Source organism: Musa acuminata, chromosome BXJ2-8 (assembly GCF_036884655.1).
Source record: "Musa acuminata AAA Group cultivar baxijiao chromosome BXJ2-8, Cavendish_Baxijiao_AAA, whole genome shotgun sequence".
In the NCBI taxonomy this organism is placed as follows: Eukaryota; Viridiplantae; Streptophyta; class Magnoliopsida; order Zingiberales; family Musaceae; genus Musa; species Musa acuminata.
This window is the reverse complement of record NC_088345.1, coordinates 10,064,092-10,205,807: the sequence shown is the minus strand read 5'-3', so window position 1 is coordinate 10,205,807 and position 141,716 is coordinate 10,064,092. Positions and strand designations below refer to the sequence as shown.

At 40.1% G+C, this 141,716-nt stretch overlaps 11 protein-coding genes across 15 annotated transcripts; 6 read left to right on the top strand and 5 right to left on the bottom strand.

Moving 5' to 3' along the window:
* The first annotated feature begins 13,491 nt into the window (after positions 1 to 13,491).
* Positions 13,492 to 14,019, top strand: LOC135620212 (transcriptional regulator SUPERMAN-like). The gene has a single exon (XM_065122964.1). It carries the CDS (start codon positions 13,492 to 13,494, stop codon positions 14,017 to 14,019), a length of 528 nt encoding a protein of 175 aa, XP_064979036.1.
* Positions 14,020 to 20,407: 6,388 nt separating this feature from the next.
* On the top strand, positions 20,408 to 25,409 carry LOC135619129 (probable protein phosphatase 2C 68). The gene is made up of 4 exons (XM_065120833.1): positions 20,408 to 21,041; positions 21,372 to 21,698; positions 21,974 to 22,079; positions 24,522 to 25,409. Exons 1-4 carry the CDS (start codon positions 20,574 to 20,576, stop codon positions 24,863 to 24,865), a joined length of 1,245 nt encoding a protein of 414 aa, XP_064976905.1. The 5' UTR covers positions 20,408 to 20,573; the 3' UTR covers positions 24,866 to 25,409.
* Positions 25,410 to 36,199: 10,790 nt separating this feature from the next.
* On the bottom strand, positions 36,200 to 39,107 carry LOC103974294 (uncharacterized). Its single transcript, XM_009389084.3, has 7 exons — positions 38,832 to 39,107; positions 37,587 to 37,786; positions 37,150 to 37,300; positions 36,887 to 37,014; positions 36,707 to 36,769; positions 36,538 to 36,606; positions 36,200 to 36,443 (listed from the first exon to the last, which is right to left on the bottom strand). The coding sequence occupies exons 2-7, from the start codon at positions 37,779 to 37,781 to the stop codon at positions 36,372 to 36,374; spliced, it is 678 nt and encodes a 225-aa protein (XP_009387359.1). The 5' UTR covers positions 37,782 to 37,786; positions 38,832 to 39,107; the 3' UTR covers positions 36,200 to 36,371.
* A 2,906-nt stretch (positions 39,108 to 42,013) lies between these two features.
* Positions 42,014 to 43,767, top strand: LOC103974296 (UPF0496 protein 3-like). The gene is made up of 2 exons (XM_018821787.2): positions 42,014 to 42,548; positions 42,664 to 43,767. The coding sequence occupies exons 1-2, from the start codon at positions 42,497 to 42,499 to the stop codon at positions 43,734 to 43,736; spliced, it is 1,125 nt and encodes a 374-aa protein (XP_018677332.2). The 5' UTR covers positions 42,014 to 42,496; the 3' UTR covers positions 43,737 to 43,767.
* A 391-nt stretch (positions 43,768 to 44,158) lies between these two features.
* On the top strand, positions 44,159 to 48,982 carry LOC135619128 (ATG8-interacting protein 1-like). 4 transcript variants are annotated; one of them, XM_065120832.1, is made up of 4 exons: positions 44,401 to 44,540; positions 44,656 to 44,688; positions 45,340 to 46,136; positions 48,668 to 48,982. In XM_065120832.1, exons 3-4 carry the CDS (start codon positions 45,345 to 45,347, stop codon positions 48,773 to 48,775), a joined length of 900 nt encoding a protein of 299 aa, XP_064976904.1. In that variant the 5' UTR covers positions 44,401 to 44,540; positions 44,656 to 44,688; positions 45,340 to 45,344; the 3' UTR covers positions 48,776 to 48,982. The 4 variants fall into 4 exon arrangements, with proteins under 4 accessions (XP_064976902.1, XP_064976901.1, XP_064976904.1 ...); XM_065120831.1 differs by having other exon boundaries at positions 44,656 to 44,739; XM_065120830.1 differs by lacking the exon at positions 44,656 to 44,688 and having other exon boundaries at positions 44,159 to 44,540; positions 48,671 to 48,982.
* A 19,106-nt stretch (positions 48,983 to 68,088) lies between these two features.
* On the top strand, positions 68,089 to 72,614 carry LOC135618321 (silicon efflux transporter LSI2-like). Of its 2 annotated transcripts, XM_065119205.1 has the most exons (4): positions 68,089 to 69,102; positions 69,241 to 69,399; positions 69,576 to 69,765; positions 72,160 to 72,614. In XM_065119205.1, the coding sequence occupies exons 1-4, from the start codon at positions 68,200 to 68,202 to the stop codon at positions 72,426 to 72,428; spliced, it is 1,521 nt and encodes a 506-aa protein (XP_064975277.1). In that variant the 5' UTR covers positions 68,089 to 68,199; the 3' UTR covers positions 72,429 to 72,614. The 2 variants fall into 2 exon arrangements, with proteins under 2 accessions (XP_064975277.1, XP_064975276.1); XM_065119204.1 differs by having other exon boundaries at positions 68,089 to 69,399.
* Positions 72,615 to 72,916: 302 nt separating this feature from the next.
* Positions 72,917 to 78,300, bottom strand: LOC103974295 (glycine-rich cell wall structural protein 1.8-like). Its single transcript, XM_065120828.1, has 2 exons — positions 76,789 to 78,300; positions 72,917 to 73,969 (listed from the first exon to the last, which is right to left on the bottom strand). Exons 1-2 carry the CDS (start codon positions 78,218 to 78,220, stop codon positions 73,050 to 73,052), a joined length of 2,352 nt encoding a protein of 783 aa, XP_064976900.1. The 5' UTR covers positions 78,221 to 78,300; the 3' UTR covers positions 72,917 to 73,049.
* Positions 78,301 to 88,000: 9,700 nt separating this feature from the next.
* Positions 88,001 to 116,186, top strand: LOC135619126 (protein fluG-like). Its single transcript, XM_065120824.1, has 18 exons — positions 88,001 to 88,242; positions 89,566 to 89,817; positions 90,420 to 90,488; positions 90,606 to 90,720; positions 90,820 to 90,925; positions 91,308 to 91,464; positions 91,542 to 91,637; positions 104,842 to 104,890; positions 105,734 to 105,987; positions 107,260 to 107,432; positions 108,696 to 108,816; positions 108,896 to 108,948; positions 109,017 to 109,146; positions 110,184 to 110,329; positions 111,719 to 111,910; positions 114,412 to 114,644; positions 115,481 to 115,623; positions 115,972 to 116,186. The coding sequence occupies exons 1-18, from the start codon at positions 88,075 to 88,077 to the stop codon at positions 116,032 to 116,034; spliced, it is 2,520 nt and encodes an 839-aa protein (XP_064976896.1). The 5' UTR covers positions 88,001 to 88,074; the 3' UTR covers positions 116,035 to 116,186.
* A 91-nt stretch (positions 116,187 to 116,277) lies between these two features.
* Positions 116,278 to 125,404, bottom strand: LOC135619127 (ras-related protein RABC2a-like). Its single transcript, XM_065120825.1, has 6 exons — positions 124,966 to 125,404; positions 123,665 to 123,733; positions 122,146 to 122,211; positions 117,279 to 117,400; positions 116,567 to 116,695; positions 116,278 to 116,489 (listed from the first exon to the last, which is right to left on the bottom strand). Exons 1-6 carry the CDS (start codon positions 125,105 to 125,107, stop codon positions 116,376 to 116,378), a joined length of 642 nt encoding a protein of 213 aa, XP_064976897.1. The 5' UTR covers positions 125,108 to 125,404; the 3' UTR covers positions 116,278 to 116,375.
* Positions 125,405 to 126,607: 1,203 nt separating this feature from the next.
* Positions 126,608 to 127,120, bottom strand: LOC135618422 (thaumatin-like protein 1). The gene has a single exon (XM_065119297.1). The coding sequence runs from the start codon at positions 127,118 to 127,120 to the stop codon at positions 126,608 to 126,610; it is 513 nt and encodes a 170-aa protein (XP_064975369.1).
* A 12,371-nt stretch (positions 127,121 to 139,491) lies between these two features.
* LOC135618170 (phylloplanin-like) lies at positions 139,492 to 140,977 on the bottom strand. The gene is made up of 2 exons (XM_065119029.1): positions 140,794 to 140,977; positions 139,492 to 140,029 (listed from the first exon to the last, which is right to left on the bottom strand). Exons 1-2 carry the CDS (start codon positions 140,945 to 140,947, stop codon positions 139,671 to 139,673), a joined length of 513 nt encoding a protein of 170 aa, XP_064975101.1. The 5' UTR covers positions 140,948 to 140,977; the 3' UTR covers positions 139,492 to 139,670.
* Between the last annotated feature and the right edge of the window lie 739 nt (positions 140,978 to 141,716).

Genomic DNA, 141,716 nt, shown 5'->3' with positions numbered 1-141,716 from the left:
TGAGGATTGTAACTTTGGTTGAAGATCACAGTGATGGAGGAGTAGATGAAGAGGATGACGAACCAAAATATGATGAAGATGAGGAAGATGTTACTTATGCAGATCATTGTTTGTCTATTGTATTGTGGCATAGCTTATAAGTGTCTTATGTGGTCGAGGATAAAAATTAGATGAGAAAAAATGTGTTTCACACTAAATGCACTTCTTTTGGTAATGTGTGCTTGGTGATCATCGATAGTGACAGCTTTGAGAATGCAGTATCTTTGGAGATGGTGCATAAGCTAAAATTGGATACAATTCCTCATCCACATCTATACCAGTTATGTTGGTTGCAAAAAGGAAATAACATCAAGGTAACTAAAAGATGTTTAGTTTCGTTTTCTATTGGCAAGTATTATAAAGACAAAGTATAGTGTGATATTGCTCCTATGGACGCTTGTCATTTGCTATTGGGAAGACCTTGGCATTATGATAGAAGGGTGTTGTATGACGGCTACAAACATACTTATTCTTTTAAGGTGAATGAAAAGAAGATTATCTTAGCTCCATTACAACCTTCCGAAATCAGTACACCAAAGAAGGAAGTTAGCGCTTTTATGTCCTATGGTGAATGTAAATATGAATTAGACAAGGGTGGTTATGTTATGGCTCTAGTAGTAGTCGAGGAGAATGAACAACATAAGGAGACACCCGTAATCATGAAATAAATCCTGGTGGAGTTTAAAGATGTTATACCGGAACAGATTCCACATGACCTTCCGCCTCTAAGAGACATCCAACATCATATTGATCTTATTCCGGGGGCTATTCTACGTAATAAGGCAGTCTACAGGAAAAAGTCCCAAGGAGCATGGAGAACTTCAAAGACAAGTGGACGAGTTGATGGAAAATGGATTGATTCGGGAGAGCACGAGTCCTTGTGCAGTTCTAGCCTTGTAGGTGCCTAAAAAGGATGGTTCTTGGAGAATATGTGTAGACAATCGCACCATCAACAAAATCACAATGGACTATCATTTTCCTATTATAAGGTTAGATAATTTACTTGATCAATTGTGTTGTGCTTATATTTTCTCTAAAATTGATTTGAGGAGTGGCTATCACCAAAGAAGAATAAGGCCCAGAAATGAGTGAAAAATAGTATTTAAAACTAGAGAAGGCTTATATAAATGGTTGGTTGTGTCATTTGGGTTATCTAATACTCCTAGCACTTTCATGAGATTTATGAATTATATACTTAAGCCATGCATTGGAATATTTATTGTAGTTTATTTTGACGATGTATTGGTATACAGCAAGAGCGAAGAGGAGCATATAAATCATTTGAAAGAGATTTTTCTTATTTTAAGGCAACAAAAGCTTTATGCTAATATAAAGAAGTGTGATATCTTTATTTCCAGTATTGTATTTTTGGGGTATGTTGTTTCAAAAGATGGAATCATAATGGATCAAAGTAAGGTAGAAGTTATTCTCAATTGGCCAACACCTGCTTTATTGCATGATGTGAGGAGTTTTCATGGCTTAACTTTCTTTTACAAAATATTCATCAAGGGTTTCAGCTCTATTGTCGCTCCAATCACCGAAAGTCTGAAATGTGATAAATTCAAATGGACTAGTGAGGCTATTGATGCTTTTGAGCTTTTAAAAAGAATTGTGACCGAAGCTCTTATCTTAGTTCTACTAAATTTTGACAGTGTATTTGAGGTTGAATGTGATGCATCTAATGTGAGAATTGATACTGTTTTGAGTCAAGACGGAAAGCCTATTGCCTTTTTTAGTGAGAAGTTGAATGATACGAGAAAAAAATATTTTACCTATGATAAAGAGTTTTATGTCATTTATCAAGTTTTATTTCATTGGAGTCAGTATCTTCTTGCAAAGTCATTTGTCCTATATTCTGATCATGAGGCTTTAAAGTTCATTAATCAGTAGCACAAGCTAAACAAAAAGCATGCAGCTTGGATGGAGTTCTTGTAATCTTATAACTTTATAATCAAGTACAAATCTGGTGTTCAAAATGTAGTTGCTAACGCATTGAACAAAAAATATTCTTCATTATTAACAATGAAAGTCAAAGTCGTTGGATTTGAGACGTTCAAAGTTCTATACGAGAATGATATAGATTTCGGCTCAACATGACAGAATTGCAAATCAGGTTCCTTTTAATAATTTTCTATCTTTGATGGTTTTTTTTTTCGAGCTAATACCTTGTGTGTTCCATCTTATTCTTTGAGATAAGTAATTCTAGCTAAAGCTCATAGTGGTGTTTTAGGAGGACATTTCGATAGGGACAAGACTCTAGCTCTTGTTCAATCAAATTTCTATTGGTCTAAGATATTCAGAGATGTGAAGAGACATGTAAAGCAATGCCGAGTGTGTCATTTGGCAAAAAAAATAAGTTAAAATTATGGTTTGTATACTCCATTGCTAGTGCCAAATGCTTCATTGGAGGATGTGAGTCTTGATTTCATTTTGGAACCGTTAAGAACTCAAAGAAATAAGGATTCTATCATGGTTGTTATTGACTTATGTTCAAAAATATCTCACTTTGTTTCCTATAATAAATCGAATGATGCATCTCATATTGCTAATTTATATTTTAAGGAGATTGTTAAATTACATGGTATTCCAAGAACTATGGTGTCTGATCGAGATTTAAAATTTCTTAATCATTTTTGGAGAACTTTTCGGAGGAAGTTGGATACTTCTTTGAATTTTAGTAGCTCTCATCATCCACAAACTGATAGGCAAACTAAGGTAACAAATAGAAGCTTGGAAAACTTACTTAGAAGTTATGTTGGCAAGAACATTAAGCAATGGGATCCCATTCTTCCACAAATTGAGTTTGCCTTCAATCAATCGTTCCATGCATCATAGAATTGGTAAGAGTCCTTTTGAGATAGTTTATGATACAAATCCTACTGGACCTTTAGACGTAATCCCTCATTCTACAACAAAGCAATTTAGTGGAGAAGTTAATGAAAGAGCTAAGCAGATAAAAAAACTACATGAGGGTGTTAAAACAACCATTGAGAAGAAAAATGAGAGGTACATGCAAGCTGCCAACAAACATAAAAAACATGTGGAGTTTAATACAGGTGTCTGGATTCATCTAAGGAATGAGAGGTTTTCACCAGACAAATTTGAAAAATTAAAACCAAAGACTGATGGTTCATTCAAGGTGCTTAAGAGAATTGACAAAAATACTTAAGATCAAACTACCTGAAGATTACGGAGTATCCCCAACATATAACGTGACTAATTTAAGTCCTTTTCATAATCATGAGTTCATACATTTTATATAGAAAAATTGTACCTTTATTATTTTTTTTAATCTATTCTATTTTTCTCCCTTGATTCTGTATCACCCGCATACCAGTCGAGCGTCACGCGACGATCATACAGTGATTAGACACAAGCAGTTAGCAACGTAACACCTCACGTGGCATCGAAGGGCTTGTTGGGTGATAGTGATTTGAGCATAACCAACGGCGACGTGAAAGGCGACCAGGAAGTGCTGCAATGTAGCGCACAGGACGATGGATTATTGTGTTATAGTAAACAACATCGATTTAGATGATTCGTTCTGTGGCACACAATTGATGGCGCATCATCGCCAACAAAGGAGGTAGAGAGGATACCGCAATCTATGTCACAAAGAAACCAGAGGAGAGAACCAACCGTGGGAATGGGGTCGTTAGGAGATTGTGGTCAAAATCAAATTTGGCCAAATCTTACCCTAAATTGATTTTAGCCCAACGATAATTATGACCTCAAATCAATCCTATAAATTATGATTCGGTCAACTCTGATTTTAATTTAATTTGAGAAAGTCTAATCTTGATCAATTTAGACGTTAATCAATCTCAATTTATGATCGGATTTGATTTTGATTATAACATGATTGGATTTTGACCAAAAGAACTCATGACCATTGGCCAGGGCTAGAGAGCAGCGAGGGGACGCATACACCTGCGAGTGGATTCGAATCACAAAGTTGACACATTACGTACAAATGAATCCTCCTCATGCAGGTCGAGGTCAAGATCAGGTTGATAATTTAGTTCCTTCATCCAAGTGATGCATCCCCCCTTGCCCACGCTGGTTCGGCCTGTCTCATCGTTCCTTTTTGCCTCCCACTCCTCTCGGACCTGAACCTTTCTCAATAGTGTTCGACCTAACTGTATACTTTGTCACTGTCTCATCGATGACAAACCTGCCCTTCCGGTGTTGAAAGGAAGCATTCAGGTCATCCTCATCTACACTTGCGTGACATCCACTCTCTCTCTCTCTTTCCATGCGAGAGGCCGGCGAATCGTGTTGTGCTTTATGCATATAAGTCTATGTAAAGCATCCACTAACATGGAGGATTAAAGCAGGTGTGTTTTACATGGGGGACAAAAGTTGTTAGATTTTTATGACTCTTTATAATTGGATAAGATATATAATATAATTAATTAGATTTCGTTAAAATATTTTAGCTAATAGAATAGAAGTTCACTTATGATTCCTTATGAGATAACTTTGATGGGAAAAAATCTCTTAATATCTTATTCTAGACCATTTGCTCTCGCTTATAAATAGACAAGACCTCTAGGGACTAAGGGCGCACAGACGTACGTTTCCGTCTCATAGCGAACATAGTTGAGGGATTACATATTGACAGTAATCTTGGATTAAAGACGGTGCCTTGTAGATCAAACATAAATCCCTGAACTGATGGCATCAAAAGGTACACATCGTTAAATTAGATCTAAATATTTGATTTCAAACCTGGAATAAAAAATTATTTTTATATTTAATATAGCATATTATAGATTTTTATGCTTACAATTGGTATCAGAGCCTAGGTTCTTGAGATCAAGTACATTAGATCTATTATTTTGGTTTCGATGCATGAATGATCCATTTTTCTCCGATAATCGATCTTGCTATGAATCTCATTGCGAATCTGTTGATGATAAAGCTACGCTGGGCAGTGTGAATCTCGTTGTAGGAATCGTCGCAGCGGTCGCACGCGGGCAAGAACCGCCGTAGCGATCACGCGTAGAGGCAGTCCTGCAGCGACAATGCTGCGACGACCATACGCGAGCAGTGGCAACCCCGCGGCAGCATCGTTCGCGCAGAGGCTGGAACTGCAGTAGCAGCCGCGTACGGGCAGCGGTAGCACTGCACATGCAAGCGGTTGCAACGTAGGCAGATTAGGGTTTTTGACATATTTATGATTTTACCCTCGAGGCTAAGGTTTTGTCAAACTACAGTTATGCCCTTTGCAGATTTAGTAATTCCAATTTATGTCCTAACAACATATTAACAGTTTTACCCTTATAAAATTAAGAGTTTTAATTTATATTCTCAATTGTAAAATTGATAAATATGATTCATTATAATTATGATTAAATTTAATCATGATTATATTTTGACTATTTGATTGAAATTAATCTTTAATTTAAAAAATATAAATTATGGTTTAGTTTTATAATTTTCTCGTATGAATTATTGATTATACATGTGGTAAATAAAATTAAAATCCAATTATTATTCTTGAAATTTTATTTACTTATTTACATGTATATATTTAAAATTATGAAATAATGTTTATCTTTCACATGAAGGTATGATTTATATGTTATCATGATTATCATATGAATTTTCTTTTGTTGATTAAGATTCAATAATTATTATGTTTATTATTCTATTATTGAACTGCTTAGCATTAATGTTTAATAATTATTATGGTTGTTATTTTATTATTGAATTGCTTAGCATTAATGTTTAATAATTATTATGATTATTGTTTTATTATTAAATTGCTTAGCATAAATTAAAGAAATTTGATATTATTTGTAATTCATCTCCCTAAGTTTTATCTGACTTGTAATTGCCAAAGTGGCCTGGAATGATAGACTTTTGTGATATGAATTACAATAAAAGTTTTAACATTTATAGGATATTTTAAATTTTATTTTATATTATTGCATTGGTCTTATAGCCACCAAAGTGACCTAGATTAATGACTTATAAAATAATATTAAGGAATTAGTCCTAATTGATATTAAGAAAATAATATTCACAATGACACATATAATTAGAAGATTTAGATAATTCTAAAAGAGAATCTAATTCAAATAATTATGTGATAGGTAAGATGATACTATTTTTGATATCCTTACAGTTTAGGGTTGTATACCCAAAGGTAACAACACTATTCCATAAGGATAGTACAAGTCCTCCATAAATATTCTTGAGTGAACACTAGATATATCAATATTTCACCCAAAGGTGTAATATAGATGATATCAATAGTTCATCATTTTTTGACAAACTCAAAACATTAATATTATTCTATATTTTTATAGTGGTACTTTCGCTCATACATTCTTAAGCTTCTAGTATCCATGTACTTTCTGGATCAAATTATTCAAAATGGTTAAAGCATATAAAATTTACACTAGGTGTATTAGATCTTGATTTAGCATTGCTTGTTGAATAACCTGCAGACTTGATTAATGAAAATACTACAGAATAAGTTAATGAAATGAAAGCTTGGGAAAGATCTGATAGGCTTAGCTTAATGTTCATAAAAATGACAATTGCAAATAATATAAAGACTTTATTATCGATTGCCACTAGCGCAAAGGAATATTTAAAGGTTATTGAAGATAGATTTAAATCTGCTGATAAGTCATTGGTTGGCACATTAATAAAAGAACTGACTATGGTTCAATATGATGGCACTCGAGGAATTCAGAATCACATCCTCAATATGGCTGACAAAGCTACAAACCTTAAAACATTAGGCATGAATGTTGATGAGTCTTTCCTCGTAGTTTATTCTCAATTCTCTTCCTTCTTAGTTTGGCTCATTCAAGATTCACTATAATACAAATAAGGATAAATGATACTTGAATGAGTTAACTAGCATGTGTGTTCAGGAAGAATTAAGATTAAGACAGGAAAGTTCATATAATGTCATGACTACTACTCAAGGAGCTAGTAATAAGAAAAGAAAATTGAAGCATTATCTATCAAAAAAATTTGTCGGGTCTGGAAATATTAAACAGACTAATGAAAAGAAAGCATTTACTGTAAAGTGCTTCTTTTGTGGCAAGAAAGGACATATGAAGAAGGACGGCATCAAACGTAAGATTTGGTTCGAAAAGAAAGGTATTAACTCGACATTTGTATGTTTCGAATCAAACATTACAGAAGTTCCTTCTAACACTTGGTGGATTGATTCTAGTGCTTCAACTTATGTTACAAATAACATATAGGGATTTCTTTCAATTTGGAAACTAAAAGAACATAAAAGATTCATCATTATGGGAAATCGTCTTAAAGCTAAAGTGATATCAGTGGGAACTTATCGTCTACACTTAGAGATGACTCACCTGATGGATCTTGTTGACACATGTTATGTTTCTACTATTTCTAGAAATTTAGTTTCTCTATTTAGAATCGATGAGTTAGGATATTGTCTTTCTTTTGATAATGGTAAATTCAGCATATTTTATGATTCAATAAAAGTTGGTTCTGGAATTCTGTGTGATGGTTTATATAAAATTAATTTGGATCTTGAGTTTGCAAAAATATTAATGATCCTACAATTAAGTGTTGGATTGAAACGTAGTTTCAATAATGAAAGATCTTCTATATTGTAGCATAGACGATTGGGGCATATCTCAAAGGAAAGAATTGAAAGATTAATGAAGGATAATATTTTGGAATATTTGGACTTCATTGATTTTAATGTTTGTATAGATTGCATTAAGGGAAAGCAAATTAAACATATAAAAAAATGTCACAAGAAGTAAAGAACTCCTTAATATTATTCATACTGATATTTGTGGACTACTCCATGTTCCTTGTTTTAGTGGAGAAAGGTATTTCATCACATTTATATATGATCTGTCCAGATATGACTATGTTTATCTAATACATGAAAAGTCTCAAGCCGTTGATACTCTTGAAGTATAACATAAATGAGGTCGAGAGATAATTAAATAGAAAAGTTAAAATTATCAGATTTGTCAGGGGTGATGAATTTTATGACAGATATGATGGATCTGGTCAGAATATTAGTCATTTTGCTAGATTCCTATAACAGCGAGGTATTTGTGCTCAATATGCATTACCATGTGTGCCACAGCAGAACAGTGTTGTTGAAAGGCGAAATCGTACTCTTATAGGTATGGTTAGGAGCATGATGAGTTATTCCTCCATACCTGAGTTGATGTGGGGTAAAGCTCTTAGGATAGCTATGTATATCTTAAACATGGTTCCTAGTAAGTTAGTTCCATCAACTCCATTTCAGTTATGGACTGGTAGGAAGCGTAGTCTAAGACATTTACATATTTAGGGATGTCTTGTAGAGATAAGATTATTCAATCCACATGAAAAGAAATTGGATCCAAGAACTATTTCAGGATATTTTATTAGTTATCCAGAAAAATCTAAGGGATACAGATTTTATTACCCTAATCATAGTATGAGGATAGTAGAATCTGGTAATACAAAATTCCTAGAAAATGATGAAATTAGTGGTAGTTAAAAATCTTGAAGGATTAATTTTAATATTGAGGAGATTCAGGTTAATTCTCCCATATCATCTCCTATTTGATGAGGGCGAACAATAAAATAATATCGAAGAACTCTCACATGATGCTGATGTCGCTATTGATGATCTTGTAGAACAATTACAATTGGCAGATTTGAGAAGATCTCAAAGGAAAAGAAAACATGTCATTTCTGATGATTATGTGGTATATCTATAAGAATCATATTATGATATAGGAATAAAAAGAGATCCCTTATCGTTTTCACAAGCCATAGAAAGTAATGATTCTGAAAAATAATATAATGCAATGAAAGAATAGTTAAAATCAATGGTCTAGAATGGTGTTTGGGATCTCATTGAATTGTCCAATAATTATAAAAGAGTTAGTTGTAAATGGGTCTTTAAGACAAAACGTGACTCAACGGGCAATATCGAACGATATAAAGCCAGACTTGTGGCCAAAGATTTTTCTCAAAAGGAAGGCATCGACTATAATGAGACTTTTTCTCTAATTTCTAAAAAGGATTCATCGAGAATCGTCATGACATTATTAGCTCATTATGATCTTAAGTTGCATCAACATTTCTGAATGGGGATTTGGATGAGAAAATCTATATGGAACAACCTGAAGGATTCATTGAAAAGGAAAAAGAAGGTTGGGCTTGTAAACTTAAGAAATCCATTTATGGCCTTAAACAAGCTTATAGACAATGGTATATAAAGTTTCATAATACTATTACTTCCCTTCGGATTTAAGGAAAACACTATTGATCAGTATATTTATCTGAAGGTAAGTGGGAGCAAGTTTATTATATTGGTCTTATATGTGGATGATATTTTACTTGCTAGTAGTGATCTTGGTTTATTGCACAAAACCAAGACATTTCTCAATAAGAACTTTAAGATGGTTGATATGAATGAGGCAGCCTATGTTATTGATATTGAGATACTCAAAGATAGATCTCAAGGATTATTAGGATTGTCTCAGAAAGGATATATTAATCGTATCTTGGAGAGATTTAATATGTAGCTTTGCTCAGCCAATGATATACATATTACTAGAGGTGAAAAGTTTAGTCAAAACAGTGCCCAAAAAATAACTTAGAAAAGAATCAAATGAAGAATATTCTTTATGGATGCACAGTTGAAAGTCTATTATATGCTCAAACCTGTACAAGACCAGATATCAGTTTTGCAATTGCAATGTTGGGAAGATACGAAAGCAACCCAGGAATGGAACATTGGAAAGCTACAAAGAAAGTAATAAGATATCTATAAGGAACGAAAGATTATATGTTCACATATAAGAGATCGATAGGATATTTAAATGTTGATTTTACAAATTGCATCGATAGTAGGAAGTCCACTTCAAGATTTGTATTCTTGTTAGCTAGTGGGATAATTTCTTGGAAAAGTGTAAAGCAATCACTTATTGCATCATCAACAATGGAAGCTGAATTTATGATATACTTTGATGCCACAAATCAAACTTTATGGCTGTGAAATTTCATCTCAGGACTTGGTATGGTCAACTCAATTATAAGGCCACTGAAGATATTTTATGATAATACCACAGCAGTTTTCTTCTCTAAGAATGACAACTACTCTAATAGTTTCAAGCATGGTCTGCAGTACCGGACCGTACCGCCCGGTACGGGTGGTACGTACCGGTCCGACAGGCTTCCGTTACGCAGACCATCTGTTACGTTCCGACACTATAGCAACACTGAGATAAAGTACTGTAGCAACACTGTAGCAACACTGAGATAAAGTGCTACAGTGCTTGGCACGCCTAAATATACCGAGCGGTACACCTGGGTGTACCGCTCGATATACCGTACCGTACCGGTACCGATCCTAGGTCGAAACTCCGATACGGTACGATATTGCGGACCTTGGTTTCAAGCACATTGAGATAAAGTATTTAGTGGTTAGAAAAAGAGTTCAGAAACAACAAGTGTCAATTAAGAACTTGAGCACCACTATGATGATTGTTGATCCATTGACAAAAGTTTTACAGTGTAAAATATTCAAAGAACATGTTCTTTGAATGGAGCTTGTGAGCAAGTCATAAAAGGTATGGTAATGCATGTTTATGTGGATGATATTCTTTTTGCTTAATTAAAGTTATTTGTTTCTACTATCCTGTTTACATTTATGTTTATGCATATTATGGTTGAATGTAATAATAGGATTGTCTTGATAAGATAAATTACAAGGGTCATTATAGACTATATTAGGAAAGACTAACAATGTTGTGGTACATAGAAGGAAGTATGACATTGATGAAATACAACCGTTATGACTCACATTGATAGTTGGACTTAATATAGTATTATTGTATTTATTGAACTTATTGGCTTATTTTAAAAATTCATGATCATGTATAAAATACTTTTCAAAATTCTTTAGAATCCAATTAGATAAAATTATTTTTCAAACAAATTTTGTTTTGTTTATTTTGATTTTGAATATCTCTTTTATATATTATCAATTAATGGGTCAAGTGGAAGAATGTTAGATTTTTGTGACCCTTTAAAATTGGATAAGATATATTATATAACTAATTGGATTCCGTTAAAATATTTTAGTCAATACAATAGAAGTCCACTTAACAATTCCTTATATGAGATAGGAAATCTTCTAATATCTTATCCTAGACCCTTTGTCTCGCCTATAAATAGATAGGACCTTTAAGAATTGAGAGTACGCATAGACGCATGTCTCCGTCTCACAACGAACCATCAATCTAACTCGCTCCCTAAACCATCAATCTAGTTGGTTACTAAATCTAAGTTGCATGCGGATTTTGGGGAGTGCCTATCGGTCGTTTTTATGCTTTCGAAAGTTGCATGCGGATGTTGGTGAGTGCCTATCGGTCGACAATGCTTCCATGACACCCATCGGATGCTGTTAAAGATTATGCTTAGAGAAGATTAAGTCGGATTGTGTTCCTCTTCTATTTGAATTGCTCTCTCTCTCTCTCTCTCTCTCTCTCTCTCGTAAAGAACAAGACACAAAAATTAATTAGCTTTCTCCAAGACAAAATAAAATAAAATAATTACGTACGACTTGGATTCAACTGAGATGGATTTGGATCGACCCGTTTTGTAGATCTGATTGGATAACGTGACACTTCTAGATGCTCCATCTTAATCTGATCTGATCCATGTGGAATAATCTAATCTCACACTAAATACCATTATTATTATTAATATATTATTATTATTATTATTATTATTATTATTATTATTATCATTATTATTATTATTATTATTATTATTATTATTATTATTATTATTATTATTATTATTATTGTTATTGTATGATAAGAAGACTAATAGTATTATTATCCTTCTGTTCTGTATCTGGTGTTCTCTTGTTCTCCCCGAGCAAGTCATCCTTGGTTCTTCCCCAGCCACCTAACCCTTACCTCAGCTTAACAAGCCTCCACTCCATTACAATAAACCACAAGCTTCCCTCTCACGGATCGCTTCCTGCTTGACGAATCAGCCTTTTCTGGCGAAAATGACCGCATTGACTTCTTCTTTGAGAACGAGAAGCTGCACCGCAGATGGGGGATGAGAGAGGAAAACAACAGTAAGAATGTCCAGAAGAGCATATCTGGACATGATGCTGAGGGAGCCCTTTCCAGTTGTGTCCGATTCAGATGAACGTATAGCTGAGTGCCGCCCTCATACACGGATAATATATATATATATATATATATATATCTAATTCAGATCTCTGATCTCTACCCCTACATAAGTAAACACATGCATTTCATGCTTGCCTACGAGGTAGAAACCTAATTAGCATCACCAAACATTCATGCATGTCATCTGCCTGCACTTAACTCTTCTTTAACTCTATAAGAAGCAAAAAGTCCCTCTTTTAACGTAAATTAAACCCTCCCACATAGAAGGCAAAAGATGGTGAGTTCAACTGGCTTCAACTCGTGACCAAATATGAAGCTCAAAGTCTTCTGCATCAAGTGAGAGTCTGATAACACAAGTTTACATTCTCTAGATCACATCGACATATATAAGCCAATAACTTTTGTCACGGCTATTCGTTAGTATCTTGTCAGTGTGACAGTGTGTGGCCAGTAGCAGTCATTATCTTTTTTGTCAATCATTCTTAATATTCTAAGAGAGAACAAGAGCCGAAAGGAATGATGATGTCTGAGGAACTTAATTTATATTTTATTTAAATAAATTTGATTAGGATCTTCTTCATATGTAATAATTTAACAAGAAAAAGGAAGTAAATTCAAAAAAAAAAGAAGAAATCAGTTTTATTGTTTATTGGACAATACAAATTTTGACCTAAGATATCTCTATAAAATGGAATTCTATTAATCAAGAATTATTTTTATATTTTTTTAATTCTTATATCTATATCAATAAAAATGATCAGATACGAGAAGATGTTATAGCAACTCTCCGAATTAGGTTTCCTTCTGACTTCACTTGGAAAGGCAAGCGTGCAATGAACAAGTAACAGAACCAGAGGCAAGGGGTGGTCATGCCGAGACCTCCAAACATGGATAACAAGTGCAGGCAAAGGAATGGTGGGACTTCGACTTGAATGGTGGTCTGCCTCAATGCTGACCTCGTCAAGGGTTCCTACCTACGTAAGAGAGCTATTTTACGAGCACTGCAGCCGCGGCTAAAAGTTCCAAGGTCGTCACCGGACCAACTGGGTCGAGGAAGATGATGCAGTGGATCAGCTACACGCCATTGCCGGCCAAATAGAATACTCCCCCAAAGTGGACAATCAAACCGTGTTTCCCCCAGCTTTCCTTCAACCCCGACGTCCTTGACAATAGCAATGCCCTTCTCTTGTCCTTTGCCACCATCTCCAGCATACAAAGGCGTCCCTTCCCACCATCGTCCACCTCCTCCACCCCTCCGAAGCCGGTGTTCGAACCGGAGATGGAAGAAGATGGACATAAAAAGGTCGCCACGGCATCGAGCGAAGAGACCAGCTCTGCGGAGCCGACGGGGCACGATGACGCCGGAACCAAGCGGCCGTACTACGAGTGCACCTTCTGCAAGAGGGGTTTCTCCAACGCGCAAGCTTTAGGGGGGCACATGAACATCCACCGGAAAGATCGAGCCAGGGAGCGGCCTTCGGTCTTGGAGAGGACCGAGGACGACTCGGACGGCTACCGACACCGCGACCAGTACGCTAACAGCTGCAGCGCCTTCTACCGCCCTCCGGCCTTCGAGCCATTGAAGGGTTACACCATGTACTTCCCACCTGCGTCGTCATCGTCGCCATCAACCGGAAGGGACGAGGCGAGGATGAGTGTGGACAGCGGCTCGCAGATGACACACGACACGAGCCGCTTCGGTGAAGACCTACGCTTGGGCTTGACCACTCATGGTGGAGAAGGCAGGCAGGAGGAGGAGGAGGGAGCTGAACTGGATCTGGAGCTGAGGCTCGGCCATCAACCATAACCAAAGTTAGTGTCCAGTATACAGCTAAGTATTCTCTTTGTACAGTTTGTGTTACTTGTGGTTCAATTACTCTGCATGTGAATCGATCATATCAACATAAATGTTACGAGTATGTGAAGTTCTTTTTGATTGAAAGGAATTACAAGTCCAAAACACGACAAGAATAGAACTGATGGAATGGCAAGAATGTGACACCACAGGTTTGGGGCTCTTCATCTGAAACTACTCTTGATCACATTGGAACACATATTTAGATTGGTGAGACGTCCATAATCATACATTGACCCTAAAAATTCAATGTAATTAACTAATGCATCTCAGGATATCCACCTCAAATGAAGTGTCAAATTTTTTGTAATAATCCATGGTAAAGTATCCGATTATTGTTGCTTATATGGGAGGAGTAATTTTAATAAAGAATATCCACGAAAATACGTAATTTTTTTATTTATGGCATGCTACTCTTTTTATGGGCTATTTGGCCTCTCCGAAAGATAAAAAGAGTAATTAGGTAGAGCACATCATCAACGCATCCAGAACATGAGAGGAGTGATGTGAGGCACCAAGGGTTTCAACACCATAGCTTTTGTCTTCAAAGACTGTTCGAGTGCCAAATCCACACATTAGGAAACCGGGTATCTGAATTGAGTATGTCACTCTTAGTCGACATGCGCGCATTAGCCTTCCTTTCCATCACTACTCCTTTCTATTATGGCGGCCTCCGCTGCGAATTCAACCCAACGAGGCAAATCAACTCCTCCAGGTCAATTCAAATCATCCACGGCACGGAGGTTTCCCAACGTTAGCGCCGCGTGTCGACGGCCCCCTCCGGCTCCTTCTCCGGGACGTCCCACCGCCTTGCCAGCGGAGGAGCAGAGGGGACCCGCCGACGACTCCTCCGCCTTTTTCCATCGTGTTTTCGTTTTCCCACACGTCTCTCTATGTGCATCGTGTGATGTCGCGATACGCTCGCACGTGATGATGGCAACCGTTGTCGCGGATCTTCTCCACCAGCGCTTTCGTTGGTCATGTCCGGTTCACATCGCAGCCACTCGTTTGCTTTCGTGTATCCGACCAACGGTGCGATCATGAATACGGATCTTCTGACGGTGACGCTACCGACCACGACTTGTGCGCCATGTCAGGAGGTTGCGCCGTTTATCGGAAGATGCCGCGCCTATTCATCGAATGATGGAGGATGGCCTGTCACATCCACGGTGATCCTACGAATCATGGGCAAACAGATGGGGGTTGAACTCGAGTTGAGTCTGGAATAGATGTCACGTGTCACATGAAGCATTAAATTCTTTTGACCCGCATTTAAACTTTGATGTGCTACGCCACTGGTGTAATATCGACGTGTCATATGGATATCATAATTCATAATTAAGCACACTTGTGCAATTTGACATCACAAATTTTATATCCTGCACATCTGTCACTCCGCCGTAGTGTCACGACCTTAGCTGGTTTTGCCTAAGGCGTGCGGCACCCTCGCGCCTCCGTCCGCAAAGGTCAGCCTCCCCGAAGCCTCCCATTGTCCCTTAGGACCAACAAAAGAGAGAACGGGTTAAAAGAACGCCTCAATCGGGATCCACAAGCAAACATGTCCGAAAAACACTTCATAGACAATGCAAATTACAAACAGACTTTACAAGCTCTGAATAGTTGCACAACAAAGGGTAAAATGGTCCATTACAGACCGAAAAGCTCTCGAACGTGTCCACATGACACAACCTTTATTTACAAGCCTAAAGAGGCCACCAACCCAACTAAAATGGGACTTATAAGCCTTCGGCCGCCCCTCTACCTGCTATACAAGGCATGAACATGCCAAAAGACAACGGACAGACATAAGCATTACATCCAACATCTTGTTTAGAAGTTTGTCCGTTACATTCTCCCCCACTTATCCCTTCGACGTCCTCGTCGAAGCCTTTGTGAACACTGCAACTCTTCGCCTTTGCTGAGTCTTCAATCTTCCGCTCCAGCTGCAATGCGCCTCCTGGCTCCCAGCTGCTCTACGCTGCTGTTTTTGAGTAGTCGACCCTTTTATCCGCCATGCTGCTACAACTCACCAATGACTCTGACTCTGTTGGGGGGGTTGGCTGAGTTGTGTTGATCCTTGTCGATTCTTGCGGATCCACCAAATGAAGGAATAGACCATCTTTTCTGCGCCAGTCTCTCAAAATTTCCACATGCTGCTTGAACTGGGTGGATGCTTGTTGGAGCTTTAACGAGCATCGCCTCGCAAACTTCTGAAGTTTTGGGTCCTTCCTCCACAAAATTTGCTCATTGACTCTTCTTTCAGTTAGTTGTCACATCCAAGTAGCTTCGCATCACTTCCGCTTTCGATTGGCATTTCGTTGGGAAATGAAGCGAACGATCTACTCTCAGTAGGCACTGATCACCGTTGGTGAGGATTTGACAACTATTGTCTTCCATTATCTTCGAAGGGTCTTTGAACTTGTGCAGAGCTCCTCTGCTGGATAGATAAGAGAACTGGGGTACTCGGTTTCGCCCATTCTCTTAAGAGTTGAGAAGGCAAAGGTTACTTTGACTTCGCCCGCCTCCTCGAGGTTGTACTTCATGCATCGAGCTGGTTACTAGTCTTCGCCTGCTCTTTGCTCACACTTCTGAAGCACTTGAAGTGTTTGCACTCCTTGCGTTGAGTTAGCTACTGTGATTCACCTTCTCAATGCCATTGAACTTCTGGAATGCAGGAAGTTTTCACCCCAACTTGGAGTAATTCTCTGATAGATGAGGTCGCCTTTGGGATTGTACCGTCTTCTCCATCAACCCTGCCGCCTACTCCACTGAGTAGCAAAGGTACAGCACCATGTACTGCCTGCTTCGTTCCTTGGTCGTGCACTCTTGCATGACCCGAAGTCCTTCACTTACGGCTATCTTGATGAGAAACTTGTTGACACCGGTCTTACGAAGTTTCTTGGCCTCTGCCCTTCAGCCTTGTCTCGGTACTTGGAGATTGCCTCTGCATGCTCCACCTCCTCGGCCCCTTTCACGACCAAGCGCTCTCCCTCCATGAGAGCAAGGGATCAATGACTTGCACGGAAGTCCCGCCTCTGCGGTACCATGGCGCTGGCATGCCCATGGCCCTACTATCCGTCGCCTCGCCTCTGTATCCCTTTTCTTCACAATCAGTAGAGATGTCTCCGTGGCACTCCTCTGAGTCCACCTCCATTCTAACTGATGCTTGATTTTGGGTAGCTAAGTCCCTCTGGACTCGTCGTCGCTTCCTCGCCCCTTTCGACCCCCTGCTTCAACACCTCTGTGTTCTCCAAGCAGTCTGTTTGGTCGATGGAAAGACAGACTGCAACTCCCATGCATGGCCTCTGCCATCACGTTGTAGAGTATGCACTGATTCTGTTCTCCTTAGCTTCCTTGGTAGCAACGTTCGCTTACTCGACCTTGTCCTCTGACTTGTCGGGCTCCCTTAAGCGAATATGAGCTCTGGAGCAGTCCAACTCTCCAGCTGCTTCGATCATAACTCTGTATGATCAAGTCCCTCCCATGGAACTCACTGGTACTTGCATTCGAACTTTTCCCTTGGTGGAACACAGCCCCCATATGCTGATGACCAAGGCTTTCATCCGATGCAAAATTCGATGCACGCCCGGAAGACCCGCCTCTGCGGTACCATGGCCTTCACTCCTTGAATCCATAGCCCTTCTTGCCGTCGTGTTGTTCACCGAAGTGGAGCTTCCAGTAGCTCCCGATCATACCTCCATATGATCTCATCCCTCACGGGACTTATTGTGTGTATCGCATTGCCACGAACTGTTCCACCACGATCCGCTGCACCATGTCGCCTCCTGGTGACATCTCCATTGCATTCTGATCCTTGTGGAATAAACTCGAATTGTGAACCCTCCATGTGTGGCCTCTGCCAATACATCGCAGGGTCTCCTCCACTTTCGAATTTGTTCGCTCCTTTGGCAATCGACCTTCATCCACCCACTCTTGGGTCACACCTAGATGAAGCACCGCTCTAGGACAGTCCGTCGCCTAGTAGCTCCCGAAGTCCACCGACTTCACTATAGTTTATGCACCATTGTCTGGATCCTGGGCCTCTGCCCCTACCAGCACAATCTCCGCTGCGCACTGCTTCCTTCATGGCAACTTGAATGGCAACACTGTGGCATATTCTTCAAGAGTAGCCGCCTCTGCGTCCTCTTGCCCCGTGCTAAGGCCTCCTGAACCCAACTTCGCCTCCGCAAATTGAGTCGCCTTAGTTCCTCCATCAAATGCTCCTCCGAGATAAGGTGCATGTGCCCAGAAGCTCCCTTCGTCTTTGGCACCATGCAAGATGAGTCCGCTCCGTCAGAATGAAGGACCCATGGAACAACATGATCCTACCCTTGCCTCTGCAACAGTCCATGTCTTTGACCTCTGTCTAAGGAAAGCACTGTGCTTCTGCTCCATGTTCCAACTTCTCTGTTGGCTACCTTCATGCGGCTTGGGTACTTCGCCAAGTTACACCCAAGTTGCTCCGCTCCTCGTTTTTGCATTGAGTCGATGGTGGCCCTCGCGCCCTTCATTCCACGGGTCAGCCCTCCCTTGAGTCCGATCTCCATATCGACTCTAAGTGTGCCTTCATTTAAGTTGCTTCAGGTTGCTCCCCCACTTGATCTCGCAATGCATCCACCAATGCATTCTCTCGAGCGAGATCAAGCGACAACTCCTCGCCGCTTGCTCGGTCCATCGAGCTTCGTGAAGTTGTTGTTTGTGAGGTACTCCTCCTCAACATGTGAAGTCCGTCTCACATGATTCTCCCTCTGGAGTGCCGAGACTTATCCCTCCTGGATAACTGTCCCGTTGGAGCAACATCTCTCTTCGTTTCAGAGACCACCATCCCCTTGGACTACTCCGATCTGCTGAACAAACTGTGCATTGTTCTGCCTCCTGCAGACGCACTTGCTAGGTTGCGCCTCCACGTCAATACAACCACCGCTGCACCCCTCAAGGCCTAGCAACATGCTGAACTCGTTGCACATTTCAGCCTCCTCCGGACGTATCCTTCGCCTGCCGAAGAGAAAGTTTCAATGCTCCATGGCGCCGAGTCTTGGTCGCCTTGGGATGGCCACGAACATTCCATCGTCCGCATACAAGCCCATGCATGAGTACCAAATTCTTCGAGTTAGCAATTCCCCTCACCTCTGTGAGCTTTGCATAACTCTTTTGGTCGTTGAGCAACTCATTCCACCTTGGATGGTCTCATTCTTGCCAAGCGCCTCGCTTGCCTAGAGCACCATCAAGTATAGTTGTCAACGTTGAGCCGTAGCTCAAACTCAGCCATCCCAGCCTTTGTGCGCTCCGCATTCAACCAAGCTTGCCTGTTCTCGTGGTGCCTCTTGCGCGAAGGGTTGGCCATTCCTCTGAATGCCAATCTCGGATGCTCGCTCCTCTGAGCGACTCCTTTCCCTACATCTCCATGCCCGTTTTCCCTCAAACGGTCGCGCGTGTGATGACTGCCCTCAACGCAGCCCCGCTAGGTCCCCCACATTTGCATGTCAAGTGTTTCTATGAGTGCTTGCCCTGCTCTGATACCATATTGTCACGACCTTAGCTGGTTTTGCCTAAGGCGTGCGGCACCCTCGCGCCTCCGTCCGCAAAGGTCAGCCTCCCCGAAGCCTCCCATTGTCCCTTAGGACCAACAAAAGAGAGAACGGGTTAAAAGAACGCCTCAATCGGGATCCACAAGCAAACATGTCCGAAAAACACTTCATAGACAATGCAAATTACAAACAGACTTTACAAGCTCTGAATAGTTGCACAACAAAGGGTAAAATGGTCCATTACAGACCGAAAAGCTCTCGAACGTGTCCACATGACACAACCTTTATTTACAAGCCTAAAGAGGCCACCAACCCAACTAAAATGGGACTTATAAGCCTTCGGCCGCCCCTCTACCTGCTATACAAGGCATGAACATGCCAAAAGACAACGGACAGACATAAGCATTACATCCAACATCTTGTTTAGAAGTTTGTCCGTTACAGTAGGGTATCCCACCGGAGGATGCAGCTCACGTGATATCAGGATTAAATCCGAGCCGTCGATTGAATCCTTGCTTATTTGGCCGTGTACGATGCACGTGCTGGAATATAATACGGAGATAATTATTTTTTCAACTTAAAAAGAGGAGAGGGGTATTCAGACAGCGAGCAAAGGCGAAGGGGGTGGGTCGAACCCGTACACGTGTCGGTACATGGCGGTCGGTGACGGCCACCTCGAGCTGGCTTCCACGACAAACGCAACGAGCAGCTACGTCCCTTCCCCCATCTCTTCTTTAATAATATTGAGTCCATAACAAACAAAACAGCACACACAAAGTACTCTACGCAGCTACATCCCGTTCGTTGTAAGGAAGAGACCTTCTCCCCCCCTCCCCACCCCCACGCCGCCCCCCCTGCTTCGTCCTCCTTGTTCGATTGAAGGCACCCTCCCAACGAAATCCACCTGCCGGAGATGGTCTACGGCGGGGATCGCATCCTGCCCTCGCCCTCGCCCCCTTCAGCCGGTTCCGGCCTTTAATGGGCGCCGTTTGCATCGAGAAGATGGCCGGCGACGGCGAGTCCTCGGGGCGCCGGCGGCTCGAGATCGGCCGTCTCGAGGCTGCCGGCGAAGACGATCCCCCGCCGAGTCCAAGAATGACAGGAAAGCGGCGAGAGGAGCCGGACCCCTTCGGATTCGCCGTGGGCCAGAAGCGGAGCCGGACCGCCGGTGACGACGCTGCTGCTCCTCATCCTCACCCGCAGGGCTCCTGTTGTGCCGCACCCTCGTCGTCGTCCGTCTCTGTCGGAGAAGCTTGTGCTCGGGCGATCGGGTCGACTTCTCGGTTGGCGCCGGCCGAGCACCCCGTCGCGTTCGGATCAATATCGCTTTCGGGTCGGTCGAGGGAGATGGAAGACGCTATCTCGGTCCGGCCGGGCTTCTTCCGGGCGGAAGGCAGCCCGCCGCTTCATTTCTTCGCCGTCTTCGACGGCCACGGTGGCGCCCACGTAAGTTTCGAAGCCCTACCTCTCCTCTCCTGTTCTTTAATATCGCAATTTAATCTTCATTTTAAGTTTAAGCACCGAACAGTAATAATCTGATTAGTTTCCGAATTTTCGGAAAAGATGACTACATTTCGAATGTTTGGTTTTGTTTTTCTATCAAAATGTTTGTGATATGATGAGAAAAAGAAATTATCTATTTATTCCTCTAAAGAAATTATCAAAATGGACGGTGATACCGACGCCCGAATTTATCACTCCATACTTCAAGCTGTTCCAAACGGTGATTTGGGCGATCTTAGCCGTCTGATGAACAACCTGAACCTCGCGACGCAGGTCGCAGATCTGTGCAAAGAGCGGATGCACATTCTGCTGGCGGAGGAGCTGGGCCGCGCGGAGACGGAGGAGGAGGCGTGGATGCGGGCCGCGGTAGGGCGGAGCTTCGCGCGGATGGACGAGCTGGCGCTGACGGCTTGCGCGTGCGGGAAGGTCGGGATGCCACCGTGCGGCTGCGAGCGGTCGGGGATCGAGTCCGAGATTGTGGGGTCCACGGCGGCGGTAGCGATCGTCGGCGGTAGTCGGATCTTCGTCGCCAACTGTGGGGACTCTCGGACGGTGCTCAGCCGAGGCGGCCGGGCGGTGCCGCTGTCCTCCGACCACAAGGTCAGTCCAGTGGCATTCCTTGCAATTATCACGCGGGTCCAAACGGCCAAAGGGCCATTGCATCTAGTGCAACCACCTCTCGCCACGTGGTTTTCGTGAGTACTTGGGGAGACGGATATTCTAGTAAATTCGATTCGATGTGACACGTGTCACCCGAACCGACACGTTGTTGACGGGATTCGGGAAACGGTGATATATGCCATAGTAGATAGTAACGCTTGTGTGATATTTGGGGTTAGGGTTTGAGGAGGTAATAAAAACTAATTATTTGGCAGCCGGACCGACCGGATGAGCTGGCCAGGATAGAAGCGGCCGGGGGACGGGTGATATATTTGAACGGAGCTCGCGTCCACGGCATACTGGCCATGTCACGGGCGATAGGTATGAGTATGATTTGTATCTTTGTTTCAGAAATGCCATCTGCTACATAATTTCTTATTGTCGTTCCAAATGTTATTGAAAAGCAGGCGACATTATCAAGCAAAATCAAATGCACAAAGAAAAAGCCAAACCTGATTGTGACTTATATTTGCGATTGCATTTTAGGTTCCTGTGTGCCTGCCCAGTAGTGTCGGTAGAAAATCTTACGCTAGCCGCTGGTGAGCCTGACGGTTCTGGCAATCGATCAAGTAGATAATTTGAGGGACATATCCCTTTAATTATCTAGCATAGCAAACCGGATCAATGCATGAAAAGGGTGAATTAATCGAAACTTCATTTTGAGGTCTACTCATAAATCGGGAATCCTTGGACGTAACATCTCTCCTAGTCAGTTTATTACTCTGAATTTCCACTATTATGGTTAACTTCATATCATATCATACTTGTCGAATTTGTATGTCCAGCTGCGAAGGTTGTCTATCTTCTGGTAATATCTGTGTTCCTTTTCCATCTCCTGTCGTTTTCATGTTTTCCTACATGTTAGTGTTTTAAGCACAAGCAATGCTGCCAATTATTGGCTAAACAGTCTTAGGATAGCAGCACAGTATGCATTAAGTTTACCTGTTATGTCTGTCCTTTTATTTCCATAATAAATCATTACTAAGACTAGTAAAGTCTTGAAAAAAAAAGTAAGATCGACAATTGACATTTGTGAGAAGTCAGATGGACCTTAGGATAAACGATTGACGTGGGTGGTACAATTGTATAATAGAACTAGGCTTTTTTGTCGGACTTATTCACCATAAAAAGAAATCTTGCATAGAGAGATTATGCTTATAAATGCAGACACAAAAATAATTACTGAAAAGTTGTCGAAACTTGGTTGATATTTTCATGCTTTTCTTTTTTTTCAGTGTGAGCAGTTATATTTCCCTGAAAATGGTAATTAGAAATTAATGATTTGATGGTTAAAACACAAATTCAGTTCAAAATAGTAGCATTAACGTTACATGTAATTTGGTAAAAGTAAGTTATATTTCTGATGGCTCGTAAGGTTTCTTGTTAATATAGGTAGAATGTGGGCAATAAAACACGAGAATTGAACAATATTTTCCTGTGGATTACTATTTCTGCTGCTTTATTTTGTGTCGGCTGAATCCAGTCTCGATTGTTAAAGTTTGCGATGTTACTTTTGCTTTGAGTTCTTACAGAACCACATGTTTACAGTAGATGGTCTGTTATTTGTGATGAATGATCATAACCACATTTAGAAGAGGATCACCACCAATCTTTTTATTCACTTTGCATATCGATGTGGGTAGAACTTCTGAGTTGTAACTGCTTGAGTAATTGCGACGAGTTTCGTATTTAGACTCCTTGGTCAATCAATAAAGATTTACAGAGGAATCTGGTGTAGCCTGGATAAATTAAGAGTTGAGATGTATAGTTTACTTGAGCTATTTTCTTATCAGGATAAACCTCATTCAGTGACCAGGATCAGACCAGCACCTTGATTCTATCTCCTAGAGTCATGTTCTCATCTAAGAAGCTGATCCTTTGCCTGCCGTGGAAGATCGTGACCCATTTATCTTATTTTTTGAGTATCATGGCTTCAAGCACCAATTAGAACAAGGAAAGCCTTGCAAGTAAATCCATCACGAGTAAGCAAGTAAATCCATTAGTACGGAGCGGGACCTGCTATGGTGACACTTAAAGGGACAGATGATTTTATTTTTCATGAGATTAATTGTTCTCCAATCCATTAGGACCCATTTTCTTGTCCAAGTCTGAATTTGCCTCGATGAAGTACATATTAAATATTGGGAGGCTAAGATGAGAAGAGAGAATAAACGTTGCAACAAGTTGCAACGTAACACTTAAAGATATTCTTTCTGCTAGCTCTCTCCTAGAGGACTGGAAGTCGGAAGGTTAAGTTTAGGTGCGGGGGAATGATATATTTTTGATGAAGAGTGAGTCATTGATGAGTCATGGTGATACTTGAAACAATGGGACTGGTACACAGGACATACTATAACAAAACTTGCAAGCAAATTAACTACTAAATGCTTACTATATAGCATGGAGAAAAGTCCAAGAAGGGACTTCACTAAATTTGGCTATGTGGTAGAACGTCACCCTTTTCTCAAAAAAGATCAATGCAAGGTGAAACCACCTGTGCACCTAATATCTTGATGGGTTAGGGACCCATGAATGTTTAAAGCCTTTATTATTAATCTGCTCTTCTGTATCTGTTTCTGACTAGTACTATTGCGATGCATGATTCTGTTTCTGTTTGTCAATCCGTTCTTGTTTCTGTATAATACTATTCCCATGCATAATTCTAAGGAGTATGACTGAAGGCAACAGCTGCCAAATGTAACTGTGGTTCGTCAGTGTCTGTTGCAAGTATCAAGCGGTAATCTATTGATTGCTCCTTCACAGGGGACAAGTACTTGAAGCCTTCTGTGATTTCCGAACCGGAGATCCGCGTGGTGGAGAGAACAGGCGAAGACGAATGCCTGATCGTCGCGAGCGATGGGCTGTGGGACGTCTTACCTAATGATCTTGCATGTGATGTGGCTCGACGGTGCTTGGAAGAGGCAGATCCGACAAGGGAATCCGAGGACACCCTCGGAGGAGACAGCAGAGGCACAAGGGAGGAAGAGCAAGCATCTGACGCACGATGCTCTCTTGCAGCAACACTGTTGGCTAGGCTTGCGCTGGGAAGGAAAAGCGCTGACAATATAAGCGTAATTGTTATTGATCTGAGAAGAAAGCAACGGTAGTCTGATTGCAAACATGGTTGTCTGTCGATGAATCGGTTTGTTTGACGGACAGAGTCTTGCACTATCGAAACAGTGTGTTGAAGAGAAATATATTGAAAGGATGATGCTGGATTTAAATGCCAAAGTTCATCAAAGAATTCTTGCTCTTATTATATCTTCAGTATAAGATGATTCTGAAACCGAGGACGATGAAGGTGCGGTGACTAATCGCAGGGGAAATGAAGTGCAACACCCGTCTTCAAGCTTTATGACATCTTGAATGGAGGAGGAGATGATGTGGGACTCGGGAAATCCAATGATAAGGCAAGTGAAATGAATGTTGGATCCTTTCTACAACAGATCGAAGATTTGGTGCCACAAAATATGCATCATGCAGCAGCTTCTCTTGAACCTAATCACCACCAACAAGCTTACCATTTGGAAGAGACTTGCATTACCGTTTTAAAGATGTTCACCTTCTCTGCAGCTGTAACGAGACATCCAAATCTCTGCTTGTGGCCTTACCACAGCAGCGAAGTAAGCGAACTACGCCTGCCTTACCATTTGGATTCTCTCTCCCGTCTTCTTCACTAGCAGCAAAACTAGTAGTACACATTAGCATTGGCTTTTTCCTTCCGACACCTGCGGTTGCTATTGCCGGCTACGTTAATCACGATGTACCTTTATGTTACGATTGAAATCAAATAACATTATATATGTTCTTTCGATGTTATCTGAAAGAGATCTCTATATAATATACAAAGACACCATCTTTATATCCAAAATCGCTGTTAAGGAGAACTAAGCTCTCCTTCTCCTCTTCCTATCCTTTCATATGACCACTTAAATTGATGGTTCAGGGAGATTGAAAGATAAACTGTAATCTCTTAGCTACGTCCTCTATGAGATACGTAACATACATCATCTGATCCCTAGAGGTCCTATCTATTTATAAGAGAGTAGAAGGTCTAAGATAAATTATTATAAGAGTTTCTCCAATCAAGAGCATCCATACTATAATATGGACTTCTTTTCTATTTGTCAATATCTGTCATCAAAATCCAATTAGTTCTATTATATATCTTATCCAAGTAGTTCCATTACGAGAGTTTCTCCAATCAAGCGTCGGGTTTTTACTTTCGACACTTGCGGTTGTTCATCGCTTGCCACGTTATCATGGCTACAGCAATGCGATCGACCAAGATAGTAATTGCATGGCTTATGCTGGTGCTGCGTCGATGTTAGATTTTTTTTTTTTTAGTAGATCGATTACATTTTTGTGAAATAAAAATTTTATTTGATCCTTGCTTCATCTCCAATATAAAAAATTTAGATCTGACATTTTAAATTTATTCATTATGTATTTTTTAAATTCTATAAAAAACTAGATAAACTATATATATATGTATGTATATGTATATATATATATATATATATATATATATATATATATATACATATATATACATATATACATACATATATACATACATATATATACATATACACATACATATACATGTATATATTTATATATATACATATATATATATACATGTATATATATATACATATATATATATACATGTATATATACATATATATACATATATATGTATGTATATATATATATACATATATATACATATATATACATATATATATTTACATACACACACAACACACACACAATATATATATATATTATAATGTCCATGGATCTATGCAATGAGAATAGGATCGTGATGAGATCACGATAATGAGACCGATTTGCCTTTAAACATATATCCTAAATAATCTCGGTCATATGTTGAATGATTAATGATACCTCGTTGTCAAACATCGATTCAGTTGTCCCAATGGTGTATATGGTCGTTAGACTTGAGACACCAAGGATGTCCTGTATGAGTACTCTACTCTTAGATACTGGACTTATAGGTCTAAAAGTTTCAAATCTATCACAACTGGTCATCGAGAGTGATAGTCAACCTTACGAGGGTTATTGAGTATCGATAGAGGATCATCCGCTCTCGGTGTCATGAGAGGAATATCTCATGTGTTCTTGCTCAAACAAATCCCTAGCTATGGTCATTCAAATTGAGAGAGAAAAGAGTTCTCCAGGAGAATCCAATTATAATGAGACTCGAGTAAAAACCGTATGAGTTTGACAGCACCATATCTGGTATATGGTCTCTAGAATATTAGATGGATGAGGGACCATAGGTATACAATAACTGAGGACAAATATGTCTAAATGGATTGGATTCCCTTGTATTGTCCAAGGATTACGACGTAGTGGCACAGTACGTCCGTAGTCGATGAATCGAGTGAATTATTCTAGAGATAATAATTCACCGAGTCGGAAGGAGTTCTAACAGGTATGACTCACAACCAGCTCGATATTGGGCCTAGAGGGTCACACACATGTGGTAGGCATTACGACGAGTAGATATTCAGATATAAGATATCCACCTAAGCTTATATCTTATTGGATATCCAACAAGACCCTGAATTATTGGATCCTATGGATGAGATAGGATAAGAGCCAATGAGAGATTATTAGATAGAGATCCATTAATATAAGAGACTTGGGTAGTTGGATGAAGATTCAACACCCAATAAGGTAGGATCCATTAGGGTTAAGTTAATACGGGACCTCTATAAATATGAGGCAACCAAAGGTTCATAGGCTAAAGCTTTTCTTGATTGTCATCTTCTATTATCCTCTCCCCTTCTCCTCCTTAGATAGCAGGTCTGGAGATTTGAGGAGCGTTGTCACAGCCCTACCATGTGGATCACCGCTAAAGAGGAGGACGCTTGACCTCCTTCACCCTCTATTACAGATTTGCAGGGATTCAGAGATAAACAATCTCCTTAGGTAACACAATCTTTCATATATTCAGTTTTTGGTTTTGTGGATTTTGCACACCAATCTTCGCACGATGATTAACATAATTTTTAAAAAATTTATGGATTTTGTTTTCTATTTTTCCGTTGCGCATGTGATGTCACCTCTAGATTTCCCTACACTTATTTCCTCATTCATTGTCTTTCGTCATTCATCTTTTTCAACTACTTCCTCAAAACTTATAGGATTTGAAATAAACAAAACAAATATTGAATTATAATTTTTTTTTCGTGATCTGAATTTTCCTAGAGAGGTTTGAGGAATCACTTGATGAATTTGAACTGCTACTAAGGGGAGGTTGAAGATGAATTTATTGAAGTAGGATTTGTCACTTGATTCTATGGAATGTCTTAGTTATGTTGTAATCTGAATTTATATTTCACTTTTATTCATCTCCCAATTCCAACTTAGCTTTTCATCAAACATAATATTTTTATTAATAATAACTTTACCACTAACATGATTATATAATCAATATGATTTATATTATAAGGAATAAATAATTAAAATATATTTTTTAGATTTTTCATCAAGCTTATGATGATTTTATGAATTTACTAAAATATATGCAATACAACCAAAAATTTTTAGATCGCTTACATTTATCTTGGTACCATACCAAGCCTCAATAGGAGTTTGATTTATAATAACTTTTATTGGTGAAATATTTAATAAATAAACTATTATTACAATTGCTTTTACCCAAAATTGATTTGGAAGATGCTTTCCCTTAAGCAAACTTCTTATCATTTTAACGATAGTTTGATTTTTACGTTCAGCAATACCATTTTGCTTCGGTATATGTGGTGCTGTCAATTCCCTATGAAAACTATTTTCTTCATAAAAAAAATAAATTCATTAGATAAAAATTCACCACTTCTATATATCTGAAGTGTCTTTATGCATCTTCTACTTTGTATTTTTACAAGTGCCTTAAATTTTCAAAAATTATCAAATATTTTATATTTCAGTTTTAAAAAATATACCCAACTCATACGGCTATAGTCATTAATAAATAATAAAAAATATCGACTTCCACTAAATGATTTTATATTCACAGGTTCACATAAGTCAGCATTAATTAATTCAAGACAATTAGATACTCTCCATGCTTTTTCAATAGGAAATGATTTCTTACTTTGTTTGCCATAAATGCATCCTTCGTATACATCAAGTGTATTGATTTTGGACCATTCAAAAATTATTTTTTTTATTTGACAACCTTAAATCCTTAATGTTAAGGTAGTCACATCTTAAATACCACAAGTTAGACACATTCTTTTGAGTTACAATAAGAACATATTTTTAATATTTAAAATATCAAATGAAAATATCTTATTTTACGCCATACAAACATATATCGTAATTAAACCATATTTTTAATTTAATAGTTCATGAATCATCATCAAATATAACTCAATATCCATCATCAATCAATTATCTAACACTCAACAAGTTATGTGATAAATTAGAAATAAAGAAAACATTATCAAGGTGTTTTATCTTTCCTTGACTTATCTTCTCCTCAATTGTTCCTTTCTCTTCCACTTGGATTTGCTTATTATCTCCAAGTTTAACATTCAACTTGTGAGTTTTATTAATATCTTTAAATGTTGATCTTATCCCTGACATATTACTAAAACATCAACTATCCAAAAATCAAATATCATTTGAGATATCAACTTGTGAATAAGTCATAAACAACTAACTACTTTCTTCTTTTTTTTTTATATAGCTTGCTTATTTTTCTGTTTTCTAACAATCTACCTTCATGTGACTAAACTTTTTATAATAGTGGGGCATTGAACTCTATGCTTATAGTTTTTTTTATCATAATTCGATTACTTTTGTTCATCATGCCCATCAAACTGTCCTCTTCCTCTTCCTTTTTCTCTACCATGAAATCATCCTCTAACATGTTCTCTTCTTGTTGATTTTTGTGTCTCTTCTTTTGAAGTAGAAGACTTCCCCTTAACTTGAAATATCTTTTTTTCACTTTTATCAAGTGACCTATTCAACTTTGTTTCATGTGCTTATAATGAACCTATTAGTTCATCAAATGAAAATGTAAATAAATCTTTTGACTCTCCAATTATGACAATAACATGATCAAATTTCGGAGCTAAACTTCTCAAAACTTTTATAACAATTATATGATCATAAAGATGTTCACCATAAGATTTCATTTGACTAACAATTTTAGTTACTCGAGAAAAAAATTTTTACACCGATTCATTATTTTTTCATGAACAAAATTTCAAACTCACGATGAAGGGTTTAAAGTTTTACCATAATCATCCTTGATGAACCTTGAAATTTATTTTGAAGTATCAATCAAGCTTGTTTTAAGGTTGTTGCTGCTTTAATTATTGAAAAGATTGTCTCATGTACAACTTGTTGAATGAAGAATAATACTTTTGAGTCATTTAAATTCTCCCTCAACCTGATTTTTTCATCTGGATCTGCATATACATTTTCTATTAAGTCCCAAAGATCCTAAGACTTGAATAAAGTCTTCATCTTGATACTCCAAAATTTATAGTATTTACCTGAGAAAATGATAATAAGGGGTTGAGGATATGAAATTATCATTGAAAACTATAATGCCTAGTTTAAATTGAAACTTAGCTTTGATACTACAAATGTTGAGAATGAAGAAGCAAGAAAACGATAAAAACATAATACTAAGATGCGATTAAAAGAAAATATTTTCAATCAAGAAAACTGAAATAGTATTAAACAAGAGGTAAGACTTAGAACATTTACAAGATATTTCTAAATACACATTACCTTACTTTATGAACTATGGTCTTATTAATAGGGTGTAATGGTAGTTACCTCATTTTATCATGTTATCATGATTGAATTAGATGTAAAAACTACCCGTAACTTTTAGATCATGATCCACCATTTAGAATATATTTATAATTAAAATATATCAACTACCTAAATAATTAAGATGAATCAATTCTAAACCTTCTGAACACTCTCAACATCTACCTCAACCTTCTTACAACGACCTTTGTATTTCTCATTCTCATATTTCATCTTCCTTCCCACCTTTCTCCGCTTGGCTTTCTTTTTCTCCACTCAATAGCATTTGCATCACTGCTAATATGCGTGCTCGATGGTAAGACTATCATGTTTCGAACTGATATGATGTGTCTACTACTTGGATGGTGAGTCACGCAAAGGCCGGCTGAAGGAGGGCTTAAAGTGAGTGCGACAGTGATGGCATGAGTCGAGAGCGAGACAGTAAAAATAAGAAAAGGAACGTGAACGGACCAATATAACCCTTTAGGCAAATGGAAATGTCGGATCGAGAGCGATGGATCTAAGGTTTCCTATCTTCACTTTCTGCGGTGCTGGCGACAGCCCTAACTAAAATAGGAATCATAATATGAACTCCTACAGCTTGTAATCGTTGTTGGTTGATTCTTCTTCTTTTGTGCTTCGAAGACGAACGAATTGGGCACAGAAACGGACGTGACGAGAAGAGCAGCAGAGTAAAGAAACCCCATGGAGAGATAGCAAGGATCGTTTAAGGGGAACGAGGTGGGGATTGATCTAACCTGGAAGAGCTGCAGATCGGCCATCACATCCCACGACGAGCAGTTGAGCCGGCAGAGGAGCACCTCGGCAACGAAAGTGGACACCTCAGACTCCCACTGCGGAGAGCAAGACGGAGGAGGAGAAGGATGAGATCTCGCCACTCCCAGCAGCTTCGAAGCGCACTTGCGAACCCTCATTCTTCGTCTCTGCTTTCAGCTGTGCCTGCCCTGCAGCAGAAACGTGCCTATCGATGGCGGCGGAAACTACAAGATACGCCCCATCCAATCCAAACCAGACCAAGATTGCTCACTCACCAGCCCGATAGATTACGAAATCTCGCTAGATACGGCTCCAGGTCAGCACAACACGACAGGAGCAGAGAGAGATCTACGGTTATGACCGGGTTGATGTTCGTTAGTTACTGTGTTAAGTAATAATTCCTCGAATCTTTTAATTGTTATGTGGGCTCAGTCGACCAAACCCATCACACGAGGTTGGGGAATGTCAATATCGTTAAGGACGTGAGACGATCGTAACACAATTGGTAATGACCACATGAGGTCGAAATATCAAATACCAGTACTGAGATGTTACTGATGTGACCAGTAAAGTATTAACTATGAACATCATTATCTATTATTTTTATATATAGATAAAGATAAAGAATAATTATCCGGATGATTTAAATTGTCGATTGTTGATACGTAATCCTGTTGTTGTACTCAACTTAGCATATTTTGGTGCAATTTTTATTGATTCTGAGAACTTAAACTTATATTATTATTATTCAATAAGTGGCACGTGAAACCTCACCAAACACAACTTGGCTGCTCAATGTGCATGTCATTGAGTATTGATTACAGATATATTCTCATTACACATGTCACAATCACGTGCTACCCATAAAGAAAAGATAAAATTTTCTTTTCGTTATTTATGACGAGAAAGATAATCATAAATTTTATTCTAATTATTTATGACGAGAAAGATAATCACTTGCTTCTTTCTTATCTTTTACAATCAGATATGAAAGTTCGGCTCTACACAAAGAAATGGAAGACTTCTCTTGATTATCTATGTTCGCACTCATATGCCTCGAGTTACTAACTTAAGCGTTGGAGGGACCGGGTCAAGAAATCTCTTTCAACCTTGGTCTTCATGTAGGTGATACCTCGAGAGCTCGACATTTCCATCTTATAGGTACCTTAGACGATCTTACGTATACGGGTCCGGATTATGTCGGGATGACCAAGACATTAACGATATTTTTCCTAATATTTCGGTGTTATGAGGGCCTAAACTTACAAGTCAAACTCGGTCGACTTACAAAGACACCTCGGCGCGGGATCAAACGAACGATGATTGGGTCGGGAGACTTACAAGTCGAATTCGATCAAGATGGAATACCTAACTTGTAAGTGATTCTGAAATGGTGCATTTACCATTGAATGATAGTTATATGAGCTTTTCATAAACTTTAAATCCCGAAGAACTTTCAGGATCACGGAAACTGCCTCCCTTGACAAATGAAAGTTCGGGACGCCCTTAGACTATTCAAAGACAAAGTGTGGACCTTAACCATCTGATGGCTGGTAGATTGAGAGGAACTTGTATGAGAAAAAAGTGACATTCTGATTTGAGGAGACGAAGAAGCAGAATAGTAGAAAACCAAACTATTGTTGAACCGATTCTAAGATTATGAGAAACTCAAGATCCAACTCACCCTTCTGGGACCAAAATGAAGCAAACTAAGGAGGCTTTAGAGGTTCAAATAGAAGAATGAACCTCACATTAGCGAATTAAGAATTCAAAAAATGCTAGATAATGGATTTAAAACATGTCGGATGAAGGATTCGAAAAGCACCGGATAATGAATTCGAAACATACTAAACAAAGGATTCCAAACGTGCTAGATAAGGAACTTAAGAGGTGCAAAAATCTACCACGACGTAGGCATAAGGCCGAATGTGCCTAAGACGCATGAATCAAGAAAACCTGACATGTGTAAAGAGAAATCCATCATGGTAGAGACGCAAGACTGAATGTGCCTAAGATGCATAAGTCGAGAAAACTCGATCTACATGAAGAAAAATCCATCACGACGGAGGCATAAAGCAAAACGTGCTAAGATGCTTAAGTCAAGAAAACCCAACCCTTATAAAGAGAAATCCATCATAATAAAAGCACAAGAAAACTATGCTTGAGGCACATGAGTTGGGAAAACTCGACTTACATGAACAGAAATCTACAACGACAAAGGCGCAAGGCCGAATGTGCCTGAAATAAATGAGTTGGGAAAATTCAACTTGCATTAAAAGAAATCCATTATGACAAAGTCGTAAAGCTGAATGTGCTTGAGATGCATGAGTTAGGAAAACCCAACCCATGTGAAGAGAACTCTGACGACGAAGGCAAAAGGCAAAATGTACCCCAAGTGCATGAGTCGGAAAAACTTGAGTCACGAGCAAAGAAATCCGCCATGACAGAAACATAAGGTAAAATATACTTAAGGTGCATATGTTGAGACAACCAAACCCACAAAAGAAAATCTCTTATGCACATCATCGAACAAATTAAACATCACAATTTGATCCCCAAAGCGCACGTTCGGCCTTTTACGGGCACAAATGATATGGGCACACAGAGAAGAGAAGATAATAATTTCTTCTCGCCATTTATGATAGAATGACAACCACAAGCTTCATTCTCATCATATATGATGAGAAACATAATTATAAGTTTCCCCGTTGTCATCTATGACGAGAAAGATAATTGAAAGCTTCATTTATACCTTTTACAACCGTGTATAAAAGTTCATTTTAACATAGAGAATGGGGAGACTTCTCTTGACTATCCACATCCATAATCATATATCTGGTCACTAACCGTCAAAGAGATTAGATCGATTTTAGTTTTCATGTAAGTGACATTTCGGGAGCTCAACTTTCCATTTCATAAGCATCTCAGATGATTCTATGTATATGGGTCTAGATAATATTGGACTAATCAAACTGTCAATAATATTTTTTTAATAAATATCAACCAGTACTTAAAACATAATTTTTATTTGTACTCTTTGTACGACCATCATCCGTAAGGAAAAATAGATCAGGTACAAACTCAGATACCCATTTGTAGGAGGTATGCACGAAGATGAATAGAGATTTCCCGACACGTTGATCGCCGCCGCTGATTCATTGAATAGGTAAAAGTAACGTTGTTTCATGGGTTTCTACATGCCATCTGAAATCTGGAATACAACCCTCGTCCTGAAATCTCGAGATCCAAGTTGAAACATTGCTTCTTTTATCTATGGACTTCATTCCGAGAAGGCCCCTCGTAATGCTTTAAACATAAGATGTCGTGATAAAAGCCAACGTGCTTACGGAACTCAGCCAAGCGAACTAATTAGATATTATTATTTTCATAGTTAGTTATCTTTGCTATTTCAAACTCTATAATTTAAAAAGTTATATTGACATCCTTATAGTTTTGAAAGTAAAACATTTAAGTCTATTTTATCTTAACGTTTTCTAAAATAAATAATAAAAAAATAAATTTAAGTTCCAATTGATGGTAACAAATGGCGAATGACAACACCATTGGGGGTCATGGGCAATGCCACAAAGGGTCATGGACAATGTCATTGGGGATCGAAGCTCTTATCGCTATGCCCGCTGCCTACATAGATATCGAGTGATACTGCTCAACAACTGCGTTGGTAACGAGGGGAGCAGTAGAAGCTCCAACCCCAGTGGCATCGACGTAGATATCAAGTGGCGCCACTCGACAATTGTATCGGTGCCAACGTAGATGTCGAGTGACGCCACTCGACATCTGCATCGATATGAGAGGAGCGACAAGAGCTCTGGTCCCTAGCGACACTAATGCAAATACTGAGCAATGTGTCGACAACAGGGAGAGCGGTAGGAGCTTCGGCCCCCAACGTATATACCGAGCAACAGCTCGGTATATGCGTCGGTGTCACGGGAGGCTGAAGCTCCTATTGCTCCCCTCGCGGCCGATGCAAATGTCAGAGCGCATCACTCGACATCTGCATTGCATCAGTGCCTTTGAGGGTCAGAGCTCCTACCGCTCCGTCCATTGCCAACACAGATACTAAGTGACGTCATCCACCATTACCGATATCGTCCATCACCATCAATTAAAATTTAAAATTATTTTTTATCTTTTATTTTTAATAACGTTAAGATAAATAAATCTAAAAATTTTACTTTTATAATTTAAAAAAATTAATATAATTTTTTAAATATAACGATCAAAATGTTAAGCACAGTTAACTAATTAGCCCAGCGATGCCGATCGATAGCAGCTGCTCCAGTACGGTGAGCAGAACACCAAAGCGTAGGTTCTCCGCAACCAATTTTCCTTGAGCTTTGGGCCATTTGATTGGCTTCGCGATCCATGTCTGCGTGTATGACCTGAGATGGTGATATCGGCGCTCATGTCACCAGACCGTAATAGAGACAGCTTCGAGAACCTATGGACACCGGCTAGCTGAAAAGACAAGATGGAATTGGACTGTGGCACACAGAGACTGGAAACCACTTGGAGATCATCACCCATCGGCTGCCTATACGTAAATATAATATCTGGGACATCATGCGGACAAGAAGCTACCGACGCAGACCTTATCTAAAGGGTGGTGTGGCGGAGGAGGACAAGTGGACTGACCACCGTCGAGTCCGGAAGGAAACATTAATTAACACAGGAGATGTCGTCCCTCCATGGGGTCTTCTGCCGCCTGCTTTGCACACTGCCCAAAGACCATCAAGGCTGCCACGACGTGTCTCCCCTCCCACGGGCCCATCGCAGCCACCACCACCTCCTCCTCCTCCTATCGCAGTTGTGGACTCGGTCACGTGCATCGTGCGTGCTTTCAAACTGGACTAATAATATATAGATACTTGAGTACACTACAAAATCATCAAGTGTTCTAAGCAGGTCTGGCATTAACATCACATCTCTCTTCCAAACCGGCCAATTTTGTTCAAGCATACAGACATTAGATACTCGAATCAGTCCTGCCTCATCGCCTCGTTCCTTCTACGAGTAGAGGGTTTTCAATCTCTTGGCGGTGTGGATGAATCCTACGATAACCTGCATCTCGTCCAGTTGCTGTTGGCAAATGGGGAGGTTGAATGAGAGAGAATAGATCGGATAAAGAGGCAGATTGAGCGCAGAAGATGCAGCAGTTGCTTTCGATATGTACCTGCGACAGCAAATGATTTTGCACACCATGAATCAGTTGTTCTTTTGTGGGGTTGGGGTTGATGTTCACCTGCATATCAGTTGAGTGTTTGATGTTAAGCCTTGCAAAAAAAGGCAAGAGATGCTGTGAACAGAAGAAACCTTAATGGTGATGTGGGCAGGAAACATACAAGATTGAAGTGCCTCCAGTATCTCCACAAGGCTGGTGTCCCAAGTTTGGCCAAATTTAATCTCTGTTCATAGAGTATCAGCACAGATTCTCTCACAACACATGTAACTTAATCACAAGGCAATATATATTATTCCAAGATGCGGAAAATACTACAGAAATGAATGCAATATCTTCTCACCATTTGAGGCTTATGACCATTGGTGTGAGTGTCTCGATGGTTGCCGCGCCCATTTGACTTTGCTGAAGATGTCCATGGCCTGGTATGTCGTACCCTTGGCTTTGTCGGCTTATGAAACTCCAAGCTAGCTGTCCAACAAATTAAGATTAGTCTTACTTCTGACAAACAAATTAGGATCGTCTTACATAATACTGTGCGATTAAACCAAGTCAAAAAAGAAATAAATACTATCGACCACCTATAAATGAACAGTAAAAACTTACAGTAATCCACATCTTTGTCCCCCATATCTGAACTACTGCAGAATGAGTTATCACAGTCGATGTCATCATCATCGTCCTCGTTTCCAGTAGGAGCTTCCAGCACACTCAGCGCATTTCTTTGTAGCTTGACTTCCACCCCATTCTTTAGTACCTGATAACATGTAAGCAAAAATATCTCAGCATGAGTCTCCCTTGTCCCAATAATCGACTATGGACAGCTCCAAAAACTTCCAAGCAGCTGCATTACACTGTGCCCAAGCAAGCATTTCCATGTGCGATTGAGAATCGATCCGTCTGACGACTTGAATGCAACTGATGAGTGACAAAATTAAGTTCCTACTAGTAATCGATTCTTAAGGTCCATGTGATGCACAAAACTAGAGCGAACATACATCTAAACAAGGACCAGATTTTAGGAAGGAGAAACAATGACTAACCAGCCAATGCCAGCCGCCGAGGCCGACTGCTTTCTTCACAACACCTTGAAGCCCAACTAGAACAGACTTTGTTCTGTTGTTGCCGGTCACAATGACTTTAGTGTGCCGGGGAAGCACCGAAAGCTCTTCATCACCGCTTTCCTCCTGCGAAGATGGGGTACGGGCCGAACACAACCCGGCTTCCATGGTTTGCATGCCGCCTGATTCCGATCAAGTGAAGAATTATCAAAAGTTGTTGCATCAAATATCTTAATTGGTGAGACATGGAACCTTAATTGTTTAAAATCCTAAAAATATTAATATGAATCAAAACACTTGAATTCAACTTTTGAAGATCACAAGACATGCAATGACAATTTGCAAATTGGAAAAGCAAGGTGGTCATGTATGGGCAACAGGAGATCCAATTTTTAGGTGCAGGCTTTATCTTCCGTGCAGGGCCCGCACCGAAAAAGATGAACAGCGACTCGATCAATATCAGGACAGCTTGTGACCGCTGGACGCATGTCCCAAAATTCAATCCCATTATGAAGATTGCAAGAGGCTGGCTGACATCCAACAACTTACTAGATAACAAAATATCGGAGCTACTCTCGTAGCGACACGGCGACGAGCCAAGTGATAGTGTGATTATAGCAAACATAAATATTGAACCAAGAGATCGCAAACTCGCCTGATTCGATCGATCAGAGCCACTACGGGAACTGTTTATCCTATTACAAGGGAGGAAACAAAAAGCATGAGCTCATTATGGATTATTATTCATCGACAGAAAAGTGGAAGAAGCAATCTTTTATGGATCTCACAAGACGGATTGCACAATGGAATTTCCATATTGATTTAGCACTATGAGTGTAGGTAGTGGCAGGCGAATTTTATATTAGCATCAAAAATCACTTTTTTTTTCCGATACAGTATCACTTATCGATCGCTCGAAGAATTAGCAGTCAAAAGACGACAAAGGGAAAGTGGAGGGTATCCTTGGCGAGCAAGTCCGATCGATCGCATGCAAATAAAATTACTATTGGGTGCAGATCTTTCCGTCACGGAACTGAACACTGGCATCTCTGCTTCTATCGTTCAAATTTCCAATCTTCCACAGAGGAACGGATTCAATTAAGATCTAACGCCGCAGATCTAATCCGGTTCGGCATTCAAAATCTCGATTGTCCTTAGTTGCTAAACAAATGCGAGAACAGATGAAACCAAAACAAAAGAAAAGCTCCGGAATCTGAGATGCCATACCACAATGCTACGATCCAGCGAACCGGAGAAGGGAACTCGAAGAAACCGTCGAAATGTGGTGGTTTTCCGCCGCAAGAAACACAAGCACCGGGGTTTTCCGCGACGAGACAGCGAAATTTGATCCCCAATTGACCGGAAACCAGCGGATCTGCGAGAATTTGCACCCGGAGAAGGGATTCTTGTCAAACCAGTAGGGTTTCTTAGCAAGAGAAGAGAAAGGGGAAGAAAGTAGCGCACAGTAAATGCTTTACAACTGCCAAATGAGTAAGTAAACGTTTCGGACCGGTTTTTAAGGAACCTTCTCAGTCCGAAGCCGGTTTTACGGCCTCCGCTCGGCTTCAACGATCGGCTCGAAGGACGTCCAACCAATGATACAATACCCACCGTTCAAACAATACACTCGCGGATGGAGGGGTAGTTTAGTCATTTTATCTTTGGCGCTTCCCGACCGGATCACGTGCCCTTCCTCGCCGGCTGCAAGCTCGAGCCGAGCCGCAGTACACACGAGGAGAGGCTGCCGACAGCGACACGTGTTCGCGTCCAGCTGTCGGGATCTAATCCGCAGGGCCACGTGATCAGCGACCCGACCGACGATTACCCGATAACAAATCCCGTCCGAGCTCTCTCTTCAACTCCGCGGGGCCCTCAATCATACAGGCGGGTGTAGAGACGGGCGCGCGGTCCTGGGTCTCGGACTCCGCCGTGACGGGAGGAGGAGACAGTTCTATAGTGCGAGTTACAAGTCCGGATGGCAGCTGGCAACCACTACATGGCAGAGACGGCCCCCCCGTCCGCTTCTTCCCCTTCCGGTTCCTGGTTTTGGATCTCAGAGCCGAGAAGGATAGGGAAAGGAAAACTGGGGAAGGAAAGAAGGGGGCACATGCATGGCATTTACTGCGTCATCCACCGTGCGCCCACGCATTCAAAGAGGGCGAGGAAGGACATGGCATAACATCAAACAGCTTGCCTGCGGACCAAAGTCTACCGAGACTCGCTACTCGATAGGGGCCGTCCGTGTCCTACTGTCATCTAGTGATGCCGCGATTAGGACCGTCGGTTGGAGATTGATCTGATCCCGGCATGTCCAAATATGCCATGGGAATTGAATGTGGATAACCTCCGATCCGAGGGGAGATGGGATTAATTACCGGATATGAGTCGAATTTATAGCTAAGATCTATTTTTGGACGGATTAGATACGGGCTGAGGCTGATCTAATACAGGTCAATCTCTTCTATGCTGCTGGTCCACTACAACTCAGCTAAGCTAAGAATCAACTGCAACCATCATAAAAGAGACGAGCTAAGAAAAAAAAGCTGAAATTGTAGCATGAAGAAGTGTTAAATGTCAAGGATTACTCGATTAAAATAAAATTAATAAGAGTAATAATTGATTCTTTAATGAGTCAAATGTATTATGGTTTTGTATTACAGAGCATGTGACGTTATTATTTCCTCGGCAAAAAATTCATCTTGGTCAGACAAGAGTGGTTATTATTGATTCTTTGAGAAAAAATATATCTTTTCTTCATGATCATGATGACTTGGATGATTTGTTTTTGCATCAAATGTCAGTTCATCTAACGGGCCCACCCTAGCATAGGTCGGTGCGACTACCACGGTGCTGGAACACCGATATAGTATCCTTTCCTTGCATGTAATGATGTCCATATTCATGATGTTTCCGATCGAATTGGATCATAATTTGGGACGGAAATAGTTTGCACCTCATTTGGGTCTCGAACGTTTAAATTACACAACAGAAGGATGGCGGGAGCCCCATATGACATTTTTCTTGAGGTTAGAAATGTGCAATACACAGTGTTATTTTTCATTTTATAGAAGAGGGAGGAAAATTAATTGGATACTGATAGACAAAATAATAACGTTGTTAATTCATCCGATCACCTAGGTAATAACATATGTGGAAGGATTCGTAATCTTCCTTAGAAGTTGACGATATGAGTCTGATCCGTCGCCCCCTACCCATCTCAGAAAAGGTCAACAACGAGGCTTATCTTTCTCTTCTCTTGTCAAAGTCATCTGCTACAAGTATGATGATGTTTCCTTCACTAACCATAGTTTCGAGAAGGCTTAGCACGCTTTACACTATAGAGCATTAATCCCTAACGATAAGCTTAGTTTCTCTCGCTCCTCTTACCAAATGACTGTTTTAAGGGATCATCCCTTGCTTATTCCTAATAAGCTTAAAACCCTAACAAACGACACCTTTATAATCATCCTTTCCTGACACCACCCACAAAGGGGTGTGTTCATGAGCCATTATCATTGATGAGCCTCGAGTGACATAAGGGGCACTCTAACTCATTATTGGCCTTACACCATCGACTGTCCAGGTATAAAAGCAAACCCCCAAACCTAAAAGGGTAGGGAGAATTAAGCTAAACTCTTCTAAACTATTTCCTACTCTTCTACTAACTTAAACACTTGAGGGGTTAGGTTGCGACATTCTCATGACACTGACCATTTGTGTAGGGTCTCGACGAAATTATGGTACACATTAGGGTAACACCATCGACTGTCCAGGTATAAAAGCCAACCCCCAAACCTAAAGGAGGCAGGGGGAATCAAGCTAAACTCTTCTAAACTCTTTTCTACTCTTATATTAACTTAATCACTTAAAGGTTTAGGTTGCGACATTCTCATAACACTGACCATTTGTGTAGGGTCTCGACGAAACTATGGTACACATTAGGGCAACACCCAATCCGTCTCGACAAAAAAGTCGCTCCTCGGGACTCAAATCAACCACCACAAAACAAGCAACACCTTGAGATCCTACCCGTTGGCTTAACTACCCGCTCAAATTATCCCGTTTGATCTCCATGGACTCGTTGGATGGACTTGCACCTTCGTTATCAAAACGGATTGTATTAACTTTACGATGATTCACATCAAGACAATGATATGCAATCATCAATGTTTATCCCATTCATTAAACGGAGAAAAAGACAACTTGTCAATTACATTATTTTATCCATCACAATATATTCTAATATTTATTATCAAGAGACCTAATAAAAGCATTTTGATTCTTTTTTTTGGTTTCTGTTTCCTCTAGCACTCCTAACATGAGAATATTTATAAGCAATAAATCAATTATAAAATCTTATACATGAATCGAGTGCCACATGTCACCTTGTTCAGTTGACACGTATCGACAATATCTATCAGCGCCGTTGGAGACGGGCGCAACGGATTCTGTTTCCACGGGTCCGACAGAAAGGAGCTCCTCGTTCTCCTCGATCCATGCATAAGTCACCACTTTGTGGCCGTTGATAACGGAATTGACGGCTGATATCGAAAACACGGCATCACCACGGGTTTCCCTCGAGTACCTCCCGCTCCATTGTCCTCCCTTCCAAACTTCCACCAACACCGTGGCCTCTCCTCCAAGTCTCATGGATTTATAAGTCCAAGCTTTCCCGAGATCCTTATCCTTAAACTTCAAGGCTGCTCGAGAAAGAGACGCTTCAAGCTTGCACCGTCAGATTGGAAGAAGGCTCCTCAACAATGTTGAGCTTATAAAAGGATCGGATCCGTTTGCATCGCTTCGTCTTCTTTAATTCTCTTTATGCAGCCACAGCCTCACGACCCATCCTTCATCGATCTTAATCAGCTGACAGACTTGGGCAGAAAGAAGAGATGCACATAAGGTTAAATCTCTTTCGAGACTGCAAACACCAAGTCCAAATAGGTAATGTTATGCATGATGAGTGCAGATTGTCTTGTTATTTCTTGTTTCCTGTGAGCAAATATGATGCGTGGATGTAACGTACGTGAAATAAGATGATCGGTGAGATATATCACAGGAAAACGTGAAGCGGTGGCACCGATCTCGTCTTCAAGCTTCAACCTGTGCGAGGAGTACACCAACGCCTTCCGCACCGAGTCATACCATGAATTCTGGGCTCAGGTTCTGGATCTCACCTTAGACCATGGTGCCGCCCTCAAGCCCAGAGGAAGTAGCGCTGCTGCCCGTCTCCCTTCTTGTCACCTCCTGGCGGAGCATCTCCTCGACCCGGACCAGCCCACCGTCACCAAAATCCTTACCCACCTCGCAAAACGTTGCCACCCTGAGACCCATGTCCTCATCTCCGACTATTACTCCGAGACCGCCGGCGCCTCGCTCCTCTGCGGCCTTCTCCTGAAGGACATCGATCGGATTCGACGTCGGTACCGCCCTCTCAAAGCCACCCTTCGTTCCCTCGTCTCCGACAGCCGGTCACGTAACGGCCTCCAGGCTATAGGCGACTTCGTCGCAGATGTCTCCAAGACCACCAACTCCTTCGATTCAGTAGCTTCATCTCGACGCAAATTCCGGGCAGTTCAAGAGGGCTCTGCAGACCTACTCAAAAGGCTCGAGTCAGGCTGCAAGAAGATGAGGGCAAAGCTTCGGTTCATCAACCGCCTCAAGCGAACCTTGGCCATATCGGCGATCGTCCTCGCGGCTTCGACGGTCATCATCGGTGCTTGTGTACCGATGCACGCTTTGGTAACCTTGATGACACTACCGCCGTTCCTGTCGTCTTCGTCTCGGTTGGCCTCGGCGAGAAGGCTGGATAGGGTGATCGCTCAGCTAGATGCAGCGGCCAAAGGGACGTACATCTTGAACCGGGACCTGGACACCATTAGCCGGCTCGTGGCACGGTTGCACGACGAGGCCGAGCACACGCTCACCCTGTTAAGGCTCTGCGAGCGGCACGGCGGCCACCGGCGGCGGTTGACGCAGGAGGTCGCGCGGCAGATAACCAAGAACCTCGCAAGCTTCCACCAACAGCTGGATGAACTGGAGGAGCACCTGTACCTCTGCTTCATGACCATCAACAGGACTAGAAGATTAGTCCTGGAAGAGCTTCTGGTGGCTGGCAGTGGCAGAGTCTAACGCGACGCCATCAAGTTGCGGTTTTCCAGTCTATATTTGTACAGTGTCAAACTCACATTTGCATGGGTAATAAATTGATTGTTGTCTCTTTTGCTTACCAAAGTTGATCCATGAGCTGCCAAATATACCTTTTACTTTCCTTAGATGATGAGTTCAGTTTGTTTATTTATTTACCAAATAAATAACATAAATTTTTATGTTGCCGAAGATAATATATATACAGTTTGCGAGGCAGAGATGCCAATTGATTCAGATGGTTTATTTGAGGAGCATTTTGCCAATTGATTCGTCTTTTTCCTCCATTCAAACATACGTAACTCGTTCCGCATTCGGTCTTTTCTGCCCCTACGCAACCTCTTTCGTGTATGTATAGTCTTCAATCTGAGCAAGCTATCGAAATTGTTTCTACACCAAAACAAACCCGGAGAAGTACTCGGATGATCCTAACCGTCAATTTTACACCCACAGGTCCTATATTTCCTCCACGTGTCGTAATTTTTCAATTGGGTCTGTTTTACGGGAGTGTGAAAAGTACTGCTCGATTTTCTCCATCGCCTGGGCTGACCTGTTACAGCCGGTTTTCGGACGGAGAGCACCGGCTGAATCGGTTCCGAAATTTCAGAATAATTAAATATATTTGGAATCGAAGAATCGAGGCTCGCGATTGCCATTCCTTCCCCAAGTCGTTTCTTCGCCCGGAGGGCTTCTTGCCGATTCCTCGGTACCAATCTCTTCCCCTCTCTTCCGTCTCGTCGTCGTCGGTCTGCTCACCACATATTCACGCCCGAAGATCTCTCCTCCGAGGTTAAAAAGCTCGTCCTTGTTCTCGATCTTGATGTATTCGTGCTTCTTTAATGTTTGAGTTTTCTGCTGATTATTTGTTGTTATCTGGATCCGACTCGTTCATTTCCTGGATCAGATGATTAGGTCCTCGATTGGTGGCATCCTTTTGGTGGGTTTCCGTCCACCAGGCAATATATTTTCTGTTTGGATGTTGGAGCATGTAAGGAATTAGGGGCCTTCTATTGATTCCTTGTAGCTGTAACTGCTACCGGAATGGCTCCTTGTATTAAGAATGAATCGAGCTTTATCCATTTCATTAATCATTAGACTACCTTGAACAAGAATAATTTGATCTCATGTGTCTTCTTTTCGCTGATCATGATAGGTTGGTTTAATTTCCAGAAACTGGATTGAGTCCTCTACTGGTTAAATCTCCTCTCCTCTGGCTCTCTCAATTTTTGTTATTCAGTTACACACATTAATTATTACGCTTGGCATCTTTTGTTTTGAGAGGAGATGATCTATTTTCTTTAATCTTTCGGTGCTTGATGCTTTAACTGAAACTTGGCATTATATTTATTATTCAATATCTACAGCATGAATTTTGCGGCTGCACGTATCAATTCATGCGATCTATTATATTGAAAATTTCTGTTTACTTTAATTTGTCATTTTAACATTAATAATAAAGGACCTGGTCCAATTTAAGCTTATTAGAAGTGTATCTTTATCTTTTCTCCTTGTTGTTTTCGGCTTGTGTGTTTATGTTCATCCGGTGACGTAACCCTCTCTGAACTAGTTAGTCTCTTTAAATTTGTAGTCGATATGACGGACAATGTAGAAGGGGTAGAGGGAACTTCTTCTCGTGGAGCTGACTGGGAGGTCGTGTCTCTCACAGCATCTGCCTATGCTGCTGCACCTGGACCGAATGAGTTTAGCTCTACTGATAAAAGTGAAGAACAGGAGGACATAACTAAACTTGAGTCTTCTTCTGCATTATTAATGTCTGGTCATTTTGTTTTTCCACCCAGTGAGCATGAGAATCTCCCGGTAGAACCAGACTCGAGCAAAAATTATAGTGAAACGGAGGGGCATACTCCTGGAGTGGTTAGTGTTGATAATGGATTTGATAGTCTGGGTAAAGAAAGGCAGCAGAGTGAATCCAATGATGACCTGCACAGTTTTGAGTTTTATGATAAAGGGAGTCAAATATCTACACGTGACATGGTATTCGAAGAGGGCACTGGATTTCAAAAGCTAAACTTGGCTGGATTGGAGCAGGGTATGCTGGATGATTCTGAGTCTGCTGCTGTTCACTCTGAAACACATAAAAGTGACAGCGAATTTGAGGCAGAAGGATCTTTGGATGTGATTATGGATTCTCCTCGGGAGCATACAAAACTATGTGAAGATGAAGTTGATCGACCTAACCTTCCTTGCCAAGTATGGTGGAAGAGGCATGCAACATCTTTGTATTGCCATGCAAAGGAATCCAATACATTTTGGTCTGTTGTTGTTGCTGCAGCTGTCATGGGAGTTGTAATCATGGGGCGGCGATGGCAGCGTGACAAATGGCAGCTTCATCAAATCAAATGGAGGTTTAGCATCCGTGGTGAGGTATGCTTGCGTCCTTTCTAAAAATTGATTTAGGTTATTTTAAGAAGCATTGAAATTTTTTATAAATTTGCATTTCTGTTGTCCCAGATCTCTTTCTTAATTCTGTTCTTTACAGCTGGTTATTAATTACAACAGTAGATTAATCTATAATGATGATCTCTTCTTGAATTCTTTTGATGTGCATGCATACTCATAACAAGAAGCAAGTACAGTTGAGTTATACAAGGTTTTAGCATGTACTCTCCTGGAATTGGATGACAGATATGTATAGAAGTAAAATTTCAAATCCCCATGATTAATGCATTCTGCCCATATGTTATGGTCAATCTCTTTCATAACGATTGCTCTACTGTCTATAGTTGATTTCCCGTCAGCTGTACGGAATGGTGTTTAACTCAATTCCATTATGGGAAAAATCTATTGGGCTAGGTTACAAATTATTTGTTAATTTCTAAACAACCATAGCTAGCGATTTGTGATTCTCTTCCCACTGGAGAGAGAATCCCACGAAGATCAGAATGCAGAGAACAGGAATGTCAAAATTAAAGTAATACCAGCTTTCCTTAAGTATGAAATTGCATATATTATTAAAATTTGATAACTGAATCAATGTAAACGGTCCCTATGTTTTTTGAGGTCACCTAATAATGTCTTTAAGCTTATAGATATCATAAGTTGAACTGTAAAGTCAGGTTCAGTGGTTAATTTTGAGATTATTGCTATCTTGATGATGTTCATGACTTCATTCAACCTTTTTAAACTCCTCTTCTCACCTCTCCGATTTAGACCTTGACAAGACTTTTATTTGTCAAGGCCTTCTTCGAAATCCTTGTTCTCACTAATTAGATGTGTTTTCTGTATGAACAATGTTTTGTTCTTACGACTCTTTGGATATCTCATCTAGTTTCAGATTTTTTCTTTGTGGCTATCTCTCAATTTGTTCCCCCATTTGTCTTGTAGACTAAATGAACATCTTATCCTGTTATGATGAGTTCTTATGATTGCACTATTCTGATTGGCACGTAGTTTTCTCTTTCATCTTTGAAGTTTTGATCAGTAGCCACAAGATTTATCTAAAGATATCACGTAAAACTCAGAAAGTATATGAGATATTTCATGGATACATATTTTGTTAAGATGGAACACACCTTAATGATTTTAACATGGCTTGCTATGAAGTCAAATAAGGTGAAATATGGTCATCTGTTAGATGATTGAATTCTGGATACATAATTTGTACATTTCTGTGTTGAGATCTCTAGCATTTATTTTCATTGCATTCATATGACCCTTGGCAGATGGAACAAGTATGCAATTATTCTTGCCATTCATATGATCTCTAGCATTTACACTGATTTTGTGCGAACAAGAAAAGATCCAAGTTATTGTCTGGTAGCTTGTTAGATCAAAAATCCTTGTTGTTTAATGTACTATGTCCTGAAACCGGATGAAAATGGGTGCATGTTTGTTCTTATATGTGTTGAGAATATAGCAAAGAAGATATTTAAAAAGCTTATGCTTAGAATAGTTTGATGTTAACCTGAGATTATATTCCTCATAAGATTAGTACCTAAACATGAATCTCAGGTTTCTCTTGTCCCTTATCAATTAACCTTATGAACTGAAGGGTTAGGTGTGACACTCCAGTTTAATCCACAAAAGAAGTGGCAAAGGTTTAATGGACTTGCAAGGATTTGATAGATGTACTACTGTTTATGTGGACTTAAGCATTTTAGACCCATGGTTTATGCTCAAAAAAGTTGATGGGTTAGTTATCCTATCAAGTAGCATCATGACAATTGGTATGAAAGCCAATCTAGTATTAGGCATAGGAGAGAGGCTTGAGAAAGAAAGGATTACTTATGGATGAGACCAAAGGACATGTCACGGCATGGAGTCATCGGGCTGGGCTTCACGCGTACCATGCTAAGATTTGATCTAGACTATGTTGGCGCTTGATGAAGACGCCAAGCAAGTGATGAAGATTGTGGTACCCTAATTTAGTCCCACAACGGAATTGGACAAATACCTAGATTGACTTTTAGGTTTGAGGAGTGTATTACTATTAACTTGACTAAGGATTTTTGATCCGTGGTTCAGGTTCAAATGAAATTAATGGACTAAATCTCTTACTAGATTGGGTCGTGACACTAGCGTCTTTCTCAAAGATTTTTGGAAGATTTTTTTGATCTACAGCAGTTGGCAATTCTTTATGTTGGTCTTGTGCAACTCTTTTGGAGCTGTAAGATCTCCAAAGTAATTAGCATAAATTGACTGCCTTAACTTAATAGTTAAGTTACAAGCAATATTGGATATTTATATTGTGTGGCTTGAACATTCAAGGTTTAGTCTGGCCCTACAAAGCTACTTTTTCCAACGGGGTTTTGCTGCTTCCTGATAAGTGACGATGATACATTGCACTTATTTTAGTCAGCAAGTGCATATTAATTTTTAATTCACAACCGCTCTTTTGATTGTTAGTAAGTTCTTTTAATCTTCTCATATTAACAACTCATAATTGCTTTTGTCAGAAGATGATCAGCATGTTTGGGCCTACTGGCCGATTTAAAAATGTTCTGGTTGGTGGCCACCAGCATAGTCCATTGGTGGGTGGAGTTGGTGCTTCGGCCAGCTTTTAGACTTGATGATGACGAAAAACTTCCAAATTGGTGTATCACGTATATTGAATGTATTACTGGAGAATTTGGTGACTTCACCTGTTATGCCTACAAGACTTCCAAATTAGTAATTTCCTTATTCTGGTTAATCCTTTTGTTTGATGGGTTTGTTTAGTATGCTGTATTTTACAGTATCTGAGGTTCTAAAAGAGCTCATATTTCATTGAACCCATGTGGATGATCACCTTGTTGTTCATAAGGGCCATTTTATTTATGCTGGCTAGTCTAGTTGTTTCCAAATTAGGTTAATTTGCAAAATCATTTTCTGCTTAAATCCTATTGATACACAACTGAGAGCAATTCTTGTTAGACTAGATATGTAAAACGTTTGTCATGCATGAGTTAGCTCATTCTTTCATGAGTTAATTTGGCATCTCCATCTTATTGTTCCTTCCATTATCATTATTACAGGCTTTTATAAGTCTTTCTCGGTAGAAATCATCTCAAGGCTGTAGGTAGAACTGCCAATGGCAACCTGATTGTGTGATCTAAGCTTCTGGTGAATACAATCTCCCCAAATCCGACAGAATCTGATGGCCGGGTAACCTTAAACCTGATCTCCAAATCTAGCATCGCCGCAGGAGAGATATCAAACCATTTGCGAGTATGGGATCCAATATGCTGGCTGAGCTCCAGCCCATATCTGCTCTCCCGGCGCGACGATGTCGGGCTTCAGGCCGTCCGCCGGAGTCATCTGGCCGTCGAAGACGTCGGGCCCTGTCGTTGAGAACCTGGACACGGTCAGCGCAGGATCGGCGAAGATAGCGAGTCGGCCTTCTGTAGTCGCTGCGGTTCCTCTGTAAGCTATGGCTGCACCTCTCGGGTCCCTGTACGTGTGCTGCTCGTAGTGCTTCGTGAGGATCTGCGAGTGGAACCAAGCTTGGAACACGTCATAGAATATTTTCATCAAGTGGAGTTCCTGATGGATGATGAGGCTTACCGACCTGCGCATCAGCTGCTCGAGGAATCATACTGCCAGGAGGAAGGGGTGGATGAAATCAGCATAGTATTGGGCTGATGGCCCATATTCAGCCCATGTGGGCTTTATCAGTCCACAGCCCACCTCCTTCTTAACCTAACCCTAATTAATATTAGGGAGGTATGGTGACCGCGTTTTAGATGCAGATTAAAGCTATAAAAGGGCAGCAACGAGGCAGATCTTGGTAGCCACGATATTCCAAAGAGAAGAAGGAGAACCCATTCTTAATCTAACCCTAATTAATATTAGGGAGGTATGGTGGCCGCGTTTTAGATGCAGATTAAAGCTATAAAAGGGCAGCAACGAGTCAGATCTTGGTAGCCACGATATTCCAAAGAGAAGAAGGAGAACAAGGCAGAAAAGGAAGAGAAAGAAAGGGAAGAAGACAAGAACAACGCAGAGAAACTGTTCTCAATCATCTAGCAGTGTTCTCATCTCAGGTTAGATCAAATCTATAGTAGGCTCTTGCTGTGATGGGAGGTTTTAGATATTGTGGGCAGTGACGTGATCCTTGTATCCAAGTTATTCTCTTGTGGTTGTTGCTAGGGTTTTGGGCAAGAGATTGAGATTTGTACATTCATTATTCTCATAGTGGATTATCTCTAGTTTGCCCCGTGGTTTTTACCCTTCACATTGAAGGGGTTTTCCACGTATATCTTGATGTTCTGTTTGATTGTGTTTCCATTTTATTCCGCTGCGTATTTTGGTCTTCTAGTATTTGTTCCTATACAAAGATTATTCCTGTTTATATCCCCATCAACTGATATCAGAGCGGGGTTTTGGTGATTTAATTTTTGTATTTGAACATGGAGGCCAGTAATATTTCTCGCATGATTAGTTTGAATGGAAATAATTGGATGATATGGAAACCAAGAATGGAAGATCTCTTGTATTGCAAAGATTTGTATGGACCTTTGCAGGGGGATAGTGCAAAAGCTACAACTATGACAGATGATGAGTGGAAGAGGTTAGATCGAAAAACAATTGGGTTTATTAGACAGTGGCTTGATGATAGTGTCTTTCACCATGTTTCTACTGAAATTTCTGCATATTCTCTTTGAAAAAAATTGGAAAGTCTCTATGAAAGAAAAACAGCTGGCAACAAAGCTTTTTTTATCAGAAAACTTGTGAACATAAAATATAGAGAGGGTGCTTCTATTGCTGAGCATTTGAATGAAATGCAGAGTATTACTAACCAGTTATCCTCTATGAAAATGTCTCTTGATGATGAGTTGCAGGCATTGTTACTTCTCAGTTCATTATCAGAAAGTTGGGAGACACTGGTGGTTTCCCTTAGTAATTCTGCACCATATGGTATTGTCATTATGAGTCAAGTAACAAGCAGTTTGTTGAATGAGGAGTTGAGAAGAAAGAGTTCAGCAACATCTCAGAATGATTCACAGGCACTTATCTCAGAGAATAGAGGAAGGTCAAAGTCTAGAAGCAGTTCACGTATGGGTAGGAGCAAGTCAAGATCAAGAAAAGATATTGTTTGCTATAACTATGGTGAGAAAGGACATTACAAGAACCAATATAAGCAACCTAAGAAGAACAAGAAAAAGGGAAAAGAAGTGGAGTCTACAGAGTCAAAGAATAATACTACAGCTACAGTGCAGGGTGGTGATTATTTGATTTTGTCTCCTTCTGATGATATTTTTTCTTGTGTGTGTCAGGATCTTGAGTGGGTGGTTGACACAGGTGCTTCTTATCATGCTACACCTCGGAGAGAGTTTTTTGCTACATACAGGTCTGGAAACTTTGGTGTTGTCAAGATGGGCAACTATGGCACAGCAGACATCATTGGCATAGGTGATATCCATTTAAAGACCAACCTTGGCTGCAAGTTGGTACTTAAGGATGTGAGGCATGTGGTTGACTTGAGGCTGAATTTAATTTCAGTTGGAAGACTAGATGATGAAGAGTATGAAAGCAGATTTCACATAGGACAATGGAAGCTCTGTAAGGGTTCTCTTGTTATAGCTAGTGGAAAGAAATGTCATACTTTGTACAGGTTGCAGGCTAAAGCTTATGGTGAGCAGTTAAATGCTACAGAGAAAGACTTCAGTATGCAATTGTGGCATAGGCGATTGGGACACATGAGCGAGAAGGGGCTGCAAGCTCTTTCCAAGAGAGAGGTATTGCCAGATCTCAGAGGTATACATCTGAACCCTTGTATTGATTGTTTGGTTGGTAAACAACATAGAGTTTCATTTGCTAGTGCTGCTTTGTCTAGAAAAATGCATGCCTTAGACCGTGTTTATACAGATGTATGTGGTCCTTTGAGGACAAAAACTCTTGGTGGATCTGTTGATGTTCTTGGTATAAGTGGTGCACTTTATTTTGTCACTTTTGTAGATGATTTTTCCAGGAAAGTTTGGGCTTATGCTTTGAAGACCAAAGATCAGGCTATTAATGTCTTCAAAGAGTTTCATGCCAGGGTTGAAAGGGAGACAGAAAGGAAATTGAAATGCATAAGATCAGATAATGGTGGTGAGTATACGGGATTGTTTAATGACTATTGCAAGTCACATGGGATCCAACATGAGATGACAGTTCCTGGTACACCTCAGCATAATGCAATTGCAGAGAGGATGAACCGCACCATCATGGAAAAGATCAGATGTATGCTTTCACAGGCCAAGCTACCCAAAAGGTTTTGGGATGGGGCTTTGAGGACTGCAGTTGATGTGATCAACTTATCACCATGTACAGCCCTAGATGGTGATGTTGCAGAGCATGTATGGTCAGGGAAAGATGTTTCCTATAGGCATTTGAGAGTGTTTGGTTGTCGCGCATTTGCACATATTCTAGACAATGAGAGGTCCAAGCTGGATGGTAAGTCTAAAGAATGTATTTTTCTTGGTTACTCACATGATCAGTTTGGTTATAGGCTTTGGGATCCAGAAAAGCAGAAGGTGTTCAGGAGCAGAGATGTGGTCTTCTTTGAGGATCAAACCTTTGAGGATTTGAAGAAGAAGGCACCAGCCAAGACTTCTGCAGAAGGATTAGCAGATTGTGACCCAGTTATTTCTCCAGTATATCAGGGTGATGGGGGAGATGTGCAGGAAAATAGTTTAGAGCCTGATGTTGATTTACCTGCAGGACATGTTGAGCAAGAAGAAGTAGGAGAGCAAGTTCCCACAGAACCTCAGTTGAGAAGATCTTCTAGACAACGTCAACCTTCCAAAAGATACTCTACAGATGAGTATGTGATGCTTACTGATGCAGGTGAACCAGAGAGTTACCAGGAAGCAGTTGAGAGTGAGCAGAAAGAGAAGTGGTTAGTTGCTATGCAGGAAGAGATGGATGCTCTTCAGAAGAACCACACTTATGATTTGGTGCTGCTACCAAATGGAATGAAGGCCTTGAAAAACAAGTGGGTTTTTAGGTTGAAGACTCAAGAATATCGTTCTCAACCAAAGTACAAAGCTAGATTGGTTGTGAAAGGCTTTGGTCAAAAGAAAGGTATTGACTTTGAAGAGATATTTTCTCCTGTTGTTAAAATGTCTTCTATTCGTGTTGCTCTTGGTATTGCTGCTAGCCAGGACTTGGAGGTTGAGCAGTTATATGTGAAGACAGCTTTCCTTCATGGTGATTTGGAGGAGGAAATTTATATGGAGCAACCAGAAGGCTTCAAAGTCAAAGGTAAAGATAATTTTGTCTACAAGTTGAAGAAGAGCTTGTATGGGCTAAAGCAAGCTCCAAGACAGTGGTACAGAAAGTTTGATTCATTTATGACAGAAAATGGATACAAAAGAACGGCTTCAGATCATTGTGTGTACATCAAATGGTTTGGTGAGGATTTTATTATTCTCTTACTTTATGTTGATGACATGCTTATTCTTGGGAAAGATATGTCTAAAATTAACAGGTTGAAGAAGGAACTGAATGAGTCTTTTGCAATGAAGGACATGGGGCCAGCAAAGCAAATACTAGGCATGATAGGAAAAACAAGAAGATTTGGTTGTCACAGGAGAAATACATCGAGAAGGTATTGGAAAGATTTAGTATGAGCAATGCTAAGCCAGTTGGTTCTCCTCTTGCAGGTCACTTCAAGTTGTGCTCAAAACAGAGTCCGTCAAGTGATGAGGAGAAGGAGAAAATGCAAAAGGTTCCTTATGCTTCAGCAGTTGGAAGTTTAATGTATGCAATGGTATGTACGAGGCCAGACATCGCATATGCAGTGGGTGTTACTAGCAGATTTCTTGCAAATCCAGGCAAAGAGCACTGGGTAGTAGTGAAGTGGATTTTTAGATATCTCAAAGGGAGCTCTAAGGTTTGTTTAAGCTTTGGAGGTGGACCACCTGTGTTAACAAGTTACACAAATGCAGATATGGCAAGAGATTTAGATACGAGGAAGTCTACTTCAGGTTATGTATTTACTTTTGTAGGGGGAGCTGTGTCATGGCAATCCAGGTTACAAAGGTGTATTGCTCTCTCTACCACAGAAGCATAATATATTGCTGCTACAGAGGTATGCAAAGAAATGTTATGGATGAAAGAATTCTTACAAGAATTGGGGCTGAAACAGAAAAATTATGTGGTGCATTGTGACAGCCAAAGTGCCATCCATTTGTGTAAGAACCCAATGTTTCATTCCAAGTCAAAGCATATAGATGTCAGATACCACTGGATTCGAAATGTATTTGAAGAGAAGCAGTTGTAGCTTCAGAAAATTCATACAGATGACAACGGAGCAGACATGTTGACGAAGACCTTACCAAAAGAAAGACAGGAGATATGCTGACAGTTGGTCGGCATGGCTTCACATTGAGGAGTCATGGGACAGCCTCCCTTATGGGCTAAAGGGGGAGGTTGTTGGGCTGATGACCCATATTCAGCCCATGTGGGCTTTATCAGCCCACACCCCCTCTTAACCTAACCCTAATTAATATTAGGGAGGTGTGGTGGCTGCGTTTTAGATGCAGATTAAAGCTATAAAAGGGCAGCAACGAGGCAGATCTTGGTAGCAACGAGATTCCAAAGAGAAGAAGGAGAACAAGGCAGAAAAGGAAGAGAAAGAAAGGGAAGAAGACAAGGACAACGCAGAGAGACTGTTCTCAATCATCTAGTAGTGTTCTCATCTCAGGTTAGATCAAATCTACAGTAGGCTCTTGCTGTGATTACTTGGGAGGTTTTAGATATTGTGGGCAGTGACGTGATCCTTGTATCCCAGTTATTCTCTTGTGGTTGTTGCTAGGGTTTTGGGCAAGAGATTGAGATTTGTACATTCATTATTCTCATAGTGGATTATCTCTAGTTTGCCTCGTGGTTTTTACCCTTCACATTGAAGGGGTTTTCCACGTATATCTTAGTGTTCTGTTTGATTGTGTTTCCATTTTATTCCGCTGCGTATTTTGGTCTTCTAGTATTTGTTCCTATACAAAGGTTATTCCTGTTTATATCCCCATCACATAGGAAGGGTTGGCTACTAGGATGAAACCCATGAAATCGAGAGCTTGTGCAATGTCGAGGATTAGCAGTGACGGTCGACATTCCATTGAGGAAGCCTTGTGATAACGAATAGACGACGATATTGTCGATCACCGATTCGGGCTGCAGAGCATCTACAGGTTGACATTCTTCAGCGTAGTGCGTGAACAATGCGGTGCTACTGTTCTTTTGATAGAAGATATGTTTTTGTTGGAAGTTTATTGATATGTTATTTCTATTTATATAGGTTAAGAGGAAGAATTTCTATCAACAAAATAGTGATATTTTTTTATGCGATTGAGACTTTGTGAGTGAGCCTTGATTAGCTATATGTACGTGCGAAACACGTAGTTGATGTCGGACAACTTGATTTTGCACGAAGTGGAAGTTGATGATAATATGTTTCATGCGTGAGTGGAACACTAGATTGGTGCATAGGTAGGTAGCTCCGACGTTATCACAATATATTGTAGAAATAAGAGTGGAGTTGATGTTGAGTTCCTTGAGCAGATTCGTGACCCATTTGAGTTCTGCAGTAGTGGTGGCGATATCATAGTATTCAGTTTCATTTATAAACCGTGTGACTATCTTTTGCTTCTTAGAACTCCAACTGATTGGATTAGCTCCAAGGAAGATAGTATATCCCAACATGGATGTTCTATCATCAAAGTTCCATACCTAATCAATATCGGTAAAGGCATAGAATTGAAGTGGAGAAAGATGCCAGTTTCAACTATATGTTGATGTTTGCGTTCGATAGAGCCAACTAGTTGAGAAGTATATGTGGATGATTTGAGGTGTTGTATACCATAATCTGAGAGACATGATGTCATAACTTGATATTCATCTTTACCATCAAAGTAAATTATTTTGATTGTAGACTAAAAGTAGTTATCGATCAACTTTCTAAAGTTGGTAAAGATTATGAAAACTTCATATTTATGGTGAAGAAGATATAACCATATATACTTAATAAAATAATCTATAAAAATAACATAATATCTGAATTTGTCAAAAGAAATGGTTGGAGCAGGCCCCAAACATTGATATAAATAATTTCAAATAGTTTAGAGGAGGATATGCCAAAAGGCTATCTATGACTTTTATTGCTAAGACAAGTGTCATAATGCACTATAAAGCTACTTGATTAAAAAAAAAAAAGAATGTAATTTCTACTGGATAAGGGACGAGGGATAACCAAAACGATAATGTCACACACCAATTGAAGTTGCAACCAAAGAGTGAATAGTGGGCCGGGTTATTTATAGAGCTGACGACAATTCATAAATATTATCTTTATTTTGGTCTTGGACTAAGGATGCCCCCGTGCTCAAATCCTTGACAAAAAAAAGTATCCGGAAAGAATTCAATTAAAGTATTATTGTGTTTAAAGAATTGAGAAATAGAAATTATGTTTCGTTTAATGTGAGGTGCACATAGAATATCATCGAGTATAAAAGTTATAGTATGTGAATTTAGCATCGTGGAATCAGTATGAGTAATAGGAATTCCTTTACTGTCATCAATGATGATATCTGCATTTCTGTCATAGTTGTTATGGATGGACATGTTTTGAAGATCAGAGGTGATGTGATGAGAGGCGCCAGAATCTACAATCCAATTAAGTTAACTAGTAGTTAGAGTAGTCATGAGATTTGCCTAAGGCCACTATGATAGAGCAAGGAGTCTGGGTCGAGATCAATAGACTTTCGTAGAGTGTCCGACTTTATCACACAGCTGGCATATGACTCTTTGTTGACTTGTGAGGTTAGGACCCCAGGGCTGATGGTTATTGGAGTTGCCACATTGATAGAAATATTGATGATGCAAATAAATAATGGTTTGTTTGGGACCATAGGGTCAGGAGACATCTTGGCCAAACCTTTGTTGACGTTTTTATTATATTGGTTGCTCTTCCTCTTAGACTTTTGACTGATTGAAGTTGTGATGGTTGGTCCGAGTAACTTATCCTCACGCTTCAAATACGTCTCATACTTCAAATACGTCTCATACTTAGTCAACTTGTCATAGAGTTCTTCAAATAATATTGGAGAGTTGCGTGCCCGAATTACAATTATCAATTTCTTGTACTCGTCTACAGTCTCTCATTCACCTAATACCTTAGAGATCATATATCGAGTATGGTGTTGTCAGGCCCATACAAAATCTATCTGAGTCTCACTTTAATCGGATTCTCCCAGAGAACTCATTCTATCTCAATCTGAGTCTCACGCTTATCAGATTCATCACAATCCGATTGACTCTAGCTAGGGATTTACCCAAGTAAGGACACATGAGATATTCCTCTCGTAATACCAAGAGTAGATGATCTTCTATTGATACTCAATTACTCTCGTAAGGTTGATTGCCACTCTTGATGATCGATTATACTAGATTTAGAACTTTCAGACCTATAAGTTGGTAAGACCCTAAAGTCTTATCGTCGCTCTGATACCAAATGATAAAACTCTAAAGTCTTATCGTAAAAAAGAAGAAGAGAAAGGGGATGATCACTTCGAGGGGATCACCCTCCTTGATCGCTTCGAGAGGATCGACCTCCTAGGGTTTGTCAAAAGATAGAATAGTATTTTTCATAGATAACCGAAAAAAAGTAGTTACATCCCTATTTATAGAGTTCCACCTAGAGTCCATCAGGACTTGAACTCTAGTCATAAATAAATATTAAATAAACCTCTACTTGACTCTAACTGAACCAAACCGACTCAATAAATAATTAGATTAAACAAACTCAATAAACATTATTCAAAAGCTTAGAAAAAGGGTCCTAACAGTTTCTCCCTCTTCAAATCAGCCTTGTCCTCAAGGCTGAGCAGCATCAATCTCGGGGAGCTTCTCTTTCAGCACTTTAGTCATAGACTATCTGCAACGCATCACAACCCGTTGATCAAGTAAGTATGGTCTCCACTTTTTGATAGTGTAAGCAACAGGTTGGTCTTTCAGTGTAGTAATCGTTACATGAAACTTTTGACCCTGTATAATCAATTTTATCTTTGAACCTTTGCTATCACAAGTGAAAATCCATCCATCAACGATTTTTACTGCGAAGCTGTCATAGTCTTCAATGTGGTGGGCCAATCGGTCAATAGTCTCACTGTCCAAAAAATTGTTAGTGCTACCAGTATCAATCAAAACTATAATAGGCTGATGCTCTAGAGTTCTGGCAACTTCCATAGTTTGCAGGTTAAAGTAGTCGACTAATGTATGCATTGTATGTACAGTAGGTTCAACGTCTTCATTAGAATTTATACCTTCATAATCGGAGTCCACATTCTTAGCTTTTGGCTCCTCTCCAATTGGTTCAATCATCAGAAGTTGCCCTTGTTTACATCGGTGCTCCATACTCCATTTTTCATCATAGTACAAACCCCTTGCTGATCTTTCCTTGCTAATTCTTTTCTCGTGTAGATTTGCAAATGAGATCACAACTATCATAGTGCGGGGTTGACGAGCCTTAACTTCACACCGGATCTCTAGAATAAGCCCTTCAATAAATGTATCTAGAAGTTGTCGGTCCGACCAATCTCTAGCTTGATTTGATAATCTTTCAAACCTACTCTGATATTCTAACACTATAGAAGTCTGACGAATTTTAGCGAGCTGGCAATCAACATTCTCATATTCGGATGGGCCAAAGCGAACAAAAAGCCCTCTTTTGAACTGCTCTTACGAAGGAACTCTGTGGAAAGTTTCATACCAATCGTACCACTAGAGTGCATCTCCCTTGAGCTGGATTGAGGCCACTTCTACCTTGGATTCTTCTGGGGTTCTGTGAAAATGGAAAAAAAATTCTGCCTTAGAGATCCAATTGGTCGGATCTCCATCTTTCCATCTCAGAAATTCCATCTTCATGTGTGAGTAATTTGTGTCACAATCTTGGGGCCCTTTTCCTATATTTTCAGATCTGTGCAACGTAGAACTTGAGCCCCCATTTTATTGAAATTTACTGAGGCTCTCCAATAGGCTCTTTTTGAAATTATTAAGTGTTTCTTACAGTCGATTCTCAATTCTGATTTCTAATGCTTACATTTGTGCTTTCACCGAGTTATCAGTGGTTATTGCGTAAGACTGCAAATTTGTAATCTCAACTCCTATTTTTGGTGTCGGTCAAGGGCATCAACACTGTCAATGCAAAGTTTCCAAGGAGGTGGACGCCACGGGCAGTGCTATAGTCGCTGCGTTGGAGGAAGAGTAGCTGCCCTGTTTCTATCGCTGCGTGAGGTGAGAGCGTCAGGGTTGGAAGGCGACTACATTGATGTGGCTATAGCTACTGCGACCCAAGGGGCGAGCACGAGCAATGGGGTTGAGGCTGCAGAGATGGCAACCTATGGTGATGGCAACCTGTGGTCGTGGCAGAATATGCTAAGCAAGGGAGAGGCGGCGTTGATGCGGTCGAGGTTGAGAAGAGGAATTGGTGTTGCATGCGCTGTTGGGGTTGAGGCAAGGCAGTGTACTTGCTGCGGTTGCTGCATTCGCTGTTGGAGGGTGGCTGCTGCAGAACAAGGGGTTGGTTGTTGGTCGGGAGCGACGACGGTGGTTACAATCGGCGGCTGCGACAGCAGAGGGTGCCACTATTTTTATTGTTGTGTGGTGGCTCCGAAGGAGTTGACCGGAAGGATCACAAGTAGTTGAGGAGAAGGCTGCAGTGGCTAGTAGCAGCGGTGGTTGCTGGCCAGAGCGCAGTGTTGGCGGTGGAGAAGGAGGCAGCGAGGGTCGCGACCGGGATCGACGGGGGCTGCAATAACAGAGGAAGCTCTGTTTCTACAACCGTTGCACCGAGGGCTGTGGCAATCGGCGGCTACGGCTGCGACCCAAGGGGGAGGGGGGTGGGCACGGCGACGGTTGCGGTTGGGAGGCAGGCGGCGGTGATCGAGCGATCGAGAAGCAGCGACGGCGGTGGAGAAAAAGGCAGCGAGTGTTGTCGTTGGGCGGGAAGTTGCAATGCTGGAGATGGGAAACAGGGTGCTCTGTTTCTATCACACCACAACTGGAGTCACTAGCGATGCTGGCAACGGCGGTGCGACGATGATCGTGCGGCCGAGAAGCAGTGGCAGCGGTGGAGAAGGAGGAGTCGGCGGTGTCACCGTTGGGAACAAGGGCAACCGGTGAGTTGCCCTGTTTCTGGCACTACTGATGCAGAGTAAGGAGGATTGGCTGCTGGGAGGCGTGCGACGGTCATCGCACGGTGGCTAGCAGCAGTGGTGGCTCAACAACGAAGGAGAGGGGTGGCGTTGAAATGGCCGAGAAACAGCGGCGATGGTAGAGGCAACCGGCGCCTGCGGCAGCAGAGGGACCGGTGGCTGCTCTGTTTCTATCGCACCACAAAAACAGCGACGCCGATAGATCGCACGACCGAAGTTGCTGTTAGGATAGAGAGCACTAAGAGGGGGGGGGGGGGGGTGAATTAGTGCAGCGGAAATCTTTCAGCGATTTAAAAACGAAAGCTGCGTTCGTCCGATAAAAACGATTTCGATGTAAAAGCCGATTCTAAGATTACTTAAGATTAAGCGCAGTTTATGTCTAAGCACAGTTTACGTCTAAACTGAGTTTGCGTCTAAATACAGTTTGCGTCTAAACGCAGTTTTACGTCTAAACACAGTTTTACGTCAAAACGCAGTTTTGCGTCTAAACTCAGTTTACGTCTAAACGCAGTTTTACGTCTAAACGCAGTTTGCGTCTAAACGCAGTTTGCGTCTAAAAGTAGTTTACGTCTAAAACACAGTTTTATGTCTAAACACAGTTTGCGCAGTTTGCGTCTAAACACAGTTTTGCGTCTAAACTTAGTTTACGTCTAAACGCAGTTTTACGTCTAAACGCAGTTTGCGTCTAAACGTAGTTTTACGTCTAAACGTAGTTTTACGTTTAAAAGAAGTTTACGTCTAAAACACAGTTTTATGTTTAAACACAATTTGCGCAGTTTACGTTTAAACGCAGTTTTACGTCTAAACGCAGTTTGCGTCTAAACGCAGTTTTACGTCTAAACGTAGTTTGCGTCTAAAACAGTTTCAAAGGGATCTAAACTTAGAAGCTAGTTCATAAAAGCGCAGAAGACAGTTTTGCAGAATCAAAATACAAACGTAAGCTGATCGTACAAAAAACACAGATTTACGTCTGAATGCAGATTCGAAAAGATCAGCACTTAGAACTTGTTCGTAAAGGCGCAGAGAGTAGTAGTTATGTAGGAGGTTTGCAGTAATGATAAGGTACTCGAAATAAAAGCAAACCAGAGATTTAGAGTGGTTCGGTCAGTCTTGACCTACTCCACTTTTGGCTTCCTCCTCCAACGAGGTCACCGACGTCAACTAGTTGCCTTCCTTCAATGGGCGAAGGCCAACTGCCCTTTTACAGTTTCACTCCTTTTGATAGGCTCAGGAGACAACCCTTACAGAACCTTTCTCTCCTCACTTTTACAATTCAAAAGCTTAAAGAACAGAAGGAGGAGACTTAAAGGCTTTACAACAATTTTGAGCTCTTAGAATCACAGAAAGAATCAAGATTTCGGTGTAGGTCTGTTGCTCTTTCTGTGCCGAATGGGTGGGGTATTTATAAGCCCCAACCCAGTTCAAATTTGGAGCTCAAAACGATCAAATCCCGGAATTCCGGGATCAGGCGGTTGCACCTCCTGACTGGAGAGGTTCCACCGCCTGGCAGAGCTCGGAGACTGAGCCCAAGCGGTTGCACCTCTCTGTCAGGGGCGGTTGCACCGCCTGAGTCTGGCTCGGAGACTGAGCCCCAGGCGGTGCCACCTCTTGACTGAGGCGGTTGCACCTCTCCTGCCAGAGCTCGAAGACCGAGCCCAGGCGGTGCTACCTCTGTCAGGGGAGGTTGCACCGCCCAGTCTCGCTCGGAGACTGAGCCCAGGCGGTGCTACCTCCTGGCTGGAGCGGTTGCACCGCCCAGTCTCCCTGGGAGACTTAGCCCAGGCGGTGCCACCTCCTGGCCTAGGCGGTTGCACCTCCTGGTGCAATCAGGGTCCGAATGGTTAGCTCCATTCAGCCCAATTTCAATCTTTTCAGGGGCCCAATTGCCCCAAGATTAAGCTAATGGGATCACCTCCCATTTTCCAACTTAATCAACGTGCTAACTACGATTAAATCTAAGATAATTTCTGCAGCTTTGCTCCGATGCGTCAATCGCTTCTTCTGGCGAGTTTCCGGCGAACTTCCGTCGATCATCCGATGAACCCTCGGTGATTCTTCTGCGGACTTCCGGCAAACTCCTGGACTTTGCGACGATCCACTTGGTGAGTTCCGACGAGCTTCGCTTGGCAAGCGTCTGGACTTCTCGGATCTGTTCTCGCAGAACCTCCGACGACCGTCCGAACTTCCGTCGAACTCTCGAACTCCCAACGTGATCATGATCTTGACTCCGGCGCAACTCCTGTTGCTTGTCTAACTTTCATCGTAGTTAATCTTGCACACTTAAAACAAAACTTCGATCGAGACAATTAATCCTAAGCAATTTAACCAAGTTGTCCGGCATGTCATTGGTCCCTCGACGCTTCGTCCGATTCTTCGGCGCATCATCCTCTCCTGCAGCCTATTGCCCAATCGGCCAGTTGACTCCGCAACTCCGATATCCTTGGCACAATACCCACTCTTCTTGGCCCGATGCCTGAGTCCACGGCCTGAAGCCTTCTGTCGATACGTCGACCGATCCACCGGCCTGACGTCTAATCTTCTAACATGTTCCTTCGGCACAACATGATTTTCCTGCTTTAATTGTCTTATCCTGATCGAAGCATTCTGCGTCACTCAAAACGCAGATTAAATCATAAACATATATCAAGTAGTTTCATCATCAAAATACGAGATTCAATAGTTGCAACCAAGGGAGGGCAGCGATGGCGGTGCAGCTAGGGCAGCATCGCCGACGGTAGAAGCGACGATGGGTGGTCTGTTGGCTGGGAAACGGTGGCCGCGGCCCTTCTCGCTCGAGCGAGATGCGGGCAGTGAGGAGGCGAGGTGAGAAGGTTGCTGGCCGGGGCACAACGGCAGCGGTGGAGGAGAAGGAAAGCAGGGGTGGTCGGCGCCGGGAAGACTTTAGAGTTATTGTAAAAAAGAAGAAGAGAAAGGGGATGGCTTCGAGGGGATCGACCTCTTAGGGTTTTTCAAAAGACAGAATAGTGTTTTTCATATATAACCGAAAAGAAATAGTTACATCCCTATTTATAGAGTTCCACTCAGAGTCCATTAGGACTTGAACTCTAATCATAAATAAATATTAAATAAACCTCTACTTGACTCTAATTGAATCAAACCGACTTAATAAACAATTGGACTAAACAGACTCAATAAACATTATTCAAAAGCTCAGAAAAATGGTCCTAACATAAGTCTAGTATCAAATAGTGGAGTACTTATATAGGATATTCTTGGTATCTCAAGTTTAAGGACCAAACATATAACTGAGACTGCAAAATCATTGTCTGACGATGAGGTATCATTAACCAACCAGCATTCCATAAGCGGATCATTCAATGAACTCATTCTTCAATAAGCACTTACAATATATCCCTAGTATCACCACACAAGCAGCTATAAGGCTAGCTAACTCCATCATATGGATTGATATATAGCACACCGATCAATCCGATTATCTCGATGTCTCTCTTGAGTAACATATGATTATGAATATTTATGGTCTATGTTTATAGGCGAATTGGTCTCATTATCATGATCTCATCATGATCTAATTCCTATTGTATAAATCCAAAGATATCACAATATATTCATCATTAATATAAAGTGATAAATATTATAATAATAATAACAAAAAAGATTGTGTAGCGTATCATATATATCATCATTCACGTGATTGGCTTGCAAGACGCTTGTAATTAGTATAAGGCAAGTCAATTACTATAAGGCTACCGCACCCCATGTTGCTTCTGCTGCATATGAAGCTAATACTCGTGATTGGGCTAGCGACCATCGAAGGCTATTGCCTTCAATAATATTATCGTCGATAGCAAACTATCAATAGTAGTCCATCGATCAAATATAGAAAACTTCACATCTCTCCCAAGTAAATGACAGAACAAATTATATATAAAAACAGATCGACAATATAAATAAATCGTTCAAGCATTATAAATCAAAACCAAATAGTATCTTTTGTGAGTATTAATATAAAATAGATCTAAAATAGATTTAATTTTAAAATACGACTCTAATATTAAGCATAAAAATCTATTGTTTTGTGAAAAACTCTAAAATCATGTTTGGATCAACTACATCAACTCATGGCCAACCAAATCTTAAAGTAGCTTATGGATGCCTTTGGGAATAAATCTTAAATATGCACTAAAGGCCTAATACACGTTTGAACTGTCAATTAGCATTTGATAATTTGATTATTTAAAAAAAAATCATATTTGACCTCGATGCTACATTATAACATTCTCAAAGTATTAATGTTCAAAGTTTTCAAAGTATTTTATAACATTCTCTAAAGTCAAAGCATCCTATGACTTTTGAAATATGATTTTATCAAACAACACTTGCATCAATACATATTTAATATTATTTGTTAAACACTCAAAGCATTCCACAACTATACATTTACATAAACCTCTTTCTCAAAATATATATTAAATATATAAATATATTTTAAAAATATATAATTTATTGGTTATATAGATTTTTTTACAAAAAAAAAAGAGTCATGAATATGAGATTCAAGTCCAGAATCTTAAGATATGCTGTCAAAATATTTACCAACTAAGCTAGCCGACAACTAAATCTTATACATGAGCTCTTCTCACTGATATAAACTATATGCGTGATTCTGAAGGAGATGATGCTTCTTTATTCATAGGAATGAGCTGCCATTGTTGACAATCCTAAGATGGACGAACAGCTCGGCTTCGACTGCGCTGAGAAAAGCTGCCATTCTAGACGTCGGCAGATTAGGTATAGGTCAATCCTAAGCATGAGGTCAAGTGGTGTACCGCACAACAAAGTCTTAAGGAAAAGACATGCATGTGAAGAGCGTTTACTCCATTGATGGATTGCAGTTATCGACAACAACGTGGAAGGAAAGATCAAATCTCGTCATTGCATTGCGATGTTTCAGAACCGACACACCAAAAAGAAATGGTCAGTTCAACACTCCCCACTATTAGATATGAATCCATTAGCTCAGCATTTTGGCTCTATATTTCCGCCATGGAAAGTCTTGTTCGTGAGAGTTTGAATTCGATAGTCCACCGCTGTCTTGTTCCTGAAACCGAAATGGTGGTTTGGCAGTGAGCACAGTGGAAGCTGTTGAGCTTCTTCCCTTAGATGCAATGGAGGACTGTAATTGTTGTTTTGCCAGTTACTGGATGAAGTGTTCTTCCAGAATGTGGTCATCCCTTCCCTTCCAAGGTGATGAATCCAACAATAGCTTTCTTATCCTCTACATCTGCATGCATCAGCAGATGTAACTTACGATCCCAACCATGTTAATTTTCGTCGTCTTCTTACTTTTACCATGTCATAATAGTTAAGGGATTACTTGTTAGAGGTCCAAATTGATCGATTTGAACTCTTGGATGGCAGACTGTGATTCCAAAGTGGCTACAGAATGGACACCCGTATAAAGATACACCGTCGCCGTAGAATGGAGACATAGAACTAATTCTCATGTATTTTAATACATGAAGATCGGATGATAAGATCGTTCCTTTGCGACGATCGCAGATCAGGATTCAAATCATGCGGAAACAGTCTCTTTAAAGATAAGACTCGTCTCGTATTTTGATATGTTGTTCTGATTTGATATGTTGCGTGTTCTATTTCTCCGTGGTTTTGAGGTACAATGCCAGTCGAAGCACCCCCACCATGTATCTAATTTGCCTCTTCTTCTTCTTCTTCTATCATTATCTTCCAATTGTCATCACCATTAGATACCGCCTGCAAGGAAGTAAGCCAAATGGTCCATAGTATTTTGGCGATTCCTTGCAAGCAAATGCAACATCGCTGCTGCCTTTTTGCTACTTGATTCCACCGCAAGCAAGCGAAGGACGTTAAACATTCTTGATGAAATGGGAGAGTGAATTCCTTCTTCAGTAGATGCGGTAGAATGCTGCCACGGGATGGAGATGACCCAAAGATCACATCAACCTTCGAAACGATATGTTTCCCGAAATATTGGTTGGTTTAATCTTGCTTAGACCATATCCAAGAGCTTCGTCTCTGCAATTAAGACTTCTTTTCTTCGTTCTTCATGTGGGAGAAAAGACCGCAAGTTAGTTTCACCTTTTAACTTGGGTACATGCGGCCGAGCTCTCGTAGAATACAAGGGAGGATCCTTTATTACTCTGTGTAATTTTCAGATTTCAGATCAAACTTTGAGTTTTCTTTCTACCTTGAATTGGCCAACAAGAGATGTATCAACCGATGGTGGCAGCATTCTTACGTTTGAAATATATTAGCGCTGAAAAGATTCAGAGTATTAATAATAATGTCCTTTTTTCCGATGTGATCAAATATTTGATGTTCATGGATGAAAACTATCTATCTTTGATTATTTTTTTTATAGGCAAAAAAAGTGTCTCGAATTAAATGTTGTGGCATTAAAAGGCTATTTTTCTTGGTTTTCAGAATTGGGATAAGTCTTCAATCCCAATTCGCAAAAAATAATCTTATCCATCACACCAACTTAAAAGAGAAAAGTTGACCGATTTGAATCTTCGGAGCAACGCTAAGATGACAAAGAAGTACAACCCGAGGGACTGAGAGAGAGAGTCCAAACCCAATATGAATCCTATCTACATGAGTCACTTTCAATCTTAATATAATGTAAATATACATCCTTTTTATTCGTCCACGTTTATTAGGAGGAATCGAGAATCGGATCCGTCTGATAGAAGATCATCACACTAAACACTTTTTTTTAATATAATTATTATTTTATTTTGAGAAAAAAAAATTTCTATAAAATAAAATAGTTTTTCTAAAGCTTTCTTTTACCGACCCTTTCTATCATCATCCATCCCATTTCACAATCATATATATATATATATATATATATATATATTTCACAATAAAAAAAAGTTATTATTGTTATATTTTACACAAAAAGATAATTAAAAAATATAAAAAATAAGTGTCGAAAAAGATAGAAAAATGAGGGCCGGGAAAAACCCAAGATGAGAGGTTTCTCCAAGGATTTACCATCTTATTATTTTTGTTAAGAGTTATAACATGATGTCTCGATTCATTTGATACTTCGAGAGTGGGCAGCAAACCAAAGGGAAGCGGCTGTTGGGTGACGGTATGGAAATTTTAGCTGTTCTAAGTAAAACTTCCTTCAACGCCATTTCCCAGATCGGTATCTTTGCTTCTTCTGCAGCATTATCTTAGATGTGACTGCTGATATCTATAAATAAAATAAATAAACTAAATAAAATAAATAATCCCACATCCATTATTGCCTCTTATCCGATTTCTATATAAGCCCTCCCCGACTTCCAACGTCGACTCCTCCATGCAGATGCACATGCCAACAGCTACAGCAACAGTAGCAACCTCTTTCCGATGATGCTGCTGCTGCTGCTGATTTCTGGTATCCTCTCCTGATTCCGGTGAGGATTTGAATGAGTTGGTCGTTCAACCCGTCTTTTTGTATCGGAAAGGTATGTTTTCGTTGATGGGAATCTTCGATCGTATTCCGTTGCCAGAACCCATCGACTGCGCACGCATGGCTTGCCCTTGCAGGAAGATGCGCATCCGAGCAGCCGCAGGAGCAGTTCTGGCGCTTCGATCATGGTGGAGTAGTGATCGCTATCCATCATCCTTCCGTGAAAAAAATTGAATCTTCGCTCGATGGAATTCAAGGGTGTTTTGAGTTCTTGAGTTGCGTTATCTTCTTCTTCTTCTTTGTGCTTATCGTCTTCGGACTGCAGATTAGGGTTTGTTCTTCGCGTGTTAATTGATTAGGAAGAGGGCGTTGCATCTTTGGCTAAAAGATGGCCATGGCAGCGCCGGTGAAGGTTGTTTTGGGCTGCATTGCCTTCGGAGTATTCTGGGTTTTGGCCGTGTTCCCTGCCGTCCCCTTCCTCCCCGTCGGGAGAACCGCAGGCTCCCTCCTCGGCGCCATGCTCATGGTCATCTTCCGCGTGATATCCCCGGACGATGCTTACGACGCGATCGACCTCCCCATCCTCGGCCTCCTCTTCGGAACCATGGTCGTCAGCGTCTTCCTCGAGAAGGCCGACATGTTCAAGTACCTGGGCAAATTGCTCTCCTGGAAGAGCAGAGGCGGCAAGGACTTGCTCTTCCGCATCTGTATCGTCTCTGCGATCTCCAGTGCCTTGTTCACCAACGACACCTGCTGCGTCGTGCTCACGGAATTCATACTGAAGCTCGCGAGGCAGAACAATCTGCCCCCGCAGCCCTTTCTTCTGGCCCTTGCCTCGAGCTCTAACATCGGGTCCGCGGCCACCCCGATAGGCAACCCACAAAACCTGGTTATCGCTGTGCAGAGTGGGATTTCCTTCGGGAAGTTCTTGGCAGGGCTCTTCCCCGCAGTGCTCGTGGGGGGGCTCGTGAATGCAGCCATCCTCCTCTGCTACTTCTGGAAATTATTGTCGGTCGACAAGGATGAGGAGGTGGCTTCGACCGTCGGGGAAGTGGTGGCCGAGGTTGACATGACTTTGCACCGGTTTTCGCCGGCTACAATGTCGCACCTTACTTCTATGAATTCCCAGGAGTTTGCTTCTGCCATGGATTCTTTCGCGCGGAGCCCGTCCCTGTGCGGAGAATTTGGGCACACCTGTAGTCTGAGGTGCAGGACCAATAGCGTAGATATCGATGCACAAAATGCATCAGGAATCGAGTCCATGAGGGCCTCGAATGCATCACGGGAAGTGGCAGAGGGCGCTGGAAATCCTCAGAGGGAGGAAGGCGCATCGTGGAGGAGGGTTTCCAGAAGTTTTGGCAGCCAACGATGTGGCTCCAGAGGCGAGGCTTCTCTCCAAGCCTCGGAACCGAGGGAAAGCTCCATGGAGAGGTGGAAGGGTAGGATTCGGAACACATGTGTCTATCTCGTGACTATCGGGATGCTCATCTCTCTTCTGATGGGGTTAAACATGTCTTGGACTGCAATCACTGCTGCTCTTGCTCTGGTGGTGCTCGATTTCAAGGATGCTTGCCCTTGCCTGGAGAAGGTAAAACCACATATCCTTAACATTCTATTTCCCTGGAGATGTGTTCACTTCTGATTTGGGATGCTTTGGTTCGATTGATACCATTCAATTAGTAAACTCGTAGCAATTTTCACTGTGGCTTTGCATCAGTTATGGTTTCTCACGAGCTAATATCTTTGCTCCACAATCCAAACCAGGTTTCATACTCCCTGTTAATATTCTTTTGTGGGATGTTCATAACTGTTGATGGCTTTAATAAAACCGGCATACCGAGTGCTCTATGGGACTTTCTTGAGCCATATTCCCGCATTGACAGAGCTAGTGGGGTTGCACTTCTCTCCCTGGTAATTCTTCTGCTCTCAAATGTTGCCTCCAATGTCCCTACGGGTATGTTATTTTCCCTTTTTTTTATTTTAAATAACGCATAGGTGCTTGGATCATATTTTCATATGTTAATAAGTAGCTTTTATGTTGCTGTTCTGAATTGTCCTAATAACATTCGTTGTTTCGATTTCCGACGATGTTTATGGTGTTAGCTAGATCATATTTTTCAGAACCTAAATGTCATGTTCTATAAGAAATAAGGATTTGTATTTCAAATGGTTGATATTTAGATACATGATTTTAGTTTTTTGAGATAGAGCCAGTTACAGTACAGTTTAATTTTTTGCTGTTTGCATGAAATGACTTTTGTGATGATCGTCAAGAATTCAACCCAGGAAAAAAAAAGTGTCAAGAATTTGTAATGATTGGCGATATCTTTTACAAATTGCAAATTTAGTATACTCTATTGTTCGGAAAAATATATGCCAAAGGAGAATCCGAGATATATCAATTACTCAAATCGTAAAGAAATCCACTTTGTAAATCCAAACATCTGCTAGACACTAACCATCGGAGCCCTTTCCTATACGAAGATGTAAAAAGGGATACGCATAGTCCACGAGGCTTCCGCCGATACATGTCTTGGAAGGATCCGTAGATTTAAATATAGAAGAGGGAAGAGCTTATTTTCGTGACTCGAATCCTAATTTCTGATTTCGTTAACCTTACTATTGTACCAAGTCCCACCCTCTTCCTAAACGTGAACATAAATACCTTTAAGACTTGTCACAGTTGTGGTTGCTGAAAAGCTAAGTTACATAGCTTTGTATGTGAACATGACCTAATTACATGTCAACTGAATATGAGTTATAGGTTTATTATTTTATAATTCCCCAATTGTCAAACTGCTTGTTCATTATTTCGAGCCCTGTTCTTTCTAGATGAACTATGTTTAAGAAAGTTGATCAAAGACTTTTTCTTCTTTTGCTTTAAATTAATTTGAGCAGACTGTGAATGGAAAAGAATTTGGAGAAACAAGTTGTGTTTATTAGAAATCAGACCAGCTAATTGGCATTTAGTCATTCTTGCACACGTTACTTAAGGAGGTTAGCTCGACTCCATTAGTCTATTTTCCATAAACAAACTGAGCATGTCTTGGATATATAATGTATGCACATGATTATAAGGCTGATGCAATCAGCAGAGCACAGCCCAGATATATATATATATATATAAAGAGGAATGTATACACCGGTCACGGATTTGATGCAATCTGCAGTTGCTTTGTATACACAGGTCATGGATTTGGTGTTGCTTGCTTAATGCTAGTTTCCTTGAGACACACTTAAAACTAGTTACATGAAGCTGTGTTAAGAGGTGCAAGTAATACGGCAATCAGCTATATGCCAATAAAAAACCAATGACTGCATTGTTTCATGGTGATTTGCAGTTGATTTTATATTTGCACGATACAAGAAGCCCTCTGTTTCTTGGCTCTCATGTTGTTAACTCATGAAAACCATCTTGGCCACAAGTGACTTCACTGTTAACATCTTATTTTGGTTACTATAGACGTGAGATTTTACTCCCATGATGATTGCAATTTTCCAGAGACCCACCTTTATAATTCTAGTGTTTAATGATTTTTGGTTAATGTTCACAATATTTCTTGAAGGTTGAAATTTATGGCTTGTATATGCAGTAGGTTCGGTGTAGCAAAATTTATTTTAAATTGCTCCATATAGTCAAGACAATATATCTAGGATGTCTGTGTTTATTATTTTCATAATACAGCACAATTGCTCAATAAAATTACGATATGATGCATGTACATTAGTATCAAAACCTGGACATGAGTTACGTTCCCCGCCATGCCCTGTAGTGTATCGTTCTCTTTGCATCCATCATTTTCCTTTTTTTTTTGCTTTTATCTCTCATCTTTTTAGAATTTACAGGCCTTGTTCACATCTGACAACCGATTAAATCATTACATAATTAGTAAATAGACTGTGGTTTTATTTGTTGATTGTTTCGATTCGCAAATTTAATGAGACGCTTTCTCCGTGTGGCTCTTCTCTTTGATGAAAAAGGGAACCACTTAATACCATCATATTCCTATAAGAGAACAGAGAAAATACAACTCGATAGGGCAACCATTAATATGCAGTAGGCTGGCAGTAAGGACTGTGCAGGCTTAGTGCTTGTTCTTCTTTAAAAGGCCATTGAGCTTTAGACCTACTGGCTCAAACCATTAATATGCAGTAGGTTGATTCTTATGGAATCAACCAACTTTTAGTAATCAAACAGGCTATGATACAATAGAGTGATCTTAACGTAAATGATGATATTGCCCCGTAAAGGAAAAAGAAGTCAATCCGACATAATTTGCCTACTTATGAATTGCTTTTGCTAATGTTAGAAAATGCTTTCCCATACTCTCTATTCTGTTTGTTATAGTTCTCCTGCTCGGTGCAAGAATTGCAGCATCTGCTGCACTTATTTCTCCGGCTGAAGAGATGCGGGCATGGCTCATACTAGCATGGGTCAGCACAGTGGCCGGAAACCTCTCTTTGCTGGGATCGGCGGCGAATCTTATAGTCTGTGAGCAGGCTCGGCGAGTTGAGGACTTTGCTTATAACCTCTCGTTCCTTGGCCATCTACGTTTCGGAGTCCCTTCAACCCTTGTTGTCACAGGGATTGGCTTGCTCTTGGTCAGGAGTTACTGAATGTCTTGAACAGTCATGTAAAGAGTAGATTGATTCTTCATGACTATTTACTGGTGTCAGGTCTAATTTATCATGTATTAACTTAACCACTTTCTTTTTTCACCGTCATGAAAGGGAAAAATGGTGTGGAATACTATTATATCTGGTTATGTAGTCTTTCTGATTTGCAAAACAAGTGTTCATGGTAGAATGGATCGCAAATTAAATTGAATGTACAAATTTGGTCGTAACTCTATTCTGTTGATAGATAGTATAGATGAGATTGTGCATATTTTATTTATTTATATAATATTAGAGATAACAGTATATTGTGAATTCACATATATTAGAGATAATTATATCGTCTTTTTTGAAATTTACTTGTCTTTGTTTATGTTCTCTTTTGCTATCCGCTATTAGATTATTCCCCTTTTTCTTATATATATATATATATATATATATATATATATATATATATATATATATAACAAAAAGGACAAAAAAAGACGTACATAAGCATTCTTTATATCAGTAAGAAAGCTTATTTGGCATTACACTCCACTTAGTTAACTGTCTCCCACACCCGAAGCACTGATAAGACATCACAGCTCTTATTTCGGTAGCCACGAACACGTACTAAATCTAATAGTGGCCGTTGCCTCCGCCGCTGCCATATCCGGAGCCGTAGCCGTGCCCGGAACCATATCCAGCGCCGTCACCACCCCCTTCGCCGCCGCCGCCGCCGCCGCCCCTGCCGTATCCTCCAGCACTCCCACCACCAGCACCCTCGCCGTATCCCGAACCATACCCATGGCCAGAGCCGGAGCCAGATCCTACGCCCCCGCCACCGCCGCCTCCTCCTCCCTTACCGTAACCCCCGGCGCTCCCACCCCCAGCACCCTCGCCGTATCCTGAGCCATACCCATGGCCAGAGCCGGAGCCAGATCCTTCGCCCCCGCCTTCTCCACCGCCACCGCCGCCGCCGCCTCCTTTACCGTAACCCCCAGCGCTCCCACCACCGGCACCCTCCCCATAACCGGACCCGTAACCATGGCCAGCTCCGTAGCTAGAGACGCCTTCACCGCCCCCTTCACCTCCGCCACCGCCGCCACCCCCTCCTCTACCATACCCTCCGGCACTCCCCCCACCGGCACCCTCCCCATAACCATGCCCAGCCCCATGTCCAGAGCCTTCGCCGCCCCCTTCGCCACCGCCGCCGCCGCCACCTCCTCCTTTACCGTATCCTCCAGCACTCCCCCCACCGGCACCCTCCCCATAACCATGCCCAGCCCCATGTCCAGAGCCTTCGCCGCCCCCTTCGCCACCGCCGCCGCCGCCACCTCCTCCTTTGCCGTATCCTCCAGCACTCCCCCCACCGGCACCCTCCCCATAACCATGCCCAGCCCCATGTCCAGAGCCTTCGCCGCCCCCTTCGCCACCGCCACCGCCGCCACCTCCTCCTTTGCCGTACCCTCCAGCACTCCCCCCTCCGGCACCCTCACCATACCCAGAGCCGTTGCCGGAACCATGTCCGGACCCACCACCAGTCCCACCGCCTCCGCCTCCACCACCACCACCACCCCCACCGCCGCCACCTCCGGCGCTAGTCCAAGTAAGCGATCTAGCAGCCAGGACAAGCTCGAAGCTCAGAAGAGCAACGAAGGCAAGAGCCCAAAGCCTAGCCCGAGTTCTGCTAGCCATTGCAGCTAAACCAGTCGTGAACTGAGAGAGATGAGATGTGGTCAAGAAGAGGGGGAGTGCAAGGGTATTTATAGGCCGTTCTTGCATGGGTAGCAGTGCAAATCCGAGGTCACGATGAACGTAGGCTTCGAGTCTCCGAAACAAAGTTGTGTGAAATGAGGGACTCCCAGAGGAAGTCGGCCAACCAGTGAGCTTGCAATCTTTTTTGACTCTTGAGGCAGCAACATGTCACTTGTTTATTTCCTTCTTCTTCTTCTTCTTCTTCTTCTTCTTCTTCTTGATGCTCTCTATGTGCGCTTTGTTGGTGGGATTCTCGACTGGAAATCCTTATCCAACCTTTCCCTTCCTCTCATCGACGCGTCGGTGTGTCTGCTTCTCCTGGGTAGTAGGTAGCCGATCCAGCTTTCTGCATCACGATACAGGACTTGCCAGGTGCCTCGACGAAGCCTGTTTGCGGCTCGTAACAAATGAGATTAACTTGTCTCGCTAATTATATTTATCTATATTAGACCCTTCCAAGAAATGCTTAGCAGAAATCTTGAAATCAACGGCTGGTCATTAGTTTGTATATATTTATGGAGAGCAGACGGAAGAGACACTCTTTTGCTAATCAGGTTATGAGAATTCGATATCAAGTTCAGTGAGGCAAGCAAAAACACAAAGAGGTTCAACATAATAGTGTAGAGGACTGAGCCGTCTGTATCAATTAAGGATGAGAAGTGGTGGTGTTTTGATATCTCTTTGTTGCTTTGTGTTTAGCGTTTCTGGTGGTATGGCAAAACCCTCGAGTCATTCCATGTGCCTAAACCTGGATAAAAGTAATGGAAGTGGATCATTTTGCTTGCCTTCTTTTACCTTTACCCCCACCGCTATTGCAACAAAGAATGGAAGTGATCGTGATCGATCGTAACTTTAGATTGAACGCACCGAAGAGTTGGGCTGGTTGGTTTCAACTAGACAAAGTTGCTGACGTATACCGGCACTAAACTTGTTTTTAGGCGCGTGAACTCCACCTTAAAGATGATAGCAAAGGGAAGTCTGTGAGGAGGAAGGCGAGCGAACACCAAGCCAAAAGGGTTACGCTCGAAGAAGATACTTCATGGCCTTTTCTTTTCCTTTCCTCTATACACAACCTTTGTTTGTCCGAGTTGCAACCCAAGTAGTGTTACTATAACTAATTATATGTTTGCTAGGGACATAAATGGTATTTAAGCATAACATTAATTCATCGATAGTTTTACTTTGCATGTGACAACCTACGAGAAGGTAATTATTGTAAAATTGTTATGAGTATTTATACAAAGGAAGAGATTTTTCTCGATCATACACTCAAATCACACAATCAAATTAATTGTTTAAATCCATAATTTGTTATCATAATTTATTATTGAGTTAGGTTCTTTTGGAATTTGGATCTTTTTTTTAGACAACTGAGAGAGCCATCGATATAACCTAATAAATCATATCTAAATAAGAGATCGAAGAATTGTGCTAGCCAAGATACATAGTTACTACTCTTAGATAGTTTAAAGGGGATTAGAGTTGCATCGTTGATAGATATAAGTCTTGTATGTTGAGAAGAATTATTGTTTTCTAAGAAAATAATAATTGAAGTGTACGAGGAAGACATATTGAGAATATAAATCAATTTGACAAAGATCGAGCTACAAGGGAAGAGTCATGAGTCGCTGGAAAGAGGGAGAAAGGCCCCTTCTTGCAAAAATGGCACAAAGAGGTCAGTGGTTGATGGTGTCACCCTTCGGGGGATTCTAATCATTGCTAACACCAAGTGATCCGGGGGCGAGGGAGATGAAGAAGAGCTAACGTCGGACGTTATATGTGGCTAGAATTTGGAGCGGTCATCGACTTTGTAGAGGTAGCACTTCTCGAGGAAGACGAAGTTGTCAGATGGCTTGGAGTCATCATTAGTGACTTGGGTGTCACGTTCGGAGAAAGTTTAAGCAGTATAGTTGCGGAGGGGGTGGTATAGATTGACAGTGGGTAGATGACGTCGAGGATGAATAGCACGACAACCAAGTGGAAGTCTACAATGGGCAGCGAAGAGAATAGGAAAATAGACAGTAGTAGATCAGCAAAGGGATTGTTGTCGTCGAGCAAAGGAGAAAACTTGTAGTGACAAATCAACGGAGAAGATGGATTGCTATCGTCGGACAATGAGAAAGGGAAAGTCTTGCTTGAGGCAACAGAAGCTTTTTATATCACGTAAGATTGTGGAATACGTTGTGAAAAGGGATAGATTTCATTCGTTGAGTTACAAGTATTTATAAAGAGTTTGAAAGAGAGATTTTTTTAATCATGCATTTAATCAGATCAATTATTTGAATTTATAATTAATTTTTAAATTATAGATTAATTAAGAAAGGTAAGAAATATAGAAATGTCATTACATGTGTATTGTTAATTTATGAGTAACGCAACAACATCAGCGGAAGACAGTAAAGAAGTCCACGAGAAGGAAGCCCTGTTATTTGTATATATAACATCAGCGGGTATTTTACAGTGTACACGAGGAGATGCTATATAACAACAGCGTGCCATAGTATACTGCTGTCACGTCAGAGCTTCATACGATCAGATGCAAGAGGGGCTGCGGACTACGGGTGCCACCCGCCATCTCCATCACCGTTCGACGCGTAGCCCCCTGAGCCGAAGCCTCCACCTCCACCGCCTCCTCCGCCCTTCCCGTACCCTCCGCCATGAGCGCCACCACCTTCGCCATACCCAGACCCACCACCTTCTCCATATCCTGATCCGTTCCCATTTCCATGGCCACCGCCGCCGCCGCCGCCGCCTCCGCCTCCGCCGCTTCCATACCCTCCGCCATGAGCCCCACCTTCCCCATACCCAGATCCGCCACCTGCGCCATGCCCCGATCCGCTCCCACTTCCATGCCCACCACCGTAGCCAACTCCACCTCCACCACCTCCTCCCCTACCATGTCCTCCACCGTCAGCGCCGCCACCTTCTCCATACCCTGATCCGCTCCCACTTCCATGGCCACCTCCACCACCCCCGCCCCTTCCATGTTCTCCACCGTGAGCGCCGTTACCTTCTCCAGACCCAGATCCACCACCTTCTCCAGACCCTGATCCGCTCCCACTTCCATGGCCACCACCGTAGCCAACTCCACCTCCACCACCACCTCCCCTTCCATACCCTCCACCGTGAGTGCCGCTACCTTCTCCATACCCAGAACCACCACCTTCTCCATACCCTGGTCCACTTCCAATTCCATGCCCGCCGCCGAAGCCACCGCCACCTCCACCACCTCCGCCCTTCCCGTGCCCTCCACCGTGAGCGCCGTTACCTTCTCCATACCCAGATCCGCCACCTTCGCCGTACCCTGATCCGCTCCCACTTCCATGCCCACCGCCCAAGCCACCTCCACCACCTCCGCCCCTTCCGTACCCTCCGCCGTGTGCGCCAACACCTTCCCCATATCCGGACCCACCGCCTTCGCCATATCCTGATCCACTCCCACTTCCATGTCCATCGCCAGAACCACCGCCACCTCCACCTCCACCTCCACCACCTCCGCCCCTTCCGTACCCTCCACCGTGAGCGCCTACACCTTCCCCATATCCAGACCCACCACCTTCGCCATACCCTGATCCACTCCCACTTCCATGCCCACCGCCGAAGCCGCCGCCACCTCCACCACCTCCGCCTCTTCCGTATCCTCCACCGTGAGCCCCAACACCATCCCCATATCCAAACCCACCACCTTCACCTTCACCATACCCAGACCCACCACCGTATTCTCGATGAGACACTCTCTTCAACTCATCATCCGAGGCCGTACCATACACTCTACCTGACCAATAGCCCGAGCCACTTCCTCCCTCTTCTCCACCTCCTCCATGACCAACACCATATCCTTCCTCGCCGTTGCTTTTACCATTTCTACCGTCATAGCGTTCGCCATACCTTGCGACAGCACCAGCCTCAGAACCAGAGCCACTTTCAACACCTCCTCCACCACCACCTTCTCCGCCACCTTTATGATAGAGTTTGCTAAGTCGGGAGGCATCGGAAAGGCCAATGCTAATGAAGACTACGAAGACAAGAGCAAGAAGCTTATTACAAGCCATGCTTGTCAAGTTGATTGCTTTAGAACTCGATGCATGTCACTCGAGCGAAACAGAGCATGAGTATTTATAGAGCTGCTGCATGAACTGCTGATCCATGCAATAATAACGAGGGTTTCCAATGTGAAACGTAGTAGGTTAAAGAAGAGCAGCGACAGCAGCTAGTGGCCGATCTTGACTAATCTTACGACCACTTTCTCCCTCCGTGGCTTTATCTTTAGCAAAAGTACTCTCCACGAGTCGGCAGAATATACACTAAATCATGGACCTCTGGAAATTTTCTTGCCGTCATGACCTCTTTTACGTGTCAACACGTCTCCTACCGACGCCCGATTCTGCCTCGATAAAGTTATCTTTTGCCGTACAAAGTTGGAGCAGTGGGTTGAAAACTTAGATCGGTCGATTCGATGGGCGCAAAAGTCCGATACACTAAGAGCAGATAGTGTACTAGGGTCCACGTGTCAATCCAAAAGCGGGGCAGTCTCCATGGAGAGTCCACATTGCTTTTGACCTATCAAGCATTTCATGTCATCTCTCATGCAGTACTGCAAACCGCATGAGGATGCAACCTCTATGTAGGAATCCATGCACGATAAATTACCAGGGGTTTCATCAAGCCTCTCCATTTTACTCTTCCATTCAATCTCAACTGTAAATTATGTATCCTTTATATGGCTTTTCTATGGACTATGGAGTGCCGTGAATTTGCATGCGAGCGCAGGAGTTAGTGCTGACCAAACAAGAGACCGCATTTAGTCTGTAGTGGAGATCCTCCTTAACGACAATTCAATGCAAGTCCACAGACATAGCTGTAATGCATGAAATGTCGATGTAACAGAAAGCGCAAACAGAGTCTTGTGGAGGAAAAGTTTACGCGTATGTCAAGATGCGCACGAGTCGGAGACGGGGAGCCGACAACCACCGGAAAGATCTGTCACTGCTAGTAGCCGTTGTGTAGTCCATCGAATGGCAGGCAACCAACCACATGAACAGTCATAATATTTTATAAGATCGTATTTATCTAGGCAACGTGATCGCCAGCTGGTCACCAAATTCGCCAAGCGCAGGGACAATAATGAATATGATTAAAATAATTTCATTTGGGTTTTGTGCAAAACAAGACATGATGGATAGAAAACGATGTTGAACGGGTTACCAACATTACATTACCAAGAAAAGATAGAGCTTTCACACAAAGTAAAAATAAGTTTCGCTTAAAAGTTTTTATAATTTTAAAAACTCTATATGTTTTATACCTAAGATTTATATAGTCCTAAGATACATTACATTAATTATATTTAATATAAATTATTTTTTCCTAAGAGATTTTTTCAAGAATCAATAGTCAATTTGGTTTATCTTTATCTTCTTGATTCAATGAACCTCTCTTTTGATCCAATAAATCTCTTTGTGATACCTTAACAAATTTAATTTCAATATTCACTCATCTTAAACTTGTTCCATCTAACAAAGTTGTTAAAATATTTTAAATTTAAAATGTTTTGAAAGTATATCAATCACTTATTCATTTGTCTTAACATGATATCCTATAAAATAAAGAAGTAGCTCAACTTCTTTGTTTTTAATATGATATATTATAAAATAAAATCTTGTATCAATGTACTTCGATCTTTCATGGAAGACTAGATTCTTGGTTAAGATAATAACTGATTTATTATTAATATAAATCCTGATTGACTTCTCCTATGACATATATTCTGCTTCACAATTTGATAGAGCAATGATATATTATTTTTTTTGAAGGACATGTGAATGTAGTTTCACCAAAACAAAATACAAATTTGGTTATACTCTTCCAATCATCGTAGCTTTCAACCTAATCACTATCACTATATCCAATGAGGTCTAACCTTTTAGATGACGAATAATATATTATATACTCAATTGTCCCTTTAATATATTATAAAATTCTTTTAGTGATATTTAAATGAGATATCTTAGAAGCTTCCATGTATCTAGTTGTTAAACCAACTTTAAGTAGTATAACAAAGTCAAATGCATGTCAAATATCTTAAACATCCAAGTAAACTTTTATAATAAGTTAGATTAATTAATTTACTATCATTTTCCTTTGTCAACTTGATTTTATATTCCACGAGTGTATACGTAGGGTGACAATCTTCCATGGAAAACTTCTTTAGAATCTCATTTACATAATGTTCTCGTGAGATGAAAATTTCTTCATTGCCTTATATAACTATGAGGAAATAAATCATTAGGTCCAAGTCATTCATCTCAAATTCCTTTATACCTTTATAGTATGCTTAAAATATTTAATCATTGAGATACTATTGCTTGTAAAAAATAAATCATCTATATATAGGCATACAAACAAGACATCTTTATCAAAGTTAAATTTCATATAGAGAGCATATTCATGTGGATATTTAAAAAATTATTTAAAATAAAATAAGTATATATCCGAGAATTTCATGTCCGTGGGACTTGTTTAAGCTTATAAGAGCTCTCTTTAAGTTATATACTTTATCTTTTATTCATGAATAATAAAACCAAGGAGTTGTTGAACATATATCTCTTCTTCAAGAACTCCATTAAGAAATATTGATTTGATATTCATTTGTAAAATTTTTCATTTCATTTGAGTTATTAGCGAGATAAGCAATCTTACTTTCTTCGGTTGAGCAACTAATTGAATATTTCTTCATAGTCAATCTCATATTGTTGTTTATATCTCTTTGCAACCAATTGTATCTTATGTTTCTACACCCCCTTTTATGTATTTCTTTTTGTTTTGAAGATCCACTTAATGCTAATCGCTTGATGGTCTTCTAGAAGTATAGTAAGCTCCCATGTATCATTTTTGTTAATAGCACGAATCTCCTCATTCATTGCTTATTGTCATTTATCTTTTCTACAAGCTTTTTCAAAGGTTAATAGACCATATCCTGCAAAAAGATAAAATAAAGTTTAAATAAAATTCATCATTATTAGTATCAACCTTTCGAGTCACATTATATAGCTTCTGAATCGTTCTTATCCTTCTTACAATCAGACTTCTTAAATTATATGATTTAGTCGATCTAGGTGATGATTCAAGCAAAGACTTCGATACTTGCTTATAATATATCATCCTCTTATGAAGTTATAGCTTTCTTATACTTCTTATTACTTTTTCAGTTCTAAATCTATTGTTCATCAAACTCAACATCTCTTAATATCATAACTTTGCTTATAATAGGATTATAGAGTTTGTAACCACTATGATCCTTAGCATAACCTAACAAGATGTATTTCTGACTTTTATCCTCAAGTTTTGTTCTCTTTTCATCTCGTATCTTAGCAAATGTAACACTTCTGAAAATTCTCAAATAATGACTCTTTGTTTTCATAAGCTCCATACTTCTTCTCATATAATATTGCCAATTTGCCTTATCAAAAATTTGTTAAGCAAATAAAATACACAAGCAACAACATCTCCCCAAAATTATTCAGGAATTCTTCTTTCCCTTAACATGCATCAGATTATATTAAGTATAGTCTTATTTTTTTCTTTCTAAGACATTATTTTATTTGGGTGTTTACGACATCGTGATTTGATTTAAAATTATATTATTTCTATAAAAAACTTTCAATTTTATTCGATGTGTATTCATCACTATATCTATTTTTAAGTATTTAATCTTCCAATCGTTTTGTCTTTTAACTAAATTCTTAAATTTTTTGAATTTGATTAAAATTTCTTCATTTTATTTAACATGTAAACCCAAGTTTTGCCACTATGATCATCAATGAAAGTAAGAAAATACCTGCTTCCTTCAAGTGATACTGGACTAATAAGGTCACAAACATCCGAGTGCACCAGATTAATTCGATATCATACTCTTTTTATTTTTCTTAATTTGAAAGGCTTTCTTTCTTATTTTTCCATGATATATACTTCACATAACTTTGATAGACGATTAATTCTTGGCAATCTTGTCACCATATTATATTTCTCTAGAAGTTTTAAAGTCACAAAATTTAAGTGAGCACATTTAAGATATTATAATGTAGAAATATCCTCAATATTAATTTTAAGATAATTTGACCGATCAAAAATGCATAAATGCAAAAGAAATATTCTATTCTTCATCATTTTCATATGATTAATATTTTATTCTTATCATGAATTGAAAGAGTTATATCTTTCATCTCAATATCATAACCTTTTTCAAGTAATTACCCCAAGTCCATAATGTTATTTTTCATATGAGGAATATAATAAATATTTTAAATTCATAATTTTTTTTCTATTATTAAGTCCAAGAAACATTTTACCTTTATTTTTACTGGTCTTTGAGATACATGACTAAATATAATGGTGCTAGAATAACTTATATACATTTCAAAAAATAATTCTTTGATGCCACACACATGATTTAAAGCTCTTGTATCTAGATACCAAGTTATAAACTGATCTTCTTTCAAATTATCATAAGTTATCAGTAAAACTTGATTTTTATTCTTTTCCTTTTTTTTAAACAAAATCTATCTTATCAACTTGATTGTTAGGATTATAATAACATTCGAAAGAGTAATATCAATTCCTTCATAAATATAGCATTGTATTTCATACTTTTTAGAATTTCTATCACGTCCATGATCTCACCCACGTTCTCGACAACCTCAGCCTCTTTGGCTAGAATTGTTTATATCTCCTTTATTATTTTAAGATTCTTGATTAGTTTGATTTCTACTATCTCTTCCTCTTTGTCCACAACCTCTTCCCTTTTAAGATCTTGATTTATCTTTGTTCTCAAGAATAAGCTTGGTTTATAGTGCTTGCTATATAGATTTTTCTTCTCCTCTTTTTATAAGCCTTTATTCATAAACATGAAGAGAACTCATTAGTTATTCTAAAGATATTTGTTCTAAATGTTTAGACTCTTCGATTGCTATAGCAATAACATCAAACTTTGGATCTAGAGATCTTAATAATTTTTTTTATTACTCTTTGATCATTAATTTGTTCATCATTGCATCTCATTTGATGAATAATAGAAATGACTTTTCACAAGTAATCAGAAATAGATTTAAAATTACCTTATTGTAATTTTTCAAACTCAGTTCATAAAACTTATAGATGAAGTTTTTGTACCTTATCTACACCATGAATGCTTTTTAAAGCATTTCCCAAGTCTCTTTTGAAGTTTGGTTCGATGATCTCGAACATTGTATTATCAAGTTTTTGGTAGTCCATGAATAAAGTTTTTTTTCTCTTTCTTTCTTCTATCTTTGAGTTGTTTTCTTGTTTATCATTTATTGCTCTTTTTGCTACACTAGGTTCAATAAATTCATCTTCTACAAACTCTCATATATCTTGGGAGCCTAGAAGAACCTTCACTTGGATGCACCATATATTATAATTTTCTTTTGTCAATATAGCAATCTAGAGTTAGATGATGCTTGGGAAAGAAGCTATAGCTTTTCACATGAAGGAAAAGTAAGATAAGACAAAATATTTTATGTTTCACTCAAAACTTCTACAATTTCAAAAACTATATGTTTCATTATCCCAAAGATACATTATATTAATTATATTTAGTTTCCTAAGATACATTATATGAACTACATTTAGTATAAATCATTCTTATTTAGTATGATTTGAAGAATCAATAATCAAAGTAATTTATCATTATGTAGACATTTAATGTGTTTCTCCTTTTAATATAATGAATATTTTTCTTGATACAATGAACCTTTTTATGATACCTTGATAAATTTAATTCTAACAAAAAGAAAATAAATGAGATTTGCTATCATTTAACTTTAGAAGACAAAAATTAATCAGAATAATTATTATGTGATGCCAACTGATATCTCCTTGGATTGCCACCTCTACATGATGTTATTTCCACATGTCAGATTAATATTTTATTTTTTATCATGAAGTGAAAGAGCCATATCTTTCATCTCAATATCATAATATTTTTTAAGTAATTACCCTAAGTTCAGAATATTATGTTTAATATCAGAAACATAATAAATATCTGAAATGCATAATTCTTTGAGATAGATCACTAAATATAATGTTACTAGAATAACTTGTAAACATTTTAGAAAATAGTTCTTTGATGCCACAAATATAATTTAAATCTTTTGTATCTAGATACCACGTTATAAACTGATCTTCTTTTAAATTATCATAAGTCATTAGCAAAACTTGATTTTCGTTCTTTTCTTCTTTTTCAATAAAATTTGTGTATCACCTTGATTGTTAAGATTATAATAACATTCAAAGGAGTAATTTCCATACTTTTCACAAATATAGTAATGCCTTCCAGACATTTTAGAATTTCTATCACGTCCACGATCTCGGCCATGTCCTCGACCATAACATCAGCCTCTTTGGCTAGAATTTTTTCATTTACCTTTATTATTTTGAGATTCTTGATTAGTCTGATTTCTACCACCTCTTTCTCTTTGTTCATGACCTCTTTTTCTTTAAGATCTTGATTAATCTTTGGTCACAAGAATAAGCTTGGTTTACTGTGCTTGCTCTATATATTTTTCTTCTCCTCTTTTTGTAAGCTTTTATTCATAAACTTGAAAAGAACTCATTCGTTATTCTAAAAACATTTGTTCTAAATCTTTCATACTCTTCAATCGCTATAGTAATAACATCAAACTTTAGATCTATATATCTTAGTAAATTTTTTTACTACTCTTTGATCATTGATTTGTTCACCGTTTCATTTCATCCGATGAATAATAGAAATAACTTTTGAGAAGTAATCAGAAGTAGATTCAAAAGTACCTTATTATAATTTTTCAAACTTTACTCGTAAAACTTGTAGACGAAGCTTTTTTACCTTACCTATATCATCAAATGCTTTTTGAAGCATTTCCTAAGCCTCTTTTGAAGTCTTTGAAAGAGTGATGATCTCAAATATTATATTATCAAGTCTTTGGTAATATGTGAATAAAGTGTTTTTCTCCTTCTTCCTTCTATCTTTGAGTTTTTTTTACTTATATATTTATTATTTTTTCTACGACACTTGGTTTAATAAATTCATCTTTTACAAACTCTCATACATCTTGAGAGTCTAGAAGAACCTTCACTTGTATGCACTATATATTATAATTTTTTTTTATCAATCTAGGGATTTAGAGTTGAATGATACTTAAGGAAGAGTTCATAGCTTAACCTAAATTCTAATACAAAATGCTGAAATCTAGAGAGAAGAGATAGGGCTTTCACACAAAGAAAAAGTAGGACAAAATAAAATATTTTATATTTCACTCAAAACCTTCTACAACTTTAAAAAGTATAGGTTTTGTGATCCCAAAGATACATTATATTAATTACATTTAGTTCCTAAAGATATATTATATAAATTATATTTAGTATGAATAAGACTATTTGAAGAATCAATAATCAATTTGATTTATCATTGTATAGACATTTAATATGTTTCTTCTTTTAATACAATGAATCTTTTTCTTGATATAATAAACCTTTTTATGATAGCTTAATAAATTTAATTTTAAAAAATAAAATAAATAAGATTTGCTATCATTTAACTTTAGAAGATAAAACTTAAACAGAGTAATTATTATGGGATGCCAATTGATATCTCCTCGCATTGCCACACCTCTACATGACATCATTTCTACATGTCAAATTAATGTTTTATTCTTATCATGAATTGAAGGAGTCAAATCTTTCATCTTAATATTATAATATTTTTTAAGTAATTACCCCAAGTTCATAATATTATTTTTTAATCATGAACATAATAAATATCTAAAATGTATAATTCTTTGAGATAAATCACCAAATGTAATATTGCTAGAATAACTTGTATATATTTCAAAAATTAGTTTTTTGATGCCATATATATATATATATATGATTTAAAGCTCTTGTATTTAGATAACATGTCATAAACTTGATTTTTATTTCTTTATTTTTTCTTTTTTTAACAAAATTTGTCATATCACTTCGATTGTTAGGATTATAATAACATTTAAAGAAGTAATATCTATATCTTTCACAAATATAGTATTATATTTCAGACATTTTAGAATTTCTATCATGTCCACGATCTCGGCCATGTCCTTAACCATAACCTCGACCTCTTTGGTTAGAATTTTCTTTATCACTTTTATTATTTTGAGGTTCTTAATTGATCTTATTTCTGCTACCGCTTTCTCTTTGTCCATGATCTCTTCCCCTTTAAGATCTTGATTAATCATTATTCTCAAGAATAAACTTGGTTTACAGTGTTTGCTCTATAGATTTTTCTTCTTCTCTTTTTGTAAACCTTTGTTCGTAAACTTTAAGATAACTCATTAGTTATTCTATAGACATTTGTTCTAAATCTTTAGACTCTTAAATCACTATAGCAAGAATATCAAACTTTGAATCTAGAGATTTTAATAATTTTTTATTACTCTTTGATCATTGATTTGTTCATCATTTCATCTTATTTGATGAATAATAGAAATAAATTCAAAAGTACCTTATTGTAATTTTTCAAACTAAACTTGTAAAACTTATAGATGAAGCTTTTTTATCCTATCTACATCGAATGTTTTTTGAAGCATTTCATAAGCTTTTTTTTGAAGTCTTTGTTAGAGCAATCATCTCAAACATTATATTATCAAGTCTTTGGTAGCATGTGAATGAAGTTTTTTTTCTCTTTTTTCCTTCTATCTTTCGGTTATTTTTTTACTTCTGCATTTATTGCTCTTTCTATTACATATGGTTCAATAAATTCATCTTCTACAAACTCTCATACATCTTGAGAGCTTAGAAGAACTTTCATTTGGATGCACTATATATTATAATTTTTTTTATCAATCTAGAAATCCGAAGTTGAATGATATTGGAGAAAGAGATCCAAACTTAACTTGAACTCAATTTGAACTCAACTTGAACTCTAATACTAAATGTTAAAATAGATAAATAGAAGAACGAGCAAAGTAAAGAAGGATAAGACAAAATATTTTATGTTTGACTCAAAATCTTCTATAACTTTAAAAACTATATGTTTCATGATCCCAAAATATATTATATTAATTATATTTAGTTTTCAAAGATATATTATATAGATTATATTTAGTATGAATCAATTATCAATTTGGTTTATCATTATATAGGCATTTAATGTGTTTTTTATTTAAATATAATGAACCTTTTTCTTGATACAATGAATCTTTTTATAATACCTTAATAAATTTAATTTTAATAAAAATAAAATAAATAAGATTTGTTATCATTTAATTTTAAAAGATAAAAATTAATAATAATTATTATGGGATGCCAACTGATATCTCCTCGGATCGCCACCTCTGCATGACGTGTTATAGCGTTTAATACACATATAACGGAAGAAACGCTGATGACGTGAATAGTACGCGCTCGCAGTGGCACGTTGCCCCGTGACGACTCAGCACGGTAAGGGTTTTCTACCCGTTTCCCACCTTACCGACCAGCAGTTACAACTGATTGGAGAAGAAAGAAGGTAATCCGGGGACCCGCAGTATCCCCACCAATCATATGCTTCACCAGTAGATGCAGCGCAGTGGCGTTTTATTTTATTACTTTCTTTTTGTTATCTGTTATCGGGAAATATTAACGTGGACCGGAACATGAACCTCCCGTAATCCTGTCCGTTGATTCTTTCAATCTAACTTGATCCGGTAATAAGTGTTAGATCTGAGATCATCGGGAGCGAAGGGACAGCACGCAAAGTAGTCGTCGCCGTTCGTGGGGACAGGACTCACCTTTTTTATCCTATAAGAGAGACCGTCTATCTCATCTGGTTCCGACCGCGATTAGTCAACACAGAGCGACGAGACGATACGAGGAGGAGAGTTTGCGACGGGCGATGGAGGGGAAATATAGGGAGTTGAGGACGGCGGTGGAAGCGGTGGCGGCGGTGGACGCCCACGCCCACAACCTGGTTGACGTTGACTCCTCCTTCCCCTTCCTCCGATGCTTCTCCGAGGCCGAAGGCGACGCCCTCTCTCTCGTTCCCCACACCCTCTCCTTCAAGGTATCGATGTTCTGTGCTTTTCTTTTACTCTTTGTTCCGATTGATTTTAGATTTTGCTCCTATTTCTTCCCACTTAAATCCGATAAGGGTCGTTTGATTCGTCAAACGAATCGAACAGAAAAGCAAGAAGTCAATGTGCCTTCATCTTCCAGGGTATCTTTGTGGAATCTAGCATAATAAACAAGAAATCAAGAATCTCTGGTAGAGATTCTTTGTAGAATCCGACAGAGTAGCCAAGAATCAAGAATCCCCTGTAGAACCGAGAAATCAAAGTCCCTCATCTTCCAGGGACTCTTAATGGCGACGAAGGGTTTTTAGTCTTCTTGCACGATTCCTTTCTCGTTAGGTCGGGTTCTAGTTGGTGCCGTGATCCGTCAACCTGTGTCGTCTAATAAGTTTGGGAAGTATCATCTGGACTGGAGAGGCACGCTGCGTCGGTGACGTAATCAGATCACGGCACCTGGTCAACTGGTTAACTTGCATTATCATGCACCCTCGTTCATTACAAGGGCGCCTTGGTTGGTAGGGTTGGTCAAACATGGCTCGGATGAGCAAATCCTTGGTTGGTCCGTCAACAGTTGGTTTTGGAATTGACGACCAAATCCTGCCAACATAACCCACCTCTACTTTTGCATTCTGATTCTATTGAACACTCACGTCAAATTTCTGCTTTAAAGGTATTTTATGCATACCCATCCGAATATATAAAATATAATGAATGCCCCTCTAAAATTGCATATATATATATATATATATATATATATATATATATATCCCATTATTTCATATACACAAATGTTTAAGTTGGAATATGTATTCGTGTAATTCGTCTCCTTGGAGGAAAATGTTGTTCATGAAAGCTTATTAACCATAGAGGGAATCTATGATGTTTGTAACTTTGGAGATTAGTGTGAGGGCATTTACTAAAATTTGCCTTCTCTGGTATAATGACTATTTAACCTTGAATTGATTCTTTAGCAACTCTGAAGTTTTGTTTTGGAAATTTGTTTGCTAGCACATCAGAAACCTATATAGATTTTCATCCTCAATATTTGTGCATAATGAATCATATGTTACTCAGATTAGGGATCATAAATGGCTGTTGATAGCTATCATTCCACATCAGATGTCAGATTCTTGCTATGAAGTAGAAAATCATGTATGAATTTAATAGTCTTCTGCAAATATGATGTATATCTTTTTTGCAGGATAGACATACAGAAATACCTAATGGACCTTTTATCATGCATTCATTAATTCAATAGTAATAGACTTATGGTAGCTTCTGAATATAACAAATTTTTTTCATGTCCTACACTGCAGAGGAGTTTGAGGGATATAGCTGCGTTATACAATTGCAGGGCTTCACTGGATGAACTGGAAAGCCACCGAAAATTCTCTGGATTGCTTTCTATCACTGCAAAATGCTTTGAAGCTGCCAATGTATCTGCTGTTCTTATTGATGATGGAATTCTGTTTGATAAAATGTGTGACTTGGAGTGGCATAAGTCTTTTGCTCCTGCAGTTGGTAGAATTTTGAGGATTGAGCACTTGGCTGAAACAATTCTTAATGATGTGAGAATTCCTCATCTGTTATTTTCTTCTATCCTGCTGCCCCAAAAATCAGTTGGTCTGTTGTAGTTCATTGTTATGCAGTCTTTTAACTGTTTCATGATTTGCTATTATTTCATAGTTTGTAAATTGTAATCAAGTTTTTTCTTTTTGTAAACTTAAAGCTATTGTGGTTCTTTTGTTGATTGCCCGGAAAAACCTAAGCTTGGAGTTATAAGCATACAGACATGAGCTATTAAAAGACCATTGGACCTTTTGTTGGATAGTAGCACGATCTGTTCTAGTCAACTTAAAGAGCTCTCAGTATGTGTGAACCTAAACATAAGCATTATATTTAATTTCTGCACATTTTGTTGGATGTGTCTGGCAAAGATTTAAAGTGTTTTACCTTGATTAACTTCCAAGGCTTAATGTGACTTGGCAGCTGCAATTATATAAATATTACAAAAAGTGCTACGGACTTTATTTTCATGGTCATCACTAGATTTGTTACTGTTAATCCTCCTCTATGGTTACTATCATTGCCCTTCTATCTTTATGACCTTATTTTTCGTGCCATGGCTTGATTTAAATCTTTTAAGTATACTGAAAGCGACATTTTGCAGGAGGCTTATGATACATCAAGGTGGACCATGGATTTGTTCATTGAAACTTTTCTAACAAGGATGAAATCATATCCTTTTTTGTAAATGATATCTTTTGTTTTTGCACTCTCTATATTTGTGTGCCTGCACTGTTCTTGTGACAGGATGCTCCTATTTTGGTTTTTTTTCCTAAGCTTGTAAATTACAGTTGCTGATAAAATTGTTGCCATGAAAACCATTGCTGCTTATAGAAGTGGTCTACAAATAGATACAGAGGTCAGCAAAGCAGATGCTGAGAAGGGTCTTCTCGCAGACGTAAATGGTAAATATAGGGAAATAAGTTTTAGATCCATGTCTTTTTGGAATATGTATGGTGAACTTTTTAACTAAAGATAATACTTTGTTTTCACAAATTTTTCAGCTGGTAGACCTGTCCGTATCAAGAATAAGAGCTTCATTGACTTTTTGTTTATATGTAGCTTGGAAGTTGCTACGTCATTTGATTTGCCTATGCAAGTCCACACAGGGTAAAAAGCAAACAGAACTTGCCATCTATAAATTTCTAATTTACTGCTAAAGATTTTGTGTTTTATCAATTTTACATAAACTGCATATGCTGATTGTGAGCATGACACAGTGCTATGTTTTATAGTTCTATAAATAACTCATGAATCTAGTCTCTTAGTGATATTAGATATTGTGCTTGATTTCTAATATCTTTCTTCTTTACCCCATTTGAATGTTTCTCATTCTTCTAGTGCCACACAGTGCCACATACTAAGAATAGAGATTAGCATTTAAGTGTTGATTCATGTGTTCTGCCAATGTGCTCTACAACTAGTCAAGCACTTGCTATATTGAAATTTAATAGCCCTTGGAGAAATAAATCAGCTTTTGTTTGAATTTCAGCTTTGGAGACAAGGATCTGGATCTAAGGCAATCCAACCCCCTGCATCTGAGAAAGGTTCTCGAGGACAAGAGATTTTCCAAATCTCAGATTGTTCTGCTGCATGCATCTTATCCATTTTCGAAAGAAGCGTCTTATCTTGCTTCAGTTTATTCCCAGGTTTGACAATTTACCGGAGTTATAACTTTAAAATTCATTAATTTAGTTTGCAGTTTACTAATACATTTCAGAAATAGATCTATCTTGACTTTGGATTGGCAGTGCCAAAACTTAGTGTCCAAGGGATGATTGCTTCCCTCAAAGAACTTCTCGAACTAGCACCTATTAAAAAGGTATATCATCTTGTTTCTGTGGTTGCTCTTTAGAAAATCAGTAAAGAGTTTTAAATTCCATTCCCTGCGTGTCATGTAAAATTCTTCTTCTATGGTAATGCAAGATCATAGTATTCTGTCAGACTACAGATTTTAAAACATCCATAATCAATTGTGACATTGCCACAAACTATAAGTTTAGTCTTGGAACTTCAAGTAGTACAATATTGAGTGTTCATTGTTTAACTTTTACTGTCAGATCTTAAAGAGTGCATGACTACAAGATATATAAAATTTCCTTGTTTTGTTTGCTTTTGATGAATTATGTAGTTACTTACCGCATTATGTTTAATCAATTTCGTGTTCTCAAATTAATGTAATGCACTTCTGTAATGGTTTGTGCTGAGAACCTTTTATTTTTTATGTAGTATAAACTTCTCACTATCTGCAGCAGTCTCTTCTTCAATGGCATGCTCTTCATTTCCAGAACCATAGTTATAGAAAAGAGAATGATATTTGGTTTTACACTTCAATTGACTCTTGCACCATCTCCCCTTCCCTGGCCTCTACAAGTTGATTGAACTGTGCTGTGTCATATTTATCACTACACATCATGTAGGTTTTTAATCTCTGCCTATTAAGTTCACATGATCATCAACCAGTGTCATATTCTGGGCTTTATCATGTGGGCAAATTTACCAAGCATGTATGTTATGAACTCTAAACTTTCACATCATTAGTCATTTGCCATGTTATTCTGAGCAATGAATTTGCATGGGTACTAGACTGTCACGAATGGTCATCGTGCACCCGTAACAACTTCGTTCAACGAACCGTTCGTCGCTTTTGCAAACTTGTATAAATGCTTGGCAACATGTTTTGCAATGGTTTTGTGTGTTTTTACTTGTAAAAATGTAAGTTTGAACAGGTTGCAGCGCTACAGTGTGACCGCTCGCCGTGCCTAGCAAAACTACCCCAAAATGTCTCCGTTTTCACGTGTCACAGCCTATTTTCTGTAGATCGTTGCTGCACGTGAAATGTCAGCCATCTCAGCACCCTGGAACCACCTAGGTGGCACCAGGCGGGATGGGGCTTCGGGATAGTGTCGGGTGTTGAACACTCTTCACAAGTTCGCACGTTAACTTGATGGGAACTTGCCTTCGGGCCCGACACCCAGGGAGCAGTTGTTTGTGAACTTACAACTATTCGTTCAACATACTAAAGTCCTTGTTTTTCTCCTTCCTCTTTTTTCTCTCATGCACGCAAGATGCTCGTTGAATTGCTTGTAAAGCTTCCCTTTTCACGAGACGTCGAGACTTGTTCGTTGCTCGTTTTCGAACTAATCAACTTACTCTTTTACAGGTCCTTCGAGACCTGAGTGAGGTTGCAAATTGGCTGACCCTTTACGGACGCATATCGCAAGGGCGCGTAATGACTTAGGCAACTCAAACTAAGTCCATAACTTTGGCGCAAGGGTGCCTCACAGCTTAGGCAATTCTAGCTAAGTCCGTGACATTGTGGTATCAGAGCGGGCAAGCAATTAGAACAAACAACGAAGAAACTTCGTAATCTCGCCATGGCAAAGCATCATGGCGAATCGAGCAAGACGGGGCAAGTCGGACCATTGCCCCAAGCGAGAAGTTGGCTATTCTCCGCGAGAAAATAAGGCACAATCTAGAGCGCCAACTGGGAAAAATAACCATAAGGAGCGACTCACAGCTGCAGAAACCTGCATGGATATTCTTGAAGCGAGCTTAGAGGAACTCTACCATGGCCAACGAAGGCTTCTTGGGGTAGAGAGCTCGCAAGAAGAAGTTGAATCCCGGATCGACAAGGTTGAGGTCCTAGTCGATCGACTGTCGTACGACACCAAAGACTTCGTGCAACATCTGCACGAAGTCGTGGCGGAACTCACTTCCAAAGTGACATTGCTCACAAGGGTATTAAATGCAGGAGGGAGCAACACCCGCATTGTGCTACCACAAAACTTGAGAGCACTCGAGCCACATTGTTATGGGGGTGCCAGAAATGCTAAAGAGCTCGAGAATTTTCTGTTCGACATGGAACAATACTTTCGGGCTACGAGGCCTGATTCCGAAGAAACCGAAGTTTCGATAGCAACCATATATTTGAATGGGGATGCAAAACTTTGGTGGCGAACCCGTTGAGAAGAGATCCAACAAGGTCGGTGTCGGGTGGACATATAGGAGGATTTGAAGCAGGAGTTGAGAACTCAATTTATACCCGAGAACACCGAGTTCGTTGCAAGAAGGAAGTTGAGACAACTCCGCCAAACTACTTCTATTCAAGACTACGTGAAGCAATTTTTTGCACTAATGTTGAACATACAGGACATGTTCGAAAAGGATAAGCTGTTCAGCTTCCTGAATGGCCTGAAGCCATGGGCTCAACAGAAACTACATCGAAGGAATGTCACTAATGTGATCGGGGAAATTATGGCCGCAGAAAGGCTCATCGACTTTGTTTCCACGGAGGATTGAGGGAAAAGGAAACAATTTTCAGGAAATCGCCCTCCAAAATATTCTCGAGGGAAGGAGTCCGAGGGCGAGCAATGGAAGAAGAGTTCCCACAAAGAGCCAAGCTTGAAAGGCAAGGCCCCAAACCCTAGCGAATGCTTCTTGTGCGGAGGGCCGCACATAGTGAGGGAGTTCTATAGAAACAAACACTCAATGCCTTAACAGCTTCAATCCATCCCCTCAAATCGGACAAGGGCAAGGTTGTCGCCCTTAGTTCAAGTAGTTCAGAATCCAGCAACAACGATGAGAAGTCGTGAGGTTCCTGGATGGGAGCAATGCGTTTGTTGAATGCATTGCGGGGTCAAGTGGGGGAGAACTTGAAGGCAAAACCACAGAAAGTAGGGAGTAGCGAGCTGATGTACGTGGACATTAAGCTCGATGGTCAAACAACACGTGCAATGGTGGATACGGGCGCTACCCACAACTTTATTGTCGATCGAGAAGCAAAGTGACTTGGGCTGATCTTGGAGAAGAACTTAAGTCGGATGAAGGTGGTGAACTCGGAGGCGAAGCGGATCTCCAAGCTGGCAAAGCGAGTCCCCATCAAGATCGGAACATGGAGCGGAAGTACAAACATGATGGCGGTGCCACTGGATGACTTCCAAGTGATTCTCGAAATGGAGTTTATGCACGAACGGTCGTCGCGCACCTGCAATAACTTCGTTCAACGAACCGTTCGTTGCTTTTGCAAACTTGTACAGATGCTTGGCAGCATGTTTTGCCATGGTTTTACGTGTTTTTGTTTGTAAAAATATAAGTTCGAACAAGTTGCAACGCTACAGTGCCATTGCTCGTCGCGCCGGGCAAAACTACCCTAAAATGGCTCCGTTTTCACGTGTCACGGCCTGTTTTCTGTAGACCGTTGCTGCACGCGAAATGTTAGCCATCTCTGCACCTTGGAACCACCTGGGTGGCACCAGGGGGGATGGGGCTTCGGGGTAGTGTCGGGCGTTGAACACTCTTCACAAGTTTGCACTGCCACAGACTTAGCTGGTTTTGCCTAAGTCGTGCGGCACCCTTGCGTGTCTATTCGCAAAGGTCAGCCTCCCCGAAACCTCCTATGGTCCCTTAGGACTTACAAAAGAGAAAACGAGTTAGAAAAAGCGTCTCACTCCTGATCCATAAGCAATCATTTTAGAAAACACTTCATAGCCAATGCAAATTATAAACAGACTTTACAAGCTCTGAATGGTCGCACAACAAAGGATCCAAAACAATCCACTACAGACCGAAATCTCCCACAAGTGTCCTCATGACCATGGTCTGCCATACCGGATCGTACCACCCGGTACGGGCGGTACGTACAGGTCCGACAGGCCAGCGGTACACGGACCGTCCGGTACACCGTACCGTACCAGTACCGAGCCCGAGTCGAAATGCCGGTACGGTACGGTATGACAAACCTTGCTCATGACACAACCTGTATTTACAAACCTAAAATGCCCATCAAACCTAACTAAATTAGGGCTGTTAGCTTTCAATCGTCCCTCTACATGTTGTGTAAAGCATGAACAAACCAAAAAACACGGACATACATGAGCATTACATTAAACACCCTGTTTACAGTTTTGTTCGTGACATTCTCCCCCACTTATTCCTTCGACATCCTCGTCGAAACCTTTGTCGACACTGCAACTCCTCACATTTGTCGAGTCTTCAATCTTCTGCTGCAGCTGCAACGCGCTTCTTGGTTCCCAGTTGCTCTCCGTTGCTGTTATTGAGTAGTCGAACTTTTGATCTGTCATGTTGCTTCAACTCGCCAATGACTTTGACTCTAGTGTGGGGTTGACTGAGTTGTGTTGATCCCTGTTTGTTCCTACGGATCCTTCAGATGAAGGAAAAGATCATCCTCACTATTTGTTAGTCTCTTAAATGCCTCATGTTGCTTGAACTGGGTGGTTGCTTGTTGGAGCTTTAACGAGCATCGCCTTGCAAACTTTTGAAGTTTTTAAGTCCTTCCTCCACAAAATTTGTCCATCGACTCTTCTTTCACTTAGTTGTCACTTCCAAGTAGGTTCACATCACTTCCACTTTCGATTGGCATTCTGTTAGGAAATAAAGCGGATAATCTACTCTCAGTAGCATTGATCACCATTGGTGAGGATTTGACAACTATTATCTTCCATTTGGTTTCTTCGAATGGTCTTTGAATATGTGCAGAGCTCCTCTACTGAATAGATAAGAGAATTGGGATACTCGGTTTTGTCCATTCTCTTAAGAGTTGAGAAGGCAAAGGTTATTTGACTTCACTTGTCCATTCTTTGCTCATTGGGATACTCGGTTTCTGGAGCACTCGAAGTGTTTGCCCTCCTTGCGTTGAATTAGCTACTGTGATTCACCTTCTCAATGCCATCGAACTTCTGGAATGCAGGAAGTTTTCATCCCAACTTGGAGTAAGTCTCTAATAGTTTTGGTCGCCTCTGGGATTGTACCGTCTTCTCTATCAACCCTACCGCCTACTCCACTGAGTAGCAAAGGTATAGCATCGCGTACTGCCTACTTCGTTCCTTGGTCATGCACTTTTGCATGACCTGAAGTCCTTCACTTTCGGCTATCTTGATGAGAAGCTCGTTGACATCGGTCTTACGAAGTTCCTTGGCCTCTACCCTTCAGCCTTGTCTTGGCACTTGGAGTTTGCCTCAGCATGCTCCACCTCCTCGGCCCCTTTCACGACCAAGCGATCTCCCTCAATGAGAGCAAGGGATCAATGACTTCACGTAAGTCCCGCCTCTGCGGTACCATGGCGCTGCCATGCCCATGGCCCTACTATCAGTCGCATCACATCTATATCCCTTTCTTCACGATCGGTAGTTGTCTCTGTGGCACTCATCCGAGTCCACCTCCATTCTAACCGATGCTTGGTTTTGGGTAGCTAAGTCCCTTTGGACTCACCGTCGCTTTCTCGTCCCTTTCGACCCCCTGATTCAACACCTCTATGTTCTCCAAGCAATTCCCCTTAGTCGATGGAAAGACAGACTACAACTCTCATGTATGGCCTCTGCCATCATGTTGCAAGGTTAGCACCGATTTTGTTCTCCTTAGCTTCCTTAATAGCAACGTTCGCTTACTCGGCCTTGTCCTATGACTTACCAGGCTTCCTTAAGCGAATATGAGCTCTGGAGCAGTCCAACTCTCCAGCTGCTCTGATCATACCTTTACATGATCAAGTCCCACCCATGGGACTCACTGGTACTTGCATTCGAACTTTTCCCTCAGTGGTACACAGCCCTCATATGCTGATGACTAAGGCTTTCATCTGATGCAAAATTCGATGCATGCACGAAAGACCCGCCTCTGCGGTACCATGACTTTCACTCCTTGAATCCATAGCCCTTTTTGCCGTCGTGTTATTCACCAAAGTGGAGCTCCCAGTAGCTCTCGATCATACCTCCATATGGTATAGTCCCTCACGGGACAAAATGTGTGTATCGCATTACCACGAACTGTTACACTACGATCCGCTGCATCATATCGCCTCCTCGTGACATCTTCATTACATTTTGATCCTTGTGGGATGAACTCGGATTATGATCTCACCAAGTGTGGCCTCTGCTAACACATCGCAAGGCCTTTTCCACTTTCGGTTATGTTCGCTCCTTTGACAATCGACATTCGTTCATCCGTTCTCGGGTCACATCTAGACGAAGCATCGCTCTAGGATAGTCCGTCGTCTAGTAGCTCCCGAAGTCCATCGACTTCGCTGAAATTGGTGCACCATTGTTTGGATCCTGGGCCTTGCCCCTACTGGCACAATCTTCGCTACGCACCACTTCCTTCATTGCAACTTGAATGAAAGCACTGTGGCATATTCTTTAAGAGTACCCGCCTTCGCGTCCTCTTTCTTCGTGCCAAGGCCTTCTGAACCCAACTTCGCCTCCGTAAGTTGAGTCGCCTTAGTTCTTCCATCAAATGCTTCTTCGAGATAAGGTGCATGTGCCCAGAAGCTCCCTTCGTCTTTGGCACCATGCAAGATGAGTCTGCTCCATCAGAATGAAGAACCCATGGAATGACATGATCTCGCTCTTGCCTCTACAAAAGTTCATGTCCTTGACCTCTGTCCAAGGAAAGCTCTGTGCCTCAGCTCTATGTTTCATCTTCTATACTGGCTCCCTAAATGCGGCTTGGGTACTTCGCCAAGTTACACCCAAGTTGCTCCGTTCCTCGTTTTGCATTGAGTTGATGGTGGCCCTCGTGCCCACCATTCCACGAGTCAGCCCTTCGTTGAGTTCGATCTTCATATCGACTCTAAGTGTACCTTCATCTTGTGTTGCTTTGGGTTGCTCTCTCACTTGATCTTACAATGCATTATCTCAAGCGAGATCATGCGATGACTCTTCGCCGCTCGCTCGGTCCGTTGAGCTTTGTGAAGTTGTTTTGAGGTACTCCTCCTTAACATGTGCAGTCCGTTGCACATGGTTCTCCCTCTAGAGAGCCAGGACTAATCCCTTCTGGATATTTGTCCCGTTGGAGCAACTTTTCTCTTCGCTTCCTTATCTCTGAAAATTTCGGAGATCACCATCCCCTTGGACTACTCTGCCTTGCTGAACAAACTGTGCATTGTTCTGCCTCCTGCAAATGCACTTACTAGATTGCGACTCCATGTCAATACAGCCCCCGCTGCACCCCTTAAGGCCTAGCAACATACTGAACTCGCTGCACACTTTAGCCTCCTACGGACGTATCCTTCTCATGCTGAAGAGAAAGTTTCAATGCTCCATGGCGTCGAATTTCGGTCGCCTTGGGATAGCCACGAACACTCCATCGTTCGTATACAAGCCTTTGCACGAGTATCGAATTCTTCGAGTTAGCAATTCCCCTCACCTTTGTGAGCTTTGCACAACACTTTCAGTCGCTAGACAACATATTCCTCCTTACATGGTCTCATCTTTTACCAAGCGCCTCGCTTGCCTTGGGCACCATCAAGTATGGTTGCCAACATTGAGCCGTAGCTCAAACTCAGCCTTCCCAACCTTTGTGCGCTACGCATTCTTCCCAGCTTGCTTGTCCTCATGGTGCCTCTTGCGCGAAGGGTTGGTCATTCCTGTGAATGCCAATCTCAGATGCCTGCTCCTTTGAGCGACTCCTTTTCCGTACATCTCCATGCTCGTTTTCCCCCAAACGGTCGTGCGTGCTAGTTGCTCTCAGTGCAGTCCCGCTAGGTCCCTCACGTTTGCATGCCAAGTGTTTCTATAAGTGTTTGTCCCGCTCTGATACCATCTGTCACGGACTTAGCTGGTTTTGCCTAAGTCGTGCGGCACCCTTACATGTCCGTTCACAAAGGCCAGCCTCCCCGAAACCTCATATGGTCCCTTGGGACTTACAAAAAGAGAAAATGAGTTAGAGAAAACGCCTCACTCAGGATCCACAAGCAATCATTTTAGAAAATATTTCATAGCCAATGCAAATTACAAACAGACTTTACAAGCTTTAAACGGTCGCACAACAAAGGATCCAAAATGGTTTACTACAGATTGAAATCTCCCACAAGTGTTCTAATGACACAACCTTTATTTACAAGCCTAAAATGATCACCAAACTCAACTAAATTGGGATTGTTAAGCCTTCGACCATCCTTCTACATGCTGTGTAAAGCATGAACAAATCAAAAGACACGGGCATACATGATCATTACATTAAACACCCCGTTTACAGTTTTGTCCGTGATAGCACGTCAACTTGACGGGAACTTGCCTTCGCGCCCAACACCCGGGGAGCAGTTGTTTGCGGACTTGCAACTGTGTCCGTTCAACTTTCTAAAGTCCTTGTTTTCCTCTCTCCTCTCTTTTCTCTCATGCACGCAAGGTGCTCGCTGAATTGCTTGTAAAACTTCCTTTTTCATGAGACGTCGAGACTTGTCCACTGCTATTTTTGAACTAATCAATTTTCTCTTTTACAGGTCCTTCGGGACCTGAGTGAGGTTGTAAATTGGCTGATCCTTTGCAGACGCATATCGCAAGGGCGCATCATGACTTAGGCAACTCAAGCTAAGTTCGTGACTTTGCCGCAAGGGTGCCTCATGGCTTAGGCAATTCCAGTTAAGTTCGTGACAGGACGTCAACTATAGTGATCTTCCTGGTTTACCAGTTCTTCACCAACATGGGGCCTTGATCACTTTGAACAAAACCTATATCTTGTGTGTTAGACTTGCACACATTCTTTCTTGGTTTTAAGTGGTTTATCACTACATGCCAGTTAAAACTTCTTTTCTTTAAATGATGAGTTAAAGTTTTGTATTGTAACAGTGTACTCTGTAACTCTGTAATTGCTACTTAGTTAATGCAATATGGTTGGGTTAGGATTGCTATAATGTCACATGTGCCTGTGTAATTTGAAGGATTGACCTAACATTATTTCTAACAGGGTCTGTAGTTTGATTATAGCAGCCTCACCAAAGACTCGCAATCCTCTCTAAATGCAAATGCACTCTTTAACTAGAACTCGTATCTAATATAAATCACTATATTGCAATTTACACCTATTGAACTTATTTGTAACCCATTAATCTCATATTGAAGGATAAGTATCAAGCCATCATCTGAGTAAGACTGTATGAGGGTATTGGTAAGATGGATTAAGGTATTGAGTATTAACCATCCTTACCATTGGCTACTACCGTGGTCTACATTAGACTATTTGAAGTGTTTTTTTTTTTTTTAGAGCCTAAGAAGTGTACATAAGATGTGTAGGTCCGCATCCATAACAAAGGCCAGCCTCATCAACTCTCTACATTTGGTTGACATGATACACTCAGCTTATTTTTCATTGAAGTAGTGCCAAGATATACCTTCCATTCTTCAGCTTCAAACAAGCCCTTAACCTCAACTTTTTTTTTTTTTGTTTGATTTTATGAAAGTGATCACAGGTATTATCACTATACCTGGATCAGCTGTGTCTATGATTCTTCATCAGACTGCATCCAATGATGACTACTAAGGATTGAAGAAACCAATTGTGCATTATTCGCAATTTTCATCAACTTTTTCTGATTAATAGTTTACTTATCATTTGTATGATGCAATGGACTGCACAAGGTGTTCACTGTTCAGGATAGGTGATCATGATTCGTGAAAATTTCAACTGTCTTTCTAAATTTAACCATAGTATCAATCAAGGTTCGCCGAACCGTACCGTACCGGCGTTTCGACGTTGGCTCGGTACGGTACGGTACGGCGTACCGAGCGGTATACCGAGGTGTACCGAGCGGTACACCTGATTTCACCGATTTATCCCTCCGAAAATACCTGAAAATTAAAAAAAAAATTAGGATAGAGTTTTCAAGTTACAAATAAATATAGTAATAGTATAAGTTTAGCAAAATCAATGTAAATTAGGTAAAAATAGCATCACATATCTTTTTCGGGTTTTGAGGTAGTCTTGTTCGAGGTTCGTATTTCAGCGCGTTATAGATTGAAATATCTATAGAAAAATCAGTTGAATTGTTAGACTATTTTGTTACAATATAAACTCTAAAATTCAAATGAATTAAATAATCATATATCTAGATATACCTGATTGTTAATTCTACCACCAAAACGAACGACGGGCCTCCACGGGTGGTAGATCGGGGTCCTCGATCCGATACATATCAATATGATACGTTTGTTGGACCCAATCATGAAATTGATCCCATGACATAGTGTATTGATACACCGTATGCCATTGATGCATCAATGTGGTACTGATTGTAGATTGATCGTCATAAATCATATTTGTCCGAGGCAGCTCTTGAGGCATATATTGGTGTTGTTCTGTATCATGCTGTTGCTCAGAGAAGGATGACCAACTATCACCATACTGTTGTTGCCCATATGATTCTTCATAATACGATGGCTGTGAATACGATGAGTCTCTTTCTGTGTCTATATCATGTATGCTTTGTCGCATTTGTTCATATTCATCCACTGCCTTCCCCTTCCCCTTCTCCTTCCCTTTCCGCGCATAAACTTGACCAGTACCTTGTTGAGTTCCATGATCTGAATCTTGAGTGGTATGTGTAAAATATTGCTCCTCAGTCCATTCACCACCCTCAAGTTGTGCAGACGAGACCAACGACTGCCCGATATCACAGCCATCATTTGATGAGGCACTGTTGTCCGTGTTGCTATCATGTCTCTGGACCGAACGAGAAAGAGAATGTGATTGTGAAGGTGTCTCGTCGCCCGACTCGATTCTTTCCAACGATGCAACTGATGCTACTGCCTTCCCCTTTGCCTTTGCACGTTGGGCGGACGAGTGTGACCATTGGGTATCGGTAGTTCCTCGAGCACTGCTACAGTGTGGTAACGGTCGATTTCGATCGTTACCGAGTGGTATCGGGCGGTAACGGTCGAAATCGACCGTTACCGAATGGTACCGGGCGGTAACGGTCGAAATTTCGATCGTTACCGCCTGATACAGGCTTTTTTTGGTGTACCGCCCGGTAGAGGGCGGTCCGAGTACCGGTCGCCTCTCGGACCGGTACATACCGCCCGTACCGGGCGGTACACATCGGTATGGCAGACCTTGGTATCAATCATCACATACACAATATATCTCTCCTTAACCTCTTTGAGAATTTTCTTGATCAGTTGATATATGCAATGGACACCATAGAGTTCAAATGTCATCTTATGGAACACTATTTATTGGTTACAATAGATCATGAAGATGATTGTGCTTATTCTCATTGACCTCATCTAATATTCACACATTTGGATAACCCCACAAGATTTCATTACTTCTTAAACAAGACATACATAAATTTATCAACCTCTTTTCAACCCATAATGCTACTTAGGGTCTTCAGTTCTACACAAGGTTCAAGTCTTTATGCTGGTAGATATGGCCTGAAGAAGGCATCGCCGCATCGGTATAACAAATGGTTAATGTGGTAGAAGTGGAACCACTCTAATACAAGGCAACCATTTTTTTTTTCTATTTTTCTTGTCATAAGAATAAAATAGGATTTGTGTCTCTGATATTTGGGCCTTCCACCTTGACTCCATCCATGTAAAAGTCCTGAACATCCTCCTCATGCTTTCTGTCCCCTGAGGAACTGTATTGAAGTGATGACCTAATCTTCGCAATCATTATCGAGGCTGAGAGAACTTAATCACTACTAATACTGCACATGGAGGTGCCAGTAGGACCTCTATATTGTTGAACCTCATACTGCCACTATCTTTTGCTTAAGTAATTAATTCAACTGTGCATGTGAAGTAATAATTTTAACTGTGAATGTGGGGTGAATTTCACCATCTTGATCCCTAGACCCATCATAAGCAGCAGGTTATTGATGTGTGCCTATTAAAATATATTCTGTTCTTTTAACTTGCTTCTCGGAAGCTTTTTCTCATCTAAGTCTGGTCCACCCTTCTATTTTCCAAAAGGTTTCTGTTGTTTATTACATTGGGGAAGTTTTCTGCTCTACTTTTTTCAATCTGAAGACTTTTTTTTGCCTAGTGCCTGCATGTGATAAGATCTTGTATTTTCTCCAAACTCTGCCCATGTACTACCATCATCAATTACAGTATGATCTATAGTGAAACTACAAATAGTTTATCGTATGTTCCACTCAATTAAATTAAGTGAAAGGGATCATCCACTCATGACAAAAGATAAACATATTAAAGAAAAGGGTGAATGTGTTGTCAGAAGGTTCACCAAATCAGCTCAAATGAGGTCCCTTTCCATGCCACGTATGATTAGATGTAATAGACCTAGCCATTATTTGTGTAAATTAAAGCAAAATTTGTATCTCAGTTTTAGACTTATGAAAAAAACTATAGAAATTGCATTTTGGTGAGTTCCACCAAACTCACCTAAACTAGACTTATAAAAATTGTAAAATAAACTTTTCTAATATATACAGGAAAAGATTGTCCCCATGTCTACACTAATTAAAGTGATTCCATGTTATTGTTATGGATGTGTATTCTTAAGGGAATTCTATTAAAGATTTGTCTTTGTTCTTGTATCTTAAAATAGTAAAATGTTGGAAGCTTCAAATTTCCACGTGCCATGCATTTGTTAGTAAACAAGGCCTATTAGTGCTATGAATATTGCTAAATTTATTGGATCTTCCCAATCTTTGAAGAAATTCTCTACAAATAAGCATCTATAATGGGTTATAGAAAATAGGAATTCTTTCCTTTTCCTACAAAACTCAATTACAGTCAAGCCTATTTTATAGATCGAATTAATCTAATTGTTTGTTAGAGAAAAGGGGTGTAATATATATTATACTAATAAAAACTATTCATTTACTATAACATAAAAGTAAAAGAAGAAAGAAAACACAATTCTCTCTAATAAGTATCCGACAATTGATGGCTCTCTGCTGGGATAAGAACCAGGCCATAGGTTGCTTTGAAAATCAATAACTTACAGATGCATCTTCAGAATATTAGTCTGTAATCATTTTGATATCAACATTGTCACTTGGTAGTTTGAGGCTTTGAGCCACTATTATATCTTTAAAGATTAAGTAGATGAGAAATTGCATACGGTTTTATTCATTCAACATTTCATGATTTGTGATGTGATGAATTTGTTTCTATGGTACTTGTATACTGACAATTCATAGTGGTGTGTGTCACTTAGTGTACACAAGCTTCCTAAGTTTTTAAGGGACGATATTTCCTTGTCTTATTTGTAGGTCACTGAATGATGATTACTATTACTATGTCTGATGAGAAATATACTTGTAGGTGATGTTCAGTTCTGATGGCTATGCCTTCCCTGAGACTTTCTTTTTAGGTACGTCCTAAAAGTTTTTATATCATTTAATGAGAATTGTCATTTGTCTTCAACTTGTCTGTAGCAATTATATGTTATTGCTTACACGGTTGTAATAGCCAAAAGTTGTGAAGAGTCTTCCATGCTTTCTTTCTTTTTTAATGTTTTAAGCCCCCATTCAGAATTTTACCACCAATCAGAATTTAACATCTTAGTCCCAGTTTAGCTGTAATCGGCCCTATGGATACAAAGTTTGCAAACAACTTTGCAAACAATTGTATTACAAACAACTCTACTTGTTTAGCCCCCAACCATTTTTTAATGACATGCTTGTCTGTTTTACATTGATACTTGTTTAGCCCCCATTCAGAATTTTACCACCAATCAGAATTGAACATCTTAGTCCCAGTTTAGCTGTAATCGGCCCTATGAATACAAAGTTTGCAAACAATTGTATTACAAACAACTCTACTTGTTTAGCCCCCATCCATTTTTTAATGACATGCTTGTCTGTTTTACATTGATATTTGTATCCAAACAACTCTACGTGCTAATGTCTGCAGCCTGTTAATAATATCATGAAAGTCTTATTCCTTGACCATCAAATAGAAAATCATGATATTGTTAATTTGATGATTTTTGAGATTTTGTGGTTAACTTACAAAAGTCTTCTCTTTATGATGCTAAAGATGACTTTTTTTTATCTACTAATAGAAAACAGATTGGTTTTTTACAGAGCTTGTGCCCAAAAATTTCTTGATCAAAATTTGATAATCTAGAACTTCTCTATTGCTAAACTTGGATAATGTCTATTCTCTAGTATGTTATTTTTGAAGTTAATGTTGATCTGACCTAATTTAATAGGTGCCAAGCGGGCACGTGAAGTAGTTTTCAGTGTTTTGTCAACTGCATGTGATGATGGTGATCTTACTCTTCCTGAGGCTTTAGAAGCAACTGAGGATATCTTTAGAAGGAACTCATTACAGCTTTACAAACTGCATGGTGTTGTCCAAAGCTCAATATCTCTCAACAAGACTTCTATGATTACTTCACACCCAGATGGTATAGCATTTGTTCGTATTATTTGGATAGATACATCGGCTCAACACAGATGTCGTGTGAGTAATTCTTTTGATAGAATCTGTCATCAATAAGGGACATGCCATTCTATTTTTTATAAGCTACCTTTGTTTTTTTTTTGTTAGTTTGAAATTGAAAACCAATTATTTTAAAATCATAAAATATACTTATCAACAAAAGCAATTTGATGAAGTTTAAAATTATATGCCCTCGTAGATAGGGGATACATATTGTGAACTTATTAGATCATAGTATAAGCTTCAACATATTTTGATCAATTAGACACAAGTTTTGTGATTTTCCATCTTTATGTTGCATTAGGTTCTGTCATGGCTGGAATTTAATAAGTTGTCTTTTGTTTGTTGTATCATTATGTTTGACAAGAATTTATCCTTGGCAAAACTAAGTCAGCTAGAGAGGCAAGATGCCATTCAACTCTAGGTATTGATATTCATAGATATATGTGCCATTGATAAACTAATCCACATTGACATTTAGATAGTTTGACTTCTTGTTAGTAGTATACATCATATATTGTGACATAGCCTTTTGATAATTTACACTTGTGATTGTGCCCAAAGTTTGACACTGCATATTTTGCAACCTATGATATTCTCCAAATCACATCTGAAGAGTGAGGACTCATGCTTTTTGGTTGTTTGCCCAAGGTTATTTAATTCTGTCCTTAAAAGGGGTGGTTCAGTGCTTGAGATTCCTGCCAAAATGGAGGGTCAATACACAGCCTTAACCTTGCAAGCAAGGAGTTTGTTTCAATGACCCAAACTCTTGACACTCAAGTTGCAAAAAAGAACCTCACCATTATACTGAAGTTTTCTTTCTCAAGAATATCTATACTATGTTCAGTTAAAAAATATGCCACAAAATGAACTATACTGAAGATAGTCTATCTAGTAATGGATTCCAACTGGATGGACTGAACCTAACACAAGCATAAAGGTGGGTAACAAACAAGTGTTAAGAGTGCTGCATATCCTGTTGCTTAAGCGTTGAGTTCCTATAAAGATGACAAATGCCTTAGGTGTAATGAACGTCTTTAAATGTTGAGATGCTATGGGCATGACATGTATTCTATTCATTAGTGTACCAGATGATGCCATAATGAAAGTCACTACATGTATTACATGGCATAAAATGAAGTTCACACTAATAAATTTATTTCAAATAATTAAATTATTTATATTGTCGTGCCTGGCAAGAGGATGTGATTAGTTATGTAAATGATCCTTTTTGTTGATTACTGCATCTTAAGTTATAGCAGGATTATATTTGCTTGATGTGCTTTAACTCAGGTAATACCAGTAAGGCGATTCTATGAAGTTGTTAAGAACTCAGGAGTAGGGTTGACTATGGCATCAATGGGAATGACTTCATTTTGCGATGGTCCAGCAGATGGAACCAACCTAACAGCCGTTGGAGAGATCCGACTCTTACCAGATTTAACAACAAAATACAGGATTCCTTGGTACCAATTCCTTCTTTTGTTGTCAATATTTTATTATGTTAATAATTTCCTTGTCAATCTCTGTGATAAATATTACTGAAACAGGTATAGCTTTATTTTTTTGCTGACTTTGAAACCTACAAGTGCTGGAAGCAAGAATTATTGATTCTCACAGTGATGCCATCCCAAACTAGTGTGTCATTCCATGTGGATCTTGTACTGGCATTGGCATGCATGTTTGCTGCATGCTGTGCCTCTGTGTATAGTTGGCTACATCTATTATTCAGGGGCATGATCGCAGCTTAACTTGGTTGGCATATGACATGACATCATGATCATGCAATGGAAGTTCAATTTCATTATGCCATTCACCATACTATTTGTACCAAAAATGATTCTTGCAAGAAACTTCACAATCCACATGAGAAGGTGATAATTGTCTAAATTAGATAATGCAATTTCAGTAACCAAATGGTGTTAATATTAAAGAAATAGAGACATATATTTTATGGATATCATTGGAGAAATTGAATTAATAACAACCATGTTATCCATGCCTAGTTTTCTGTAGCTTTTTGCTACTGAATAAAAAGGAATTGTTTTCTGTCTAAAATTTCAGTAAGCTTTTTTTCTTAGTCTTAAGCATGAAATAGTCAAATGTTAATAATTACTATGCACAAATGCAGTCGGTTAATATTTGTCTCATGGATGAATGGTTGAACTGATATACTATCAAAATAGAAACAGATGCAGTCCAGCAAATAAAAATGGATGTCTTCATCATATGACAATGAAAGGGTGAAGTAAGATTGAGAAAGCAAATTAGTGGTGAGCTAGAGAAGAGAACATTATACCATAGTAATTTTCTTTGAAAACCTGAAATTCAGCTTGACAATTCTTCTTCCATAAGCTCTGTGAGTTTGACTTTTCAGTGTTTCGCAAGCAGATGGCCTACATTTCCTTCCAAACTCATTTTGACTCTATGTAAGTGTTTGTGTGCTCAAATTTCAATTAGATTTTTCACCTTTCCTATTCCAGAACTTTGTCTTACCACTTCATTGTGCTTGATACTGACAATTTTCTGAAATGATTCGTCATAGTGATAAATATGTAGGTAAAATCTTGCCTTCCAAATTGAATATATTTTTTGCAAAATTCTTTAACTGAATTGCTTCAGTTCTCATCTCAAAGTTTTATTTAGATGTGATTCATTAACGAAATGGTTAAATGTTATATTTACCCAAATCATGTCGTTTATGTTTAGAGATGTTTATTTTTTAACAGGGCAAGCCAAGAAGAAATGGTACTGGCTGACATGCAAATAAGGCCTGGTGAAGCTTGGGAATATTGTCCAAGAAACTGCTTGCGGAGAATGTCAAAAATCTTGAAAGATGAATTTAACCTGGTGAAGTACAACTTCATAGTACATTAAGCATCTAAAGTTCTAGACCATCAACTTTCACTATTGAGTGGTTTTTATATAGGAAATGAATGCAGGATTTGAAAATGAGTTTTATCTTCTCAAAAATGTCATAAGGTACTTTCATTGAACACTTAGTTTTGGATGCTTATACATTTTGGCTTATTTCGAAGAAGCTTATGCAGAGATGGGAAAGAACAATTGGTTCCATTTGACAAGACGCGGTACTGTTCTACTTCAGCATTTGATGCTGCATCTCCTATTTTACAAGAAGTTAACTCTGCTCTTGAATCCATGGATATTTCAGTTGAGCAGGTATTATTTTAGGCTCATCAAGATCTTTTTTTATCAGATGTTGTCTTGTTGACATGCTGTGGACATATCCACTCATGAACAGTAATTAATAGTTAAATATTCTCAAGATATGAGATCTAATATTTAAAACATAGCAACCAGACGGTCTTATATTCCATCAGAATTTATTGTTTTTTATTTCTGTGCGATCTCAATTTAATTAATGGGCATGGACACATTAAACGTTTGCAAATTTTGCTACATTCCTTTTTCGTCGTCACATATTCAATTGATACTTTGACATAGCCACTCCTATTCTTTTTATCTTTTATCATGTTTCGTACCTTGTCTAGAAAGCATGATTATCACAAGGCTTTTTATGAGATACACATTCTTCATATAATTGGAAATATAAGTCGTCCGTTGATAACAATCGAATTTCGAGTGTTCTGATCGGTACAAACCCCGTATTGAGCGATACGGGGTCACTTATCGTATACCACCCGGTACAGGGTGGTTCATGACGTCACGTACCAGTCCCCTATTGGATCGGTACGTATCACCCATACTGGGTGGTATACTACAGCACAACAAACCTAGCTAAAAATACATGTGATTATAGAACTTCTATCCACCTTTCTCTTTTCTACAATAATCATTTATTGCAATCTTCAGATTAACAAAGTCTGTAAGACACATACGGTAAAAGAATTTTATTTGTAATCTTTAAGGATAAAGATTTTGAAGGTCATAATGGGTTTTTACCTGTCTGAAATTGTTTGACTCATTTGTTTTCCATTGTACAAGATCATCAATTGTTTTCTCTGTGCAAATAAGGTCAATTAGTTCTAATGTCCATTTAGTAGACAAATTTTTATGACACTCTTGTTAAAGCAACTACATAGTTTAAATCGTTTGGCTAATGGGTAATTTGTTGATTGAAGCACATATTATTTTTCATCTGTGTTTTATAGTGTTTTTTTCCCTTGGTACTGTTATTTTTAGTTGTGGTTTCTTTCTTGAGACAATTATTTATTCAAGCTTTTCTGTCCTAATAGCTTCATGCAGAAGCTGGACAAGGTCAATTTGAACTATCACTGGGGCATAAAGAATCTGGTCTTGCAGCTGATAACTTGATTTATGTTCGTGAAGTTATTAGGTCCATCGCAACAAAGCATGGATTATTGGCTACCTTTCTTCCAAAGTATGTTCATGCTATATATCTCTATTGATATATTGATTGCATTATGCAAGTGATCAAAACATATGATGATTGCATTATGCAAGTGTTGCTAGTCCAGATATTATTTTAAGCAAAATGTATTAGTGTCAGCATGAACCTATTTTCAGAGGTTCATAGCTACTCAAAACATATAAAGTTATGATCTGTGTCACGTGCGGACTTGGTTTGTTACTTGGCTTGGAAATATTGGACTGAGTTAGTTGGTTCGCTGTTTCTGGTCATAGTATACCTTAAATAGCTGATTTGGATTGCTTTTATGATATATTGATTTTACCGAGGGCAGACATTGGTATAATAGTAAGGTTGCTCCTTTGCGACTTGGGAGACTAGGGTTTGAGTCACAAAGACAGCCTCTTTAAATATTTAAAAGTAAGGTTGCGTACATTGAACCTCCCTAGACTTCGCATTGGCAGGAGTCTCGTGCATTGGGTATGTCCTTTTAGCATTCAACCTGATCAATGACAGTGGTGGTAGTCAAGGATCATCTTTTTAATGTCAGACCATACCAGAAAGTACAAACCACAAATCGCACCTTTGGCCTGCTTTAGGAAGGGGTGAAAGTAATGGATCTACAGCAAGACATTCTGACTGTGTTATTCACTGCTAGTTCCATGCTTGGATAAAAGAGGAGGTTGCATTAGGTCACAGATAGCCAGCAAAAGTGTTTTCAGATTTCATGGATTTTAAACTATTGTTGTTGTTGTTGCATAATGAATATAGCCTTAATGAACAATCACATAAATTTATTCCTATAAATTTTTAGCTTTTAAATTGAATAAGAGATAGGACTGATGAATGTCATTGCCTTACAAATAAGGCAGACAAATTTGTTGCATTCTCATTATGACCTTGGAAAAATGTTTGATCTGGATGTATCTGATATTTTATTATGATTAGAGAAGATAGTATGTTTATTTATCAATATAAAGTATATGTTCTCCACGGATCAAAATGTGATCCTTAAAACTGGTCATCCTTACATGATCCTTGATAAAGTTTGTTTATAAGTAAAAACAAATACAATCTTTAATCCTCATGTCATTTCTCGCTTTATAATTATGAAGAAAAATAAACTTTTTGGCTTCAACTTCTAATTGATGTTACTTCCTTTTTCAAATTATTTGCTATGAAATAAAAGATCCTGGTAAGAATATGCAGCATTTTTATTATTTTTTGCAGATTTGTGAAATTTCTGCATTTTTCCATTAAGCTATATGTATGAACTAGACCTCATTATATATGTTGAAATGCCTGAAATTCATTTTTTCTTAACATGGAAATATTATCTCAAATTAAATCTGAAATTGTGAAAGCTAATAATTGCACGTTTTCGGTTCATTTGTTTTATAGGTATCGCTTAGATGACATTGGCTCTGGATCTCATGTACATTTAAGTTTGTGGGAGAGTGGAAAGAATGTCTTTATCGGATCCGAGGCATCAAAAACTCGACATGGAATGTCAGAACTTGGTGAAAAATTTATGGCTGGAGTTTATTATCATCTTCCTTCAATCTTGGCATTTATTGCTCCACTTCCCAACAGGTAAGGTCCTTTTCTTTTTCAGAAAAGAAATTATGTCTCCATAAATGATCGAATGCTTTACTTTCCTGGATAGCTCATCATTGCAGGATGACATTGTAATAAGTGTCTACAAGCACTTCGAGCCTCTCTGAAAGCATCCATGTCTGCAGATACTTTGAGTGCTAGTTGTGATGTTTTTAATTTTTCACTTTTCATGTTGAACTGTCCAATTTTCATCATCATAAAGTATTAAATTGTTGATAACTAGAGCATCTTCCTTCTCTAAAGAGAATTTCGAAGGGGCACAACAATCATAGTTTTGGTAATGGTCCTTGCTAATGTTATGTCTGGCCAGAACCTGATCCCACTAATTGGGGCTAGATCAAGAAAATTGATCAAAATAGCCATTAGATTAGGTTTCAGTACAAACAAACAGATTCCTGGATATTTCCTCATCGTAGCTTTGTTTCTAGGAGGATAGTCTTACCTTAAAGTATGTCCTCATGGTCAAAAACAATTTTATAGTAATGGCATTTTCTTTGAGATCTCAGGGTGTTGCTGAAGCAGTTGAATATACTAGCCTTTTATTAAGGGCCTTTTATATGAATACATATGGGTCATGAATTAAGGTATGTTGGAAGCATTCCATTTGTTAGATAATTTGGTTGATTAGTAATAGCTTTTGACCAGTGAAAAATGAGAATTTAATTTGTGGCTTCTATATAGAAATTACTTGCTCCAAATTTACTGAAATTTATGTTGAAATTCTTGATTTCATGTCCCTAAATGAAATAGAAATTGTAGACACAAAACCCAATTTTCTTTTCCAAAGAATAAAAAAAGAAAAATTCTAGAGGATGTTCTGATTTCTAATTAGGTCGCAAGGTATATTTTATGGCCAAGGGTGAGTCATGGAAGTGCTCTTAACTTGCATCCCTGGTTTTTTGCCCGCTATTAGAACATCTCATAACTATCCTTCCAGGATTATATGTAAGTGTGAAAGACTTCTAACTACAATACAAGCATTAGATCATTCTCAACCGTTCCACTACACTAATTTTATAGTATATTATCTTTGATCATCAACTATTTATCTTTCTGCAACTTCATCAAGGATTAAAGTATTATGTATGCTGTTGATATAGTTCAAGCATTGGTGTTGTACAGGTAAGTTCTTAACACATAGTTAGCTACTAATATTGATTGCAGAATGAGCACTTTGATTTTGCTTTTCTCTCAGATATTTTCCTTATTGAATTGGCTGTCAGTTCATGACTTCTGTGTGTGTGTGTGTGTGTGTGTGTTGGTTTAGATAAGTCTAAATTATGGTTTTAAATGCCATGAAATAAACATCAATAACACCCGGTATCTAGTTGGACATCTTATTATCAGACATCCATTTATTGAACAAAATTCCTACTTTCATTGGTTTTTCTTTTGTACTGGATGAAGTAGGCCTTTCAACAGGTATTTATAATTCTATATAACAATTTGGAACCAGACCTTAATTTGTGAAACATATTGGTTTACTCAAACAGGGATTTAAGTGGAACCTAAACCTTGAAGTCGTCCAAGTTTGAGTCCAACCCACTCTACTTAGGGTTTCAAAGACCTGAGGCAGTAAAAAAGAGTGAACTTCCTCCCTTTCCTCTTGTTCCTTTCCCCAGGCTGCTCCATTTGTCAGTATGGCCTGGCACCCAATCTCGCTGAAGATTAAATTCATTAGTTTAAACTGATTTTAGAAATGTCAGACTAAGAAGTACGTTGATTAAAATCTGTTAAAGTTGTAAAGAAGGTTGTGTTGGAGTCTGCACCATTTCTAAATTCTCTTAAGGATTTATATATAGTGGCTCAGAGCCACTGGCTCTCCCCTATGCCAAGTGATGGTTTGCATGATGGAAGAGTGAAGCATACTCTCTGGTCCACAATCTGGAATCATTAGTTTAAACTGATTATTGTAGCGTAACAACATAGGATACATTGATTAATGTCTCGTAAATGTTGTAAAGAAAGTCGTGGAGTATACAGTAGTTCTAAATTGAGGTTTTATTTGCAGAGACTCCCCCCTATGCTTAGTGGCTTGCATTGTGAAAGTTGTCAGTACATGTCATTAGCACAGCAATGCCAAAAATATGAATACTGAAGAGGGAAATGTTGATAGAGGAAAACAGTTTTCACCTAGTGCTGGTGCTCCTTGTTAGTTCTTTCTCCACAGGAACAGTGGTTGTGATTTCATTCTTGGTTTTGGTACATCTATGACTAATTACATGTGACCTCTGTTTTTATATGTTGTCCAGACTCCAGACTATAGTTTATGCAGCCTTTCTTTTTTTTCTATTTAATTTGTGGTTATAAAAAAACTTGAGCAAGCTTACAACTCAGCATTGAGAAAGAGAAGTATTAATTTAGCATTATGGAATTTTCACTAGATCTACTTCTTGTGTTCAATGCTTAAAATTCAATTTCAGAACTTTCTTCAGATATTTCATCATGATATTTACTTTTATTATCCCTAAATATAGTTATGATCGGATTCAACCAAATACTTGGAGTGGGGCTTACCATTGTTGGGGAAAAGAGAATAGAGAAGCTCCAATGAGGACTGCATGCCCACCTGGAGTATCTAGAGACCTTGTAAGCAACTTTGAAATTAAGTCCTTTGATGGGTGTGCAAACCCATACTTGGGCCTAGCTTCAATAATTGCTGCAGGAATTGATGGCCTTCGAAGAAATCTTAGCTTGCCTGAACCCGTTGGTATGATTAAATTTATCTCCTACAATTTTTTATATTTGTTTAAGTTCTTTGTATAAATTCAGCAAATAACCTCTTTACAAAAAAATAAAAAAATATATATATGCCTTAAGCTTCTTATGTACTTTTCTGGTTTTATTCTTTCAAGATCTGTTTTCTTTACCATCAGTGGTCTTAACAAAGTTATATTTCATTGCATATATTATGTTTTTCTGGCCCTAGTAGAGAATATCTACCATTCATATTGTAAGAATCTTTAATCTCTACCTTTGTTGAATGAACAACCCAAAATATAGTACAGGGACATGAAGGCCTTATGGTAGAACTTGGTAGCCATGGTTAAGTGTTAATTCCCTGGTGAATTTTTTTGGATGGAATGAGGGTCTATGGAGTTAATTAGTCTGTAAGAAGATTTCATGAGATTAGAGTGTGAAAGATTAGCACTTGGTCTCTTTGGATCGAAGAACTAATATAGAAAAAAATGGTGTATTGGCAATAGTTTCATACATAGGTCGGCAAAAAAGAGGGACAGCTCAAACAATACTATCAGAAAGCAGCAATATCAAGACCCGTTTGTATGGCCTAAACTCCCATACTTGAAAAACAAGCATACTAAACTTTAGTATGCATTTTCTTGATAATAGATGGCTCTTCACCTTTAATTATATTCTGACATTTAAATCATGTCAGTGACAATTTTGGTAGTAAATAACATTTTTCTTTTCATCAGTGTGATTTTTGCACCATAAAGTCATAAACTATAATTTTCCTTGCTAGTTTGAAGTGGACTAATTATGATGTGCTGATTGGTTCATAATATTGTTGCTACTATGGTACAGAAACAAATCCTTCTGGTCATGATTCAGTTGTCGGAAGGTTGCCAAAAGAATTGCGTGAATCTATAGGGGCACTTTCTCAAGACACTGTTTTGATCAAATTCCTTGGAGAAGAACTTGTGAAGGCTGTTATTGGTGTTCGCCAGGTAAGCAATTTGAAAGTGTGCTATTATCTATGGAATGTCCAATCATATATGTCATGTGATAAGGGTAATATGGTAATAACATCCTAATTTAGTGGATACAGAAGAACCTTCCTTTAACTTGAGTTAGTTGCCCTACATCTACATCCTAATTTGGGACTTAGTAGAGACCATCAACCATCTTTGCATGAGACAACTTGGCATATAATTTTTTAAACAAGCTGTCATGTTCTTTATAAAAAGAAAACTTCTCTATATAGTTGTTTCTGGCTAATAAGAATATTTGTTGGTCATAGCCATAAAGTAATTGACACAACAAATTTTCTATAATAAGGATGAACTGTGTTGCAGGCGGAGGATTCTTATTATATGAAAAATAAGGATGCAGTCAAGGAACTTATTTATCAGTATTGATTCAGCTGATGTTTTCATATGTGGCACCTGTGATTTCAATTCTTGATTCAGATGTTTTCATATGGGCACTTGAGAAAGATTTCAATTCTTGATTCAAGAGAAGTTGTATCAAATGACAAATTGTCTCGAAACATTTTATCAATTTTTGTTTTGTGATTTTGTTAAATTTCTGTACCTCATGGACAGAAATGAAGAATTTGATCCTGCTTTGAAAGATGAGCACGTCATGTCACAAGTCCCTCATACGAACAACCAAACAAACTGATAAAACAACCAATATCTGTACAAAACATTAAAAATGAGTGTATGTACACAGCATATTGTTGGGATGAGTATGTACTTCAGGATGAGCAACAGCCTCCTCCTTGGTGTGCATGTTGTTCCTGCTGCAGCTTCAGGATATTCCTTTTAACTGGAACTGATCCTTCCTCCACCAGTTTAGGAACTTCCAGGATCTACAGAACATTTAAAGAAACATCAAATAAAACTCTTTATGGGCTAGGAATTCATTTATTGTACAAATAAAAAGTACCTTCAGTGCCAGTTCTTCAAAACATCTCTCCACATTGGCTCTTGTTTTCGCACTGCACTCTAGAAACAAACATCCATACTCATTTGCAAAGGCATTTCCCTCTTCTCTTGTCACCATTCTATCAGCCTCCTAATATATTTAAAGAAACGGTTTAGTGTCATCATAAAGAGAATAAAGTATATATCTCAGTTTCAGATGCAAACAGAGATTACCAAAAAAAGATGGAAACGCTGTGAATAAAAGTCAATATCTAAAAACTTATATTAAAATAAGTTCAAAAATGAAATAAACAAGTTGACATGTAGACATCCCTCCTAATAAAGAGTTCTTGATCATGACACAGCATGGCATGGTGGCACAATATGTGATGCACCGTTTTACTGCTAGAAAAATCCTATTTGAGAATTGCTTCATGTAGAACAAGAAACCTAGCAGAAAATAGTTTCCCAACACAGGATAAAATCCTTATTCCATTGGTAGTATGAAACCTCTTCGGTGGTTCACAACAAGATATCATCATTGTAATTTACTAATCCTCTTAATTGAAATTATAAATTTATTAGTCAAATAAAACCATCAAACGAAGTGCAAATATGCAATACAGGATTAGTACTTTTAGTTTTAGCCACTATATAAAGCTCTTTTAGGCACTAATTAATATAAAATGGGGACAGAAACTACAATAACAAGTACTACGAAGAACAGAAGTAACCTTGTCAACTTTGTTTCCAACGAGCACTTTGACACAGTTGTGGTTTGTTGCATACAACTCTACTTCCTTAACCCATACATCAGCCAGATTGGTGAAAGTCTCCCGCTTTGTCACATCATAAACTATCAGGAGAGATAAATGAAAAATATCATTCGGCATATGTGATACAAATATAGCAAAAGCATCAAACGTAACTTGAAAAGCCTATAAACAAATAGTAGCAAAAGAAGAAAATTCAACCATGAATTTGAGAAGAAAGTATTAGTTCTTCTATGGGCTGCTAACATTCAAAGCATATTACATGCTAAACTTTAGTTAGTACAAGAAATGTGAATGAGTCTCAAGCAAGGTGCACAGTCGTTGAAGATGGAGGTTTGAACATAGAATAAGTTCAGCTAGGGAACTAAAAACAGTAAGTACAAAAACCATATTATGAGCTAGAAAAATTAGGCAGTAAAAGGAGACTTGGATGGTCAAAAGCAAGGTGCACGAGTGTTGAAGATGGAGATTCAAACAACACTAAATAGAACCAGGGAAAAGAACATATGCCAAGAGTGAAAGACAATTCATCCACAGTGGACAGCAATTTGCAGTTGATTTCAATATCATAACTTGTGTATATATCAAATGCCTCTAACAGATAATGCGCCTACAGGAGTTTGCCACGTTAACCATAAGTGATACATAAAACAGTAGTTGACTAACATTGAACAAGTTTAAATTTCTTAACTGATTAGCATGCTGCACATCAGAATTCAATCATTATAACATCTTGGATAAATATACCAAGGTCTGTCGTACCGAAGCGTACCGCCCGTACCTTAACAAACATGTGGCACACTTGAGGAGGAGTACCTTAACAAACAACTCCACGAAGCTCAATGGACTGAGCAAGCGGCGAAGAGTCATCGCATGATCTCGCTTGAGAGAATGCATTGGTGGATGCGAGATCAAGTGGGGGAGCGACCCAAAGCAACACAAATGAAGGCACACTTGGAGTCGATACGGAAATCGGACTCAAGGGAGGGTTGACCCGTGGAATGGTGGGCGCGAGGGCCATCATCAACTCAATGCAAAAACGAGGAGCGGAGCAACTTGGGTGTAACTTGGCGAAGTACCCAAGCCGCATGAAGGGAGCCAGCATAGAAGATGGAACATGGAGCAGATGCATAGTGCTTTCCTTGGACAGAGGTCAAGGACATGAACTCTTGCAGAGGCAAGAGCAGGATCATGTTGTTCCATGGGTCATTCATTCTGACGGAGCAGACTCATCTTGCATGGTGCCAAAGACGAAGGGAGCTTCTGGGCACATGCACTTTAACTCGAAGAAGCATTTGATGGAGGAACTAAGGCGACTCAATTTGCGGAGGCGAAGTTGGGTTCAGAAGGCCTTAGCACGGGGCAAGAGGACGCAGAGGCGGGTACTCTTGAAGAATATGCCATAGTGTTGTCATTCAAGTTGCTATAAAGGAGGCGGTGCGCAGCGAAGATTGTGCTGGTAGGGGTAGAGGCTCAGGATCCAGACAATGGTGCACTAATTGCAGCGAAGTCGGGGGACTTCTGGAGCTACTAGGCGACGGAGTGTCCTAGAGCGGTGCTTCATCTTGGTGTGACCCAAGAGTGGGTGGATGAAGGTCGATTGCCGAAGGAGCGAACAAAATCGAAGGTGGAAGAGACCCTGCGATGTATTGGTAGAGGCCACACATGAAGGGTTCACAATTCGAGTTCATCCCACAAGGATCAGAATGCAATAGAGGTGTCACCAGGAGGCGACATGGTGCAGCGGATCGTGGTGGAACAGTTCGTGGCAATGCGATTCACACAACCTAGCCCCGTGAGGGACTAGATCATACGGAGGTATGATCGGGAGCTACTGGAAGCTCCACTTCGGTAAACAACACGACGGCAAGAAGGGCTATGGATTCAAGGAGTGAAGGCCATGGTACCGCAGAGGCGGGTCTTCCGTGCGTGCATCGAATTTTGCATCGGATGAAAGCCTTAGTCATCAGCATATGGGGGCTGTATTCCACCAAGGGAAAAGTTCGAATGCAAGTACCAGTGAGTCCCATGGGAGGGACTTGATCATACAGCGGTATGATCGAAGCAGCTGGAGAGTTGGACTGCTCCAGAGCTCATATTCACTTAAGGGAGCCCGACAAGTCAGAGGACAAGGTCGAGTAAGCGAACGTTGCTACCAAGGAAGCTAAGGAGAACAGAATCAGTGCAAACCCTACAACGTGATGGCAGAGGCCGTGCATGGGAGTTGCAGTCTGTCTTTCCATCGACCAAAGGGTGCTGCTTGGAGAACACAGAGGTGTTGAAGTAGGGGGTCGAAAGGGGCGAGGAAGCGACGACGAGTCCAGAGGGACTTAGCTACCCAAAATCACGCATCAGATAGAATGGAGGTGGACTCGGAGGAGTACCACAGAGGCATATCTACTGATTGTGAAGAAAAGGGATGCAGATGCGAGGTGACGGATAGTAGTGCCATGGGCATGGCAGCGCCATGGTACCGCAGAGGCGGGACTTCCGTGAAAGTCATTGATCCCTTGCTCTCATGGAGGGAGAGCGCTTGGTCGTGAAAGGAGCCGAGGAGGTGGAGTATACAGAGACAAACTCCAGGTACCGAGACAAGGCTGAAGAGCAGAGGCCAAGGAACTTCGTAAGACCGGTGTCAATGAGTTTCTCATCAAGATAGCCGAAAGTGAAGGACTTCGGGTCATGCAAGAGTGCACGACCAAGGAACGAAGTAGTCAGTACGCGGTGCTGGACCTTCGCTACTCAGGGGAGTAGGCGGCAGAGTTGATGGAGAAGACGGTACAATCCCAGAGGCGACAAAATCTATCAGAGAATTACTCCAAGTTGGGGTGAAAACTTCCTGCATTCTAGAAGTTCGATGGCATTGAGAAGGTGAATCACAGTAGCTAACTCAACGCAAGGAGTGCAAACACTTCAAGTGCTTCAGAAGTGTGAGCAAAGAGCAGGCGAAGGCTAGTAACCAGCTCGATGCATGGAGTACAACCTCGAGGAGGCGGGCGAAGTCAAGTAACCTTTGCCTTCTCAACCCTTAAGAGAATGGGCGAAACCGAGTACCCCAATTCTCTTATCTATCCAACAGAGGAGCTCTGCATAAGTTCAAAGACCCTTCGAAGATAATGAAAGACAATAATTGTCAAATCCCCACCAATGGTGATCAGTGTTACTGAGAGTAGATTGTCCGTTTCATTTTCCAACGAAATGACAATCGAAAGAGGAAGTGATGCGAACCTACTTGGATGTGACAACTAAGTGAAAGAAGAGTCAATGAACAAATTTTGTGGAGGAAGGACCCAAATCTTCAGAAGTTTGCGAGACGATGCTCGTTAAAAGCTCCAACAAGCATCCACCCAGTTCAAACAGCATGAGGCATTTGAGAGACTGGCGTAGTAAGGATGGTCTTTTCCTTCATTTGAAGGATCCGCAGGAATCAATAAGGATCAACACAACTCAGCCAACCCCACACCGGAGTCAAAGTCATTGGTGAGTTGAAGCAGCATGGCGGATCAAAGGTTCGACTACTTACAAACAGCAACGGAGAGCAGCTGGGAGCCAAGAGGCGCATTGTAGCTGGAGCAGAAGATTGAAGACTCAGCAAAGGCGAGGAGTTGCAGTGTCGGCAAAGGCTTCAACGAGGACGTCGAAGGAATAAGTGGGGGAGAATGTCACGGACAAACTTCTAAACAGGATGTTTGATGTAATGCTTGTGTATGTCCGTGTCTTTTGGTATGTTCATGCTTTGTACAGCATGTAGGGGGACGGTCGAAGGCTTGATAGTCTCATTTTAGTTGGGTCGGTGGCCGCTTTAGGCTTGTAAATAAAGGTTGTGTCATGTGGACACTTGTGAGAGATTTTCGGTCTGTAATGGACCATTTTACCCTTTGTTGTGCAACTGTTTAGAGCTTGTAAAGTATGTTTTTAATTTGCATTGTCTATAAAGTGTTTTTCGGAGATGTTTGCTTGTGGATCCCGAGTGAGGCCTTTTCTCTATCCTGTTCTCTCTTTTGTGGGGACCTAAGGGACCATGGGAGGCTTCGGGGAGGCTGACCTTTGCGGACGGACACGCAAGGGTGCCGCACGACTTAGGCAAAACCAGCTAAGTCCGTGACAGCTCGGTACGCCTTGATGTACCGCCCGGTACACCGGTACCGTACCGTACCGAGCCCGAGTCGAAACGTTGGTACGGTACGGTATAGCGAACCTTGAAATATACAAGTTTCTCTGCAAGAGTTAGGAATATGTGATCCTCAATAATTGCAATTCTGACAAGCCTACTTCACATGAACCTAAGTTAAGAAAGCAAAAAGATACGCTGAGAAAACAAAATACTTGGCAAAGTATAAGTACTATATGTTTGCACGCAAGACATGAAGCAGATGAGACCATAGTGATCTTAGAAAATGACAAGGACTGCTTATATTGAAGATAATCTATCACTAACTCTGGTGCATAATGACATCCACGTCAGGGACTAAGGTTCCTGCCACACTATCCAATGCATCGCAGGGTATGTGCATTGGCACATTACTAGCATGCCCATGGAAACATGTGGCACAGGCCAGATGGATCATGCAATGTCCTATGTGTGTACATGCACGGCAAATGACCAAAACCTCAAAATGAATCCCATACTACCAAGTTAGTTGAAGAGTTGAAAAAAGGTTGATTTTTAATTTATTCAATTTGAAATGAATGATTTAAACATTGTACAGAGCATTTTAGTTAAAGAGAAACAAAATAACTAATACAGGTTGGTGATAGAACAGGCACACCATAGGGAATAGAGCATACCGATGTACAACTAAATGAAGCTTTAGAACAAATCACTTACCCAGAATTATTCCTTGACAACCTCTGTAATAAGAACTAGTTAGCGTCCTAAACCTCTCCTGTCCAGCTGGCAAACATACATAAATTGTTTCATGAGAACAAGAGTAATACAAAATATGACAAGGATTAGGAACATATACCTGAATCCAAATAAATAGCACATTCATGGCAACCTCCTGGTATAAACCACAAAACTATACCCATTTTGTTGTCTATAAATAATTTTCATAGCAGCATGAGTATCAGTCATAATCCTGCAGTCTTTTAGGCTATTCCCATACAAAATGACTGTCATAATATGAGGCCTTGTTGTCATAGTCTCTCTACTTGCAAGGGGTAAGGTTGCGTACATTAATTCAACCCAGGCCCTACATTTGCGAGAGACTTGTGCATTGAGTCACTCTTTCATTTTTAATGGCTGTTATTATGTTAAAAAAAGTCCAAACATAACGAAACGATCAATGATAAGTTGGCAACTACTCAACATACAAATAAGCTCACAGCAGATATTCCATGAAATGAGTCTGAAATGGTAAGTACCCCCACCTGTCATAAGGCTCTAATGGCGAAGAAATTTAAGAAAATTTAGATATGCCTAAGCTTCAATGGATTACTGGAAGTAGAATAGGCTGAGGACCAATGTGCAATAGATCAACCAAAACAACCAAAGCCTGGTTTTAAAAAAAAACCAAAAAGATGACATGACATACGAAAAAAAGAACTTATTTCTTCTTGAAGAGCACTATACTGGATGTCTATCTGGGTGTCCATGGGCACTAATAACATATCCAAACTCAGGTCTTTAGGGAATGGGTTCCATAAAAAAGAATCTAGTAAGGTCTCATGTCACATATGGATCCTCAGTTATCCAATAGTCATGGCATTTGGCACTGGGTGCAGCTAGTTAATACATAAAAGATATAATTTACATCTAACATTCTTTATACATGTCCCATAAAAAAATATTGAGGATATATATATATATATATATATATATATATATATATATATATATATATATATATATATATATATATATATTCTTTTGATATAAGTCAAAGATGAGAATTAATTTAATGGACAAGTAGAATTTTGTATATGCACAATTGACAATGTAAGTCTACTGCTGGTTTTGGCTTTTCTAGGTTTTACTTGCCTGAGTTACCTTGGCCAGAGATCATCAAACAAATATTGTTAGGCAAAAGTGCAACAACCACTTTCTACAGAAACAGTGTAAGAAACAAGAAACCTGACTTTAGCCAATAACTAGCATCTGTTACAGAATGTTATTCAAGTGCTAGGTATATTTCCTGTGAAGATTCTCATTTGTTAACTGGGAACATCCAGCTATACAACAAACTGTACCAAACCAAACAATTGTTAAAGATTATAAAACAATTAATTTAGTACTAGTCCCAAAAGCTTAGGCTAATGAGAAGGGTCCAACCTATTGTGAAATATAACAAAAGTACGCTAAAAAATCAAACCAAATTTGTAATTTCAAAGATGTTCTCATTTACCAGTGTCCCATATAGTAAGCTTTAATTTTTTGTCATCAACTGTAAGATGCTTGATCTTAAAATCCACTCCTGCAACAAATAAAAAATACAAGTCTCCATGAGTAAATAATGTAAAAAATGGTTGTTCTAGTTAAACTCTCCAGTATATATTCGAAATTAATCCAGTTTAAAAAAATAGTTAAACTTTGATGGATTGATGTGTTGAAAAATGGCACCAAGATGTTCTGAGCAGAACAATGCTAAACATACATATTTGAGCCATTTTAATGGTCAAAAAGAGAGATATAGGACCAAATATGCCCTAGCTATGCTCTGGGCTGACAGGAGAGGGTCCCCAGTCAGGTGGCATCATGACATGCATGTGTGATGTTATGCCTTTGATTTTTTTTTTTTGGCACTCAAAAAGCTTCCAAATTCCATTCACAACCACTATTGTACCATCTAAGCAGCCAGCCATAACATGTTGGTTAGACATGGATTACTTTACAGTGTTAGCATGGTGGGGGGCAATTTATGGCAGTACAAGAAAATCATTTTAAATGATTGACGAAACTTGAATTATATCTTGATACATGTCTACACAAAGGACAATCTGTCGCTGTTTCCAGAGCTTGCATGCCGAAATTCATGCATCACGGTTTCCTCTTCCTTGCTTCAAGAAATTAGGAGCCGTCATCCATGGTGGTATTTTATCGATCAGCGGTGATATGTGAAGACAGACCAAATGTGGCGTGAAAGAATCAAAAGAAGGAATCCCTTGAACTTAGGGAGCAAGTTCGTCGCATCTTATTTTCTTTCCCGTGTGACTCTAATTTTAGTAGCACATCCAGATCAAGCGTGACCGTCCAGAATCCAGATGGCCTAAACCCACAACACAAGTATCACATACACCGGAAATTACAGTAGCACTGTACCATTTCTGGCGACCCATTATTTAGCCTCGAAGGTCTGGGAAATCAAACGACGGGCCTGTCAATGAGCAACAACAACTACCAAGAAGAATGAAGCCAGAAAGGAAGAAAGCAAAGAAAAATCAAGATACATCGTAGCACGTCAAACACATTGTGGATAAATCACGGCACGCGACCAAGAATCGCATGCGGGAATCAATTCACGGAGGCAAGACCAAGAAATCAACAAGTCCGAACTCAAGATCTGCAACACAATTCAACACGCGGCTCAGCGCACCAGGATCGATGAACAAGAACCAAACCGACAAAAGGGAGGAAACTTAAGGCAACAAGAGCAAACGAAAAGAATCGACTACTAAATCAAGAAGAGGGCAGGAGAAGGGAGCAGACCGATGGTGGGGGCGAGATCTTCCCCGAGGTGGTTGGAGATGAAGGAGACGAGGAGGCTGCTCTTGCCCACCGCGGAGTCCCCGATCAGCAATATCTTGAAGGAGTAATCGTAGCTATGCCCCGGGCCCGACGACGAACCCATGATCGCTCTTCCCAGCCCGCACCAAAACAACAGAAAGGGAAAAGAAAAAGGCGACTCAGATCTCGATCTCGTCTCCTCCCTCGCTTGTGGCGACGGTAGATGGAGAGAAAAAAGCAGGGAATCCAGTAACCCAGTGGATATTTAAAGATTTTGGTCCAAAGGGAGGCAGAATGAGAAAGCTGGAGAGGAAGGGAGCGAAGGACGGAGTGCGGACGAGGAAAGGGAAGGTGAAAGGCGAGAGGATGCGTTGCTTGCCTCCCTTGGATTATGCTGCTGGCACGTAATGTGGTCGCGCCGTTGTCTTCTTTCTTGGCTACTTGACCCTCCTCCCCACTCCCAGCAAAGCGACCGCCTGCATAAAAGCATTGGTGCGGCACGTGCGCGCGTAACACAGACCCTCCTACTCGCGCACGTCTCCAGAATTAGCGTCCTCATAGAAGCTGGGACCCATCTAGTTTTGCCACCGCCCCCACAAGAGCCAGCAAATAATGCGAGAGCGGGCCTTTGGAGTTGGTTTGCTTGTAATCGAGACGACAAAATCCCACGACACCTTCGTAGCACTACGGACTAATGTGAGCGTTTACCCCCGCCACGTGGCTGCATGTGAAGCGGTGCTGCGACTAAAGGTCTCGTTCGCCTGTGGGCGTCGAAGGGCAGAGAGGGAAGGCCAGTTTGAGCAAGTCATGTCGCAGCCAAATCTCAACTTTGGTATGTAGCTGGTCCAGATCAGAGCCAGCTCGTGGGTTTTCTTCTTTTGTTGTGTGTTGCTCGAGTCGTGGGTCCAACCTAATTATCAGAATATTGCAGTGTGAGATTAATTAATCAAATTTGTTTTGTTTGAGAACATAACTCTAATTAAAATCAAATTGTTTTTTGACCTGCAATGAATGGCACTTTGTTTGACTCTTCACTTTGTTTGAGAACATAACTCTAATTAATAGGCGTGAGTCACGTTCGATTCTACGACCACTGCGGGCTGACGCCTGCGGAGTTGTGGCTTGCGGAGCTGCGGCCCTGTGGGCAGTGGGTTTCGGTTTCTTTCTGCTGCATTCTTTCATTTGCGACCACGACTCTCTGTTCTTTCTCGTCCTATCATCAAACCTCTCTCTCTCTCTCTCTGTTCTTTCATTTTCCATCTTTTAGGTGAAAAAAGAAAGAGCAGACTACATTCTAGAACAAAGACATGTTTGAAGCATGTAAGGTCACAAAGCATAGAAGCTCCTCCTCGTCCCAATCTTGGCGTCAACGTATCCACCAAAGGTGAGCCGGCCAACTTGTTGTTCTTGTCAGATTACAATTTTCTACTTATTTATCCTTCTTGTATAGTTTGGCAGCGTGTTGTATGCATTTTGTTCCCTAGAAATGAATGATCGATGTCCAAAGCAAGAAAGGTGGAAGTCAAATGACACTTGAATAGAACTTTGAAACTCTTCTTTTATTTATGCTCTCTCGAGAGCCAAAGCGAGATAAGAAGAAGCTTGCGAAAGATGTACGTTGGTTTCAAGGGCAGTAGGTGATATCGTAATTAGCCCCCACGCAGGTGAAGGTGCTGCTCTTGTCATCATAAGCATAACTATAAGCTTGAGGACACGCATCCTTGAACATCTTGGAGTAGCTGGTGGGCTTGCATGTGTCCGGGCCACCGTACTGGCCCCTGCAGCAGTACTCGTCCGTGTCGAAGGCTAAGCATGCGCTCTTGCACCCCACCACGCTCCCGTCCGGCGCCAGCATCTGCAACTCCGTGGGGCACCGCGCGTTGATGTTCGTCCGGCACGACGTGCTGTCGCAGTTCGACCCCCCGCTGGGAACGACCGACACCGGCACGTTGAAGCCGTCGACGCAGCTCACGTCGTAGAAATCCTTGCCTCCGTCGCCCTGCAGGGTGAACTCGACGAGCGTGGTCGGCGGCGCTCCTCCCGCCCCATTGCACGCCACCTGCCCAGTGCCGCAGTCCCCGGAGAGGCACGAGAATCTACCGGACGAGTCGGTGGAACATCTGTGCCGAGCCCACATCCGGCCTCCCCAGGCGGGTGGCGCATCCACTGATAGGGAAGCGCCACTGTCCAGCTGGAATCCGGTCTGGGAAAGAGCAGCTTTGCCGGCATTGGCCAGCGAGGCAGGCCAAACAGGGTAGGGGCAGTTGTTCTTGAAGCTAAAGGTGGTGGAGTGCGCGCCTGAAGAAGCATCGACAGGTGTCGTGCATGAACACACGACGTAACGATGGCAAAGGAAGGCATACATAGAACCAATGATGATAACAGACCTGAGATCAGGACGGCGACGAAGAAGGCGGCGAGAGAGACGAGTGGTGGCTGCGCCATAGAGGAAGGCTCCGGAGAAGTGAGAGGAGTTGGGGTGAGACGAAAGGTCGCAGCGAGGAGCCCTTTATATATATCCAAGTTGAGGTGTGCGTGGACTGTGTACATGAGATCTGAGATAGGTGTACCGACCAAAAGGTGGCATGTATGCAGAATGCCGAATCTGGGATCGACATCCAGCATAGGAAGGTGAATAATATGGTCCATATGCATTAATTTCTTTCCATTTTATTCTAAATGAAATACACTTAACAAGATTTTGATACTTAATGACAAAGTCATTAAAATTAGAAATGAGATAAAAAGGGCGTTAATGATTGGTTGTCTTCACAGTTTAATTACTACGCGTAGCTATCTTGCTATCCCAGATAGAATTAGCTACGTGGGCAAAGATACTAACCCAAAAATATACATGCAGGATGTCTTGTGTCTCTGGTGAAGCAGGCGGGCGTCCGTCCGTGTTGGATGGCAAAGCGAATGTCAGGTGCTTAAGATGTTTTTTATTATTTTTTTAATCTTCAATGAATGAATAAATGCATCAAACATAATATGAATGACTTGGGACCTAATCGATTTAACAATATTTGAAGTGAATGATTAACAATAAGTTAACACACTAGAAAATCGACATAAGATTTAATATGATTCGACCTAAATGTATGATAAAAATCAAATTCTTTACTATACTTACTCAAGCCCAATCCTCTTTTATATCATCTCATATAAATTATGGAACAATTATAAGGTCATTAAGTTATCCTTACTCAAGTCCAATCCTTTTTTATACCCTCTCATATATATTTTAAAGAATTTATATCTTTTATTTCATCATATCTAAAAATCCTAGAGAACACACTCTTTAGATACTTAAAAAAAACCAAAGTATTCATCATATCTTACTGTTCCCCACCAAAACTATAACATAATTTCTCCTCGTACTAAGATTTCTTGTTCTTTTTAAACATTGGTTTTAAAACTCCTAAAATATTTATTAATCCTAACACTTTATATATTTTTTTTTTCTAGAGGGATCAATTGGGCATAAGAGGCATGGTTTCAATTAGGTACTTCCGATGGATTTATGTCCAGCACAAATGCATCGTGAGCCAAAAAAAAATATATATATATATAGTGGTAATGTTAGATACATTATTTTTATCCTGAATAAATAAATCGAGTGCAGAAGGAATGCTTTGGGTTTGGATGGTTCAGATATTTTTTGTCGAATGTGAATGTATCATATGCTAAAACGATATATTAGTCACATCCGACAGATATATTTTCTGATGACGCATCATATCGTGCAAATATGTACCATCTATACATTTGCTCTCACAACCATATCATATGCAGATGCTTCGCTCTCAATTTTTCGTTCTAATAGGAGTATGATGTCGGGCTCACAGGTAAAGTGCTTGGATTATAAGGCTGGGTTTGAGCGTTGATCATATAGTGGTCATATTAAAAAAAATAAAATATTTTTTAAAATAAAAAAGATTTTATTTTTAATCTAAGAGAGAGAGAGAGAGAGAGATAAGATGATCATTCAATTTTATTTTTTGTGTATATCCCTCTAATTAAATGATACAACCAAAATACCTTAATCTTTTACTCTATGAATTTCTTGTTCATTTATCTTAATTACAATGTTAATTTATTTCTAATGTTTATTTTCATAACCCATCACAAGGACAAACACTAAAAACTCAGTTGATATTTGTCTCGATCTTAAGGGTATTGAGATGACTATTACATGTTTATTATATGACACAAGGTTTTCTTTTCTTGCCGACACCCAATGGAATTGGTTTTATTCTGGGAACAATTCAATTGATCTTATATCTAATCTATGTGAATGCTAAAGCCTCAAAGCCATTAGGGGATTCACATGAAGAAGAATGGCAGCATCAAAGGCTCATTAACTCAAACAGTAAACATGAGGCTGATGAAGAAGCTCATATCTAAAAGCTTATAATAAGCCTCTTAGGGGTTATGATGTTTTTTATGCTTCATGATTCCTTAAATTAGCATGGTTTAATTATATGTTTATCTTACTTAATGTTGCTATCCATAAATTTCACATTTGTCTCTATTTCCTTGCAATTTTTGGCACTTCATTGTCGTTGTTGGTACCCTTCGAAACCCCTAAAAGGACTCAAAATCTTAATCAGAATTTTAATTTTAAAAATAAGCATCAATAAAAAATAAAATTCATAAAAATTACATGAACTAAAAGTATACATCAATTACTATTGTAGTTGTTCTTCACCAATTATATATATATATATATATATATATATATATATATATATATATATATATATATATATATATATATAGTGGTCTGAGTACTGTCGATCGTGAGTCGACATAGCTTGGTCTTATTCCGAAGGCGCGAGGTTATCCAAGGAACACTCGTGGTTGTTGGGCTGATAGCCCATATTCAGCCCATGTGGGCTAGGACAACCCACAGCCCACACCCCCTCTTAACCTAACCCTAATTAAGATTAGGGGGTGCAGTGGCTACGTTTTAGAAGCAGAAAAAGACTATAAAAAGGCAGCAACGAGGCAGATCTTGATAGCCACGAGATTCCAAAGAGAAGAAGGAGAACAAGGCAGAAAAGGAAGAGAAAGAAAGGGAAGAAGACAAGGACAACGCAGAGAGACTGTTCTCAATCATCTAGCAGTGTTCTCATCTCAGGTTAGATCAAATCTACAGTAGACTCTTGCTGTGATTACTTGGGAAGGTTTTAGATATTATGGGCAGTGACGTGATCCTTATATCCCAGTAATTCTCTTGTGGTTGTTGCTAGGGTTTAGGGCAAGAGATTGAGATTTGTATATTCATTATTCTCATAGTGGATTATCTCTAGTTTGCCCCGTGGTTTTTACCCTTCACATTGAAGGGGTTTTCCACGTATATCTTGGTGTTCTATTTGATTGTGCTTCTATTTAATTCCACTGCGTATTATGGTCTTTTAGTATTTGTTCATATACAAAGGTTATTCCTTTTTATATCCCCATCAACTGGTATTAGAGCGGGGTTTTGGTGATTTAATTTTTGTATTTAAACATGGAGGCCAGTAATATTTCTCGCATGATTAGTTTGAATAGAAATAATTGAATGATATGGAAACCAAGAATGGAAGATCTCTTGTATTGTAAAGATTTATATGGACCTTTGCAGGGGGATAGTGCAAAACCTACAACTATGACAGATGATGAGTGTAAGAGGTTAAATCGAAAAACAATTCGGTTTATTAGATAGTGGCTTGATGATAGTGTCTTTCACTATGTTTCTACTGAAATTTCTACATATTCTCTTTGGAAAAAATTGGAAAGTCTCTATGAAAGAAAAACAGTTGGCAATAAAGCTTTTTTGATCAGAAAACTTGTGAACCTAAAATATAGAGAGGGTGCTTCTGTTGCTGAGCATTTGAATGAAATGCAGAGTATTACTAACCAGTTATCCTCTATGAAAATGTCTCTTGATAATGAGTTGCAGGCATTGTTACTTCTTAGTTCATTACTAGAAAGTTGAGAGACACTGGTGGTTTCCCTTAGTAATTCTGCATCATATGGTATTGTCACTATGAGTCAAGTAACAAGCAGTTTGTTGAATGAGGAGTTGAGAAGAAAGAGTTCAGCAACATCTCAGAATGATTCACATGCACTTATCTCAGAGAACAGAGGAAGGTCAAAGTCTAGAAGCAGTTCACGTATGGGTAGGAGCAAGTCAAGATCAAGAAAAGATATTATTTGCTATAACTGTGGTGAGAAAGGACATTACAAGAACCAATGTAAGCAACCTAAGAAGAACAAGAAAAATGAAAAAAAAGTGGAGTCTACAGAGTTAAAGGATAATACTACAACTACAATGCAGGGTAGTGATTATTTGATTTTGTCTCCTTCTGATGATATTTTTTCTTGTGTGTGAGGATCTTGAGTGGGTGATTGATACAGGTGCTTCTTATCATGCTACACCACGGAGGGAGTTTTTTGCTACATACAGGTCTGGAAACTTTGGTGTTGTCAAGATGGGCAATTATGGCATGGGTGATATCCTATTGGGAAATCTTGGGAGCGACATCATATGCGCAGTGGAAGAACAAGAAAACAAAATCCTCGATTCCCAAAGAGATGTTCGTCGTCGTGCGAAGATTGGTGCGCAAAATCCGCGAAACTTAAAACTACGTATAGAGTAGATTGTGTTACCTAGGGAGATCGTATATCCCTGTTTCCTTACAGATCCTTAGGAGAGGGTGAAGGAGGTCAAGCGTCCTCCTTTCTAGCGGTAATCCACACAGCAGGGTTGCGACGACGCTCCTCAAAACTCCAGGCCTACTCTGAGGTGGAGAGGGAGAGGAGAATAGGAAAGGCAAGCAAAGACTCTAGCCTATGAGGCTCTGAATCCCTCCTATTTATAGAGGTCCCATGTCAAACCCTAATGGGTCCTCCCCTAGTGGGTATTGGATCTGCATCCAATAAGACAAGAGCTCCGTCGGATATCTCATATCTGAACCTCTACTCATCGCAATGCCTACCATATGTGTGTGACCCTCTAGGCCCAATATCGAGCTGGCCATGAGTCATACCTGTCGGAACTCCTTTTAACTCAGTGAATTATTATCTCTGTAATAATTCACCCGACTCATCGACTACGGACATACTAGGCTACTACGTCGTAATCCCTAGACGATACAGGGGAATCCAATCCATTGGACATGACTGTCCTCAGTTACCGTGTACCTATAGTCCCTCATCCATCTAATATCCCAGAGACCGTATATCGAGCATGGTGCTGTCAGACCCATACAGTTTCTACTCGAGTCTCGCTCTACTCGGATTCTCCCGGAGAACTCTTTCTCTCTCAACCCGAATGACCCTGGCCAGGGATTTGTCTGAGCAAGAACACATGGGATATTCCTCTCATGACGCCGAGAGTGGATGATCCTCTATCGACACTCAATAGCCCTCATAAGGTCGACTACCACTCCCAATGACCAACTGTACTAGATCTAGGATAGCCAAACCTATAAGTCTGGTATCAAAGAGTGGAGCACTCATACAGGACATCCTTGGTGTCTCAAGTCTAAGGACCAGATACACTACTAGGACTACGGAATCGCTGTCTGACAATAAGGCATTATCAACCATCCAGCATTCCGTAAGCGGATCAATCAGTGAACTCATTCTCCAATGAGCACCTGTACTATATCCCTAGTGTCCCTACACGAGCAGCTATGAGACCAGCTGCATCCATCATATGGACGGGTATACAGCACACTAGTCTGTCCGGTTATCACGATGTCCCTCTCGAGTAACCTATGACCGGGATTATTTAGGATATGTGTTTAAAGGTGAATCGATCTCATTATCGTGATCTCATCACGATCCGATTCCCATTGCACAAATCCAAGGACATCACAATATATATATATATATATATATATATATATATATATATATATATATATATATGCACATATGCAATAGTTATAAAGTGATATACGCCAAAATATAATAAGCAAAAAGATTCTATATCAAGTCACATGTGCCATCACTCACGTGATTGGCTTGCTGGGCACCTATGACTAGAAATCTCCCACTTGACCTAAAGCCAATCACCTATGTGTCTGATCCTCATCAAACCCCTGTGACGCTCAAAGACAAAATGAGACAACGGCTTTGTCAATGGATCTGCAATGTTATCTTCGGATGGAACTCTTTCCACTGCTACATCTCCTCGGGTTACGATCTCTCTGATAAGCTGGAACCTCCTCAGAACACTTCTAATGAGACCCGGGTCCCCTTATTTGAGTAATCGCCCCATAGTTATCGCAATATACGAAAGTCGACTTCTCGTTATCCGGAACGACTCCCAAATCTGTGATGAACATCTTCAACCAGACTCCCTCCTTTGCTGCATCTGATGCAGCAATGTACTCCGCCTCTGTGGTCGAGTCAGCAGTGGTATCTTGCTTAGAACTCTTCCAGCACACTGCTCCTCCATTCAAGGTGTACACATACCCTGAATTCGACTTGCTATCATCGACATCAGATTGAAAACTTGAGTCAGTGTGGCCTTCAATCTTAAGGCTACTACCTCCATATACTAGTAAAAGATCTTTAGTCCTTCTCAAGTACTTAAGGATACACTTTACTGCTTTTCAGTGCTCCAAGCCTGGATCCGCCTGATACCTGCTCGTGACACTCAGAGCATGCACTATATCAGGCCTAGTACATAGCATAGCATACATGATAGACCCTATTGCTGAGGCATAAGGTATCATATCCATGTTCGCCCTTTCTTGGAATTTTCCATGCCAAACCTTTTGACAATGGTTTCTATGTACCTGGACTGGGACAAGCCAAGCATCCTCTTGGATCTATCTCTATAGATTCTAAACCCTAAGATATAGGATGCTTCCCCTAAGTCCTTCATGGAGAAGTGTCTAGATAACCAAGCCTTTACTATGGATAGCATTCCTACGTCGTTCCCAATGATGAGGATGTCATCCACATATAATACCAAAAAGGTGATAGCACTCCCACTTACCTTTCTGTACACACAAGGCTCATCTTCATTCTTAACGAAGTCATAAGATCTGATTGCCTCATCAAATCTTATGTTCCAACTTCGGGAAGCTTGCTTTAGTCCATAAATGGATCTAAGCAACCTACACACCTTATTTGGGCAGTTCTTGAACACGAATCCCTCATGTTGCATCATATACACCTCCTCCTCGAGGTTCCCATTGAGGAATGCAGTTTTCACATTCATCTGCCTGATGGATTTTAGCATTGCTATGGGTAAGAAGGTTTCGTCGTAGTCAACACCTTGCTTTTGACGATACCCCTTAGCCACTAGCCTTGCTTTATAGGTCTCTACCTTTCCATCTGCTCCGATCTTTTTCTTAAAGATCCACTTGCAACCGATGGGTACAATACCTTCGGGTGCATCAACTAGGTTCCAAACCTTATTGGAGTACATATAATCTATTTCAGAATTCATGGCTTCTTGCCACTTCCCGGAGTCTATACTCATAATAGCCTCCTCGTAGGTCTGAGAATCAATATCCTCAACATCCTCTCCTCTAATATGTCCCACATATCTCTCTCAGGAGGATGAGATACTCTATCAGACCTGCGTAAAGTTGAAACTTGTGTATTAGGTACCTGAACAGACTCAGGCTGTAGAGTGGTGCTTGAGCTTGGTTCTCCAACCTCGCTCAACTCTATCATTCTCCCACTGTCTCCGCCAAGAATGTGTTCCTTCTCAAGGAACACTACTCTCTTAGCTACAAAGACCTTTTGATCCTCGAGATGATAGAAATAATACCCACAAGTTTCCTTTGGGTATCCCACAAATTTGCATCGCTCTGTCTTTGATTCTAACTTATCGGGGTTGTGTCTTTTAACGTGGGCAGGGCAGCCCCAAATCTTAACAACCTTAAGATCAGGCTTCTTCCCTTTCCATATCTTATATGGTGTAGACACTACCGACTTAGTTGGAACTCTGTTCCGAAGGTAAGTTGTGGTCTCTAGGGCATATCCCTAGAATAAGATGGGTAGGTCAGCGAAACTCATCATGAACCGTACCATGTCTAATAGCGTATGATTCCTCCTTCTAGAGAGACCATTGAGCTGAGGTGTATAAGGAGATGTCTATTGGGATAATATCCCATGGTCCTTGAGGAACTGAGTAAACTCTGTACTTAAGTACTCACCTCCTCGATCTGATCGAAGAGTTTTGATACTCTTTCCAGTCTGGTTCTCCACCTCATTCTTATACTCTCTGAATTTCTCAAAGGCCTCAAACTTGTACTTCATTAAGTACATATATCCATACCTTGAAAAATCATCAATAAATGTAATGAAGTAGGAGTAACCTCTAATGACATGAGTTGACATGGGTCCACATACATCACTATGCATGAGTTCCTACAACTCAGTGGCTCTCTCTCCAGTTCCACTAAATGGAGAGTTGGTCAGTTTGATTGTTTGGCTGGTAACCAACATAGAGTTTCATTTGCTAGTGCTACTTTGTCTAGAAAAATACATGTCTTAGACCGTGTTTATACAGATGTATATGGTCCTTTGAGGACAAAAACTCTTGGTGGATCTGTTGATGTTCTTGGTATAAGTGGTGCACTTTATTTTGTCACTTTTATAGATGATTTTTCCAGGAAAGTTTGGGCCTATGCTTTGAAGACCAAAGATCAGGTTATTAATGTTTTCAAAGAGTTTCATGCCAGGGTTGAAAGGGAGACAGAAAGGAAATTGAAATGCATAAGATCAGATAATGGTGGTGAGTATACAGGATTGTTTAATGACTATTGCAGGTCACATGGGATCCAACATGAGATGACAGTTCCTGGTACACCTCAGCATAATGCAATTGCATAGAGGATGAACCACACCATCATGAAAAAAATTAGATGTATGCTTTCACGGGCCAAGCTACCCAAAAGGTTTTGGGATGAGACTTTGAAGACTGCAGTTGATGTGATCAACTTATCACCATGTACAGCCCTAGATGGTGATGTTGCAGAGCATGTATGGTCAGAGAAAGATGTTTCCTACAGGCATTTAAGAGTATTTGGTTATCGTGCATTTGCAAATATTCTAGACAATGAGAGGTCCAAGCTAGATAGTAAGTCTAAAGAATGTATTTTTCTTGGTTACTCACATGATCATTTTGGTTACAAGCTTTGGGATCCAAAAAAATAGAAGGTATTCAGAAGCAGAGATGTAGTCTTCTTTGAGGATCAAACCTTTGAAGATTTGAAGAAGAAGACACAGGCCAAGACTTCTGCAGAAGGATTAGCAGATTGTGACCCAGTTATTCCTCCAGTATATCATGGTGATGGGGGAGATGTGCAGGAAGATAGTGTAGAGCCTGATGTTGATCTACCTGTTGGACATGTTGAGCAAGAAGAAGTAGGAGAGCAAGTTCCAACAGAACCTCAGTTGAGAAGATCTTCTAGACAACGTCAACCTTCCAGAAGATACTCTACAAATGAGTATGTGATGCTTACTGATGCAGGTGAACCAGAGAGTTACCAGGAAGCAGTTGAAAGTGAGCAGAAAGAGAAGTGGTTAGTTGCTATGCAGGAAGAGATGGATGCTCTTCAGAAGAACCACACTTATAATTTGGTGCTACTACCAAATGGAATGAAGGCCTTGAAGAATAAGTGGGTTTTTAGGTTGAAGACTCAAGAATATTGTTCTCAACCAAAGTACAAAGCTAGATTGGTTGTGAAAGTCTTTGGTCAAAAGAAATGTATTGACTTTGAAGAGATTTTCTCTCCTGTTGTTAAAATGTCTTCTATTCGTGTTGCTCTTGGTATTGCTGCTAGCCAGGACTTGGAGGTTGAGCAGTTAGATGTGAAGACAGCTTTCCTTCATGGTGATTTGAAGGAGGAAATTTATATGGAGCAACCAGAAGGCTTCAAAGTCAAAGGTAAAGATAATTTTGTATGTAAGTTGAAGAAGAGCTTGTATGGGCTAAAGCAAGCTCCAAGATAGTGGTACAGAAAGTTTGATTCATTTATGACAGAAAATGGATACAAAAGAACGACTTCAGATCATTATGTGTACATCAAATGGTTTGGTGAGGATTTTATTATTCTCTTACTTTATGTTGATGGCATGCTTATTCTTGGGAAATATATGTCTAAAATTGACAGGTTGAAGAAGGAACTGAACTGAGTGAGTCTTTTGCAATGAAGGACATGGGGCCAGCAAAGCAAATACTAGGCATGCAGATTTCCTGTGACAGGAAAAATAAGAAGATTTGGTTGTCACAGGAGAAATACATCGAGAAGGTATTGGAAAGATTCAGTATGAGCAACGCAAAACCAGTTGGTTCTCCTCTTACAGGTCACTTCAAGTTGTGCTCAGAACAGAGTCCGTCAAGTGATGAGGAGAAGGAGAAAATGCAAAAGGTTCCTTATGCTTCAACAGTTGGAAGTTTAATGTATGCAATGGTATGTACGAGGCCGGACATCGCATATGCAGTGGGTGTTACTAGCATATTTCTTGTAAATCCAGGCAAAGAGCACTAGGCAGCAGTGAAGTGAATTTTTAGATATCTCATAGGGAGCTTTAAGGTTTGTTTAAGCTTTAGAGGTGGACCACATGTATTGACAGGTTACACAGATGCAGATATGGCAAGAGATATAGATACGAGAAAGTCTACTTCAGGTTATGTACTTACTTTTGCAGGGGGAGCTGTGTCATGGCAATCCAGGTTGCAAAGGTGTATTGCTCTCTCTACCACAGAAGCAGAATACATTGCTGCTAAGAGGTATGCAAAGAAATGTTATGGATGAAAGAATTCTTACAAGAATTGGGGCTGAAACAAGAAAATTATGCGGTGCATTATGACAGCCAGAGTGTCATCCATTTGTGTAAGAACCTAATGTTTCATTCCAAATCAAAGCATATAGATGTCAGATACCACTGGATTCGAAATGTATTTGAAGAGAAGCAGTTGCAACTTCAGAAAATTCATACAGATGACAACGGAGCAGACATGTTGACGAAAACCTTACCAAAAGAAAAACAAGAGATATGCCGACAGCTGGTCGGCATGGCTTCACATTGAGAAGTCATGTGACAGCCTCCCTTATGGGCTGAAGGGGGAGGTTGTTGGGTTGATAGCCCATATTCAGCCCATGTGGGCTAGGGCAGCCCACAGCCCACACCCCCTCTTAACCTAACCCTAATTAAGATTAGGAGGGTGTGGTAGCTATGTTTTAGAAGCAGAAAAAGGCTATAAAAAGGCAGCAACGAGGCAGATCTTGATAGCCACGGGATTCCAAAGAGAAGAAGGAGAACAAGGCAAAAAAGGAAGAGAAAGAAAGGGAAGAAGACAAGGACAATGCAGAGAGACTGTTCTCAATCATCTAGCAGTGTTCTCATCTCAGGCTAGATCAAATCTATAGTAGACTCTTGCTGTGATTACTTGGGGAGGTTTTAGATATTGTGGGCAGTGACGTGATCATTGTATCCCAATTATTCTCTTTGTGGTTGTTGCTAGGGTTTAGGGCAAGAGATTAAGATTTGTATATTCATTATTCTCATAGTGGGTTATCTCTAGTTTGCCCCGTGGTTTTTACCCTTCACATTGAAGGGGTTTTCCACGTATATCTTGATGTTCTGTTTGATTGTGCTTCTATTTAATTCCGCTACGTATTATGGTCTTCTAGTATTTGTTCATATACAAAGGTTATTCCTCTTTATATCCCCATCAGTGGCGGCCTTGACCAACGGTTGACACAACACCAATGAGTCTGAGGTGACTTTCGAGATGGTCTTCGCGGTGGCTTCCAAGAATCCACAATGGTTTTTAAGTTGAAACAAGGTGTATTTCACTCTTCTTAGTGGGATCCTACATAAAGGTCAATGTCGAGGGATCTTCCCAACCCAATCCGTCTGATGCTGAAGTTAGCTCTTTCAAGGATTATATAGAATATGAAGGGTTTTCTGAGAAGAAATCTGATCCTTGGACAAGTTCTTAAGAGTTGACTTTGATACTTGTAATAGCCTCCCTTTGGAGTTTTGTCCACATGGGCGACAGGCCCGAATGACTTCCTACGGGCAATCATCCATGGAGGTCCACATGGGTGCTTGAATGGTCGTCCAAGGACTACTCCCGTGGACTATTGTCCATGAGGGTCGACGGGTCGTTATTGTCCCCACGTTAGTACCGAATAGGGGTGACTTAGCCTTTGTCCTCCACATAAGCGTCTTGTGGTCATGCTACACACACACACACTATATATATATATATATATATATATATATATATATATATATATATATATATATATATATATATATATATATATATATATATATATATATATATATATATATGTGTGTGTGTGTGTGTTGAATTTAAAGGGATAAATACAAAAAATCACTAACGTAATTTGATATCAATCGACTATGTCAACCTCTTTCCCTAAAAGTACCTATTTAATTGTATTCATCGTATGGAAACCTAAGATAATAAATATTGGCGATGGAGATGGGAGAGTTTGGTAGTAAATTGCATATCGAAGCTTTACCTTTTATTCATAGTCTCATATGAGAAGGTACATAAGGTCATAGTGTTCCCAGCATCAAGCTCGCTAAGGGAACATATCGTTTGTAGTGGAGTCCGAGGATACATAGGCATGCAGATGGACGTATTTGAAGTTCGTATGACGGATCATATAACGCTGTCTTCTTTCTCAGTTCCCAGCGACGGTGTACTTGGACGGGCCAAGAATTCCACCAAGAAGGCCATCACCTCCCAGAATTCCACCGAGCAATCCGCCTTTACCGAAAATGTCACCGAGCAAGCTTTTGTTCCCAAGAAGTCCGTCGAGACCAGTACCTGAGAGAAGTTGGAGGGGCGACTGCAGCTTCCCGGTGGCCCGGAGCGACGCGTCGCAGGTGGAGACAGGGGTGGGGATGACTAGCTTGCAGCTACTCAAAAGGTCGGACACAGTTGAGGTTTGTTCACTCAGTAGCATCGCAAATGCTCCATTGCTGTTGGTGGTGGTGCTGGCGATGACACTGCTCCCACACTGTACCTGCACCGTCGCATCTGCATCCACAAGAAGATCCATGTTTCGCTAAAAAGATGTGTTTCCCGTACTCATAAAAACAGATTTGTAGGATTATAAATCGTGGTAAAAGGTTATGGCTACAAAGCCACGGAAGAAGTCCCTCATGATCGTGTTAGTAAGTGACAAGGCGTACTTTAGGATCTAGACGTGTCACAGCCAAAGTCACATGCCAAGTCAAAGCCAATGTCATACGTCGTCAGAATCCGTACCAAGACATCGTGCGACACGTCCCGTCCCAAGAGCTCGGGCGATGCCGTATGATGCCGCTCCGCATGCCCCGAGACGATGGTTGGTTAGAAGCGTCGTCCCATCCCTCAAGGGTCAGTGGTCACGCTGAACCAACGCGCAATCGACCCTCGCACAATAATATAAAAGCCCCTGACTGGCATCCAGCCAGGAGAGGAGAAAAATAGAAAACAATACATCCTACTACTAACTTGCTCGTCGGAGGAGCCAAAGTCTGGGATCACCCGATGAGGGCCATTTTTACAGGTAAATGACCACCCGCAGGCTGCGAGCATCTTAACCTAGGGGTCGCCATCGACGCGCAAGGATGAGCTATCAATCGATCGAAGCCCAAACAACGCCAACAAGCATTCCTTCCCGAGGGCACGCCCATCTCGTCATTCAGCTCACTCGATAGAAGGCTCCAGACATTGACCAATGGACCAAACCGTGCTAACTCATCAGCCAAGATATATTTATTCACTAACATTAAGTACTTCCATGCATGTAGCCCTACTTGGAAAGGCAGGCATTGATTTCGCTGCGACGGTGGCGGTGCTGCATGGCACGGTGCCAATGACTGCGATCTTCCCCTGTTGGGCGAGAGCTACGGATGCAAGAACACCCACAAACATGAGCACCGGAAGAAGGCAAGGCCTCGTCAAAGCCATTGTTATGGGCGGAAAGTTGCAGATGCAGAAGTTGCTAATTTGTTGGCACTTCGCTTCGATCGATGTGAATTTATAGGCACTGTGGTTCTCGTCATGTTACCTTTTCTCACAGGGTGGGCCAAACTGCGAATTCATTATCGTCAAGGTGGGTGTTGCACGCGCACTTGTTCTCTTTCTGATGATTGCACTCAGCGGTTCCTACTGCTGCGAATCTTTGGATTGCTTTTGTTGCAGTATTCCCGAGTGATAGTTCAGCTTCCCTAATATGGATTTCCCTTCAAATATGTACCTGTGAGAGGGTTCCCGACAGTAACTTGCAAGCTTAATTTAGGATTTCTAGTTTTATCTCTTCTTCTTCTTCTTCTTCTTCTTCTTCTTCCTCTTTAAGAATAGTAACACCATTCTCATTCTTCTTACAGGAAAACAACTGTACCTTCTTCAACCTTGAGCTCGAAGCTCCTATATGTTTAGATTTAGGATTAACATCTAACTCCTACATGATAAAAAGCTTTTTGGGAAACTTCAGTCGGCAGAGAGAAACTTCACTGAAAAAGACTTATACAAAAGATCTCGTAAAAGTCGAATCCAACTTTAACCCAACTATTTCTGGATCATACATCCTGCTATAATATGAATGCCATCTCATTTCCACTGCGCAGATGTCGGCATAATGATGAAACCCAATATTGGGCCGGGAAGAATCGACCACCACGCGGCCATTGAGTCAACCCGTTCATATTTCGGATCGCCATGATCGTGGCTATACCAA

Coding starts and splice junctions, on each gene's coding strand:
- LOC135620212 (XM_065122964.1), top strand. CDS start 13,492: ATGGAAGAAGATGGACATAAAAAGGTCGCCACGGCATCGAGCGAAGAG.
- LOC135619129 (XM_065120833.1), top strand. CDS start 20,574: ATGGGCGCCGTTTGCATCGAGAAGATGGCCGGCGACGGCGAGTCCTCG. Junction 21,042..21,371: donor ACGGCCACGGTGGCGCCCAC/GTAAGTTTCGAA, acceptor CTCGCGACGCAG/GTCGCAGATCTGTGCAAAGA. Junction 22,080..24,521: donor GGCCATGTCACGGGCGATAG/GTATGAGTATGA, acceptor GCTCCTTCACAG/GGGACAAGTACTTGAAGCCT.
- LOC103974294 (XM_009389084.3), bottom strand. CDS start 37,781: ATGCAAACCATGGAAGCCGGGTTGTGTTCGGCCCGTACCCCATCTTCG. Junction 37,301..37,586: donor TCGGCGGCTGGCATTGGCTG/GTTAGTCATTGT, acceptor ACATGTTATCAG/GTACTAAAGAATGGGGTGGA. Junction 36,444..36,537: donor AAAATCATTTGCTGTCGCAG/GTACATATCGAA, acceptor ATTTGCCAACAG/CAACTGGACGAGATGCAGGT.
- LOC103974296 (XM_018821787.2), top strand. CDS start 42,497: ATGCACATAAGGTTAAATCTCTTTCGAGACTGCAAACACCAAGTCCAA. Junction 42,549..42,663: donor CAAACACCAAGTCCAAATAG/GTAATGTTATGC, acceptor GATATATCACAG/GAAAACGTGAAGCGGTGGCA.
- LOC135619128 (XM_065120829.1), top strand. CDS start 44,174: ATGATCCTAACCGTCAATTTTACACCCACAGGTCCTATATTTCCTCCA. Junction 44,541..45,339: donor CCGAAGATCTCTCCTCCGAG/GTTAAAAAGCTC, acceptor TTAAATTTGTAG/TCGATATGACGGACAATGTA. Junction 46,137..48,667: donor GGTTTAGCATCCGTGGTGAG/GTATGCTTGCGT, acceptor TGCTTTTGTCAG/AAGATGATCAGCATGTTTGG.
- LOC135618321 (XM_065119204.1), top strand. CDS start 68,200: ATGGCCATGGCAGCGCCGGTGAAGGTTGTTTTGGGCTGCATTGCCTTC. Junction 69,400..69,575: donor CTTGCCCTTGCCTGGAGAAG/GTAAAACCACAT, acceptor AATCCAAACCAG/GTTTCATACTCCCTGTTAAT. Junction 69,766..72,159: donor TGCCTCCAATGTCCCTACGG/GTATGTTATTTT, acceptor TGTTTGTTATAG/TTCTCCTGCTCGGTGCAAGA.
- LOC103974295 (XM_065120828.1), bottom strand. CDS start 78,220: ATGGCTTGTAATAAGCTTCTTGCTCTTGTCTTCGTAGTCTTCATTAGC. Junction 73,970..76,788: donor GGGCGGAGGAGGCGGTGGAG/GTGGAGGCTTCG, acceptor GTGGTGGTGGAG/GCGGAGGCGGTGGGACTGGT.
- LOC135619126 (XM_065120824.1), top strand. CDS start 88,075: ATGGAGGGGAAATATAGGGAGTTGAGGACGGCGGTGGAAGCGGTGGCG. Junction 88,243..89,565: donor CCCACACCCTCTCCTTCAAG/GTATCGATGTTC, acceptor CCTACACTGCAG/AGGAGTTTGAGGGATATAGC. Junction 115,624..115,971: donor CTGTTATTGGTGTTCGCCAG/GTAAGCAATTTG, acceptor ACTGTGTTGCAG/GCGGAGGATTCTTATTATAT.
- LOC135619127 (XM_065120825.1), bottom strand. CDS start 125,107: ATGGGTTCGTCGTCGGGCCCGGGGCATAGCTACGATTACTCCTTCAAG. Junction 117,401..122,145: donor TTGTCAAGGAATAATTCTGG/GTAAGTGATTTG, acceptor CTCTCCTGATAG/TTTATGATGTGACAAAGCGG. Junction 116,696..117,278: donor TTGGAAACAAAGTTGACAAG/GTTACTTCTGTT, acceptor TAAATATATTAG/GAGGCTGATAGAATGGTGAC.
- LOC135618422 (XM_065119297.1), bottom strand. CDS start 127,120: ATGTGGGCTCGGCACAGATGTTCCACCGACTCGTCCGGTAGATTCTCG.
- LOC135618170 (XM_065119029.1), bottom strand. CDS start 140,947: ATGGCTTTGACGAGGCCTTGCCTTCTTCCGGTGCTCATGTTTGTGGGT. Junction 140,030..140,793: donor ATCAATGCCTGCCTTTCCAA/GTAGGGCTACAT, acceptor TTGTGGATGCAG/ATGCGACGGTGCAGGTACAG.